Source organism: Pempheris klunzingeri, chromosome 12, assembly GCF_042242105.1.
Source record: "Pempheris klunzingeri isolate RE-2024b chromosome 12, fPemKlu1.hap1, whole genome shotgun sequence".
NCBI classification, from domain to species: domain Eukaryota; kingdom Metazoa; phylum Chordata; class Actinopteri; order Acropomatiformes; family Pempheridae; genus Pempheris; species Pempheris klunzingeri.
The window spans coordinates 1,614,468-1,754,974 of record NC_092023.1 but is presented as its reverse complement, the minus strand read 5'-3'; the positions used below and the strand labels follow the sequence as shown (position 1 = coordinate 1,754,974).

At 45.3% G+C, this 140,507-nt stretch overlaps 9 protein-coding genes across 9 annotated transcripts in view; 5 read left to right on the top strand and 4 right to left on the bottom strand.

Moving 5' to 3' along the window:
• The window catches only part of golga4 (golgin A4), a 20,733-nt gene extending 12,200 nt beyond the window's left edge, over positions 1-8,533 (top strand). Inside the window, exons 15-24 of the mRNA XM_070840644.1 lie at positions 1-1,471; positions 1,574-1,695; positions 2,096-2,226; positions 2,925-3,011; positions 4,346-4,366; positions 4,472-4,540; positions 4,869-4,944; positions 6,540-6,631; positions 7,617-7,703; positions 7,810-8,533. The exon at positions 1-1,471 is cut by the window's left edge and continues 2,290 nt beyond it. Coding sequence (XP_070696745.1) covers positions 1-1,471; positions 1,574-1,695; positions 2,096-2,226; positions 2,925-3,011; positions 4,346-4,366; positions 4,472-4,540; positions 4,869-4,944; positions 6,540-6,631; positions 7,617-7,703; positions 7,810-7,824 — 2,171 coding nt within the window. The 3' untranslated portion in view covers positions 7,825-8,533. The remainder of the gene's footprint in view (positions 1,472-1,573; positions 1,696-2,095; positions 2,227-2,924; positions 3,012-4,345; positions 4,367-4,471; positions 4,541-4,868; positions 4,945-6,539; positions 6,632-7,616; positions 7,704-7,809) is intronic.
• Positions 8,534-9,931: 1,398 nt separating this feature from the next.
• itga9 (integrin, alpha 9) lies at positions 9,932-53,800 on the top strand. The gene is made up of 28 exons (XM_070841397.1): positions 9,932-10,342; positions 10,647-10,774; positions 12,097-12,203; positions 14,334-14,457; positions 16,221-16,288; positions 18,165-18,294; positions 18,374-18,459; positions 18,556-18,618; positions 19,094-19,231; positions 19,660-19,765; positions 22,048-22,142; positions 23,268-23,358; positions 23,662-23,707; positions 23,825-23,979; positions 25,434-25,594; positions 40,578-40,730; positions 41,647-41,723; positions 42,156-42,303; positions 45,569-45,655; positions 45,798-45,877; positions 46,081-46,164; positions 46,582-46,690; positions 46,805-46,912; positions 48,322-48,447; positions 48,635-48,754; positions 48,839-48,934; positions 52,142-52,261; positions 53,623-53,800. The coding sequence occupies exons 1-28, from the start codon at positions 10,155-10,157 to the stop codon at positions 53,719-53,721; spliced, it is 3,093 nt and encodes a 1,030-aa protein (XP_070697498.1). The 5' UTR covers positions 9,932-10,154; the 3' UTR covers positions 53,722-53,800.
• A 12,407-nt stretch (positions 53,801-66,207) lies between these two features.
• On the bottom strand, positions 66,208-76,087 carry LOC139211198 (zinc finger CCCH domain-containing protein 6). Its single transcript, XM_070841478.1, has 12 exons — positions 75,649-76,087; positions 73,023-73,236; positions 72,812-72,934; positions 72,493-72,727; positions 72,195-72,337; positions 70,701-70,820; positions 70,500-70,614; positions 70,286-70,395; positions 69,973-70,205; positions 69,470-69,885; positions 69,194-69,373; positions 66,208-69,001 (listed from the first exon to the last, which is right to left on the bottom strand). Exons 1-12 carry the CDS (start codon positions 75,732-75,734, stop codon positions 67,488-67,490), a joined length of 3,489 nt encoding a protein of 1,162 aa, XP_070697579.1. The 5' UTR covers positions 75,735-76,087; the 3' UTR covers positions 66,208-67,487.
• A 1,232-nt stretch (positions 76,088-77,319) lies between these two features.
• On the top strand, positions 77,320-86,605 carry LOC139211172 (fibulin-7). The gene is made up of 8 exons (XM_070841449.1): positions 77,320-77,397; positions 78,545-78,707; positions 81,204-81,380; positions 83,403-83,528; positions 83,636-83,773; positions 84,270-84,407; positions 84,812-84,950; positions 86,233-86,605. The coding sequence occupies exons 1-8, from the start codon at positions 77,320-77,322 to the stop codon at positions 86,603-86,605; spliced, it is 1,332 nt and encodes a 443-aa protein (XP_070697550.1).
• A 3,924-nt stretch (positions 86,606-90,529) lies between these two features.
• Positions 90,530-99,291, bottom strand: tmem87b (transmembrane protein 87B). Its single transcript, XM_070841474.1, has 20 exons — positions 99,142-99,291; positions 98,210-98,270; positions 98,032-98,123; positions 97,798-97,932; positions 97,658-97,711; positions 97,341-97,509; positions 97,177-97,238; positions 96,586-96,769; positions 96,405-96,504; positions 96,229-96,322; positions 95,559-95,630; positions 94,223-94,331; positions 94,032-94,090; positions 93,847-93,950; positions 93,687-93,760; positions 93,486-93,556; positions 93,253-93,305; positions 93,099-93,129; positions 92,002-92,139; positions 90,530-91,968 (listed from the first exon to the last, which is right to left on the bottom strand). Exons 1-19 carry the CDS (start codon positions 99,289-99,291, stop codon positions 92,098-92,100), a joined length of 1,716 nt encoding a protein of 571 aa, XP_070697575.1. The 3' UTR covers positions 90,530-91,968; positions 92,002-92,097.
• Positions 99,292-100,186: 895 nt separating this feature from the next.
• mertka (c-mer proto-oncogene tyrosine kinase a) lies at positions 100,187-113,231 on the bottom strand. Its single transcript, XM_070840858.1, has 19 exons — positions 113,124-113,231; positions 112,138-112,447; positions 111,963-112,063; positions 111,718-111,888; positions 108,436-108,522; positions 108,217-108,332; positions 107,945-108,134; positions 107,148-107,293; positions 105,276-105,411; positions 104,562-104,712; positions 103,935-104,023; positions 103,740-103,835; positions 102,847-102,927; positions 102,666-102,758; positions 102,443-102,561; positions 102,247-102,356; positions 101,991-102,150; positions 101,279-101,415; positions 100,187-100,936 (listed from the first exon to the last, which is right to left on the bottom strand). Exons 1-19 carry the CDS (start codon positions 113,203-113,205, stop codon positions 100,489-100,491), a joined length of 2,823 nt encoding a protein of 940 aa, XP_070696959.1. The 5' UTR covers positions 113,206-113,231; the 3' UTR covers positions 100,187-100,488.
• A 957-nt stretch (positions 113,232-114,188) lies between these two features.
• On the bottom strand, positions 114,189-119,424 carry lhcgr (luteinizing hormone/choriogonadotropin receptor). The gene is made up of 11 exons (XM_070841565.1): positions 119,252-119,424; positions 117,554-117,625; positions 117,126-117,200; positions 116,960-117,034; positions 116,754-116,828; positions 116,580-116,657; positions 116,418-116,486; positions 116,246-116,320; positions 115,856-116,041; positions 115,556-115,624; positions 114,189-115,410 (listed from the first exon to the last, which is right to left on the bottom strand). The coding sequence occupies exons 1-11, from the start codon at positions 119,422-119,424 to the stop codon at positions 114,189-114,191; spliced, it is 2,169 nt and encodes a 722-aa protein (XP_070697666.1).
• Positions 119,425-121,929: 2,505 nt separating this feature from the next.
• sft2d1 (SFT2 domain containing 1) lies at positions 121,930-132,786 on the top strand. Its single transcript, XM_070840923.1, has 8 exons — positions 121,930-122,120; positions 122,772-122,858; positions 123,759-123,841; positions 126,196-126,277; positions 126,427-126,462; positions 126,553-126,611; positions 128,942-128,971; positions 130,786-132,786. The coding sequence occupies exons 1-8, from the start codon at positions 122,055-122,057 to the stop codon at positions 130,823-130,825; spliced, it is 483 nt and encodes a 160-aa protein (XP_070697024.1). The 5' UTR covers positions 121,930-122,054; the 3' UTR covers positions 130,826-132,786.
• Positions 132,787-134,031: 1,245 nt separating this feature from the next.
• On the top strand, positions 134,032-134,876 carry prr18 (proline rich 18). Its single transcript, XM_070841529.1, has one exon. The coding sequence runs from the start codon at positions 134,041-134,043 to the stop codon at positions 134,809-134,811; it is 771 nt and encodes a 256-aa protein (XP_070697630.1). The 5' UTR covers positions 134,032-134,040; the 3' UTR covers positions 134,812-134,876.
• Positions 134,877-140,507: the final 5,631 nt, after the last annotated feature.

Below are 140,507 nucleotides of genomic sequence, written 5' to 3'. Positions count from 1 at the left end.
TAAAAGAGAAGGAGGAAGCCATAAGTCAGCTGGAGCAGCAGTATAAAGAGGAGGGACAGCAGGCTGCTGCTCAGATGGGGGAGACTATTGGGAGGTTGGAGCAGGAGAGAAAGTCTGCGTTACAGCAGGTAGATTCACTCAGGAGCAGCCTGAGCCAGAATGACAACACTATTACGTCTCTGCAGACCCGGCTTGAAGAGCTGGAGAGAGAAATCTCTGAAAAGAATGAAGCCCTGCAAAGGCTGACAACAAGCATTGACAATCAGTCCATCAGCAAGTCTGAGATGGACCAGGTGCTGAGTGAGAAAGAGCAGAAGGTCAGCGGACTTACCTCGGAGCTGGAGAGCTGCCTCAGTCAACTCGGTGAGCTTCAGGAGCAGTTAGCCTTAAAGACAAAAGAGTGTGAGCAGCTCACAGCTGACCTCAAACAGCAGCACAGCATCAGGGAGGATGAAAAGAGAGAGTTGGTAGAGCAGCTGCAGCAGACCCAGATGCAGTGCAGTCAGAACGGTAATCTGGAGCAGGAGATGGTGGAGAAACTACAGTCCCTGGAGGAAGACAACCAAAAGTGCAAACACAAGCTCGAGAGTCAGAAGGAGGAATTTGAGAGGATGAAAGATGAGATTATCAAGAGCAAAGAGGAGAGTCTGAAGGCAGCTGAGGAGAAGCTGTCTGCAGAGAGTTCTCGGAAAGTGTCGGAGCTGAAGAAGAAGGCTGAGCAGAAGATCGGACAGATTAAAAAACAGCTAACCTCGCAGCTGGAGGAGAAAGAGCAGACGATAAAGGCTCTTCAGATCAGCCTGGAGGAAATCAAGAGCAATGAAACATCTGGCAAACAGCATCCAGAAACATTGGACGAGAAAACAAAAGCACTGGAGGAAGCTATTGTGGAGCTGAAGGAGGAGCAGGAGAGACAGCTCGAAGAGGTTCTGAGTAATGAGAGGCTGCAGAGGGAGAAGTCTTTGGAGGAACTGAGAAATGTGTATGAAGAGAAGCTGTCTGCTCTTCAGAGAGCTGTAGCGCAACAAGGGGAGCTCAAAGAAACCGAATCGACACTACAAGAAATTGGGGAAAAGCTAAAAGAAGCAGAGGAGCAGAATGGCAACCTTCTTGCAGAAATAAATCGACTGAAAGAAGAAATACGTGAGAAGGATACCCAGATCGATCAGCATCAGGCAGCTACAAAGCAGCTCCAAAGTCCGTCAGAACATGAGGCTGAGATGATGGTGGAGCGCAGCAGCGTTCAGCAAACCAACAGCGCCATGGAAAACCACTCCCCGATGCAAGAAGAGGACGGCGATTCTCTGGAGTCTCTCAAGAACAACCTGAGTCAGGTGAAGAACGAGAAAGAAAAAGTGCAGAAGGACTTCACCAGGCTGCAGAAGGACATGCGGTTGCTGAGGAAGGAGCACGAACAGGACCTGGACTACATGAAGAAAGAGGTGTTGGAGGAGAATGAGAAAAGGCTGAAGTAAGTTTATGATGATGTTACATTTGTAGACCAGAGGTTACAATGACATGTGCTCATGGTGTCCTTACTTATTTACTACATTTCCTTTGTCTTTCCAAACAGACTGGAGTTGGAAGATGTGGAAATGAAGCACAATTCAGCAATTAAGCAGTTAATGAGGGAGTTCAACACACAAATGGCCTTGAAAGAGAAGGAGCTTAGCGCAGCGGTGAAGGAGGCCATTGGTGAGTCAGAAGAAAATAATTCATCATCATCACCACTCGTCAGATTGAACTGATTTACTGCTGCGTCGTGAAGAACTCTTTTTTTGTGGTGAAATCACTACAACAGTGTATTTGTGTTTTACGCACCCAGAAACCGCTTTGAAATAGAAAATCAAAGTAAATACAATTGACTTTCATGTTCAACAGCAGGGTGGAATAAGTACATGGAAACATTAAGCATTTTTTAAAATCTCAGCACTGGGTGGAACAAAATTAGGGGATCATTGCATTTGGAAACAGTGCGTCTGAATTGCCATGTTTCCTTGTTTCCTCCACGGTTAAATCATGTTACGTTCCAGATGAATTTGGTTATGTTGCTTTCATGCGCTAACGCTGGCGTCCTTCCCTTTCCTCGGCACAGCGAAGGCCCAGAGTGTTGAAGCAGAGCTCATCAGCAGCCACCGTGAAGAAGTCAGTCAGCTGAGGAAGATGATTTCCCAGAAGGAGGACGATTTGCACAGAACTGTTCAGAAATATGAACAGGTCATACAGGTAGTGCTCAAAGACGTTTTCCAAATAAGACCCTGTTTTATAGGTTTACCACGGAAAGGAAGTGAACCACACCCAGCGTTAGTAAGCTATCAGTGTTGGCAGCAGTGTTCCCAACCTTTATTTAGCAGACCGGCCTCTTCACTGATACCGACTGTGTTTATTTGAACTGATTTTAAAGTGATTGACTTCAAACTATCATTCCTTTCATAGAGTTGAGCTGTCAAAGTTAGTGCTGGTATGTTTCAACCATTTATCCTGTTGGTTATAGAGTATTTTTATCTATTTAAACACTTCCATGTATCACTTAAAGCTAGCTAATTATTTCAACCACTTATCCAACTGTTTAAACCTCTCAGCTCGCTTGCTAACAGGTTTTCACTGACTGACTTAGTATGTGGTCGTATTTTATTAATTAAATCATAAATTCTGCTACTCAACAATCTTTCCACATCCTCTGGCAGCCGATGTGGACTCAGCGGTCTAGAAAAAGTTGACAAAACCATCACTCACTGCCTGCTGAATGAGAAACTGTGAACTGTTCTCTCAGAACAGTGGCTGGTGTTAAGTTGTCTCCAAACATAATAGAGGGTAGGATGTCTGAAAGGAGGCAGTGACATACTGAAGTTGTGATGCAGAGATGAAACACAGGGAATGACTCAGCCCTTGTTGTGCTTTTTATTTTTTATTTTTTCCCTCAGAGTCGAGAGGAGGAGATGGGAGACCGAGTGTGGCAGGTCCAGAAAGAGCTGGAGGAGTTACAAGGACGGAGCCACGGGACCGCTGAGGTACAAACATGTCTGACCTGCTGTCCACTTTCACCGGGGCATCAAACATCTGTGATCAGGGGCACAGCTGGTTGATCTGTCGGGGATGTTTTTGTGGTGACGCAGACGTAGTTTATTGTAGTCCGTTATATACGTTACTGGAGCTTTACATTAAATTTATGTAGCGATTCTGTTGAGATCATAAGTCACTTCACAATGGCTGCATGACATTACTTCTTCTCCTCCTGCTCTGGGAAACGGCTGCAGTCTGATGGAAGCATTACTAGTTTTGATTGACGGCCTAATCCAGACACATTTTTGAGTCTTAGTTACCTTATTTCTTGAAAGTTCACATCCAGGTTAACAGACTTAGCAGTTCTCGGCTATCTCTTCCTTTTGTCTTGCTTCGTAATTGAAGGATTCCGTCGGAGAGCTCAGAGGCAGTTTGCTTACATATACTTTGCTGTGATCAGTGTCTCGCTCCGGTCGTGTGGCTGCTCTCCAAAGTGCGCCGGATGCTGTGAAGCTCATTTGAATCATTCAGGAATGTTCTCCTCGGGAAACAGAGATTGTGAGGAGGCAGCTCGCCTCAATCCCTGTTCTCAATTATCATCATATGAGGTGATTCCAGGCCTTAGATTTATACTTCAGCCATGCACATATGCAAGACGTGCACATGTGGATGGAAGCCAGATAGGACTGAAGTACGCCAGGGAGACGTTTCAGCCAGGTGTTGAGGTGCCATGAGACCCCTGCTGCTGATTCCTCTACCTCTACACTCTGTGCACATGCACACAAACACAAAGAGTTATGCTGCTCTCTCTGCTGCATTTTTCCCTGGTGAGGTAATAACTTTATGGGTGGATTGAATGGGTTTATGCTCAGGGAGGCCTTTCCTAAGCAAGGGCCTCACAAACCATTCTTCATTCAGACAGTGGGTCAGTGTGTCTCTCCACAGAGACACTCTTTCAGCCCAGTTTGGTCTGTCGGTCCAGACTAAAGTCAGAACAGTCTTATAATGTTTCTGTGGAATTAGAAAATAAGACAGGTGTTATTCTTTATGTTAGTTTTTGCCAAAAATATCATCAAAAGATAAAACCAGCAGTCCGTCTCTCAGTCCAGTCCACCGGCACGTGGCTCCACAAGGACTCACCAAGATAAGTGACTGTGAAGGAACAGTTTTCATCCACAGTGGAGCTTAATAAGCTGTTTCAGGCTTTGGACGCACTAATAAAACTGCACAGTTTATTATCTTACCATAACTGACTTTATATGTGTTATGATTTTTGTTCTTTCTTTAAAATTCTGTTCTAACAAACAGTATTTTCCTTTCTTTCTCATGTATCTGGTTACAGATGACCCTAGAGGAGCTACAGGTATGTTTGTAGGTCAATAGTTTGATCAAGGAATCATTCATCACTGATTGGCACCAACCCTTCCAGTTCTCGCTGACTTTAACGGTCCGTCCCTCTCTACCTCAGGCTCAGCTGGCCGAGAAGACGACGATGCTGAGCGAGGCCCGGCTGAAGGAGCAGGGCTTCGTGGAGAGAGTGAGTGTCGGGCCTCCTGTGTGGGGACAAGTGAACAGAAAATCCCATGAAGTGTATTCCCAGGATTCTGTGGCCTCCAGCAAGGCGAGCTACCGCTCTGCTGCATCATCTTAATTACACAGCACATCTGTTTGCATTTGGTTTAACCCTATAAACAACCAGAGCAGCGCCTCCCACCGTCTTTCTCACACACATCGTCATTCTCACAAATATCCCCCAAGGATGATCACAAACTGCTGTCCCATGCAACAATTAGGCTAATGCACAGAATTAACCCATTGGGGTCAGTCTGCTTTTATTAATCTGTGAACGCTTCTCTCCACGGTAGATTCACTCGCTTGAGGACAAGATTAAATGTTTCCACCGAACGACTGTTGTAACTCATCTCGGGAGCACAATTAAAGGTAATGTTAACACCCCGAATCACTTAGTTCTGCTTCTTGAGCCAGCACAGGTCAGGTCAGCACCACACCATGCAAGATGCTTGGACACAGTGCAGTGTCATGGGAAACTAACATAAACTACATACACCTGCAGTGTAAGATGGGTTTTTAAGGCACAGCAGGAGTCTCGCTGCTCTGCAGGATGTCAGAGTTGGTGTTCTGACGCTCGGCTCGTCGTGGATCAGAGATGGGACACGAGATGCAGATCCTGGGTAGCCTGTGGGCGTGTGGTCGGGCTCAAGTATGCATTCAGGGACATTTTGGCCAACAAATCGTGATTTTAGGCTTACTGGTTAAGGTTAGAGCTGCGGTCATAATTAGGGTTTGGTTAAGGTTGGAGTAACGGTTAGGGTTAGACATACAACCGCTGTGGTAAAGCTCAGAGTAAGCAACGCAGTTTCCTCAAGTATATCGTGAAGTGTGTGTGAGAGGGGGCGACTGAGTGAGTTCTGCCCTCCCTGCTGCTGTAATAAAGAGAATCTGCTGTCAGAGGGGGCGGCGGCGGAGAAGCCATCCTTGGATTTAATGGGTTTTGCAGATTGTGGTCTTAAAGTTTCCCGCTCAGGATCCTGCAGCACTCAGACTTTTACTTCTCAAATCCTGCCCACTGTATCCAACCTTAAAGCCACTCTGTCCTGATTCTGGCTCCAGTTCTTCAGTACTGAAAGGCTTTTCCACTCATTATGAATCTGTTGGGCCCACTTGCGTCTCTGGTGTCGGCTAGAGGGGCCGATCAGAAGGCTGTCGACGTTCGGCCTGGTGTCTGAAGCTCACTGATCGGCGGGGTGATGGTATGCTCAGCTGGGGCAACACGGGGTCGGCAGGACAAAGGCTACGGGATTTATTGGTGTGACCCGTCACTCCACACACGAGATCAAAGACTTGTTTGCGCTCCTCTATCCTCAAATCATTGGGCCTCTCTGGGCTCATGCAGGGACGTTTGTTGTCTGAAATGATTATTCCAGATAAGCAGAGAGCAAGTGGGTGTTGTTCCGTATGAAAGACCTGCTGGGGATATTTCAGTAGTAGAAGAGCTGCTCGCCGTGTCCAAGCCGGAACAGTTTCCACATTCATAGTTTTCAGTGTTCGTTCTTTGACTCTCGTCGTGTTAATGTGCTCACAGTTGGTGCTGAGCTGTCTAGAAAGTGTCTGTGGTTGCGGTTTAGTTTTTAATTGTCAGAATCCGTATTTGACAGCGACATCAGTGGCATTAGAAGTGCTTCCTTATTTAACTTTTCTAGCAGTGCTTTATTTTCTTATTTGTTTTACTGTCTCACATTCACATTTAGCACAGTAATAGGACCTGAGGGGGAAACTAGTTAAAACAGTTGCATTCCTCATGAAATATTAGTTGGATATGGCCGATGATTGGCACAGTGGTGCCTGCTGATGTGGGGAGTCTTGAATCCTTACATTTGAATGCTTGAATCGTTAATTAAAGAGTTTGTGTGTTGTGAATTTTGTGTCTGTATCAGTAAAGACTGATTGATTTAGTGGATGAGCTCTATAGTGTGACTGACAGATGACTAAATGTCTGTTTCTGCTTGATTTCACAGACTCTGGATTCACTGATGCTTTCTCAGAGCCCACTGAGATGGAGTACCTGAGGAAGGTGTTGTTTGAGTACATGATGGGACGGGAAACTAAAGTATGATATATATTTTATATTATTACACACAGAAACATGGCATGAAATTATTCTTTTCTATTTTCTAATATATCTGAATGTCAGACATGGACTCTCCATCATGATAAATGGTTGTTTGACTGTGAAAACTCCAGGATTAACAGTGGAAATAACAGTGGCCAGCAGGAGGGCTCCTGTTTGCCACAGAAATACCAACAGTTTGCTTTGCGCTGCCTCGTTTGAATGATCCACCTGTTTGCAGTGACGAGGAAAGAGAATGAATACACGATTAGAGAGTTTCTTATGCTGCCGTATGACTGAGTCGTTCTTTTCCTGACGAAGACGGACATGTTTTATTTTATAAATATGTTAGGACAGGAAGCCCTGAAATAACATCAGAGAGACAGTCAGTCTCGTCTTTTATCAGGGTGTGAAATGTGAATCCGTTCAGGACGCCGTCTAAAAGTCCCGTTGTGTCCGGCCCTGTTGGGTGAAATTAGCAGTGATCTCTCTAATTAACAGTGGTCCTAAAGCCAGCGGGATTTTCCGAGCTCCTCAGCAAACAGTTGGGCTTTATAGCAGCGTGGCAGACCCCCCCTGTGTGGAGGATGTCCCCCAGGCTGCCTGCTACCACATACATCTTGCATGACGCAGATTTGCCATTTAAAGACACGCTGGCCTTGTTTAGTGTTCGCTGAGCGCTGAGGTTTCCTACACAGCAGCCCTGTTTCTGATTATCCCTCGTGTTTATGGGGAAGTGCATGCACCCTGGCAGATCGGCCTGGAGTTCATTGTTTTTGTTTTTTTGGGGCTTTAATTGTCTCAGAAGGAGCTTGATTTGATTGGATCATGGTGTCAGAGGGAGGGGGTCGGTGTGTCTGGTGTGTGAACAGGAAGCATGCATTACAAAGGAACTCCAAAAGACAGAAACTTTGTGTATTAAAGATGAAGTTCGAGGCTTCTTTTTTAAAAAATAACCGCTCATTTATCTGCTCCTCATCCGCAGACGATGGCCAAAGTGATTACCTCCATGCTGAAGTTTCCTCCAGACCAAGCTCAAAAGGTTTTGGACAAAGAAGACACAAAATCGATTGTAAGCTTCCGTTTACCTGCTGAGAGCTCTCACAGTTACAAACACCAGACTACAAACCGATGACTGCGTGATGAACTGTATTTGTTTGGTGTCTGTCCCTCCACAGCCGTGGTTACGATGAGTTGTCGGGGTGATTCGGGTATTTTTGGATGAAAATCTGCTGCTGCTGCTGCTGCTGCTGCTGAAGGGGAAGACTGCCATGGACTGGATGACGCCCTTCTCTCTGCATTTCTTTTCTTGTTATCTGTGTGTGTGTGTGGGAGTTTGTATGTGTTTGAACACACCTGGGGCATAAGTGTGCGTGTGTGTGTGTGTGTGTGTGTGTGTGTGAGACCATATGTATCTAAAGGTATGAGGGAATTAGAGAATATGCCAGAAACACAAATCTTCCATGAATTCACTTTTATTCTGAAATTAAGTTTGTTAATTTATATGTTTTAGATGAAGTTAAATGTTCTTATTTTAGACTGTGTTTATACAGATTGGCTTGTGCAATAAATTCTGTCGTTATCACGCGTTGATGCTGACAGGTCAGTTGATTTATAGGTTTGTGTGTTGTGCCGTCGGCCACTTGGTCTGAATCACTTCCTGTGTAAAACTGTAAACGACCCTTTAACTGTGCACTCGCACCACATTAAGATATCCCGGCCTCTGGACCTTGTTTGTTTAACACGAGCTTTTCTATGCTTTATATTGACACATTACTGTCACTGACACTGACACCAAACACCACAACTGTAAATTGTACTATGATAATTAAGATGTACTATAGGACACTATACGACTTGCTATACGTTTTCAGACTAACAGATTAAATCTTATTTGCAGAACATCTTTTGTCACTCCTTTAATCCTCATTATCATACAGTTTCCTACCTGTTTAATCTGATACCTTATCTCACCAGCCGGTGTTTCGTCCTTCAGCCCGTCCAACAGAAGATAAAGTACAGTAACATCCTGCTGAAACAGACGCACGTGGAATGCAGACGGCACAACAAACGTGGGTCTGAAGGATCTTCTTCCCAGTGGGTCACACGCTGGTAACCTTTGGTTGACCTTTATTTCTGTCCTGCACAACACAAAGTGCAGCTTTTCAGACACACATATTTGTATAAGACTGTGGAAATCTTTATTTAACGAGAATCAGAATAAACTTTGCTGGGCAAGAAAGTTGACACACACAAGGGATTTGAGTTATGTGTCTTTAACAAGCCAGTAATTCTTTAAATTACATCTAATATCCACCAGAATCTCTGAATATGTAAATATAATGATCCAAACTAGTTGTGATAATTGTCTTAAACTTTCAAGTGTCATTCATCATTCGATCAGTATTCAAGTGAGTTAACAGTAACTATTAACACCTTCAGGGTGGAAGATGAGTTTAAAACAAATATACAGCTAAACAGATGTAAGTAAAGTTAAACATGATGTAAACATGCAAAGGCTGGACACACTGTACACAGCACATGTTCACAGGTCACACGGTCCTGGATTGTGGCACTAGTGCATCCTAAAGGTAAGATATTGATTGACTGATGTGTACAGAGGTGATTTATGTGCACGTTGGCAGGATGTGTTCAGTCATGTATTTAACAATAGACCCCCACATGATACCACAAGATAAGAAGTGAGAAAACTGACTTTTTGTCAGACTCTCCTTTAATCTGATTCAAATTACAGAGGGAAATTAAAATGGGATGACTGGACATGCAGCTGGTGACACATTCCTTCACTTTAAGGGGACACAAGCAAAGAAACCCCCTCCTGTATTATACAATCCAGCAGGTGAGTTGTCCCAGGAAGCCACACCAGAGGTTTCTCTGAGCCACAAAAAGCCTTGAATGAGTGAAACTGCTCATAAAAACGTTTCTGAATCAGAAGATGAGGCTGTTGCTCTGCTCACTGTAGATGGCAGCAGCGCGCCCTCCTCTCTCCGCTGAAGCCCCCGGAGCTCACGGGTGAAATGTGATGCTCTGCGCCTCAAAACCACTCGCGTCTCTCCGTGACCGCGTTACCGACGTCAGCGCACCGCAGAGACGACCTGCGCTCCGGTTTGACCCTTCACATTAAAAGCCGCGCGGAGCTGCAACAGAAGCCGTGCTCTTATTTTTCAGTGAGGCCTCTCCTGTTTCCGCCCCTGTACCTGCTGCTGCCTGTCGGCTTGACACACCTGACCGCATTTATCTCCACGACGCGGAGCCTGAGAGCAGCAGCTTTGTCAGACTGACACAGAATGGAGAGAAGCTGACGCACCGTTATTTACCGGACCGTTAACTTTCCTCCTCAAGCCTCTCCTCATGCCATCACAGCCTACATGCTGCGCAAAACCAGGAAAAAAATCACTGAGAGATAGTTTAGAAACAGTTTGACCACCGCAGAGCTGACAAATCCCCCTTCTTGGTTCTTTTCTTCTACTTTTTGGACACTTTAACCGCGTTTTTACGCACGATGCGCAAAGGGATGGCTCCTCTTCGCAGAGAGAAAACGGGATTACAAAATGTTTTTTATGTCTGTCTCTCCATTTCAGTGGCTTATTCTTACAATATAGACTTAGAACATCCTTTGGTGTTCCGAGGACCAAACTCTAGTTTTTTTGGCTACTCTGTGCTGGAGCATTATCATGACAACACACGCTGGTGAGTCCCATGTTGTGCTGTTCCTGGAAACGATGTTATTTTCAGTCAATGATGCAATGAATTTGTACTTTTGAAGCAACTGTTGACTCTTCCCCAGAGCTCATGCTGCACACACACCCAGTGAATACAAAGCAGGAGTGGTGTTATTCCATCTCTGATTGTGCTGTAACTTTTTCTGCTGGCAGAAAACAGATTTTCTTTTTTAACTTCATGTTTTTAGTGGCGCAGATTGAACACTAGTGTGTTTGGCGGGTGAAAAAAACCCCAGAGTGTCCCATCCTCTGCCCTCTCCTCATGTCTGCAGGATAATAGTTGGGGCTCCAAGGGCAAACTCTACCTACAGTAGCTCTGTGCACTCTCCTGGAGCTGTATTCAAGTGTCGAGTTCACAGCAACCCGGAGCGCCGCTGCACAGAGATGGATCTCGGAAGAGGTCAGTCTCCACCGCCTGCAGCACATGATGGCTCATACACCAACTGCAGCTGCACGGCAACACACTGAGAAAGATTCATTCAGAAATGAACAATCAGCTCACAGAAAAGTTCAATATCTGCTGCTATACAGTCCACACACACACACACACACACACACACACACACACACACACTGGGCTTTCCTGCAGCTTTTTCTTGTCCACTCTTTGCATAAACTCCCCCAAGCATCTGTTTTGTTTTATCAGAATAATGCAGCCTTATATTACTCTTAACAGGGCTGCAGTTGTTCTTTTAGCTCTGAACCTGTTATATGGAGACATGCAGAAGAAAAGAGGGTTCTGTGCACAGAGGTCCATAAATATTTTGATAAATATGATTTATGCTCCTGCTAATATTTTCCAAGCACGTGAGCCAAAAAGTCGAGCTTCACCGGCTCCGTTCTTGTGGTCAAGGAAGCTGGGGGTGCAGGCATGGATTTAATATTAACCCCCTCACTCGGTCAATGTGTCACCAAAAGAAAAAGAAACATACATTATCACAGCGAGCGTGTGCTGCACCACATGGACCAGAGGGCTGAACTGTGGGAACCTGCAGCCCACTGACACACAGAAACACTCACGGCTGAACCCATCATCTTCAGGGGGAAAGAGAAGGAGAAACTGAAGGAAGTAATCTGTCTAAAGAGGAAAACTGTCCCTGAGATTTAGAGATGACTCAGACCTTTGTCTTTTCATCTGCTTTATTTATTATTCTACTAATTATGTTCTTTATTATCATCATGATTTATGGTGTTCATAAGTCACCAGTGTCCACAGAGTTACAAAGCAGGGGAAGATATTTGGATTCTTTGGTTATTCATGAGCTCTTATGACCATTGATGAGAGTTCTTTGAGCTTGAGGACATCGTGATCGGCTTTTTTCATCTTATATTAAAACAATTCATGGATTAATTAAGAATTATAAGAATAATCGTTGGTTTCAGCCCCTAAAGGGATCCATAAAATAAAAGTACATTAAGATATTCATGTAAAACAAATGGAATATTAGCCAATATTTAATCAGACTTGTTTAACACTGAACTATTCTAAATGTTACAACAGGTTTTCTGTCTGTGAGTAAAGGTAACCGAAGAGTTGCTGTGAAATCAAATCTTCTTCGTTATGTTTGTTCTACAGTAGATGTAAAAATCACTTGGACATTCAGCAGAAATACAAAACTGAAACCCAGAACTCAGAAAGCTGACAAGTAAGAAGTAATTTGCTGCAAGACGTCCTCAGTCCCGGTGACTCAGCGTCTGCAAACTGCTCTCATTGTCTTTCAGGAAACAAGCCGAGAGAGTCGTGTGGGAAGACGTGCCAAGGAGACCGGGATGATGAGTGGATGGGGGTCAGCCTGGCCCGCCAGGACAGAGCCGACGGCAAAGTGCTGGTGAGCTCGGGGAGACAACTTCACCAGAGTGTTTAATGGGAACAATAAAAGCAGGCCTGATTATCCCAACATCATTGTTACAGATGTCTCACCACTGTGAAGCCGCAGCTGGTCGCAACATTACAACCCTACTTTTCGTAAAAAGGCCTTTTCCTTCCTTCGTGCTTACAAGCTTTCTAATCATGACCCTTTTTTTTTTCTTGCATATTTAAAGCTGGAGTAAGAACTGAAGTCAGACAGATTTGGAAACTGCTGTGGTTACATAACAGTGTGAAACATTTACCTCGTGTTTCAGTGGAGCAGAGTTTGTCAAGACTATGTCGTCGTTTATAAAAACGGAGAGGCGGATTTAGATAAATAGACTAACTAGTGGTGCTAATCCCAGAGGTGCTCGGCTGGGTGTTTGCACAGAGATCATAGGGCAGCTGGCAGAGTTTGTTTAGGCTTCAGCTCCTCTGCGGTGGTCCCGTCCAAGGGTAGCCTTTCATTAAACGTTAACCCCCGTCTCCTGAGCGGTGGGCAGCGAGGGGGAACCAGCAGCCCCCCAGGACGGGCTGAAGGTGACCGGTGGGCTCGGGACAGGTGTGAATGTGCTTGAATACCTGCCGTATACCTGTCCTCTGGGAGTCCAAATCATTGTAAGAATTCCTCCCTGTGAAGATGTCCAGATAACTTTTGGCCAGTTAAAGTTCCTTCCAGTGTGTTTGTCTTGGTCCACTTTTTAATATCTCAGTGGAATGTTTTGGCGAGGTTTTCAAACCATTACTCTTGGCTTTACTCGTCAGTCAGGCCATCAAAATGTGAAGACTTCTTGGAGTTGTCAGTCTTGGGAATTTGGGAAGTGTGGAGTTGTATAACAAGAAGCTTTTAGCTGCAAACTCTTTGGCCCTTTTTTGTGATAAAAGAAAGGTGGTGACGTCCCAGAGCCACGTGTTGCTCTGCCTCTCCGAGCGCTGATGTGTTCTTTTCCTTTTTTTTTTTTCTATCTCATCTAAATGGACTCACGTTTCTGTGCAACAGAAGGGAAACGGCTGCTTGGCAGATGTGTACAGTGGTGATTTCATCTGTGCTTTCAGTGAAGGCCTTGTTTGTGACCAGTGAGCCCTTTAACTGAGCAGGAACATGACAACAGCGCAGACTCCGACCATAAAAGCTTCAGCAGAACTCGTCAGCTGCTGCTGGAGCTCCTTTCGCTGTTTGTGTCAGCTGATTGATCAAAGAATCTGCTTCTACTCAAGCAGGAGAGGTAAAGCTGCTGTTACTACTACTGTTGGCCTCAGTAGTGCTCCTCAGCACAGCATCCTGCTTCCCGACAGTCATCTGACGCTGAGTGCGCGCCCACAATCTGCAGAGCTCTTGTGTTCATTTAGATTGGCTGTGTGTGCGTGCGTGGGGGTGAAACAGTGCGAGGGGAAATGAAGTGAAGTTAGTCTGCACAGAGGCGTCCAGATCTGTCCCCAGAGCCACAGGAGCCCCACCACCACCCCCCCCAGGGTACTAAATTATTACCACATTTACACATTTATGTGGCCTGATGTGTGCAGCGTTTGAAATCTAGTCCATATTATCCTGTTTGCTCACTGATCTGTGGAATGTTTTATTTTGAAGAACTCAGCTGAAAAATATTTTTGAGAATTACTCACTGTCAGTTTATGAAACGTACCCCCCCCCCCCCCCCCCCCCCCCCCCCCCCCCCCCCCCGTTTCAGCAGCAACATAATAAAGTAGGAGTTTGGTCTTTGTCTTTTGATCCACTCTTCTTTTTTTTGCTGTCTGAACTTTTGGCTCCTCCAGCCGTCTGTAAGGGAGGAGGAGCTGTTTTGAAATTAAAACTTTTAAAAGACAAATGCTGCTGTGGTGACGTTGCTCCTGCACATTAATGCTGCAGAGGAAACTCAGTTCTCAAGCTTCAGCTTCAGATATTCACACCACAGACCGTGGCTGCTTTGGTCACGGTTATGGATGGGTTTTAATTCTCCCTCTCATTGACCGTCATTTGACAGCCGCAGAGACTCCAGACTCCAGCCAAGTGAGGAAGGGGCTCAAACCGAGGATCGCCTGCCCGCAGCCGGGACTGTTTGTGTTTACAGGATGAACATGTGTCTGAATTAGATTTTTACGTCTCTTGCAGGCTTGTGCCCACCGCTGGAAAAACGTCTACTACGACTCAGAGCACATCCTTCCACATGGATACTGCTCCATCATTCCTCCCACTCTTCAGGGCAGGACGAAGCCGCTCATCCCCTGTTACGAAGGTACAGCAGAGGCACCAGAGTGAAGCAGAGCACACATTAGGAAAGATCAAATGCGCAGAGGTTGTGTAGGTGTAGCCTCAGTGGCTCTTCTGCCTAGTAAAGACAGGCGACGTTCTCAGTGTGGACGTGACTTCTGAATATTTATTTCACAAGCAAAAGAAAATTAGAGAAAAGTCCAGATGAAATATCTCAACAACCACCAGACAGATTACATGAAACACATTTTGTCTAGATATTCGTGGTCCTCAGATGATGAAGCCTAATGACTTTGACTTTGGTTTGCATGACATTAAATGTCTAAACAATTGGATGAACTGCCCAGAAATTTGTTACGAGCATTCATGTCCCCCTGAGGATGAATTATAATAACTTTAGTCCCTTCACTTTTCCTCCAGAGGAAAAACTTTACTTTGATGACGTCGGCTTCAGTGGAAATGAGGAAACGTTTACATGCTAACGTGCTGAACTACGAGCTGCGTTCTTCTAGAAAAGAACTGGTTCATGTGACGAGTTTGTCCAAAGTGCAACTGGAAAGTGAGGTGACCAGTCTGTCGTCCTGAGAGGGGAAAGACACAAGAGACAAGACACAACATGTTTCACAGTCTCTCTGAAGACATTCAGAAATAAAGAAAGAGAGCAAGAGAGACACGTTCAAACCCTGCTGACTTTCTAAGCGGACTGTCAGTTTCATAAAGTCACAGAAGTTGTCGTACGCTTTGGTTCTGATGTCAGAAAGGTTCGTTTCCAGTGAGACATATTGGCGCCTTAAGATGGATCATCATCAGCACGTTTTAGCTTGAATGATGTTCGGCCTCCTAACGTGGCTGTAGATTCGTCTTCTTCATTTTTTTTACTCCTTTCCACAGGTTTAGTCCGTTTACACTCGTAGCACGTGACCTCCATCTCCAGCACCGATAGCATGACGCTCCACATCTGCTCCTGGCTTCTCTGTGGTGTTGTGGCTCTGCAGAGCAGCCTCGAAGTGTAATCTCTCCTCCTCAGTCCAACACGAGTGCTGTGCTGAGAGCCAGCTCCTTTTCTGAAGGACGGACAGTTTGTGAAGCCAAACACACGAGTGCTCGTATTCCCTGTGCACCTTTCTGCAAAAGAAAAACATTTTCACAAAGGTGTAATGATGGCAGCTTTGTTGAAGCAGAGACTTTGGCTTGATTTTCCAGAAACCAGGTGCTCTCAGGGTAGAGAAATCAGATTTTGTTTTGATTATAGTAAATCAAATCCATTTGGGCTGCAGGTTGTTTTCCTTTGCAAACCATCTATAACGCTAAAAATCAAGTTCCATGTGAAATATAATGCACTGTGTAACATTTTAAGCTGACTCATGCAAATGTGCTGCTCACTTGTTTGGATATGTGACTCAGAGCTGTGTATCAAAGGCTGTTTTACACCTTTATTGGGCTCCCAGCTCAGTTCCTTCACTTCCTTCCGTAACTCTTGTTGCCAGCAGTTGCGGAGCAGCCAGACAGACTTTGCATGGAGCCGTATTTACAGTGCATGTTACGCAGATCCAAGCTCAATATTTTTGTAACCTGAGAGCACTGTGCACCCCCCCACACACACACAAGTAAGAGGTCCTCTTGCTGAATGTGGTGTTGCACCCCTTCTCCCAGTCTGCTTTCTGCCCCCAGACTCCTCGTGGACGGGGCTGTGACTTTGACTAACTCCATATGGAATGCAGGAAAAACTCCAGTAAACGCTGGCTCAAGCACACAGTGAAATAATTTGTGGTTTGTTTTTTCTTGCAGACTATAAGCAGAAGTATGGGGAAGAGCACGGCTCGTGCCAAGCCGGGATAGCGGGAGTTTTCACGGAGGTCAGTAACAGTGCTTGTTCATTTTCTTAATCCATGTAATGCTCTCTGTGTGTCGGTGTAACGTGTTGCTGTCTGGACAGTGATGGAGCTTCGTTCATAGAATCACTGTGTAATAATTAGTCTAACGTCCATTAGGTGTCCTTAACTTCCTCGCTGTCTGGTTTCTCTTATCAGGAGACTCATTTTTTCTCTTGAAAGTGTGATTACCACATTTTTTTTCCATCACTGGTTGTTGATGTCGGCTCTCTGCTGCTCTGAGGGAAGTTAGCAGAGCCGTTGTACATGCAGCTAAATGTCAAATGATGTGGAAAATCTTAATTCTACAGTCAGATATACATGAGCATGTGTCTGAAAGCAGCTGTGCGCTGAGCTAAGTGCCCGCTGATAAGCTTATGTTTCCATAGGCAGACACTGTGGGAAAGGCTGCTGCAGCCTCACTTGACCTCTGGTGTGGCTCCACAAGATAAAGTGTTTAAGACAATAATAGTTTCCTTTACTTTAGTGCATAGATGCACTACTGTGTCTGTATTCACACATGACATCACCCTTGGTTGCGTAATACCTTTTGGTGTTTGTGTTTTACAGAAGTGGTGAAGAAGGCCAAATAGATTTAAAGTTTAAATGCGTTTGAGTAAAAATGCAGTTTGACAGAAAAACTGTGCTCAAGTTCAAATGTGAGAATGTAAACTTGACCAGTTTGGACATTTTGTTTTCTATACATTGGCAATATAATTCTTTCCTGATGTTCCTCATGAGCGACATGTTCTGCTTTTCGAGTCTCAGGTTACAGTTCTGCTCAGTTTGGGTCATACAGTGATGTACAGTAGACTGTAAGCGACACCACATCGTCACAGAGAAACACTCTGGTGGACATTTCATGAAGCTGGTGCAGTTTTTCTTTATTTTACCAAAGTTATATAACATTATTTTAGCATTTTTAAATCCTCTCATTCACCAATGAGAGGATTCTTTGTTATATATCATCATAAACTGAACATCTTTGGGTTTTTGGACATTTGAAGACTTACTCTACATTTATTTCTTGACCTTTTTAAAGACACATTAATGATGGACTCAAGAGCATCAAACACAGCTTTGCTTTTTAAAACAACTGCTCATAGTCGTGTGTGACATAACGTTTAGTTGGGTTTAGTTGAGTTAGTGTGCGTCCAGTTCTGCTGCGTTCATTGCGGCGTAAGGTGGTTCAGTCGACATCATGTGAAACCTGGAAATAACACCAGAGAGAAGACGTTTGGCCTCAGGAGAGAAAAAACTGTTCACACCAGATTCCACAACGAGCCGACTGTTTTAAAACCAAAGACGAAATGATAGCGCCCACTGTTCCTCACAGACAGAGCATCAGTGGTGATCTGCTAAAGCATTTGAACGCCAGCCCCCCCCTTGAAAGAATGTGAGGAATTCAAAGAAAAGATGTCCAACTGTTCAGCCTTATCCTTGCCTGAACCGTGGCGCGTACGCCTGGTGGTGCCCAGATGTTTGACACCACAGCACTACTGAGTAAGGTCCTTACTGCGGTGTTAAGTTTGTTTGGGTTCTCGGTGGTGGCTGCACGTCCTCTGGCACTCAGGAAGTGGTGCAGCACCAAACAGAACCTCCTAATTGGTCCCTTTAATGGCTGCGGACCGTCACGACAAAAAGCTGTGAACAACTCATTCTGCAGCTGTCAGTTTCACTCGCGCTCTGAATTCCTCGTCGCTCGGCTGGCATGTGGCACAAACCGGTCTGTGGCCGACGCTCAACCACACGCTCACCCAGCAGCCTTCTCCCTTTCTCTCTCTCCCTCCCTCTCTCTCCCTCCCTCTCTCTCAGACTGAAGGTGAATCAAAGTCACTCTCATCTGCATGTTCACTTTCAGGAGCTGGTGGTGATGGGGGCTCCGGGGTCGTACTACTGGACCGGGACGATCAAGGTGTACAACCTGACCTCTGACTCCTTCTACAGCCCAAACAAGGAGGACGTGGACTCGCACAGATACAGCTACCTTGGTGAGAGCCTGTCGGTGAGCACTGTGTGGGTGACCGCAGATGTATCAGTACAAAGGAGCTGATTATTGTGTGTCTCCAGGCTACGCCGTGACTGCCGGACACTTCTCCTCTCCTAACGCAGTGGACATCGCTGCAGGGGCGCCCCAGCACAGCGGCAGTGGAAAAGTAGGGAGTCCATCTTTTGTCTTGTTTCCAGCTGCTGAGTTGAAGTCCTCTTTTATTTCCTGCTGCAGTGATTTTTCTTTTTCTCCTCTTGCACAGGTTTATATTTTCAAAATCGATGGCGTGTCTCTGGTGAAGAGTTTTCAAGCCTCAGGGAAAATGGTATGAGCTCGGATGTGGTCTTATATCCTTCTTCTGGTTCTAATCATTAGCACATATTTTGCACTGAGGCTATTGTCATATTATACTTTTTCATGAGGAAGAGTGTTTTTTTCATTTTAACCCAGTCTCCCTCAGGGATAATGTGCTGGATGCTGTTGCAGACACGCTACTCTGATTGTTTGGTTGTCAGAAGTGGCCTGTTTATGTCTGCGCTAAGAGTTTAGACAGCGATTTAAAGAAGCACCACTCTGCACAGAAAGCAAAGCCACGGAGGGAGCTAATGCTTTCCATTCAGAGTTAATACAAGGAAGCCAGGGGAGCTTTAGGATGTAAACTGTGTAAATATTCCTTTAACATTGGTGAAGATATAAAAGGGGAGGTAAACCCAGTCGGAGCGTGAATCACATGTCAATGGTATGAACTGACGAAGTGTCTGTGATCTGACCCATTGCTCTGTGGCTCGGCTTGGTTCCAGATGGGCTCTTACTTTGGCTCCTCATTGTGTGCAGTTGATCTGAACCAGGACGGCCTGTCGGACCTGCTGGTGGGGGCACCCATGCACAGCCAGCTCCGGGATGAGGGCCAGGTCTCTGTGTACCTCAGCAAGGGAAATGTGAGTGGGATCCGTGGGTCAGGGGTGAAACCACCCCAGGACTTTAGATTGATCCGGTCTGAACTCCGTGTATGTTCCTGAGTGGTTTTTACTGCCTTTTAGCTCCTGTTTGATTCTCTGTGACTGTGTTTGTTATCATCATACTGGAATAAAGCAGCGCAGCATTGTGGGATCTGGCCGTGAGGCCGTTTAACCGACAGAGAGCTCCTGTTTGTACATTTTGTATTTATGAGTTATTGAGAGGAAGTTTACTGTCTGCTTGCTTGTTAAATAGTTTGGATCACAGCCAGCTGACTGCAGTCGTTACCACAGAATCTTCTCTGAGAAAAGCTTTTAATAATTTCTCTCCAGCTTCGGCTGCAGGACGTCTCTTTACTCTTCTGCCAGCTCAGTGTAAAGACTGTTATGTTGCCTGCTGCTGTTTCCAGGGGGTGATGGAGGAGGAGGGTGTCCTGAGTGGTGACAATGCTTTCAATGCTCACTTTGGAGAATGTATTTCTGCGATCGGAGACATCGATGATGACGGATATCAAGGTCGGTATTAAACTCCTCCTTTAAACTCTCAGTTCTCCCTTCAATCCACATGTTTACTTGTTGCACTTGTTGAATCCCCTCTGCTCTTTAGTCTCCTCATCATTGGTTGTGAGTCTTGGATTCTTCTCTACTGTTTCCTTTTATCTGCTCTTGCTTTGCTTTGTTTCGTCTTGTTTTGTTTTTGTATGTTTTTCTGCTGGGGCCTCTCGACAGCTCATCACTGTAAATGAGAAGCTGTTCTCAACTGATTTTACCTGGTAAAATAAAGGTTAAATACATAAAAATAAAGTATAACATCTACATTATCTATTATATATTTGCCTGTATATAAATTAATGATTTAACATGACTTGTTGAGAGAGAGACACCAGCGCTGAAGCATTCTGCAGTTTGCTGATGGGAAGATACTTAAAATAGTGGATGCCAACCTGTGGGTCGGGATTCCTTCAGTAGGTCGGAACATAAATCTGAGGGGTCCTGAGATGATTCATGGGGCAGAAAAGTTTACTACGAGAAAAAAACAACTTTTTGTTTTGCACGCTTTTGCAGTTTCATCTCTTCAGGCCTCACTCAGTAATCCAACCTGAGGAGTTTAGAGGGGAAATGACTGTTTAGAGAAACTGCTCACAACCAACAGACATCTGAAACCTCACAAGTGCACACTGCTTTACTTTGAGGGGTCAAAAGCCAAAAAGGTTTGGAACCACCGACTTCAACCACACGGGGGTTTTACATGCTTTAGTCCATTAAACACAAATGACTTGTGTTTTACCGTAGTGCCGACCGTTTTTACAGCCGTGCCACTAGTTTCAGGGTTGACTTCCTACCTTAGAGGCAAGCGCTGTTTTTTATTTACTTCGCTATGATGTGAAAATGCTGCACCTTAAAAGCTGCTTCACACATGTAATCCATCCCAGTGACCATAAGACAGCGCTATTCTTTTCTTTTTGTTGGTTGATTATTGTTATGCAGGGATGCATTAAAGGCAGAGAGTCTCCTTATGAATCAGCCTCTGGAATATAAACCATATAAATATCACATTTCATGTTGAGTCTCAGATGTCAGACGGCCCTCGAATGCACCTAAAATCAGAGAATTCAAATCTAGCGGTATTGTCCTTTAACCACTAAACTATTTCCGGGCATGTCAGCCGTTACACACTGTAACGTAACACTGGAGCCGCTGGTGAGAGGTCAGCATTCAGATGGGGGTGTGTGTGTGGGGGTCTGTAGTCTGTGAATCTATAATCCAGACTACTTCGCAGTAGTGTTTAGTGCAACAAAGCTGCTTTCTCTGCCGAACAGTTTATATTCCTCACGTCAGCCCACAGGCGAGTGTTGGCCGGTGGAGATGCTCAGTAGGTGCAACGAAACCCCTCATTTTCACAGACATTTTGTTTTCATTACCCTGCGGCGAGGGAGACGAGGGATTGCCCTCTCTCACCCTTGTGTGCACAGAGTCATCTAAACCAAATCATCCCCACACACACACACACACACACACACACACACACACACACATACATTTACTCTCTGTTTTCCTGCCGTTTGCATGGTTTGGCGCTGAGGGCTCCTCTTGGCGTCCGTCTCACTGGAGGCAGGAAGCTGCTGCCCAATTTCATCTCTGTGTGAGATACGGCTCGAGGCTTACAGCCTGGCACAGTGTGTGTGTGTGTGTGTGTGTGTGTGTGTGTGTGTGTGGAGGAAGATGGCAGCTGGGACGTATAACTCATCTTGTAACTCATCACTGTCGGAGTGTCGTAAGAGCCAGACTTGCTCGCTGACTGACAATCTATTATTTACTACTAAACTGCTACCATTTAATTTGAAAGAACTGCTGTAGAAGTGAGAACACACATTTGGTTTCACTAACAAATGTTTAATTCCACCTCTACACACTGAGATAATTATGAGCTGTTCATTGAAATAAAATGCCATTTCTGCTTTTGTGTGCTGCACCACATGGCATGGAAGTGTTTTGGTTTATAAAAAGAAAGTTTATATATGGACTTGCTGTGGAAATGGGATAAGGAGACGTTGTTTCAGTGCTCATGCCAGCACTTTATAGTCCTGTTTCCACTCTCTCAGAGGTCGGACAGGTTTTTATGGCCACTAACAACGCTTAATTGTCTGTTAAGAGTCTTACTGTAACAGCTTGTTTCCCAGGCGCTGGCCAGCAGAAAGTAAACACGGGGTTAATGAAGGCTTCTGTGCACAAACACTCACTTATGTACTATGCCGACTTCTCACAGGAACACCGTTGTCCTCTCTTTGTCTCCTCAGATGTAGCCATAGGAGCGCCTAAAGAGGACGACTATGGAGGAGCTGTGTATATCTACCACGGGGACGCCACAGGAATCATCAGCAAATACTCCATGGTCAGTACTCAGCAGGCGACAGGACGACATCACGTAGATTTTTACCTTTGAATGTCACAGTGGGGTTTCTCCCCAACACGTGATGAATTTAGATGGAAACCACGTGTTCACCTTTGTGCATCGACACAGACACAGACGTCCCACGTAGCTCCAAAAGGGCTTCTTCTTTTATTAGTGACTGAAGTATTTAACTGGTGAAAATCATCAGTAGGCCGTCATCACCACTGAGATGTTTTGTTAAAATGGAATCATTTCTGCTTTTGAAACAGCTTTATAACCTTTATTAAGAATCAGAATCAGAATTCTTTTAATTTGTCATTGAGCACGAAGCACAACAAAATTGAAATAGAAGCAGCAGCTCTCATGGACAGGTGCAAAAACAACGGAAAGGTGCAAAAAGACAGAATGTGCAAAGATGAAAATAGTGCAAAAGAAATTAGATAGATTGTACAGAATAAAGAAATATAGATATATATAAATATATATATATATATATATATAAATATAGGTGAAAGATATAAATATGTAAAAAGTAAACATTCCTATTTCACAGTTTGGTTGTTTTTTTTTATTATTAAAAATGACTCGTTAGCTTTAGCATCACGATCAGCTCTGTCCAAAGGTAAATCCACCTCTAAAGATCATTAATAACACATTTAATCCTGTTTGATTGATCCAAGAGTCAAGATTTAAGAGACAAGATGCTTTTATTGTCACTGCCTTATAAATACCATCCAAATATACACAATGAAATCAGGTGCACTGAGAAAAGAGAACCACACAGTGGTCATCATATGTGTAACAGTGGTGTGTGAGTTGCATGTGTGTGTTTGGAAAACTTAAGAATAAAAGAGTTTCACAGCAGCAGTGACTTCCCACCATGAACTTCCAATAGAACTATAACTTTTTTACACTTGTTTGTGCACAAACTAAACAAACATCATATGAGGTTTGTGTGAATTTATGAGCTACACACGGTCTTAATGCTACCAGAGTTATTTACTTTAAATCCATAAAAGCGAAGGCCGTTCCTCTATGGAAACAGACGCAGCTCAGAAACAAACCGTGCTCTGTCTCATGTGTTGGCGCACACTTGTTGTTTGAGGGCTGTATCATCTGTTTCAGAAACTGTCTGGACGCAGCGTAAACCCTGGTCTGCAGATGTTTGGCCAGTCCATCTCTGGAAATGTGGACATGGATGGCAACGGATACGCAGGTACGGCCATGCCGGAGCAGATGAAGGCCTGAGCGTAAGAGAAAAACATGTCAGAGGATAGGAAGAGACTATTAAATGTTTGTTTCTTCGGCCTCATGTTTTCTCCTGCGATAGCACCGCAGGGACTCGTGATCGAGGCATCTTGTTTACTGCATTCCACAGCTGACATTCAGACGCAGCCAGCAACACAGTTTAAGACCTCTGTGCATTGTTGGGGATTTGCAGGTGTCAGCAGATGTTACGTTTAATGTCAAATCTTCCTTATTGTTTCCCAAATCCATCGTGTTCATGTTTCCGTTGCAGATGTCACCATCGGGGCTTTCATGTCGGATAGTGTGGTGCTGCTGAGGTGAGTAACTGGATCATTCTCTGTGATGCTGCACTGTGTTTTTTTTCTACCTCTGAGGCGTTTTAATGCCCCGTCTCTCCCACGCTTGTGTTTCTGTGTCGGCTGATGTGGTTGCAGGACCCGGCCTGTCATTACGGTGGACGTCTCCATCTTCCTGCCCCTCTCCATCAACATCTCGGTGCCTCAGTGCCACGAGAGCCACCAGAACCTGAACTGCTTCAACGTCACCGTCTGCATGCGCTTCAGGGGGAGACAGCTGCCGGGGCAGATAGGTGAGGAGAGATCCTGTCTCATCATCAATCATGGTTTAGTTTTTGTAGCTTAAAGGAATCGTCCGGTAAATTGGGAAATTTGCTTTCTTATAAATAAAGAAAAGAGGGAAACCACTTGCTAACTTTTACATAATCAACACATTTAATCCAAAGAACCACAAATCTGTTCTGTAAGTGTTGCTGGTGATCGACATCCTGTCAAACCTCGGCTGCATTCTGGTCATTTGGTGTTGTTAGGAAGTGAAATCCATACTCCTGAACTTTTAGACATTTAAAAAAGTGTGTAGACACGAACACGGTGAGCAATTCTCCCCATCAGAGCGGTCAGCCCCCCCCCTCTGTGGCCGACAGTTTACCCCTCAGTCTTCGCTAACTGGCTCTTGGGTGCGGTGCCTGCTGAGCGCTGAGGTGCAGTCCTGTTCCAGTGTTTGGGTGTGGTCGCTCGCAGGCCCCCCCAGGGGAGCGGGAGCCCTGTCGTTACATAATGACTACGTCCCGGCTCGCAGGAATAAAGCCTCTCTGTTTAGCCGTCTGGCGAACGCCGTGGAAAGTGCAGCACCATGTGTTTGGTGACTCCCATAATGAAACCCTCCTTTGCCTCCTCTGGAGTGAGCTCATGGCGTTCCCTCTGTTGGACGGAGGAAACAGGAGGCTTCGGTCCAACTGGGGTGTGTTTGCCACCCTTCCCACTGTTTTACCGGCATGAGACCCTCTTGAAGTAATTACTACAGACTGAGGCTGATTCATTCACAGGAATGGACGTCGAGGCCGGAGGCCCATATATGGTTCTAGGAAACATTGGTAATGTTTGAACTGGTGCTCATGATTTCTCAATTCAAAATAGATGTGAAGTTGTTCTCAGTGTCACCAAAGCCAGGGTGGAACCAGCAGGAATGTTGTTATTGAAATGTTTTCTTTCACAGTAATCCTCGTTCTGCCCCACCAGCTGCAAAATTAATTTCCTTTTTTGTTAATCCCTGTCTGCTCACCTTAAGCTATAAGATATCAGCACAAAAGGCTGCTTTTTTATTCCTAAAAACAATTCATCAGTTCCCATTCAAGTGTGAAATAACAATAATAAAGCAGTTTATTCTGCAAAGCTTCTTCACATCATGAAACTGAAATTCACGATTGCTTAAAGTCAGAGTTCATCACAAACTGGAGGGTGAGTGACGTTTAATCTAGTGAAATTAGCCTCTGTCTTCATTACACAACACGGAACAAAGAGCTCCTGTTAACTTTAAATGATATCAGATGATTTGACCAAGAAATGTCAAACATGTTCCCATCTTCTCTCAGACTCAAATTAACAGTATTTTTTTCTGTTGTTTTGATGGCGGTCAGCAGAAACCCAAACTCTGCATACTTGAAGTGTTTCTCCAGACCATCTTTTCTCTGAAGAACCATCGCTGTCAGTGTGTGTCGAGCGTAACAGCGTTCCTGCCTCTCCTCAGAGCTGCTGTATAACTTGACAGCTGATGTGGATAAGCGACAGAAGAGCCAGCCTTCCCGGGTCTACTTCTCCCAGAGCGGATCTCAGATCAGCCAGATGAGCCAGCAGCTCAGCCTGGACATCAACCGGGAGGAGTGCCAGCGCTACACTGCCTACGTTAAGGTAAGGGGGGATTTTCTGGTCTTAGCGCTGGCTGTTTGTTCTCCCCATGTGCTGCTCGTGTCCTCAGCTGATCTTTCCCATAACCCTGAGTCCTCTCACCCTGCGATGCTGACGTGTGATATGAGTTATTTGCTTATGTGGTCTGTTTTTCTCTCTTATCTATTTATGTAGTTTTTGGTTGGAGCATCAAAGCCTGTATGCTTCCAGCTAAAATGTTTAGACAGATCAAAACAAGAGAATAATTAAAATGTCAAGTGAGGGCCATCACATAGCTCACAGAGTCTATAGAGCAGCGGCCGCTGTAGCTGGAGGCTACGGATCAGCGGGCATCTGCTGGGAAGCTCTCGGGGTCACCCTGCCGGGGTGGGTTAAAGGTAACAGTCAGGCGCTTGATGCTTCCTGAAACCATGCTGCTCAAGTGTGCGTCTGGAGAAACCGGCGGAAACAGGAAACAGAGTCTCCTTTGTGACCACATAGTCCCTCTATTGTGTTCCTCGGTGATTTAGCCCTGCAGCCTCAGAGGGTCTTCGTCCTGAGGGCACCATCCATGCTTCACCTCCTCTAATACGGAGGCCCGCTGCAGGCCTGTACATTTCTCTGGCATTCTTAGCTGTGATCTCCAGGCGCTCTCACCGTGGGGGGCTGAGCTGCTGACTGAGGGGGCGGGGGGGTGACACTAACACGCCTGCCTCTCTTCCTTTAACCATTCAGACTGTAATGAGCGTGTATCACACAGTAAAAAGCTCCTTTGTTCATCCCATCGTGCACATCGTGGTCACAGTTTGCTCTTCAGTAAACCTGCACAGAAGAAACTAACATTTCAGATTTAATTTTCTCTTCTCTCCGTCTGTGTTTCAGCACACGGAGCATTAACAGGAGGGTTAGTCAAGTCAAACAGTGTTTCTGCCCAAAGCAAATCTGACATGTCAACACCGTGACCAAACGTCTTTAGGTTTGTGGCTGAATTAGCCTGTAGCCTCCGCAAATCTGAGAGATAAACACACTTGTTACTTCAGTGAAAAGACGTCTTTTACAGCTCGGTCAGTTAGTTCTGGCACTGATGTTGCTGGATGAAATTGCTCGTTAAGAATTAACGGGATTATTCTGATTCAGAGATAGATGAGAGGATTGATGCCTCTGTTCATAAAGGAGCTGGAGCCAGCAGCCAGTTAGCTTAGCTTAGCATAAAGACTGGAAACATGGAAACAGGAGAGCCAGTTATCCTTTAACCCATACTGAAACTGACATGAAAAAACTACAACATGTTTTTACAGTTCCATTTTTGAGATGATAAGTATTGATTAGTGACATTAAAAGGTGCTGGTAGAAGGATTTTATACCTGTATATAATCTATAACTAAGCCAGACTAGTTGTCTCTACCTGCTCTCAGCCTGTATGTTGCTGATTCCAGCTTCATATTAAAGGGACAAATGTGAGATTTAATTAGTAGATTTCCTAAAAAGTCAAACTTCTTTAATACTCGGTGAGTGAGTGACTTCATGCAGATAACATGAGATGTTTCTCCTGCAGGAGTTTCTGTGAATTGCAGTATTGTTGCCACTCTTTTATTTTTCCTATATAATAATTCCACCTGCTCAGCAGCAAAAAGCAGAGGTGAGACTCCCCCTGGTGCCAAAAACTGAAAAACCACAGGGACAGTAAAGGTGTGGTGCCCAAATTACAACTTTCCCAAAGTGTTTACAGGCTGGACGACCTTGGAAATGTATGAAAAGTAAAGGGAACAAAGATAATGGCCTAGCAGGATAACCGCCTGCCACGCGTCCTCACCATCATACGGTGTGCGTTTGTCCTGAACTTGTGAGAAAGGTGAAGAATCAGAGAGAGGCTCTAGTCGGCTCGGCCAATCGCATCATTTATCTTCCTCATGTGTCTGCCCACATGCTCTGGTCCCTCCATTCCCCAGAAGAGGTATGCTAACATAAACCAGCTGGTTGCCCGGCTGCATCCTCAGGAGACTGTCCACCCCCGCCCCACCAGCCCAAACATGCAGGGGAAAGGCAGGACCGAGGCGAGCGTCACAGCAGGGCGCCGCTCCATGTTGTGTCAACTGGAACTGCACGCTGGCGCTGCTGATGGAAAACCCTCACGTCTGGGTTGATTGCTCAAGCTCTGATGCATGATGGGCGGTGGAAGCGGGCCATGAGCTATTCTGAGCCACTCTCACGTTTGTAACTGCGCTGACCATCTGTCGACCCCGTTTGTTGACTCTATAAACGATATAAACACTTTTAAAGGACCTCAGTTAACAGCTCAGCTTAATAAGGAGCTGTCAAAGTTGTATTTGTTCTACATAATGTAGATGCAGAGACCAAGACTGGAACAGGCATGCTCACTTTTCACCATCTGAAATCAAGTAAAAAGCTGGACCGGCCACTCAGTAAATCACGCAGTGCTGAGAACACATAGCAGGAGTTATGCAGAGAGCACAGAGTACAGAAGCTAATAGTTCAACCTCCTTCTTTTTTTTTTTTGCAGGAGTAATTCCTCCAGAAATTATGCAAGTCTTTCATGTTGATCATTTTAAACATGTTTTCATTGGCATGGACTAACAGCATACCAGCCCTCCAGATGGTCTCTGTTTGGTTATTTTTAGCTAAATAAACCCCATGCAGGCTCTTACTTCAGTACCTCACATCTAGGAAGAAGGAAAAAGGTCCTGGTTCCTCGCAGTGATGACTGATGAATGATTAGCAGAGGTGCAGTGTGTGTGTGTGTGTGTGTGTGAGCTGGCAGTGAGTCATTTCACCGGAGAGCCGCCGACTTTGAGCCAAAATTCCTCAGTTTGATGTTTCGCATTAAGTAATTTTTTTTTTTTTTTTTTTACAACTGCCGTGTTATCCGTCTGTGGTTGTGTAGCGCTTGTAGTGAAATAGCTTGAAGGTTTTGAATATGACTCACGTTCAAGTTGACGCCTGGACACAAAAAAAGGTGAAACATATTTATCAGACAGGTTATACACTAGTCACACAAAGTTAGGGATATTCAGCTTTCAGGTGAAATATATGGAAAATGTAAAAAGTGAATGCTACAGTGATATTATATCATGAAAGTAGGGCATTTAAGTAGAAGCATGCACTGGTGATTTCTTCATTTTAAACAATTTATTGAAAGAAAATCTACCAACAGTGGGGGGTATACCACAACAAAACATGTTCAGTGTCTCAATAAATTGGGACGTGGCCAAAGGACGTCCACTCCTCTCCTTTCTGTGACTCTTCCAGTCTCTGTATCACTGTTCCAACCTCCTGATGACACTCTGTGACCCTCTAAGCTCAGTGAACACCTCCGTCTGAGGACTTCCTGTTTGAAGCCTCCAGTGTTGAGGTGCTGCTGATCAACTGTTAGGTGTCGTCTTGGTCTCATGATGTCAGAATGTGAACAGCAGGATGAGGAGGACTGTTTAAATACCAATTCTAACTGAAGCAGGAAATGTATTGGTGGATTCATGGATCAAACCTGTTGTGAATGTTGCTGTGAAGCTTCTTGTTAGAGAACAGCAGCTGGTGCAGAAAGTACTGAGACACTGAACAGTTGGACATGTGCATTCAAAGGTTTAGAGAAGGTCACATTAAGTTCACCTGGAAAGGTTAGAATGCATTTTAGGTTCATCCTGAAATTTCACCTGAAAGCTGAATATCCCTGACTTTTAGTGAGGAGTGTATGTAGACACACTTATTTGTGTCATGTGCAGGGGGGGGGTGATAAGGAGCTCAGTGCAGTGGGCGGGACGAAGACTCACAACTGTGTGAAAGGTGTCAGTGTCCGATTTAAGTGCACCAGGTGTAAAACCAGCGTTTTGTGACACGCTGTATGTCTCTTTATAAACTCTGAAGCACTCATTATTCCAGCTTTTACCGCTCCTTTGATTTATCGCTCATCTTAGAGGCTCTGCACTCACTCCATGATCACATCTCATGGCATGTTTACATCGCTGGCAATTTATCAGTCATCATATGGCGTGTTTTTACTCCTGCAGTCCCAGCGCAGCGCACGTGAGCCTTGAAATCACGCCAAGAGCCAGATCCATCTGTGGTCATGCGTGGTGCTGTGAAGCATCACAGTCTCCAAGGAGGAGCTAAAATAGGAAGTCGAAGCCCTGCCTGTAACAGTTGTCTGTCTAATTTAGCTCGTAAAGTATCCTGCTCACTCCCCCCCACTCTTTCCTCTGGCCTATATTCCACTGAGCATGTGCCCTATATCTCATGTCCTCCTAACATTTGCTTGGCACCACCGGAGTATTTAAAGGTCCATCCCGTCAAACTTTATTCCGATGACTGCTGCCGTTATTGGCTCATCTGCAGGATGCACATAAATCTGTCGAAGCTAAATGCACGGAGGGGTCGCCTGTCTCACATGACTGAATGGAAAATCTGCTGGATGTGAACAATACACGGCAGGAGATTTTCAGACCGAGTGGACGGTCTGTTGCAGGAGGAACCAGGTTCTGTGTGTCATTACCTCTGCAAATGTAATTGAGAGGCGGTAATACTTGACCTAATACTGTGTGTCTGCTCGTTAGCATCCCACTGAACTTCATTTATGTCTCATTTGGCTAAAATTGGTGGACAGAGACACCCAGAAGCAACATCAAACATAAAGAGCTTTACAATTTACAGACTAGATCCGTGTTGTTCATCGGGTTTATTGATGTAGCGTCAGCTGTGCTCAGTGTTTAACTAATGGATTTATAAATTGTATACACTGAGGTGTACATGTGCAGGTGAAGCAGTGCTCATCCTGCATTAGATTAGCCACCAGCAAAATACCAATCAGTCAGTCTTTATTTATAAAGCACCGATTCACAACAGTGTTACCTCCAGACTCTTTCCATAAAGAGCAGCTCAGACCAAACTCTTTAATTAGAGAGAGACTCAAAGAGTCAGGAATTCAACATTAAAGATTCAAGAATCCCCACATGAGCAGCATCAGATATATTAAAATAGTTCACAGAAGAGCTGAAACAGGTGGTCGACTTACTGATAAACTGTTAATCTGCAACAATTCCGATGATCAATAGTTGCAGCTTCTCACATTTTCTTGTTTTCTTTGTCTTCTACGACAGTAAAAAAGAAAATATTTGGGTTTTGGCCATTTTGTGGACCAGTGATGATCGACTGATTAATAAAGAAAATAACTGTTGTTGCATTTACAGTTTCATTTGGCTGAACTGTTCTCTTTAGTAAAACAGGTTTTAAAGGTATTGTGTTGCTTCACCTTAATGGATGTTGGACTGCTGTTTTCAGGACTTTACTCTGACAGCGTACTTCCCTTTCCTGTGACTGACATCTTACCTCACAGTGTTTGAGCTGCATTATGCTGTAAAATCCACTAATCTGTTCCTCCAAAGTTGGTTTACACAGCAGTTTGACCTCAGTCTGCTCAGGCCCGTCACTGCATCCCCAAAAAGTCTCCACAGAGACAAAGTCCCAGAGCCTCAACACTGTCTGGCACGTGGAAACCCAGAGCTGGGCCATCGCCACACTGCCTGCTTTGTTTGCCTCTTTTACAGTTCAGCAGAAATGTGCAATTCCCTTGATGCTGTTCCCCAGCTTCATTTACCTCAGGCCAAGAGAGCTGATACAATGAAAGTATATAGCAGGAAGTTAATCAGTCCCAGCTGTCTTCTATTACGCATGGCAGCCGGTCAGCCACCTCTTTATAAAGAATAGAATAAGAAAATGAAGAAATGTTCGTGCACTGCAATAACAATCAGGAGGAAATTGAGAAAGACGCTGTCGTATAAATAAGTTCAGCTGAACGCGTCGTCTGAAAGTGTGAACAGCATTTACTGGATTCTAAAGAGGAGCTATTGGGGCTAATTTTAGCTCTGGGTAATATTTTGGTCAGGATTTCCCTACATGGCCGTGCCAGAGTGAACATTGGACAGTTCTTCTGCAGGCTTGTTTGGGGAGAGAACAGCAGACGGACTTTTGTTGCAGTAAAACAAGTTGAATTTCTCACGAAGTTCCTCTCATGCATGTGTGTTGAAGACGTAAGTGAGGTATTATTTTTGGTATGGCTGCTCGTTAGAGCCGCTCTGTGTTGTTGCCATAGTAAATCCATCGTTGTTACTCATCAGGGCCGACCAAAGGTTGGCCAGATTTGATGATTTGTTGAGCTTGGCAGCAAGGCATGCTGGGCAAAATGTTTCTGCAGTCTTTTGGCCGTGTTAGTGCCACACGATGCCACCGCAAGGCGAAGTTATGGGTGGCCAAGTCTGACCACAATGAAAGAGTTTCTCCTGCCATGTTTCCCACTTCCACTCCGGAGGAAACGTGTGTGTGTCCAGAAAGTCATGCACGCTGCCTGTGAGCAGACAAAAAGCTCTGATTACTTCATCACTTGGCATCTTCACAACTCCTCCTTGACAACCTGGCGGTGAACTCGTTATCGTTTCCCACTACTTGACCCATTTGTTAATATTGGTGTGTATTCCCGATGTGGTGGCGTCAACATCGAACTCTGCTTCCTGCATAAACAGGCGAGATCCACCACCGAGGAAGTGGAGCGTGTGTATACATGAGGCGATTGTTTGCGTCCGGCAGAGACCGTAACCTGCCCTCATCAGGTGCATTTGACAAATTTGTGTGTGCGGGCTGCAGCTTTATCAGGACTTTGCCTGAAAACAATGGCTCCAACAATAACAGTGAAGTAAAAGTGCCCCAGATTTTGTCCACAGTGATGAAATCAGTTGCAGGAAGCATCTGGAGACCTCCTCTATCACCAGGATGGAACCGACTCAAACACACACACAAACACACTCAGCTCCATTTTAAAAACTGCACAAATTTTAGCGGCTGTTATCTGATCTGTCAGCGGGATGTTTTTCTCCTGAGACTGAAATAGCAGTTTTCAACACATGCGCGTAACTTACAGAGAAACATTTGGGGTTTAAAACGTCACAACATGATCAGCAGGGGATTCTCTGTTCTTTTGGAAAATGTGTTTCTGCAATTAATTGCATAAGAGTGCAGATAATGAACTTCCTGTTTATGCACAGCGAAGGTTTATCAGGACGTCGAAGTAAGTTAATCCCTCAAAGACAGGAAGTCCTCAGCTGCTTGTTGTTCTTTCTAAACACCAACAAAAGTCAGATATGTAGCTGTGTTGCTTTTAGTTAGATGGATTTAGGAGCAAAACACAATTAAACGTTTTCTTTTTTCGTTGCATTTTTATTTGGGTGTCTGAAATCATTGTGAGATTGATCCTAAATGAACGACTAGCATGTGAACTAGATTTGTGCAGAAGTCACACAATGAAATGTTTTGCATTTTATAGAAGCAGTAATGATGGATCATAAGAAAACTATTGATTGCCTTTTGTATAGGGGACAGTCGGCTCAGAACACTCCTCCTCCTCTTCTTCTTCTTCTCTATCTTCTTTTTCTCTTCTCAATAATAGCAGCATTAGTTTTATTCCCATTACTGCTTAAAACATAATACAGACTAAAGCCACCTTGTTCCTGTTTGATGCTCAGTCCTCAGGACCCAACGCTTCTTCCTTAAAAGGACCTCATCGGGATTCTTCCTTTTTTTTTTTTCTGCACTGGGTTTGTTTTGCTTCTGAGGAGCGCCGTAACGTGTCCTGGTGGTGACTCCACTCTGATCAGCGCGGGGTTAAAGGTAGATACTCGTGATGATGTCGGGAGATCCGGGTCGAGGGAATTTAGGGAATGAAGAGGCTTTAATAGCGGACTGCCTTATCTTCAGTTCTGCTCTTGCTGCTGCTGAACTAAACTTTATGGCTTCAGGGTCATTTCAACAGTGTAAAGCCTGGTAATTCTCTCAAATGAGATGAAGTAACGATACGGAGAGTAGCAACAAATAGAAAGAATTAATGTGTTGAGATTATCACAATGTGGGAGCTGAGTGAGGAGGAACTGAGATATGAGGGAGCACATCTGTGTATTTATAGGAGGCCGGTCCTGATATTACACTCGTGCAGCTATAGTTAGCGTTGGCATTAAATCAAGTTGTTGTTGATAGAATGTAGTAAAAATAACACACTGTTGAAACTGGTGTGTTTGAGCAGTAAACCTATTCCATCTGCCAATTTCCACCGGGGTAGTGAGGCACCTTTCTCTGCTCCTTTATAAATCCCAGCTGTGGTTTTAACTGTCCGAGGGTCAAATGTTGAATGCCTTCTTCATGATGCATGCGAGGCCGTAAAAGTTTCCTGTAATTTGTGTTTACGTGAACGTTGTTTTAAAAAGCAATAAATTCAATACGCTTGGATTCTGGAGGGCGTAAGAGATGTTTATCTCCTTATCTGCACCCTCGGGATCTTCATTGAGGAGTCATTTTACTTAACGTCTGCAGCAAAGAGGTGTGTGTTGTGTTTGTGTGTGTCAGAGGAACCAGGATGTTGAGTATCATGCAGTGTTTGTTGTAAATGAGTGCTGCGTTCAGAGCAGCGTGGTGTTTATTGGGGTTTGTTCGTGATGCCGCCTCATGCGTGACAGTACAGATGGAAGACGTTTCCTGTCAGCTAAGTGACGGTTGCTCCTCTGTTTTAGCCGGGAGGAAATATGTGTTCGCTCACGGGAGACATTACAGCACGCCGTCGTATCTCGCAGCACTCAGTTTTACTACAGGTCTTTTTGTTTTTCACAGAAACAGCAGCTCAAAAATCCTATGCTCAGGATTCGGTGTTTCTGTCTGCAGCTGATTGGCTGTTTCTGTTTGTCTTCCTCTCTTGTTCTTTGCCTGTTTGGACCGACGAAGGTACAAGAGGGGTTGAAATTAAAGGGAATTCTAAATTAAAGACTTTTGTGACCAGGCAGATTAGTGATGCTCGCAAATGTCATCAAACTGGACGTTACTCTCAAATAAAGTAGAAGCATGAAACAGCCTCACCAATAACTCTGATGGGAAAATATTCTGGGGCTTCAGCTTCTCTGAACTTCACTGTTTACTGAATGGACTGTTAACCCTTTCTTACCACGAGTGTGCAGCCCTGTAAACACACACACATTATTATCATGTCTAACTGAATTAGCTTAATGGGTCAATGATGTGACGCTAATTTTAATGCTTTTACTTAAACTCAAGAGGATTGAAATGTGAAAATAAACTCACAATTTACTTGCATGCGTTCATTTTTAGAGCATTTAGTGTAAAATGTCTGGTTTGAATCAATTTGAGAGAATATTTGGGGATTGATGGCAAAAATAAAAAGTGGTGTAACCGTACAAACTTCTCAATAAAACACCCCATCAACTAGTTTGGCATAAACATTGCAATTAATTTGGCGAATTAAGTCTATGAAGTGTCAGGACGGTGTGACCCCCATTCAAGGGGCCATTTTCTTAATATTGTGCAGGAAAACCATGTGAGAGGAAACAATAATCATATATAAGCACGGTGATAGTGAGCAGAAGTGTCCCCGGAGTGGCTCTCAGTGATGACAACATGTTTGCCTTTTGTCCCAGACGTACGCTGGACTCTGAACCTCGTGCTCTCGCTTTAAACGCCCAGTCGCTTCGATCTGTTTGTGCTCGCTGTGTGTTTGGATGCTCGACAGGTTGCGGCGTCGCAGCGTGTGATGTATCAGGTTGTCGTCTGAAGCTCGTCAGACATTTGAGAATCACTGCCTCTGCTGCAAATAATGAAATAGTTTCCACTGGTTGGAGTAAACATGGCTCATATTGAATGGGAGCAGCTTTTCATTTTGTATGAGTGGAAGACATTTAGAGATTACTCACAAAGACAGGCTGAAGGTATTAAAACCCAACTGCATTCTTTGTTGACTTGTAACTTTCTTTACCCAGATGAGACATCGAGAACGCGGTTCGATTCAGTGATTCGTGTCATTTTTCCAGACGAACCGGATGTAATCACTATTTTTTATAACAGCGTATCAAATGATGATGCTAAAACAACGTGACAGCGTGAATACAGAGAATTATCACCTCAATCTGCAGCTCATTGTTAAAAGAGCCACACGTTTCTCTCCAGAGACCAAAATCAAGCTACAAGAGACTGAATATCAGACTTATTAGATATTAATCTAATAGAAATAATAATAATATTAGGTCAGAAACACGACTCCAAATGAATAATAATGTTCTGTATCTGATGGGAGAGTAGATAAACAACTTTTGCTACCAAATCAACTTAGAAGCCGGTAATATGTCAGCGCTGTGCTCACAAGTTGTTTCTGTGGCCCTGAAAAGAGTCAGTAATTAATTTAGCAGAGAGTTATCACCCTTCCTCACAGTTTTGGTGCTGATTTAGCGTCTTTCAGCTCTTTGAACTGATGCACAGCCGGCAGCTTTAGTGTTTTGGCTCAATCTCACTGGTTGTTTCCAGCAGCAGCAGCTTTTTTCAGTGAACAAACTGATAAACTGATCACATGTCAGTTGCCCAGGACCAAACAGCAGAAAGCCAAAGTTAGCAGCTTGGTTGTGAACATAGCAAAGAGCCACATATTTCTCTCAGGAGGCCACAGGAGAGTCAGCAGTGGACTGAAACACGACTCCAAATGAACGCGAGGGCGTGTAAATGAACAACATCAACTTTATAAGGTGATAATATTTCAGTTTGGGATTTACAGCTTGTTCTGCTGCCCCTAAATATCCACAAACAAACAAAACAAAACAAAGGGCAAAAGGAGGTAGAAAAGCACCTCCGTTTGAGAGGACAGGCTGATGGGAGCACAATGGAGGGTGCAGGAACTGAACCATCAAGGCACAGTTCAAAGCAACCAAACAAGGAGAGGAAAAGCCCATAAGGAGCATAACTGTAAAAGATCAGCAGCTGCACTCATTCTCACCAAGACGTCCTTGACGATGTCCTTCAAGGAAGTTTTTCACATTTTTGAGAAAAGAAAAAAAACAATCCCACCACTGGCTGCAGCAATCTGAACCGAGGAGCTGCTCCTTGGGGGGTTTCAGCCGGATGTAAAGGTTGGCTGTTAAATACGAGAGAAGATCATAGCAGACAGGTCTATTAAAAGTGGATCAAACCAAAAAGAATTCAGTTAAATATGAGCCACTGGATTTGCTAATAGATCTGAGATGTGTTCTGGTTTAAGGCTTGAAGTGTTGCAGGGTGCAGAAGGTCTTTCTGCTTCACGCCACCAGAAAGATTTAGGAGCACGGAGATCATTTTCACAGACAGAATGAAGCTATTCGTGCTGGACTTCTCCTAAAAGGTTCTTAGCTAAAACAATTGGACGACGCTCTTTCCGACTCCTACTCAGTTTGTCATTCTAGGCTTCTCAACATCTGCTAACCTTTTCTGAGCTGAGCAGCTGCTGCAGTGTGACCTGTAGTCAATCTGGCAGAGTTACGCACTGAAAACTAAAGTAATTGTCTCCCTTCTAGGCTTTTTTCTGCTCGGAGATAAGCTGCGTAAGTGCACGTCCTCCATATGCTGCAGACATTACTGTAAATAATTTCAATTTCAAGTTGTCTCCTTGAGTCTCAGTATACACACATAACTCTAACCTTTGACAGGCTGAATCCATTCATCACTTAACTAAAAAGCTTTTTTCCATTTAATCTAAGATTCCCTGGCGTTTGGCCCTTGAATGAAATGGCCTCAACCTGCAAGTCATCCAAATATCCATTGTCCTAAAAAGGAGTGCTGCGAGCACGTTCCACTCGTGAGTTAATGACGACCTCCCGTGACCGAGACGCTTCAGAGGGAGCGGTTGGGCTGAGAGAGGAGCTCTTGTGTGTTTCAGCCGAGCATGAGGCGTTTTAAGCGGAGGATCAGAGCCTTTTGGAGCCTGACGTCACCTCCCCGCACCCACCGTGGTGGAGCTGCTCTGTGAGCGTGAAGGAGCTGCTCGGTGCATTAGTTCATCAGATTAACATGTGAGAATCAGAGCTCGTTGAACACTGCAGCTCAGCTCGAGATCAGGGGGAAATCTATAAAATATGTTCAGCTAACTCGGATTAATTCGCACAGTAGCCACGCTGATGTTCCTGGAAACACAAAGTATGGGAGTGTGGGAGGAGTCGAAGAGGCAGCTCAGAGGGAAACGTTGTGCTCTGCAGGACCAAATAAATGGGTCCTGAGTGTTAACTTTAACACTGAGATAGTATATTGGCAGAAACCTTGTTCCACAGAGAGAGAGGGGGGGGGTGCTGTAGGTGAAGGTTTGATTCCCAGTTGTTTTCTTTCCAAACATCCATACTGGCTCTCCATCCTGAGGTTAACTGTGGATATGCATGCAGGGGGGAAGAGTTTGTGTCGAGTGTGTTGTAAAAGTACAACGTGGGAACGGCTGGAAAACTGTTGCTGGCATCTTCTAATGTGACGGCTGTTTTTCAGTGACCATGTAGGAAATGTACCTTTTTACAGTATTTCCCTCCGTGAGAATCCTGTAAAATACATCCTTCCTCTTGTTTAAAGCTGCTGTATGAGATTTGAAAGGGGCGGGGCTACCTGCTCACTAGCCAATCAGAGACGGTCTATGTGAAACCAAGATGGTGACGCCGGTGAAGACTGATTTACAGTCAGGCCTGTTTGTCACTCAGAGGTCTGAGAGAACGAATGCTTCACATATGGCCTTTAAATCCAGACTTCAGGATATTTCAGGATAACGCTGCATTAGATTTTCCTTTTATTTTGAAAGATTTTCTCACCTTAAAGATCATCAGCAGAGACCTGACAAAGACCCAAAGCAGGAAACAATAAGCGTCTCATTCATGTTGTGTTCACGTTCTTTATTATTTATTCTTTATATTATATTTTCTGAACTACCTTTAACTACCTTGACTCTTTTAATATCTTAGCGTATCGCTTGAAAAACCTGCTGTTGCACATGTCCACTTTTGTTATAATGGTCTTTAAATAAACCCCAGATCTGCTCTGATCTGAGATCAGGGACCCACCCTGTGGCCTCTGTGTGTGACCGAGGTTTAACACAGTGGAAACCTTTGAGCGCAGAATGACCTCTCACAAGTTTTCCTTTGTAATTCACCAGCATGTGAGGAACAGTTGTTGGGTTCCTTTCCATAAAATTATAGGTAGCAGCCAGTTAACACTGGTCGGTGTCCTTCTCAGCTGGAGCTCAGGAACTCCCCTGTTCCATAAATACAGGAATTCAGGGCAGGATCAGGAGGGAGGAGGTGACTGGGCCCAGGGGCGTGGACACGGGTGGGGCGATTGGCAGCATTGATCAAGGGATAATAAAAGCTCGGGCCAAGTGTTACCGAACGGCCTCCGGCACTTTTAATATGAGCTTGCTGTGAGTCTTGGGAGTTCTCCAGTTAGTTAGCAGTCTGTAGTCCAGTGTTTCAAGAAGAAACGCTCCTATATGCGCACAATAATGGATGCTCTGTTAAAAAAGACCCGGAAATCCCTCCACAGCACACTAGTTATTTACTTGTGCATAAAAGTCACTGTTAAAGCATGAGATTGCACAAAAACTCCACTTTTCATTTCATTATGTCCCCCAGATCTCGTGGGGCTTGTGAAATTGTGAGATAAGCGGTGGGAGTTTGGGGCCGGAGACCCGAGCGGTCGACTCCCAGGGGGTCGGTTCACTCAGAGGCCAGCGGACAGGGGTCACTTCAAGCATTCTGCTTTAATGGCCACCGCGGCTGAGGGCTTTGGCAGTGCCTCACATCGCACACAAACCACTTGTCCAGCTTTGACTACAACATTGTACCTCCCAGCTGAGCCGACACACTGCTAGAACAACACCGTCTCTATAAGCCCAGCGAGGCGTTGAATCACAGAGCAGTGATGGATGTGAGGTCGACCTCGTGCATCTGTGTGACCCAGCCTCATCACTGACCAGCACCGCTGCAGTAATGGACCGTTAACTGCCATTTTCAATTAGAGCTGAGATGATTAGTCGATTAATTGATTGAAGCTTGAGCTCCAGCTATTTTTTAATAATTTGCAGCCCTATTTTCAACCAAACAACAACAGAAAAAACATTAAATCGTGATATTATCAGCGAGGCCGCGTCTTTATCTGTGTGCAGCACCATTTCCCAAATGAGCCCCAGATCTCGGTGTTTCTGTCTGCTCATGTCCTGCCCTAACGCTCGCTCTTTCCTGCTATAACTCTGAGCTGGGTGGGCTCCCCACTGGTGATGTGTTCAAAGCCCAGACTGGCTCTGCGCCTGCCCGACGAAAGAGGATGGGTGGGTGGACAATGGAAAATACTACGATAACGGACAAAAGAGAGAAAGTGCAAAAGAACGAGTGGCCTGAGTGACCACCGGAAAACACAGGGAAGCCCTCTGTGTTTACGTTGTGGGTTTGGTCTCCGTGTTAGTGGACACAGGTTGCCTATGGAGCTGCTGTGTGTTTTGCTGCGGCTGTTAGACGCCGAGTCCAGAGCCAGACCCACCGAGCCGCCCTCAAAGAGCCGAGTGTAGCTGTGATGGGCAGGAGAGATGAGAAAGAGACGTCAGTATCAGCTTTTCCCACGTACGTCTCTCAGCTCTGTCATCTACTGAAGAGCTGGGATTTGATCACATTTAGCTCTCTGTTTTCATTCTGTCTGCATTGTTTCCAAACCTGATGCCAAATCAAACACTTCTTTTGTGGTCTCAGACGGAGCCGCCAGAAATGCAGAGCTATCTCTCAGAGGCAGTGCCAGCTGGTCAGAAGACAGCCATGTTAAAGAGCCTGTGCTGAGAGCACACTGGTGGCCCTGCTTTTATAGCTTCCAGCAAAGAACCAGTAATTGATGAGAGAGTGGTGTCACACGTCCCTTTAAACCAAGTCAGACTGTGGTTCTTCACTATATTTACATCTGTGTTCAAGCCTTTGGGTCTTTGGCACAGAGATTAGAGTGATAACATCAGATCCAGATCCCACCATAATCTGCAGCATAATCAGTCTCTGCGCCAGGCGTCGATTAGAGAAAGATGTTAAATTTCCATAACCGCTCAGGCTGTCACATGACAGTTGTTTCTTCGAGGTTAAAATGAGCTTCAACACGACGGGACAAATTCTCAGCAGCAGCCTCTTGTTGTTCTCGCTCTCTGCAGAAGGACGTGAAGGACGTGTTCACTGCCATCACGTTCGAGGTGGCTTACGGCCTCGGGAAGCACGTGCTGACGGGACACCAGGAGCGAGAGCTGCCCGCTCTGACTCCAGTGCTGCGATGGAGGAAAGGAAACAAGATCGCAGTGAGGAAAGAGGTAAAGCACTTTGGGATGACGTGGGACTGATATTTTATAAATAGATGTAAGTTAAGGTGTTTAAATAAGTGTGTAGACAGGTGACCATTTAAATGACTGGATATTTATTGTCCTGTGGCTGGAACCTTTATATTTAATACATGATTAGAGATGTCACCCAACAAACACCCAGATATTAGCAGGTAATTATAAGGATAAGGATTGTTGCTCTTTCACTTAAATTTAGTGTCAAAAAAACAATGATTTTTGTCAAATTTAAGCATCTATCTCATTTTTTGATTCTAAATGTTTCAGATACTGTATCATCCTACTCTTGGCACGCTGCAACACATGCAGACAAGAGGATGATCAGTGTAACATAACTTCAGACTGTTTTATGGTTCGTCTCCTCTGCTGATTATAAAGAACAAAGTCGTGCCTTCGCTCGGACCACAGAAGGAATGAAGGAAATAGCTCAAATTGAGCTTATAATGATTTGGTGTTGGTTACCAGCTTATTATTGTCTGGGTTAGCTTTTCTTGAGTGGAGTCCAAAAAGACTGATTCATTTATTTTCTTTGCACCCACCTCTAACCTGCCCCACATGTGTTTCCCCACTGTCTGCACGTCTTAAAAAGCGTGGGGGGATTTGCGTCTTTCAGCACCCGCAGAATCCATTTATCTTAAACTCATCAGCGTTACATCGAAGCTGACTTAAGTTTCCTTTCATGATTTAGTCTTAAACCAAAGACCATCCTATGACTGATTAAAGGAGAGATCAGATAGAGTAAAGAGTTGGGCCTTCCTGGATAGAAATCTACCAGGAAGCTCCAAAAACAACACAACACTGCCCCCTAGACCGAACGTGGAGGCAGTGTGCTCCGTGCACGGGCGGCATGAGGTCATATGAACTGTGTACTTTACTGTTTCCTCCTCAGACTTGGTTTGAGAAGAACTGCCTGTCAGACGACTGCGCTGCAGACCTGAGGCTTCATGGGAAGCTGCTGCTCTCTGGGTAAAAACCTTCACTTCACACTTTAGATTCGTCTCTTTGTCTTTTCCTTCGGTCCTGAGGAAGCACGCTGACGTCATAGGCCGTGTGGGTGTGGGTAGTGGAGCCATGACGCATGCTTGGAGGATATCCATATGTTTTTCCATACTTAGGGAGTTCCCTCTCTTATTCTTGTGTATCTTTCACTGCCTGCATTTACCGACAGTTGTCTGTCCTGGTAAACAGGACTCATCTCTTACATATATTCTTTGTTTTACCTCTCTCTCTCTCCTCTTTGTTTACTTCCACTGTAAAGCACACATTTCTGAATAAAACAAACCTAGATTATTTGTTAATATAAGTCTTTCCTTGCTGCTCCTCCTGTGGAGTCTTGCAGTTGGTGTGAGAAGTGAATTTATCCTCTGGAGTTCATTGTTTGCTTAATGTTCCCATCAGACTGCACAGCACCGCCCATTTGGCCCTCGGAGGAGTGAAGAACGTCTCACTGAACCTGACCATCTCCAACGCCGGGGACGACGCCTACGACACCAACATCTACTTTAACTTCTCCAGAGAAGTTTTCTACATCAACTTCTGGCAGAAGGTCTGCTTCTCTTGTCACCCCTGAAATATCTGCTGTGTATTTTCTGGGCTGCGTGTGTTAATGTATGATGCATGTGGCTGAAATGATACAGAGAGGCAGATTTTGCCTCCTCGAATCAGCTCGGCATCATTAGTTTTCCACATTTTCCAAAAGAAGGCTTATTGTAAAGACTGATTAAATGTCAGGAGTGCAGCCTAAACAGTGAAGCGTGTAAAAAGACAGACCTGCGAGGGGGCTGGTGAACTTAAAGCTTCGCCTGAGCTCCACATGAAAGGATGTGCAGAGCAGCAGCAGCAGCTGTCCTGTCTCACAGCAGCTCCTCTGGCTGACCTGCCATACGCTTCTCTGAGTCATTCAGACACACCATGTCAGCAACCTATGAGCTGTGTGCATGAGAACAAACTCAAACACACATACCTCACATTACCACAACCTTGACTTATGTACCGTTCAAATCATGTTATTCATGTGAAGCTCTCATAGGGCCACGCTGAATCGGTAAATACAGGTATGTAAAGTGAGGATTAGGACTGAGCTTCATCCTGATCCTGATCCTGCTCACACTCTTTGACCTCAAACACAAAACGACTTCAGCGTCCTGTCGATGGTAAAGAAATATCTACCCACCGCCATCCCACATTAAACCTGAGAGATTTTCCGTCGTATGCAGATGGATTTCACAGCTCACGTCTGCTCGCTCGGGCCAGCAGGTCGGCTCGCAGCTGAGCGAGACGCCACGTCGGACGGCCGCTCTGACGGGAGCAGCTCCTCACATGCCAGAGGGGACAGCATCCATCATGAGGGCTTTTCCCCTCGTGATGGACCCCATGTTTATCCTCCACCTCCTGTGAGCGCCCAACCCACGGCACGATTTTAAACCCCCCCAACAACTCTGAAATTGAATTTAAATAGAATACATGCTGCAGGCAAATATTAGAAAAACGTGTTTCAGTTTGAGTTTCATAGCTAATCTAATGAACTGAGTACGTTTCAGGTTACCAGCAGCCGTAGAGCCTAATTTTGTTCAGGAACCTGATAAGTCGGGGGGGCTGAACAGAGGGAACAGGAAGTGGACAGAATGAAGAGATGACACAGAGGCCACCGGGCAGATTTACTGCCGTACGCTCTTTGAGACACTTCTAATTACTGCCGGAGAAGTTGGAGGTGGTGGTGTGACCCCTTTTTGCAAAGTTAAGATCGGCTCCCAATCCTCCCCTGAGGCTTTTTGTCCAGTGAGCGAAGCGTGAACTCCTACTCCCCTCATATTTTAGAGCGGGGTGTGTTATCTGTCTGTTGTTCTTGCAACACAAGCTGTCAGAAAGCTGCGGAGGTGAACTGGTTTCAGGAGCACTGCCTCCGCTCCCGTGGGACTGCTGCACCAGCTTCTGTTTTCTTTTTTTATCTGTGAAATGTTTGAGGCCGAGCTGTGGCAGATGTTTTGTGTCATTGTATTCCTGGTAGTGGTTTCGACCTCTACCCCCACTAGATCAGTGTGAAAGGAACAGTCGCTGGTTAGTTTGGAGCTTTTACACTTCTACATTATGATGCAGCAGTGTGGTGGGACTAGAGTTTAGATTAATACCATGATATTCATGGGCAACAGTGATATGCAGCACGCCATGATGAACAATTACATATTTAATAATGTATTTATGTAATAATTAATTATATTACATGAGACAAAACTCATTTCAATCAAAAACTTCTGATCTGAATATTCTTCCACCTCTGATTCCTGGTGATGTAACAGTGAGAATAAATGAGCGCTGTGGTCAAAAGCCCAGAAATTTGGGAGTGCAACAGAGAAATGTGTGAAGTTGTGAATTTCACTGGGCCTTCCAAGCTAAGAATAAACGAATCACTGATTTTCTTGGCTGCAGCGTCACACATGCTGTGAAAGCCAAAGGTAGATGTTAATCTTCATACCTGAGGAGAAAGTGTAAAGTAGGCGGTGACAGAGGCTTTGAAAAGGCAGTAAAGGGAGTGAAGCCGTGTCCGAACGAGCTGGATGGAGATATATAGAGATATGTGGAACATGTAGAAAATGGGCCTCCTGTGTGTTGTCATCTGCTCTGACCTACTACTCCAGTAGATGCTTCAGCTGACACTAAAGCAGGATAAACAGTCCTGTTGAAATATAACGGGGCCGTCGTTTGTCAAAATCCCTGCGTGCATTTGTTCCCCAGCAGAGGAAGACAAGAAAAAGTAAGCAAAAGACAGAAAGTGAAGAAGTGCTAAACAAACAGAGTCTTGTCGCTCTGCTCCCCATGGAGGCACCACACGCCACATGTCTGAGTGCTCTGCTCTCTCTCAAGGGCTGCCAGGTGGATGATGGGTAAACAGGCCGACTTCCCCAATCCTGCCCAGCCCCGTGGGACGGGCGGTGTTTGCACAGCAGCACAGAGGAATACAGGAAATAGAGGAAATTCCATCATTGCCAGTCGTGCTGGGGTCCCCACCCCCCCTCACAGGGCTGGCTCGCTGTAGTCCCCATGCAAAGGACGGCGCTGCTTATTTAAGCTGACTTAATGAAGATGGAGGGCACGGCCGCGCCCTGGACTCACTCTGGGAATCTGCTGAATAAGAGGAATGGGAGTGTGGATGATACCTCTACCTTTAAATGTGTCAGCACAGACAACCTTCACACCTCCTGTCTTTATCTCTTTTGGAAACGCCTCATAAACACAGGCCCAACCTGGACGGCAGCCCGCGCACGCAGACGTTTTGTATGACTTACCTTAAGCCTCCAGGAGCGCTGGCCCGTCTCGTCTCTTTAGTTAACATCGTGAAGCATCTCTGCCCCAGTTTGCGCTCACAGAGCCGACAGCCTCGCGGTGAACTCTCGCTAAAAGAATTCTTACTCCTCGTAGGGTCAAGGCCCGAGTGTTTACACAGCGCAGCCGGTGAAGCTCCATATTGTTTAGACAAGCTTCCAAACACACAGCCTGGAGGTTGTCCAATTACCCACCCGCTAAGATGTGTGTGTGCCATCACCTCTGGAGATTCTCCGTTTAACCTAATTTAGAAGATGAGAAGCTATTCTTTTACATAAAGACGCCTCTTTCTAACAACAAACGCACTAAGGTGTGTGTGTTTAAGCTGCTGTAGAGATTATACTGTTGTGGCTTCATCTCTGACATCAGTCTATCTTCCTCTTTGTCGCTTGCGTCTCCACGAGTGTCACCCACTCTGTCTCCAGTCAGTCTGTCTGTCCGTCCGTCTCCTCCTCTCACTCTCTCTCTCTCTCTATCTGTCTTTTCTGCAGGAAGAGAAGGGTATTTCCTGTGGACTTGTTGATTTGGACTTCCTCCGCTGCAGCGTGGGATTTCCTTTCATGAGAGCACAGACTAAGGTAGCTAAAAAGAAGTGCACAGCATCTTCAGAGGTGTCGTTAAAGCATGTGTGTGCAGAAGCCTCCTGCTGACAGAGGAATCAGTAAATATTCGGGAAATGCGGTAACTGACCGCTGGTTTATTTTGTCTTCTTCTCCTCAGTATCATTTTGCAGTGATTTTTGACACGACTCAGCTCTCTGGGGACAATGACACGTTGCAGTTTTTAGTTCAGGCTAAGAGGTGAGTATGAAGAGTCACACATGCTCACGTGTACTTAATAAGTCATTTTTTATGATGAGGGGATTCCTGTGAATTAAAATCCTGATTCATCCCCATGAACGTGCCCTTCTTTATGACCCACAGAGAGTTTATTTTCATTGAGTTAAATCCTGAACTAATTCACAAATTGACTGACTAACTTAATTCTTCCTTGTTTGCTGTAGCGCCAATCCTGAGCACAAACTGTCTGACAACACTTTGGATCTGTCCATCCCTCTGGTTCACGAGACGGACACCACTATCACTGGGTAAGAACCAGACAAACGCAGAAACTCTGGAGTTACTATCACACAAACTTAAAGTTCCACTGGAGACCTGAGCTGGTTGCACATCTGTTGGCTCCCGAGAGGAGGGGGAGTGCTTTTGTCAGTATGGAGCATGTCAACTTGAAAAGGCTTATCTGTGAACCCTTTATCGGAGCTCTGCTTCACAGGGAAGGGAAAGAGATGTAAAACAGCCCAAATCTCCCAGAACTCTGACATCTGATAAGGCTGTCTTTAATGTGGAGGGAGGCTTCGGGGCAAAGCCGGATACATATCTCAGCTGCTAAAGAAAACTCTGCTGTCCAGCTAATAACGTGACTGAAGCCAGAGATTTGTATGAAGTCTGCATTCAGATAACCGTTCTTTGTCCGTCTGTCTCCTGGACATGCATGTTGTCTGCAGCGTGGTGACACCGTCCTCCTTTGTGTACGGAAACTCCATCGATGCCTCGCGCTTCGTCCAGCTGGAGGACATGGAGTGCAACTTTCAGCCTCTCAATCTCACTTTCCAGGTACTGCCAGCGCTGTGCATACAGGATTTTGCAGCATTTTCACATTTCTCTATATATTCACATCTCTTTCCCTTTGTCTAAACCTTTCCCCGTCTCCGTGTGATGTGGTTTCAGGCCATAAACAAAGGGCCCAGCAGGCTGCCTGGCTCCACAGTGGACATCAGGATACCCAACCCGCTGGCTGGCAGCGGAGCTGACATGTTCCACATCATTGAAACACAGGTGGATGCCAACAGCAGTCTATCTACATTATTTATCCAGCCCAAATCATTATTTATTAGCTTATTCACCTGCAGGCAGCCACAATTTGAGCTCATTAATCCGGCCTACGCCCGGCCGCTGCGCTTCTCTTCATGGCACAGCTGCCTGTATCCACCTCTGAGGACACTTTTATGTGGGGGAAAGCTGCTAAACCGTGGGCTTTTTGTCATGGCATGGTCAATTTACTTAGTGTGAGGCACCACCGGGCCAGTGAAAATCGAAGTGAAAGTGTTGACGCTGCTACTGAGGCTCGGCAACCATTTTGTTTCACAACATTTTGCATTTAGATAAAGAAACACAATACTCCCACTGGGTTTAGATGTTTTCTTAACCCTTGCATTGCTCCTTTCATATAGGTAGATTGAGGGGAGCTCATGCTGTTAATTGTATTTACTGTGAATGGGCAGACGGGGTTGACTGTATCCCACCCTCCTTGAGCCCATCTGGAATCACTTTCAGGGGATCAGACAGCTTGCACGAAACGGGAATGGGACACCTGCAGAGCTGGCTACTGCCCCGTACCATCCCCAGCCTGCAACCACACACCATAAACGCTGTGAGCGCCGCGTCTGGCCTGTGGCACACCGGACAGTTGCACACTTATATTTTATAGCCAGATATTCTTACTTTTTATACAGACCTGCATTTGTTCAAGCATGACATACAAGTTCCTGGCCGTTGCTCCACATGTTCTAGTTTTTCTGCACAGAATCCCTCAGTCATCATTTTCATCAAATTAAAGTTAGTGCGAGCCATGAATCTCCTCAGCAGCAGGAACACAGGAGATGAGAAAGTGCGGCCGTAAAAGCTCAGACATGCTGGGTGGCAGCAGAGCGGACAATAAGGCCGGCCGGCGGAGACTTCCACCTCCAGAGCTTCAGGTCGGCCTGAGGAGAGGGGAAAGGGGAAGTGTTCCCTGGGGGGTGGGCAATAAACCTGACACCTCTAAATCACTCCATATGGGAAATCTGTCAGGGAGGGGGACAGGTTTCTTGCTGGGGAGAACTTCCTGTGAGCCCTGGAGACTCGAACAATAGCGGGATTGGGCCAGTTCAGGTGACAGAAGTGCTTGTGTGCACATTTTTGCTGTCGAACCTCAATCCAAAATCATCTCTGCAGCATAAATATGATTCCTGTACGTCCTGTTTTAACTCAGCTCTGTTTTGTCTCATTGAATATGATTTTTGGAGCAGAGGAGTTAAACGCACATCACATACAGTAGGTGTGAAAGTAACAGACATAATATCAGGTACATACATCATCTCTTAAAACAACACACCAGGACATGAGATCCAAGCAGGACTGAAATGCTCAGGCGCCTCTTTTCACCTGAACTCTTCTCAGTTTTTGTCTCTCCCGGTCTGTTTCAGGTGGCTGAGGGCCGAGGGAACTGCACCTTTCACAGGAACCCGACACCCTGCACCATCCCCCAGGACAGAGAGAACATCTTCCACTCCATATTTGCCTTCTTCACCAAATCAGGACGCAAAGTCTTGGTAAACATGCATCCCTCATGTTGCACTTTGACATTTCAGAGGTCACTGACAGTCACCCCCCCCCCTGTGAGGGTTCTTGTTTTTATTTTTGTTGTTTCAGTCGGGCCAACATCTGTTTATCACACATCCTCCCCTCACTCTCTCTTTCCTCTTCTCTCTCTCTCTCTCTCTGTTGTTTATTTAAAAGGATTGTGACCGGCCTGGGAGAGCGTGCATGACCATCTCCTGCAGTCTGGGTCCACAACTAAAAGAAGAAGCTTTGAGCATCGATATAAAACTTTTACTCAACACTGAAATTCTTAAGAGGGTAAGAATCATGTGGCGAGCTGGTTCTGTTTCTGCAGGTCATGGTGACTCTAGTAGTAACAGAGATCCACTGTCTCACCCACAGGACAGCTCATCCGTGATCCAGTTTGTCACGAGGGGCAACGTGCAAGTAAATGAAAGAGCAGTGGAGGTGCCAAACGGGCTGCCGGAGGACATTTCTGTGAGTGTATGAACTGTTAACCCTTCATTTACATGCACTTTACGTGATTCCATTGAGTATCTCCTTTAAGTGAAATTATGGGGCACATAAAACCATAAGGAACACATTTCTGCACTTATTTTAGAGATCCTACCCCGATATATGTCACAGCATCATTTTTAGAAGCTGCTTCATATCAACTTTTACATAAAACACAGTCAGGACAGGTTCATATAGTCCAGGACAGGATCAGAGCTGTTAAACTGTCTGAGACTCACCTTTTAATAACTAAAACTATTTAACATCAGCTGGTTGTGTCTCAGGTTTTAATCAGGCAGACCAACATTTTGGAAATGGTCACTGGGTCACATGACTGCAGCAGGAAGTCACTGAGGGACTTCTGGAGTTAAACTAAAGGATAAAAGCTGTAAAGGGATATTTAAAAGCTGTGTGTCACCGTGGGTTCTTCTGGGTTTCACATCAACAGTTCGTCAGATGACTGTGTGTAACATGAAGGTGTTCCAATAGTTCTTTTTAGCATTTCAGCCTCTTGTCTTTGTTTAGATTTTATGGCCGTCAGCTTTAGTTCGGTCCGCTCACAGTTCGGCTCCCTGCAGCCACAGCAGAGCTGTTTTCACTGAAGAATGTCTGACTAACCCATTAGTGCACATGACCAGCAAGGTAGGAGCAGCCGGTGAACATAGTGGAGCACTTAGCCACATAAACAAATGATGTTTTAGTGTAATTTGGGTGAACTGGCCCTTTAAACCTGGATTAATATGCTGGACATATTGTTCCTGGTGTCCCGGCGCTCTGCCTGAAGTGCAGGGTGTCACTGCGTGGCTGTGCTGGCATAAATATATCAATATATTGTTTTTTAATTTACATTCTGTAGTCGAACCCCCCCTGAGCCCCTGGTGTGAGCCCGGGGAGCAGCTGGGGGCTGTGGGTGGACGATACGGTGGCATTAGCTGTTTTCGGGGGCCTCAGCTGTGCTCAAGGACAGACCCCCTCCTCCCCCCGCCGCCGTTCGCTGAGTGATTGAATGGCCCCCCAGATCCCATGTGATGATTGCACGGAGGGCCCAGCGGTGGGATCTCTCAAGTGATTAGGATGCTGACCGGGCTGCAGCCCTGCTGACCCCGAGCTCGGAAAATCCAGACCCGCCATGAACATGTCCACCCCGCGCACCGCTGCGGCACTCAGCGAGCGTGCTCATTCCAGCCATTATTACCCCCCGAGGTTTCAGTAAACACAGTAACCTTTTCCCCCAGGATCCCTGCCAGCTCGAGTCCACACTGTAAACTATGATTTGTGATCCCTGGTTGTGCCGCTCACAGCGAGCTCACTTTTTAATCCCCCGTGACATGTAAACAAACGGACATCAATCTGTAGGATTCTGCTGTACGTTCCGGCCTCAGCAGCACAGAGCTGAGCCGGACGAGCTCCACATTCAATCACAGATTCCCAGATTTAACTGATTGCACAAGTTAAATTGGGAAAGTCCGAGTCAGAGAGCAGCGAGCAGAGGAGCTTTCATCTTCTCTGTCCACGCAAGCGCCTTGGCATGCATAACAACAGTCAGATTCCAGAGCTCGGAGCGAGGGGGAGGTGTTAATGTGGGAAACTATTCAACAGAGAGATTAATATCCACTTGTCCACTCGGTCTTGGCCCACAGTTGGCGTCTCATGCCACATTTGTGTTCAAAGCCCGTGCAGGGCTGCACACTGCAGCAGCTCTGACGCCCTCCCACTATTGTTTGCAGGGACTTTAATTACGCAGGATTATGTGACATTTGGGAGATTATGTATTATTTGCCTTTGTTTAAGATCATTACTAAATAAACCCACCTAGTTTATGTTCCCAGTGACTGTGTTGTTTTCCATTTAAGGCCTGGACTGTGGCACTAAAGCAGGCTTAGCTGTGGTGCAGAGGAATTAATATTTCACTCAAGTCAAACCGCTGTGAATTCATTGCAGATCAATTTAAGCGTTCAAAGTAAATTGTTTTGAATGACTCGAGTAGAGAAGTATTAAACTGCTGTTTTGAAATAGAACAGCAGACTCACACAAATGAAACGAATGGTATTGTTGTATAATTGTTAAAAAATCAAACAGGCACTGGTGTAATAAATACAGCATTTGTTACCAGATATAACTTCCCTCCATCGTGGTTACACATTACAGTTGGTGGAGTGATTTTGCTGTCAGTGACAGATTATCCAGAGGGTCAGCGTTCACTCCTGTCATGGGAAACAGCCTCACTAGCTCTTATTTATTATGGAACCAGGCTGTTTTTTAAGAGATGTCAAACCTCCCGGACTGGACGAGATAACGTCTGAGAACGAGCCTCATTCTGGGCCTCAAGGATTCAGTTTAAAGGCACGAAGCAGCAAACTGGAAGAGGGAGTGGATGATGTGTTAGTTTGAATTGGACTGAAATAAGATAAATATAACTAGAATACATATAAATACTTCATGCGTAGACACGTACTGAGAGACAGTGACGGTCGAGCTGAGGGAGTAGTTCTGTGATGTGTTTTGTACCGGTGATTAAAAGACTGAGAATCACAAGAATCAATAGGATTCATCCTCTGGAGACCATCAATCAGTTAATCACTCTATCAGTTTCTTTATTATCATTTTCATGGTGCACATAAAAATGTAAAACCATTTAGTGCAACGTTATTTCATTGCTGCAAACATCGGTCAGACCGCCATTTTCAGTCTGGACGAAAGAGGCGGACGGACGGACGGACGGACGGACAGACACTGATTCATGCGTGAAGCTTTGCTGCTAGCGTGGCTAAAATGATCACTACGTACGTCAGTGAAAAACATGTCATAAAAGATGTCATGTTGTGCTGCTAAGAGCTGCTGATGGTCAGGGGGCCGCCCTGCCCCGCCCTGGATGAGCTCCAACCTCAGGCTGAAGACACAGAAGGGACAGAAAACTGGATGTTGCCTGAAACTTGATATAAACTGATTCTGATTTTGTTGTTGGTTTCCTGCTGGCGTGTCCTACTGTATATTTAGAATAAATCCCACTGTGGTCGGATTCACAGGCCGAAACCAGACGTGTCTCCTTGTTATTGTTGCACTGCGTTGCATCATTAGCAGCACATGACTTCATTAGTACTCTTGTGTGTGTCCATGTGTGTGTGTGTGTGCATGTTGTATGTGTGAGTATGTGACTCACTGGCTGACCTAAGTGTTGCTGTGTTTCAGCTGGTCTTCGAGGCCCTGCACAGCCAGGAGCCGAGGGGTTACGTCGTCGGCTGGATCATCGCCATCAGCCTGCTGGTGGGGATCCTCCTCTTTCTGCTGCTGGCCGTGCTCCTCTGGAAGGTAAACCGACACGCTGTTACCGTTCAGCTCACAGCATCACTCGCAGAGCTGCTTGTTTTTCTAGCAGCGCTTTGCCGAGGCCACACGAGTAAACAAGGAGCAGTTGTCACAAACTCGTATGTCACAGCCGGAAGCCTGCTCGGACGTCAGCGCCGTATCCAGTTGTAGAGAGACAGCTGGAGGCAGGGGGAGGCAGGAGGTGGGGGTGGGAGGCCTGCTGGGGGCCTTTAACAGCCATGAAAAGGACAAATCACAGACTGGACAATAATTCACACCATACTGCTCACATGAAAGAAGAAGGGAAATGGTAATTAAACATACATCCAGAGGCCCTGTTAGCACAAAACTCCTTTTTCTTTTGCGCTGCTTCCATTTTCCACTGGGAATACCACAACTAAACCTTGGAATGCAGGTCCTGGGATACATTTCCCCCCCCTCCCCTCCGACCCCCAGGTCCTCGGACCTTGCCAAAATAAACCCCACTTACAAGAGCAGCACATGTCCTGTATTGCTCTTTTCAGGAAATGCCTAAGGAGAGTACAGGTCTGTATCAATAAACTGTAGCAGTCAAACGCAGATAAATGAATGGAGGCGTAGTGAGAGAGGCAGCATCCCAGCACACCACGAGTCCTCTGCTCTCTGCATCCCCTCTCTGCTCCTTTATGCTGCACTCAGCGAACGCATGTTAGAGGTCAGTTAAATGTAAATTACAATATGACATTCCTACAGACACATTTCTGCAGAGGAAATGCTTGATTTGCTTCCATCCATGCCGCTGATTTTCTCTGGTTTAAGCCTGTTAACTCCACATTGTGTATGTTTTCCATTACTGACGCCATTTTTGAAGCTTCCCATGCCAGGATGTTATAAACTGATTTCCTATCTGCCAGACAGCCATTGTTTTCCATTAGTTTCACTGAGGGATAAATCTCAATGTGCAGATATTTGTAGCTTAAAGATGTTCAATCCATCACAGTGAACTCAAAGTCTGAGTTATTACTCGTTAGATTTATGTTGTTATTGCAATAATGCAGCGGAAAGGACACATAAACTCTCTCATTGTTTCAGCACAGCCGTGTAAAATCAAACTATACGGTCGTGTGAATCAAAAATAGAAATTCTTGCATTAAAAATGTTGCTGTTTTTGCAGAATAATCTGATAAATCTCTTGTGTTGATAGAAGCTCCTTCTAGAAACAGGATTACCAAACACTGCATGCACACTTTTATGTTCTAGATCTACAGACAGAGTGCTCCCTTTAAAATGATAAAAAACACAGATAAATAAATATGAAAACACGATAAAACAGTCCCATCGCTGTGTTAAACTGTCAAACCCGTGTCCCTCTCGCTCTCTGACAGATGGGATTCTTCCGTCGGCGCTACAGAGAGATCATCGAGGCTGAGAAGAACAGGAAGGACAGCGAGGAAAGCTGGGACTGGATGGAAAAGAGCCACTGAGACCTGCAGTGGGGGGGTCCCAGAGGAGCCAATGAGATTAGGGATTGGGTCGGGAAGGATCCAATAGCACATGGTCTCGCAGCCCAGCCGCCCCAGTGGCACCAGGCCCTTCAGTCTTCCATATGTGGAAGAGAAGAACATTCTCCTTATTTTTTGGAGACTTGATATTTTTTTGTGGGTGGGGGTCCAGGAAACAGGCTTCTGAGGTGACAGGGTGGCTTGCCAGAGGACACTTGCTGTGGAATTCAGCTAATCTCAAAGGAGGTAACTCCCAGCCAGCGGAGCTGTTGATGGAGACCCACATCCGTCCGGGGGTGTGGAGACGGCACGGAGACTGGTGGACAACAAACCCTCAGGGCTGTGTTACATAGCAAATTTATTTTTATACATACACTTTAAGCCATATTGTGTAAAACTGGGCTCGGAGAAGAGTTGGGGTTCTGAAGGCCATTATAAACATACTGTATCTCCAGTATGTTTTCCTAAAAGCACTGATGTTTGATAAGAATGAATGCCTTGGCTCCATAGCTTCACTCTGTGTGCCAAAGATATGTCCTGTATAGTATATGATCGGAGCCGTTTGTATATTCAGCTCTTCCCGGGAGTGAAAGATTGTATCTCTTCTTTACTATTTCCATCTATTGAGTATCTGTTCTTCACATCTGACTGCCCCCCCTCCCTCCCACAGATAATCAGACAGAGATGATTATGTGTTAGAAACCCCCCCCCCCACACACACACACACACACACACACACACACAGTGATCACACCTCTGTGTCCTCATGTCTCACAGACACTGACGTCCCAGTAAAAGTGCCACTAACATCTCAGGCTCTGTGACTTTCCATAAGCATTCCCTTAGTGCTGGTCTGCCTAACTGAGGCCATTATGTCACGTTTCAGCTGGAATCTTTCCTCTCTGCAGCGCTCTGGATGCTTTGAAAGTGCAATGTGCAGTTAGAGCGAATTATCTGAAGCTGCTTTTGCCAGGAACTATTGCTCAGGTATGCAGATGACTCGTTATACGGCCCCCCCAAAAGTTTCCAGGCTCAAGTGAAGATAATTTAGTTGATTCTCACTGAAATGCTGTCGGAAATGATTCACCGCACGTCGGGACAAAAGACCTGATCGTGATTTAAGTCCAGAACCTTTCCAGACTTCACCTAAGTGGACCATATTTAATTTTACTATTATGTTATTAGGCGTTGGGTTTTAGGGTGAAATACGAGATACTTTACTCTCCGTGGCCACTTTCATGGCCAGATGAAAGTCTGCGATGGGAGTCCACCTCCAGTCGTTTACGGGGGCCCGTGCCATGAGTAATTCCCTAAAAATAGGAATGGGAATGTGCTGCACATAAACGAGCTCTTTGGGGCTCCTGGGAAAAGCTTATTTTAAGTCAACATGGAGGAATGTTGGTGTCCTGAAAATCTGTTAAAGTTCACAGCTCCTCAAATTTTCACCCCAAAGGTCTTTTGAAAGCTCGGCTGGACTGTGAATGAAAGAAAGCAGAGCAGTGAGCTCTATTTTTATATTAAATGTCCCCAAAAAAGGAAGAATGTTAACAATTTTACACATTTTATCACAAAAAAAACTTAAATTATGCTCCAAAAACTGTTCCTGAGAATTTCTCAGTGAGGTTATAATGAGTTTTATTAAAACAGATACACAGTGTGTTAGGATTTTTGCAGCGTCAGATTTAAATGTGCAATGCCAAAGGACAAAATGATATTTTTACTATGTTTCACACTTTCTCTAAGGCTCCAGTGCTAAGACACTTTATGGCTCCTACGATCGCTTGGCTCTCTTGTGCTGTATGAAACTTTATTTTACCGTTTAATTCCACTGGCATGACGGCATATACTGTACACATTCACGTCTTCCCTCTGCGTCTGTTAGAGCGGTGCCAAACCTGGATGCAGAGAAACCGACACTTGACATTTTTTTTTGGTAAAGTTTAACTGTGATGGTTATATTTTTTTGTTTGTATGTTTGTTGTCACCGTTAATCACGTTATACTACTGTCACTGAGTATCATTTCCATTATCGTGTGCTGTACGTTTGTTTTGAAAGTCTGTATATTTATCTGTTGATAAATGTTAGAGTGACACTTTGTGGCTCTGGATGCTGCTTGGATGGATGCAACCACGTTCACAGAAACGTTTTTAGGTGTATTTGCAGTAATATTTCTTGAACATCAGGTTTTTTTCCACCTGTCATCACTTACACACTTTACGGACACACATCTGAGAGCTGAAATGTTTAGTCGGTCAGTTTTAATCATCAGTTTGTCATTTAAACATTCACCGCTTCCATCAGATGTGTACATGTGTCTCATTTTAGGAAATATTCACACTCACCAATCATCAGTCTGTGAAATGGACCGACTCTCCTCATCACTCTCACGTGAAGTTTAGAAGGGATTTGATTATTATATTGATTATCAAACACCAATCAGTGGGCTTCTGCTCTACAGTGTTTTTTACAGTAAAGATCATTTATTAACTTTATTAATTAGGGTCCGAGCACCAAGCGGTGTGATAATGTATCTGAAATAAATTGTCTAAATGGTCTAAACATGCAGGAAAACTCATGAAACTTTGCACACGCATCAGTCGTGGTGAAAAATTACATATTTTATGGGTCTTACAAATAGGCGTGGCAAAATGGCTCCATAGCGCCCCCTAATCTCAAGCCCCGGAACTGTGTTTTATGTACATGTACAACATTTGGTGGGTTCATGTGTCTCTTCAAGACGAACAAAAAAGTCTCTAAGAGCAATGACCTGAACCCAACAGGAAGTCGGCCATATTGGATTTTCAGTACATTTTTGGTGATTTACAGGGGTCATAAATGAACGAACCAGTCCGAGGGGGCTGAAGTGATCCACTTCAAACTGGGTCAGCTGGTAGAGAAGACATCAACGATGAAGAGTTATTAAAAGTCTCTACCAAACTTTAACGGTGTGGGCGTGGCGAGCTGTCAAACTTCAGTGTCTCACCATGAAACAGGAAGTTGTTAATAATTTGACTGTACGTGATCCAATCAGCACCAAACTTGTCATGTCTGATAAAAGTCCTGTCCTGAAGACGTCTACATGTCAACATTCATTCACAGGAAATGCTATGTTTCACGCTATGATGTCTCAAGACCAGCCAGTTGACCAGATCCACTTCAAATGTGGTCAGGGAAGCCTCCAGACGTTGATGTTGGTCTGGAGTGAAAACTGTGAGTCTCTGTCAAAAGGCGTTGTCATGGCAACGCAGTGCAGTAACTCTACAAGGTCCTATTTTCACCACATGTTACTGTCTGATGACTGTCCGGCTCTGAAGACATGCACATGCTAATTTTGAACCACAGTCATAGCGCCACCTAGTGTCTTATTCTGGGACGTCTCTCTCTCAGCAGTTTAACCACAGACACCTCAAATTCAGTCCAAACATTCCCAAGATGTGGATGATGCAAAGTTATGAAGCTCTTGAGGTTTTGTCAAACGCTGTCACCATGGCGACCCCTGGCAGATCCCTTTCCTCCTGTGGGCTCTCCTGTCATCTTTGACAAACTCCTGCACAACCAGGACTACAATCCATAAAGTGTAGCACACCAGGGATCTACTATTTAGCTCACCATGCCCACTGCAAAGGAGGTGATGTGTGGGCGGCGACATAGCAACATACTTCATTCAATGATTCTTTCCATTCCAGACATCACATCTCTATTCACATACATCAGTGGAGTCTCAGAAAGCTGTGTGATAATGTGCAGAGTATGAACATTGTATTAATATATGTGGTCTTTGGCAGTGATATGTAAGAAGCAAAGATCCTTGTGAGGTTTCTGGAGAGCAGAGGTCAAATAACACCACCAAATATCTCAGATGTCATCATTCTTGTATGTTTACATTGTGCATTTATTCTTATATCCATCAACATACAATAAATCAGTGTTCATGACATGGCTGGAATGATTCCTGGAACAATGAGAACAATTTAGTTACAAATAAAATACACAGTTCCTATTATTTAAACTTCTTGATAAAGTCTGATAAACCTTGGTTATCTTCTTGAGTCAAAGGCAGCTGAGCTCCACTTTGCGCCTGAGGAGAAGAACAATGTGAGAAAGCGGTGTGTAGCCTTCAGCATCTCCCTCACTGACAGACAACACTGAAGCACTGCAGCACATGTCAGTTTTCAATGTAGAGGAAACTCTAAAGCACAATAAGAGCCTGGGAGAAACAGAAAAACTAGCCAAGCTCCTTGGCTACTGTCCTGCAGAGAGAGACAAGATTGTCCAGCAGTGGTTTGGGCTTCTGGGGTGAGATCTGGAAGTTCAGGGATGCAGCTGACATCAAGTTTCAGGAACTTGCCATGGCTGCTGTGTCTGTGTTGTCTTTGCCACACTCCAATGCTGAAGTGGAGAGATCATTCAGCCAGATGAGGGTGGTGAAAAGCAAACTTCAGACCCTTAACTCCATCCTGTATGTCAGATGTAATGCAATCGAATGTAATCAATTCTTTTCAGGGAGTTCATTCCACAGAGCAGGTAGAAGTTTGGGTTCAGGTGTTTTATATTTGTGAGGACACAGCGCCCCCTTGTGTCCTGTAGGAGTAACTATTTATCACTGTTCCTCCACTCTTCTCTCTTTTTCACTGTTTTTTCTTTTCATTTATTATATCTTTACTTTTCATGAGTCATTCACTGATATGTGTTAGCACTGTTCATCTGGGATCAATAAAAACAGTGTGAAGTGTGTGGACCTGCCCGTTGAGCTCTTTTCTGTCCAGGGAGCCTCATCTGGCTATTTCTGCAGCAAGCACATGATCCAGAGCCCGTCTGCCCTGAGCCACGGCTCTGTGGAGAAATCTGGCAGTTTGAAAAGAAATGACACAATCAGATTAAATCCACATGCAAATGACTTCAGACTGTTTATCCACCACTTTGAGTTGTTTCATTATTTGACTATCAGCCACAGTTTCTTTTGTTTCCCATTTCAACCTCTTTGCTTGCTAACTAGTGTTCAGTCTTTAATACTCTTGCCAGGAATGACTGGTTTAAATTGGTGACTTTGAACCACCATCCATGAAACACCATCATGTTTTATGTTGCATCTTTTATTGATTTAAATGCATATTATCAGAATGGTAACATAAGTGTCCCCACTAAAGCAAATGTGGGACAGTTCTCAAGACATGATCATATGATAAAGATGATATTGTGAACTCTTATCATAGACAACAGCTTTATTGATTTATTATTATCTGTAAACTTTATATTTACCTGAAGGCACCGTGTTTAGTAAAGTCTATCATGCCCACAATGACAATGATGATGACACAAAAACAGTATTTCTGAAGCTTTAATCCCTCTTTAAACCTGGTGAACTTCTGTTTGGTTGTGTTTGGTCAGGTGACCACAGTTGCTGTGAAACGGTGAAAGATCCTCTGTGGAGTCCAATGAATTATTAATTCAGCTGCCACACTGAATCAGCAGCAGCTCTGCAGCACGTCTTTGGAACCGGGGAGAGTCTCTCTGCTAACTATGTCCTCTTTTTTGGATCACGGGCTGATCAGGACGGCGGCGGTGGAGCAGGTGGTTGCACCAATCGCAAGTCATTTGTGCCACTTGGTGCTGCTGTGTGACAGCGCAGAGGAGCCTGAACAGTTCAGCCAGCTGGAGGAGGCCGCTCAGGCCGTGGCTAAAGCTACTGAGAACATGGCAGCAGAGGCCTCCAGGTATGTGCAGCTCACTGGAGAATATATCTGTAAAACTGTAGCCCCAGCAGTCTGTAGGTTTATTAGTGTATTCTCAGATGAACAGCAGGTTCTGTACTTCCAGGCAAATCAGTGAGACAGAGGATGAAGTTTTGCACATGGAGATGTCGTCCCTGCTGGAGTCGGTCACTGTGTCTGGACAACATGTGCTGCTGGCGGCCCAGAAACTCAACATCCAGCCCAGCCTGACTGAGCACAGGGACGAGCTCATCACCGCCACTCAGAGCGTCTTCCTGGGAGTAGTCAAAGTAAAGCGTGCTTCTTCTTCTCCCCACTGAAAACAAGGCTGCAAGTGTGTTTACTAAATGTACCATTCAATATAAAGTATTGAACTTTTAAAGATGAACGGACAGGCAGAGAGGAATGGCTGCAGGCAGCGACTGATTAAAGCACTGACAGGTTCCAGTAGATCCATCTTCTGCAGCTGCAGAAGAAGCTCCTGACTTTCCCGGAGGTTTCCTTAAATGGGAATACTACTTAACCGCAGCAGAGGCCAAACCGCCGGCTGCTTTGAATTTCACACCTGAAACATCTCAGCTATTCTTCTCAGATTCTTCTGGGATAAGCCAGGGCCTCCAGTTTAAGTGACTGTTCGTTAATTTGTGAGACCAGTGAACTTTTTCCAGGGTCAGCTGCTGATATCTTATCTGCACAGTCATGTCTATGATTTATGAAAGGGGGGTTGCATCATCTATTTCTTCTAAACTGGAAAAACAAAAGCCCTTTTTGGTCACTGACGCACTGTGACACAATATTTACTATTTCAGTATCTTATTTGTGTGCAGCAATTTAAATTTCAACATTTTCTGCAAACAGTCACAGCAGGCAGACACACAAAAACTTGTTTCTCATCTTTGTCCAGTGGAGAAAATTCAGTTTTTACCCTTAATATCTATTTTCATAATGTTATTCACTCCCACCATGAAGCACTTTATACATTCAGTCTGTGCCCTCAAACAAAGAACTTCTTCAGTTCATCACTATTTCATTTATGTGCATTTTTTTCTCTACTAAATGTTTTAGTCATTGTATTTGATGACTAAACTGTATTTAACTGTAGCTCCATGTAAAGCCACTAACATCCCAACAACCTGTTGACATGCTGATGATTAGCATGTATAACGTTTATCATGTCCTCCATATTAGTTTGGTGTGTCAGCGACAGAGCGAAGGCTGGTGGGAATGTTGTTTTGTGATTAGACAGATTATAATGTTCACCTGATCTCGTCACCATCAGAAATGTCGCCCAGGGGATCGTCAAAGTCACCAGGTTTAATCATCTGGGGAGCACGAATGTTTGCACTGCATATCAACTGTTCAGCCGCAGTAACAAATCCCCTCATCTACCTCTCTACTCGTAGGTTCTGTTACTGGACGACGATGCCACTGTAAGGAGAGTTGTATCGGCCGCCGATCGGGTTCTGGAGTGCCTCTCTGAGCTGGGCTCCTCCTCAGACATCAAGTCTCTGCTCAAGTCCTTCCGAGGGTTTTCTGACGCTCTGCTTTTCCTCAACAGTCTGACTGTGGAGAGAGCAAACTCCTTACAGGATCCCCGGCAGACGAAACAGCTCCTAGATTGCTTGCAGACCCTGAGGAGATGCATCTCCATGCTGCACACGGCCATGTGCACGACCATCAAACACCCTTCCAGCGAGCAGGCACAGGAAGCCAAGAGGTACATTCTGGACAAGGTGCAGAGCTCAGTGAGTGACATTATCATTACCCTGAGAAGTGAATGTCACATTGGACCGCTGGGTTCTTGTGGATATTACACAGAGAGGAGGAACAGACTGCTGCAAATACTAACTGATTCTTCCACCTCCTCAATCCAAGCCAGCGGCTTTGACAGCGTGGTGAGAGATCTTGTGTTTCACTGCATGGTCGTGGCAAACTCTTCTCGTAGAGAGTTTCGGCAAACAGTGGTGGGTCATTGTCGTCACGTCCTACGGTTCTGGTCGCACATGAAAAGGAGTTTAAAGTCTTCGGAGGACCCTGATGATCCTCAGCAGGGCCTTGAGAAGAGCTGCACTTTGTTGACGCAGCAAACACAAATGCTTGACCGAGCTTTGATGTCCGCTCTTCTTTATCAAGTCTTGGATACATTTCTTACAGCATCTTCGATAGTTGGGGAACTTTTACGTGTGACGAGACAGATCCTGGTTGCACACTCCTCTACAAAGATGGAGCTGAGCTTTATTCAGCCACTGGTTGAGGATTTCATATCTTCCACTGATAGAATAATCCAAGTGGCACATTTCGTCTCAGCTGTGGCAGCTGATGCAAAGAGTTTGGAGAACGTGGAGAACTCGAGAGCCTGCCTCTCCAGGCTCAGAGCTCGAATCGCACCTCTGTCTCTGGAGCTGGAGGAGGATTCGATGCAAACTGTTCAAAAGCTTCACGAGTTGTGTCAGAAATGGGAGGAGGAGAGCAGTCAGCTTCAGGATGCTCTCAGTGACGTCGTGGATGTGCGGGAGTTCACCAGTGTCGCTGTTAATGAGATGATCAGCGACCGGCACGGATGTGACGCCGCGTACAGAGAGCAAACCTACGACCTGTTTGATGGACACGCAGCAAACCTCATCTGTCACATGAAGCTGGCGATCCACTCGGTGAGGAGACACTTGGACCGAAGTGATAACCCCATCTACAGGAACGGCCTCCTGGTGCTGCTGAAGCAGGTTCAGACCTCTCAAAGCAAAGTGGGGGAGTCAGTCAGAGACATGCTGTCAGGCTCCAGTCTGAACGTGGAGGTGTACTCTACTTTTTCAGACAATGTTTCAATGGCTATTCAGCATTTTAAAGTGCTCCGACAGGGACTGGACGGCCAACAGCATCCACACCTCCTGAGCCCGCTGCGGGAGGGGGCACGTCAGCCTGAAATCTCACAGTCGTGTTTACTGGTCGAAGACGCCTGCGAACTAAACCTGGACCACATGAGAAGAGCTGCCGATTCTCCTGTTTTGGAAGTCATGAAGAGGGATTTCCAAACTGAACCTGAGGAGGAGCACCTGGATGAGGAAACCATAGAAGCAGAACTGGCTCATAAAGGCGACAGAGATGATTTAATGATCCCAGCTGTCTCAGATGAGCCCAGACTGATCCACAAGCCTCTTGACTTTGACCTTTTACCCCTCCTGTATGAAGTTGTAACTGTGACTAAAGGGAAAGATGTGACAGCGCTCAACCGGGCCTGCACCACTGTTCTCGAGCTGTCCAACTGTTACGCTCAAGCTGCAAAGGAAGCTTTGGCCATCGTTGATGCGGTTGATCGTCAGACATTGGAAAGTTTCAGGGCAGAACTGGTGTCACTGACTCCTCTGCTCGTCCAGACGGCTCAAGAGACGGCGATGAGCTCGGCGATGAGCACAGACAGCATCTACAAACACAGCACGCAGTTTTCTGACCTCATCAACAACACCCGGAAGGTTTTGCTGCCGGTGGCTGGATCCTGGTATCATTCTGTTTACACCGAGCTGCAAGGGAGTCTCCCGACAGCAGCAGCCGCCGTCAACCAGCAGCTAAATGAAGTGATGACTCTGTGCGCTGACGTGGTCCAGCTCTTGACGTCGTCTGATTTAACCTCACAGAGTGACAGTCAGGAAACTTTCAGCGTTTTGCACAACAAGCTGAACAAAGCACAGAACAACACCAGGTATCTGCTTGAGTTTTCCACCTCGATGGAAGGAAAAGTGGATCAGCTTGAGGGGCTCTGTATCCTCTGGGGCCTGTCTATTCAGATTTTGCTCAATTCTCTCGATAAGATTTTGGGAACGTCAACTGCCATGAACCAGCTGGGCCCTCAGAAACAGTTATCGGCTTTGTCTGAGAACTCACTTCGAATCCAAGAGGCGGCGAGGCTAACCAGCCTGAATTGTAAAAGTGCTTACAAATCCAAAAGGTTAACAGGATACCAGGATGAGCTAAAAACACTGACCGACTCCTTCCTTAAAGCTGCCGAAGAGCTCGACATAATGCCGAGTGTGATGCAACTTGCAAAGTCAGAATTCTTTCAGAGACACCTTTTGATTAAAATCAGAGTGCTTTCTGGTCATTTAAGCAAAGCAAATAAGGATTACGACGCTGCGCTTCAGAAGATTGCCAACATGGCTTATTTTGCTGCTGAACACTTCAGGGAGAACGACACCGAAGATGCAGAGCAGAAATTTGAAAATGTGGCGCAGACACTTTTTGAAAATGTAAAACTTGCGACCAGAAGAGTGGAACACTGCTTCAACTACATCCGCAACCCACGTGCCCGCTCCAACCTGAGGTCCATCAACGACCACCTGTCGTTCCAGATCTCAGATATAATCAGCAGGGCGAGGCTGATGGTGGAGACTCACTTCGTCTGCGACACCCTCAGCCTGGAGGTACAGATACAGTGCTGGTCAGCCAAAGCTCACTACGTGGTGGAGGAGATCATGAAGCAAGACGGGATTCACCAGGAGGCTAAAGAGCAGATCAGGGCCGGACTGCAGGGCAGAGCGTCCGAGGACGGCGGAGAAGTGTTGGCTTCAGTCCCATTTAAAGTCAAAGAGGTGGAATTTCCCTCTGACGTGATGGAGACGTCCTGGCAGAAAGGCAAGAGCACAGAGAGTGGAGGTGCTGCAGACACAAATATCAAGAGGGAAAAACGTGGACTTGGAAATATGGAAAAAGATGTAGGTATCATGATTAACAAGATGTTACAGCACAGTGATTCCTTTCTGTAACAATCAGATATTTGTCTCCACAGGATGGTGTGGGGTCTGGTGCACACAAAGACGCGTCCCTGCTGACCTACACCTCCCTCTTCCTAAAGCAAGAGAGTGACAGCTGGGATCCTAAGGACAACAGAATTGTCCAGGTGACCAGGAAGATGGCCGACACGCTGTGTTACATGACTCAGTACCTGAAGAAGAAAGGCCCAATACCGGTACCGACCACCAGAGAGCACTTCACTGCCTTGATCTTGATCTTTGCCTCATCCGCATTCCTTTTCTTTTCCAGAATAAAGAGGCGTTTGTCAGTGCAGCCAAGGACGTGATCACACACTGCCAGTCAGTGACTCAGTTTATTAGAGTCATCGCCAACCACTGCCTGGATAAACAGTGCACGGTTGAACTCTCCCTCATAGTTGAGCAGATTCTCACCATCACCAGCCAGCTCAGCATCATCTCCAGGTGAGAGGAGTTCAGACTTAACCTGCATGTAGAGAACTGAGCCAGAATTAAAATCAGGAAAAGTAATGAGCCAGTTTTTTTTCTTAAAGTGTCAATGCTGTAACACCTGGGTGCAAATCATCTGATGAGATCCTGGTGAAGAACACACAAAATTTGCTCCAGACGGTCCTGCGTGGGGTCCACGCTGCAGAGACGGCCTGCATCACAGTAAATCCTGCTTCAAATTCCTAACAAATGTGCGATGATACCAGATATCCTGCTGTTTGTCTGCAGAGCCACTAAAACTGGACGATCACTCCCTCTTTCAGGGTTTGAAGCAGCCCGAGCCAGACTCAGACGGTGCAGAGGCCACAGCCTTGTGTTTCCAGTGGAGGAGGAAGCTGGAGATCCATCGAGCCCAGCAGACCTCAAACCCAGAGACCGATGAGCTGGGTTTGAGGAAGACCTCATCCCACCCTGAGGCGCCCAGTCTGGCCCCGGTGGTTAACGTGAAAGACGGCTTCAAGTGACCACATGTAGTGTTTGAGCCCAACACAGATCATGTTCTGGTTTCGTATTTGATAGAAGACACAGAAACAGAGAGGGAGGCCATTCAGGCAAGGTGGCATGTTTATATACACTAGTCACAAAAAGTTAGGGATATTCAGCTTTCAGGTGAAATATATGGAAAATGTAAAAAGTGAATGCTACAGTGATATTATATCATGAAAGTAGGACATTTAAGTAGAAGCATGCACTGGTGATTTTATTCATTTTAAACTATTTATTTGAAGAAAATCTACCAACAGTGGTAGGTATACCACAACAAAACATTTTCAGTGTCTCAATAAATTGGGACGTGGCCAAAGGACGTCCACTCCTCTCCTTTCTGTGACTCTTCCAGTCTCTGTATCACTGTTCCAACCTCCTGATGACACTCTGTGACCCTCTAAGCTCAGTGAACACCTCCGTCTGAGGACTTCCTGTTTGAAGCCTCCAGTGTTGAGGTGCTGCTGATCAACTGTTAGGTGTCGTCTTGGTCTCATGATGTCAGAATGTGAACAGCAGGATGAGGAGGACTGTTTAAATACCAATTCTAACTGAAGCAGGAAATGTATTGGTGGATTCATGGATCAAACCTGTTGTGAATGTTGCTGTTAAGCTTCTTGTTAGAGAACAGCAGCTGGTGCAGAAAGTACTGAGACACTGAACAGTTGGACATGTGCATTCAAAGGTTTAGAGAAGGTCACATTAAGTTCACCTGGAAAGGTTAGAATGCATTTTAGGTTCATCCTGAAATTTCACCTGAAAGCTGAATATCCCTAACTTTTAGTGAGGAGTGTATATTAATATTTCACACTGAAGCGGAGATTTAACACACTGAACATGTTAATAGGAGCGGCTCTGTGGCTCAGCGGTAGAGCAGGTCGTCTATCAATCAGAAGATCAGCAGTTCGATCCCCAGCAAGTCTGCATAGTGTCCTTGGGCAGGATGCTAAACTATAATTCAAAAGCACTTTAAGTAGCACTAAACTTACACAGGCAGCCTGATGTGACTCTGAAATAAAAAGCCTTCTGTTTTATCTCTTTATTTCAGATATTCATGATAAAATCACTGAACTGTGACGGCATGTGTGTTGTTAAAATGTCACACAGCATAATTACAACCATGACCACCGTACTGACAGGAAAAAAAATAAAGCATTATTCATCAAAACACTCAAAAACAGACTGTACATGTGATACAAATGAGGCATTTACAACGTGACTCGTGAAAACAATTTTTAAAAAAAAGCACATATCTCACCTTAGCAGTCACAGAACTGTCACATAGCACACTGTCAAGCATGATGACACCTTCACCCTCTGCAGCACACGTCAACTGCAAGAAAACTTTACATGAAACAGTCACTAAGATCATATCTGGATCTCTCTCTGTGTAGAACAATGTGTTGATTCCTTGATTATCTAGCGTGAAAACAAGTGAAAACAGTTTACCTGCTATTTACAAGCTTGTCAGCAGTGAGTGTTTTGAGGAATGGCAATAAAAACTGCCATTACTGCCGGGATGGAGTTAGAAAAGCCTCCAAAATTAACGAAAAATCCTCAAAATGTTCAGGCAACTTAAAATTCTCGACAGGTTGCTAAATTACACAGCATTTCATATCAGCCGTCTTCAACAATTTCTGCAAGCTAGCTTAAATATGGATAATTTCATTTAAAAACGCAGTGCTGTGAGAGGAGACAGCACTCGGTCGCTGTGATCTCGACAGCAGCACATCAGATGTGCCTTTCTGGGAGACGTGTATTCTCTTTTGATCATCTGACCTGATCGAGTTGACGGATCATAAACTCAAATCAGCGTGTGGTAAAAATAAAACAATGTACATGTTCAAGAAAAAAGAAAAATCCCTTATAAAGTAAACACAAAAGATCTCATAATACAAAAGTGTCTGAAAATAAATACAAAAATTCTCAAGTGAAGTCTTACAAAATGTCAAGCGATGGATTACTTGGCATCTCGTCTCCTCGTGCAGAGCGAATGAACGTCAGCTCATCCTCTGGGAAAACAACGCAAGTCAACATCGGTCCTTTTTTTTTTTCTGATTGTACAGAACGTACGTGAAACTACACGATGATAAAAGACCTTGACACACACACACACACTTTAAAAACACTCAGCTCAGCATTAATGTGATTATGTTAAAAGGATCTATACAGTGTGTCTGTGCACGTACCTAACATCAGCTCCATACTGACAGACAGACAGACACTAGATGGTGATTCTATACAGGACAGTTTATATACAGAAATAAATAGGTTCCTTTAAAGCTAAATAAAGATTAATCGTGTTTACTGACAGAAAGGGGAAGCGGTGGGATCAAAAGTCTTGAACACATCTTTAAGCGTCCTGTCATCTGCCTCCTCCGCTGCATCGTCCTGTTTCGGTTCTTCCTCCATCACCTCCTCCTCCTGTTCCTCCTGTTCCTCCTGCTGCTGCTCCTTCTTCTCCTCTGCCTCCTCTTGTGCTCCAGCAGAGCCCTGTCCTCCTTGTTTGGCGTGCCTGGGATCAGCGTACTGAGGTCTGATCAGCCCGGCCAGCGCCTGGATGGGGAGGTTGTGAACCGCGGGGGGTTTGACAGGTGAGGCCGGAGGCACTGTGGGAGAGCTGGAAGGTGGGGGGTGATCGGAGGCAGCGTCCGCGCTTTTGGCCTCTTCCAAGGAGCCACTTCGTTGGGTCGGTGAGAGCGACGGGGGCGGAGTGTGGTCCTTCTTTTCTGGGTGTTTCAGTATCCCAGTCTTTTTGGGGGGCTCCGCTTGCTCCTTCTGAGGCTGCTCCGTTTGATTACGGGGATCGTAGAGACTGATGCCCCCGAGGATTGTAGTGGGACTCTCCAGCCCCCCACCCGAGGAGGCCAGACGAGGGGCGTACGGCGGCAGCCTCTCGGGCTCTGGCTTGGCTCGTGCAGCATGAGGAGAGGAGCTCGCGCTGGCCTTCTGCAGCCTGGGGTCCACAGCTCCTCCACCAGAGGGGGGCTCTTTCTGACCCAGCATCTTGGAGTCCAAACTCCCTGTGCGCTTGAGTCTGGGATCCAGGGTCTTCTGCTGGCGCGGATCTACAGGTCTTTCTGTGGGGGATCGAGACTCTAGAGATCCAGAGGACAATCGATTCATACGTTCCTTCAAACGCGCAGCTGCCAGTCTGGGGTCGACCGGGGGAGGGCTGGAGACGGGGGGGTGGTCAAGCAGGGTTGTTCGGTTCATCTGAGCATCTGCAATTAAAGGTGGGAGGGGCAGGTTGATGGAGTGCTCCTGTTTGGGCACCAGGGAAGGGATGAGGTCCTCGGGGGCCCAAACCACGGTCTGAGCGAAGGCCGGCCGCTGCAGCAGGATGTCCACTCGGATGTGGCTGAACTGCTTTAACTGGCAACGGGGGTCCCGCAGCAGCGCACCAGGGCCGGCGTCCAGGGGGATGAGAACAGCTTTGTCCCGGAGCTCCCTCTCGCCTTCCTCATCCTCATCTCCTGCAGCAGGCCTCTGAGGGCCGGCGTGGCTCTGCTGCCGATAGGAACTGGGCTCCATTGGTCTCATCTTCCTGGGGTCTCTGGAGAGCCGCGGGTCTGCGGCTCCGTCTGACTCCTTTTTCATGTCTGGGGGTCGCTGCCGGGGGTCCGTCTTCACGCGGGGGTCACTCGGTGGGGCCCTCTCCTTCCCGAGGCGAGGGTCGCCCAGTGCTGGAGCCACTGGGGCAGCCTGGGGGGGCTTGGCCTGAGACTGCATCTCGCTCTGCTTCTTTAGAGATTTAAGGATGGAGGACACACAGCTCCCCTCCTCCTCATCACTCGAGTACCAGTTTGTTGTTTCATCTGCAAAAGATGATGAAATCATATTTAATATTTTATAAGAGCATGCACATCATTTCAAAAAACAGGTTTACTGGAATATTCTACTGAGATATTTTGACATCTTCCTGGGTAATAGAGTTTATTTTCTGAGGGGGTTCAGGGTTTTCTTTCATCTTAATCCAGCAGACCTGCTTCTTGCCCCCGGACACTCACCTCTGCTTGTGTTGCCGTCATCCTGGCCCTCTGCTCTCTGTGACTCTTTGCCCTGTGGATGTGACTCCTGCTGCTGCTGCTGTGTCAGGTGTAAAAAGATGGCTTTCTGTACTGCTGGTGGTAAAGACTGCAGCTGTGACTCTGCTCCCATCTGCTGCTGTGTGAAGGCCACGCCAGGGTCTAGCACATTGGAAATAAAACAAGACAGAATTTAGCAGCTTCAGTAAAGTTAAAAAGGTAACTAACCTATTGGATAACCATATGAACGGAACAGACCTCCCTGTTGGCCCATGGCCTGGTTTCGGAGGAAGCTGCTGAAGAGCTCCACTGGGTTCTGACCCATTGGAGGAAAAGGGAAGAGGCTTTGCAGCATCTGTAGGTCCGGGACAGGAGGGAACGGAGGCCTCTGCATGTTCATCTGAGGGTTGATACTGGGCTGGTTTCCATGGAAGGGTGGGGGCTGACCAGAGGGGACTGGTGGCTGCATGGGAAATCCGAGCGGTGGGTGCTGGCCCGGGGGGCTCTGTGGCATGGGTGGCCCGGCGGGGTGCCCCATGGGAACAGGTGACCCAGGGGGAGGAATAGGAGGAGCGGAGGGGCCTGAAGGCACCATACCTCCACTCTGCGTGTCCTCCGAGCCCCCGCCGAACTGACCGGTGCCGTCAGCTTGATTCTGGGAGTAGTTGGATCCACTGAAACATAAAGTGCTCAGTCAGGCTGAGGGTGAAACTTTCTTTAGAGTCTGAGAATGATTAGTCATTATATTAATTATTGGTTACCTCAGACCGATTTTTTGTGCCAAGTCCACAGTGGGTTGAACCATGATTTCAAACAGGGAGGGGATCTTCTTCCCTGCTTGGCAAGAGGCTCCATCTGTAGGACTGCTCTGACCGGGGGTGGGCAGCAACCCCACCCCAGGAGGAGGCTTCGGCAGCGGGGCGATACCCTGCTTCCTCAGATCCTCCAGCTCCAGCTCATCCTCACGGGCGTTCTCCTCCTCGGTGTTAATTATCTGATGAGTGACAGGAGACGACTTTAGAGAATCTCTTGTAAAGGTGTGAGAAATAAACGCACCTTTTCTTTTTGCTTTACCTTATCGAGCAGCTCTTTGGTCACATCGTTCAAAGCCTCATGGGAGAACTTGCAGTTGTCCCCTTGATAACATTTGGCTCCAGTATGGAAGAACTTGCACGGGTATTCATGTGCAGTCACAGGTTAAGGACCAGGACTGATTAAAAGGTGTGATGAGAGAAATATTATCTGATGCAGTTACACAAACGGGATTAAAAACACCAGTGAAGGATATTGTGCATGTAAATGCAGTTATCTCCTTTACTGCAGTATCCTTGGAGGTAAAATTTACAAAGCTCCTTTTTCTTATCAGGTATGACGAGCTCGTGCTCAAACTTGCACTGTTCCCCCTGCGTGAAGAAAAAATAACCTCATCTGTAGGTAGGAAATAGACTTACATCATTACAACAAGCTGAACATGTTAGTGTGACTGTACCTTGATGCAGCGACCCTCCAGGAAATACTTGCAGATGTATCTACCATTGTGTTCGACCGTGTGCTGATTGATGAACTCCTTGCTCATTATTGGCCGCTTCTTCTGAAAAGGTTTTCCTTCCTGTGACACAACATAAAATATTTGTTGATGAACAGAACAGTCACGGCTGAAAAATCAATCAAAAGCTCATTATTGGTCTGTTTTCTAAAAGAAAAGCATCTATCATCAAAGAGCTGCGACCGTTAATCAATTATCTGACAACTTTTAAATTAATTGCCAACTATTCTGATCATCGATTAATCAGCTTGAGCAATTTTTCAAGAAAAAAAAACCTAAAAATTGTGAATATTTTCTGGCTTCTTTACTCTTCACTGTGTATCTTTGGGTGGTGGAGAAAACACCACATTTAAACACCACACTGATTCACATTTTTCAACATTTTCAGTCATAAAAATAATCAATACTTGTTACTTGCAGCCCTCTTACACTGTGATGCCAACACTAATACATATATACATATATATAAGGTGCTCTAGTTTGATTTGCTGTGACTAATTCAATTTTTTTCAATGTAATTATTATTGTGGCTCAGATGGAAGAGCAGGTAGTTCCCCCGCCATCTGTGTATAAGTGTGTGTGTGTGTGTGTGTGTGTGTGTGTGTGTGTGTACAGGTGAATGAAAGACAATTTAGTTAATAGTACTTTATCTGTTAAGGTAGAACAGTGCTCCATACTGTAAGCACAGTATACACTAGTCACAAAAAGTTAGGGATATTCATCTTTCAGGTGAAATATATGGAAAATGTAAAAAGTGAATGCTACAGTGATATTATATCATGAAAGTAGGGCCTTTAAGTAGAAGCATGCACTGGTCATTTTATTCATCTCAAACAATTTATTGAAAGAAAATCTACCAACAGTGGTAGGTATACCACAACAAAACATGTTCAGTGTCTCAATAAATTGGGACGTGGCCAAAGGACGTCCACTCCTCTCCTTTCTGTGACTCTTCCAGTCTCTGTATCACTGTTCCAACCTCCTGATGACACTCTGTGACCCTCTAAGCTCAGTGAACACCTCCGTCTGAGGACTTCCTGTTTGAAGCCTGCAGTGTTGAGGTGCTGCTGATCAACTGTTAGGTGTCGTCTTGGTCTCATGATGTCAGAATGTGAACAGCAGGATGAGGAGGACTGTTTAAATACCAATTCTAACTGAAGCAGGAAATGTATTGGTGGATTCATGGATCAAACCTGTTGTGAATGTTGCTGTGAAGCTTCTTGTTAGAGAACAGCAGCTGGTGCAGAAAGTACTGAGACACTGAACAGTTGGACATGTGCATTCAAAGGTTTAGAGAAGGTCACATTAAGTTCACCTGGAAAGGTTAGAATGTATTTTAGGTTCATCCTGAAATTTCACCTGAAAGCTGAATATCCCTGACTTTTAGTGAGTAGTGTGTGTTTCTATAGAACATGCTTCTACCTTTGGTGTTCTTACTGGAGCCATGTCGTCCATGCCTTGGTCTCCCCCTCGACCTCGGCCACGTCCCCCCCAGGGTTTGCCCTTCAGCTTCTTGTTCTTGTTGAGCGCCCCCCGCCCTCGTCCTGGTCCACTCCCTCTGCCTCTTCCTCTCTGCCCGACTGAAAATGTGGACATTTGGGGAGAAGTGACCAAACTGTGCATCCTCACTGACACATCAACTCTTTGATTAGAGAACTTCCAACCACATGAAACACAGAAGCAGTGATCTAGATGAAGTACTGCAGGAATTAGGAAGATGACAAAGCATTCATACACGGCTGCTGCTTCATCCCTCTCATGCTTCCTCTCTTCATCTGCTCTTTCACATGGCGTCCCCTTCCCTGGTTCCCCGAGTCTTTAGGCGGCGGATACTCCGACATGTCATCGTCGTAATCCTCCTCCTCCTCATCGTAGTCGTATTTGTCGTCACTGTAGTCGCTGTATTTGTCAAAATCGCTGCTCTTGTGAGGAGGGGACTTGCCATGGCCTCCCTTTGAATCCCGCCCGTGCTGGAAAGTCACACAAAGAAAAATGTCACACAGTAACTCTCAGGTGAATATCGGACGTCAGCGCGCCGGCGTCGACAGACTCACCTGAGAGGACTGGCTGTCGGACTCGCGGTTACATCCCTGGCTCTTCCGGTTTTTGGGCCTTTCTGGTCGGTCGTAGTCGGAGTCATAACTGTCTGAGCTGGAGCTGCTGGAGGGGGAGTGGTGCTGAGCGGAGAGAGAGGACAACACAGCGTTAAGGTGAATCCTGCGTTAGAGGTTTTAAGAGACTGGATGTTGTCTGACGGCATCTTACCTTCTGTCTGTCGCGCCTCCTTCGTTTAGACCTCCTCTTCTCTCTGGTCTTCTTGTATCTCTTCCTGGAGTGTCTGTGAGTCTTTTCCTCTTTAGTTTTGTCTTTTTCCTTTTCTTTCTCTCTGTCTTCATTCACCTCCGTGGCCTCTTTGTTTTCCTCTTCAATTCCAATCCCTTCATCATCTATTTCTCCGTCTTCCAGCTCGCCATCCTCTCTGAGAAACAGGTCAGCACAGTGAGCATAACTGTAAAGGTTCATCCACTGTTAATGCTTTAGAATAATCTGATAAAAAAAAAGAAATTATATAAAAACTGTCTGCTAAATTCATTTGGAGCAAAGCACAAACACGCCCTGAGCCTTTCCTGTACCTCCTGTACAGCCTGTAAATAATTCAAAGCTATAAGTTATTTTATAAAGGTTGAGGAAAACCTACAAAAACTTCTAATTCCTGGAGTTTATTCAGTTACTTTATGTGAGGACAGCCTGCAGACAGAGACAAGGTGAGCATGATTTAGGCACACGTATGTGGCCAAGTATAAATAAGCCAAATGGCATTCGTTTAAAGGGATTTCAACATAAGCTGCCTGGCTGAAAGCTGCTCTGAGCTCTCCAGAAGAATAATTACAAGACCAGTGTTTGACTCTGGAGTACATTAAAGTTAATGTTTAAAGACACCAAAGTGTATTACTGTTGTGATCGGGGCATGAGCAGCATTTCTGGAGGATAGTTGGGACTTTCTGTCTCATTAGTCTGCAGCACCCATCATGTGTGTCTGCAGGGGAGTCGTCACCGACACATTTTAATCTGTCATGTTTCAGACAGCGGTGGGAATAGTGGAATTATTATTATTACACCAAAGTCTGGAGGTTAAAAACAAGCTTTTACAACACGTGGGCCAAACGTAGAATCATTCCTGGACTGGTTCAAACTTTCAAAGCTGAAATTAACTACACACACAGAAAGGAAATTCTAAAAAACTGTTCAAAGAAAACTCTCTATTTCATATTAACCCTTTCATGCACAGAGGTCACTGCAGCGTGCAGCTCTTCAGAAGCTGTTTTCTTGTATATGCATGAGTTTTGATGGCATAGCTGCACATCAGCCTCTACAGTGAAGCTGCTGCATCATCTCATCCACTGACTGCTACCCAGTGGGAAGCCAAGATGGCCGACAGACAGCCAGAAACACCAAGTTGCTCATTTCTTTCTGTTCAAACCTTCTAGAAAAAGAGACCCTTGCAGGTAAGAAAGATATGGTGACATCAAGTAACTTCTAAGGATTTTATATTGGGAGGAAATTATGATTAATCACATGTCCACTGAATTGTACATCATGCATCACTGGCTATATTTCAACTACTGGACATGTAAAAGTATCTTTATAAAACATGGGTTGAAAAAGAATAAAGTTCAAATCTTATTTTTCATGAATAAATAAGAATAAAAACACTTCCTGACTGAGGTTATCATAATTCATGCATGAAAGGGTTAAAGTTTGTCTGTATAATCCAACTTTCAGTGTTGATACTCTCCTCATAACATGCAACATCTTTACAAAACCCAGAGCAGGCAGGCGCAAAAAAACACAACATGAAATGTGAACGAACGTCCACCTACTGATCCAGGAGTGTTTTCACACACACACACGCCACCTCTTCCTCCAGATCCACCTTCAGCCCTCCACATGCAAAGCTACAACGATACTGCACCTAAACTTCACTTCTAGTCCAGCTGGAGCAGCAGAGACCTCCAGATTCAGTGTGAAACACTTGTTGCATATAATTAGATAAAACTAGAATAAAGCCACCACTTCCCATTTATCTGTAATATAACAGAAGATTAATAACAAATGTAGGCAAACACTGAACACTGAGGCCACAGTTTGAGTTCTGTGTGTAATCCAGTGTACAAACATCCCAGCATAGCTTCAGATTACACTGCGATAAAGACACAACCTCAGTCACACTGCACCACTCCTCTGACTCATCTTCAATCACAGGTGCGTCCATGTCAGAGGGCACCTGATGCCCAGAGCGGGGGCGTGTCAGGTGTAAAACAGGGACAGGTGCCCCTTCAGCAGCTTTCCGCTCCAACCAAACAGACTCTTCAGTTCTAGACTCTTTGCACCCTAAACCCCCCTCCTAAACCCAGCAGGGCCACTTCACCTGCACCCTGCATGCCCCCCCCCCCCATCCAGTCCCTGCAGTGCCGCCGCCTGCCCTGGAGGGGGTGGGGGGTGCACGGTGGGAGGATGGGCGTGGCATGTGCACGGTCACGGTCATTTGCATAACCTCCTGCAGATGGCAACAACGAAGCCCCGGATCCTCCCCAGCAGCAGCACGACAACACACACGATGAGCTCTGCTAGTCTGCGTGGAAATGATCATGAATGAGTCTCCTAAAACCTAAAATATTTGGTTATTCACCAAAGAGGCATGCAAAGATAATTTGAGAGGAGGAGGAGGAGGAGGAGGATGAGGAGGAGGAAGAAGGGGGGTGGGGACCGTGGACTCTGTATCCTGCAATTCATGGTTAAAAAGAACAGTAACACAAGCATGTAGACCCACAGCACTGAAACGCACAGATGATGAGCGTATGTTAAGAATTGCATAAGAAGGTTACTCGACCTTTCATCCCCTGCAAGCTCACAGTCTGTCATGTTTTTGTCAAGAACAGGGGCTGGGGGACTGGAAACAAGGCTCACAGAGGCCATTGGAAAACGGATCTGCCTCCCTTCTCCCGGTACAGGAGTGAATTAACTCAGTCACTCAAGGAGACGGTGGGTTGTGAGAGATGCTGGAAGATTTCAGACTGGAAAAGACTCACGGTGTTACATGTCTCGACAGAGACAGTAAACAGACACTCTCCTCTTTCATATCAATGTCGTTTTAACCCTGTGAGCGCAGCTTGATACCCCGCTTTGCTAATGTCCCGTCGGTTGACAGCTGCCATGGTGAAATAGAGGAGACGGAGGGAGAAACAGACAGAAATGTAACCATGTTCGTTGATTTCAGCATCTTCATAGGCTTTCTCAACAGGGACATCATCTCAAAATGGCTTCTGAGGTCTGCAGCACACTCTCACGGCGCTTCTTCCTCCGCGTATTTATACAGCCGCCCGGATCGATCTAACCTGATTGCGGCGCGTCCTCGTCAGCCATTGGTCCGACGTCACACGGAGGAGGCGAGCCGCGATTCTGATTGGTCGATGGAGATGTCAGTCATTTTTTCAACGGCCGCAACAATGAAGTGTATACGACGCTCAGTTTGGTCTGTTGTCGCTGTTTTAATGTGATTAAAAAGTGTGTGTGTGAGTTATTCAGCTGTAAAAACCCAAAGTTTTGCTGTTTTAAAATAAAAAACAGCTGAAGTTAACCGTCTTTATCGCTTTATTAGCAGCTGCGTGTGTCTGTGCTTGTGTGTTTTTGTTGTAATTGGCCACCAGGTGTAGCTCCGACTCAACTAATTAAAGCAGAAAAGGAACATTTTGCCTGTTAAACTCCAACATTTAGCCAATAATCACAACGCACGTCCGGTAACGTGCAGCCTGCTCTGTCTGTGGACCAACAAGAGAACTAAACTATTTCTATCTCTCCAGCCTTCAGCACCATGCAGCCCTAAGAGACAAACTGGTGGTTATAACCTGATATTATTATTATTATTATTATGGTATTTAAAGTGCGTTTAGTCCATCAGAGAAACGACTTAACGACCTGTTGTAACATAATAATACTGAAGGGGCTCTTATTCTGAAAAATCACATTCATTGGAGTTTGTAAGGAAAAATAAATCATTATTTTCAGACTTAATGTCCATAAATATAATAAAAGTCTTATTACACTCATGCAGTTTGTTTAGTCAGTCAGATAAACGACTGAACGACCTGTTGCAACATAATAATAATACACCGAGGGGGCTTTTATTCTGAAAAACCACACTCATTGGAGCTCATAAGGAAAAGGAAACAATTATTTTCAGACTTAATGTCCGTCAAACACACATGAATATAACAAAAGTGATATTATACTCACGCAGTTTGGCAGACGGAGCCGCCGGTCCACGCTGTGTGAGAGTCAGCCGTGGAGGTGAGAGGGGGAGGCGGTGGGAGGGTTGGGAGGCTGAACTTGGTCAGAGCGCACATAAAGAGACGCAGGAGCGCATCTCTGAGCCACACACACCTGATGAGCATCCTGCAGACTCCTGCAGCCAGGGAACATATCTGCACCGGATCACCGGAGCCTCTTACGCAGAGAGAGCTCACCCACAGGGAGAAACGTCTTTATTACTGGACCCTCAGAGATGAAACTGACTCTCCGACGCAGGTTTTTGCTCCTGCTGTGTTTGACAGCCATTCAGCTTGGCCATGCTGCTGTCCAGGTAAGAGCACTTCACTTCACTTCACTTTACTGTATGTGTAAGTGCACATGAGCATCAGTCTGAACACTGAGCCAATAAAGTGAGTTACTCCATCTGACCACATGTATTTAACGATTCACTTTAATATCTTAATCCTGTCATCTATAACTTTTTAAAAAATGTTGGAGCTCTTTATCCAGCTTCCATCTGCTGTGGCTGAGTACAGGGGCCTTTGTGTTATTTTAGAGAAATTACTTGATATACTTTTTGCATTTTCCTCAACAAATATCGTCGCAGCATCTGGATATGAGTCCTCTCATGTCTTGACAGCTGGTGGCATTTCCCCTTTGCCTGAGGCAGCGTGCTGTCTAACTACTGCACAGCTCCAAACTATGTGCACAATGACTTTGGATGTATTGAAGCTGGTTGTTATTGTACAAAGCTCTCCAAATAGGCTACCAGAGCAGGAATTTAAGGCATGCTGCATGGAGAAATTGTTCCAATGAGCATGTGATTAATGAACCCTCCTGAAAGGATTAGAGGCACTTTCCCTGAGGAACTTTTGTAATGGCTCGACAAGCTTTCTCTCCCTCAAGCAACAGCGAGTGGCACCCATGCTATTCTGAGTCTGCCCATTCAATGAGCATGTGCCTTCCCACCGCCATGCAGAATATACAGAGGAACAGCATTTTGGACTTAGCTCCTGCTGCCATCTGCCAGACAGCTTTTGTCCAGCTGTGTCCGCCGCTGGAGTTGTGGTGGTGAGGGAGAGGAAGGGAGATGTTAGGATGTGTCACATGGCAGTGCAGTGAGGCCTGGTGGAAAACAGAGGAAGGCAAAAACACCTCAGAGTCAAAGAAATCATGCAAGTACAGTAAAAACCTCTCACTAACACGTTCTGTCAGCGTTACATAATGTATTTTAATATCGGTGAAAACTCTCTGTAGCCATAACGACCACCAACAAGATGGATTTACTTTAGGTTACATCATCTCCACAGCTGCACATTAATGCTCCTCATGTTTTACGTTTTAGGACCATTAAAGTGAGGTAACTTTTATTCCTGCGCTCGTTCTCTCATCCTCAAAGTCACTGCCTCCTGAAATGTTTTGCCAGGACTCTTTTATAGCTCTTATTGCTGCTCAAAGCGCTCGTGCTTCGTTCGCAGACGTGCATGGATAAGCACCAGGTGGTCGGGGTGCTTCGGCAGATGGAGAAGTTCCTGAAAGGGCAGGAGATGAGGTTTACAGAGGGCCTCAGGATCATGAAGTCAAAGCTGGCAACGCTGCAGAACTCCGTCTCCAAGCTGCCTCAAGCGGACCAGTCAGCTGGTGAGAAACAGGCAGACAACAACACATCATCATCTTCATCTCCATCATCTTCATCAGGGTCGTCTTTAGAGGCCTGCCCTTAGTTCCCCTTCCCTTTAGATTTGTATTTGACTTGTTATTTCACCACAAACATCATCTTTTCCTAAACACAACCACGTAGTTTTAGTGCCTAAACCTAACCAGCCTGCCAATGACAGCTGAAATATAAGTTAACAAGTAAATGAAGGTGCTTTACTGTTCAGACAGAATTCATATATAACTAAACCATTCAGCTCCACACCCACATGAACCTGATTTGGCCGTCTGGTTATTAACAGACGCTGTTTTTCTGTGCCAAGGTGTCAAAATGTCGTCTGTGAAAAAGGTGTTTGGTCCTTAATCATCGTCTTCGTCGACTCGTACCTGATGATTATTAATTAACTTTTTACTGTGACTTTTTAAATACTTTTTCAATCGTTTTATTGTCGCCTTCAATACCTCTTCAGGATTTAAAAAAAACAAGATAAATAGAATAATAAACAGCAGCTATAGAGAAAAACTACATACAGGTCAAGTAATAACTGCACACTGATGTCTGTATCCATCAATATTGTCCAACCTTTCAAAACAGCAGATCAAACGTTGGGCACAACATTAACTTAATGTATTAATGACTTTTAAGGCCGTTGTTTTACTTACTTACTATCAAACCATAAGTTATTTAATCAGTGATGCTCATAATTATCTTGTTATTCATTATTATTTATTTTCACATTAATAGTTTAACAAATTAAAAACATTTAATCTGCAGTTCGTGCTGTGTAAAGTGTCACATGCCTGCATGATATAACTGAGGTTTAGTTCACTCATTCACTGAATGATTGTTCAGTTAAAGGCAACAGAAGTCTCCAAAATATCACATTCAGGACAAATTGGGAACATTTAATCAGTCTTCAAACAGAGAACCAGACATGGCTTCTTCCTTTATAACATTATATGTTCATCCATCAGTGTGACTCCATCTCAGTTACAAAGCTGGGTGCTTGACAGGGGGAATGGATTTGTGGAATTGTGTTGTTTGGCAGCAGACGCTGAGGCCAATTTGTTAGTGATGGACCAGTGCAGTCTGTAGTTCTCTGTGGAGAACATTTAGCAAGGCAGGAAGAAGCCAATATCCAACATTTACAGCAATAAAGGCTCAAAGAAAGGCAAAAAACTAATGAGATTATTGCTCCGCCTGCTTTAAATGCTCAGATCTGAATATAGCAAAGATCCTCTGGTGTGTTGGTGACCTCAGGCGCCTCACTGTGAAGGTGGTGTGGATGGAGGGAAGCAGACGGGGCTGTGGGAGCATCAATAATCTACCAGTAATCTATCAGAACGCCAACTAACTCCTACCTGCAGCTGTTCAGTGTTTAGCATCAGTCAGACTGGAGCTCAGTGCAGGTTGTAGTCAGCTGTTGTTCAGACTGACAGACTGTCTGCAAACAGCTGTTAGCCTGTTAGCTTCCATGCTAACTAGCTTTGATAAAACCAGCAGGTGCAGAGTGACAGCTTTCTATCAGAAACAGCTTCAGAGTCTCTGAGGACGTTAGTTTGTCTCTTCAGACACTCAAAGCTTCTGTTTATCGTCGGCGGCTGTTGCTGCACTTCAGCAGGCTCCACAGATCAGGTGAGTGTCTGTGAGCCAGAGGCAGGTCCTCCTCAGGTGTCTCTAAAGTCCACGTCAGTGTTCAGAAGATCTGAGTCCTGTTAAACTGACCCAATATTCACTTTGGTCACTTTGGGGCCAAAGAATCGATCAGAATCTGTGATCACGTTCACGTCTCCATCAGACTGAACAGACTCAGGACCTGCTGCTGCTCTCCTAAAGAGGGCGGGGCCGAGGACACACCACCTGACACAGGTACAGGAAGTCACTCTGAAGTGGGCCGCGAGTAAAATAATATAGATTCAAATGTGCTAATAATGGTATTAAAATAAAACTGTGCTCATTTATCCTACAGTATAAGACTCAGTACACAATACGTCTGTATTATCTACAGTTATCTAACACTCTGTGACAGGAAGCTCAAACTTAAACACAAAACCTAGTCAGAAAAAGGCACATCAGCCTTTCATTATGAGACCAGGCAGCCTTATCACACAGTATCTTAAATATACCGACTGTGGTTTTCAGTTGAAAGAACAGGAAACACGTTCCCACAGTCCTCCTAAGTGGGTGAAACATACAATCCTAATAAAAGCCAAAAAATGTAACCCATTCACAATGTTATGTAATGTAATTATGTTATATATTATGCAAGCATTCAACTTTCCAGAGCAAACAGCATAGCACAACACCGTTCCTGAGCTGGCTGACTGTAAATGAGCCATTCGAACCGTCCGTTCCCATGAAGGCTCGGCGCTGCACGGTGACACGTGTATATCCCCGGGCAGAGAATGCCAGAGGATGTCGGGAGGCTTACTCCACATGTGACCAGCCTTCCTCTCGTGCTCTGTTTCTCTCTCCCACAGCTCCCACCACCTGCCCCTCTCTGGAAGCCCCCGCTCATGGAACCAAGTTTGGCTCAAAGTATTTTGTTGGACATGAGGTCCATTTCACTTGTTCCCAGGGCTACCATCTCGTCGGTTCTGCCACACGTGTTTGCCGGGACAACGGCACCTGGACGGGCATCAGTGCCATCTGTAAAGGTGAGCCTCATGTGGAGTTCTCCTCTCTGACGATGCACGACGAGTCATGTTTTGTTTTTTTGTTTGAGAAAACACATCCACTGCCTCCACACATGTACGATTTAGGGAATGTTTTTCTATATCCCCGCACCCACTGAGTGTGACCTTGGCTCAGCAGACAGCAGCCCAGAAGCCAAACCGAGCTCCTCACACAGATAACAGGCGAAGAAAAGAGCCTTTCTTCAGCGTGGCTGGAGCTCCTCAGCATACTGAATGAAGCCCTCGTTAAAATGGCATTAAATGTCTCTGAACACAGAAAAACACCTGTACTGCATTCCACTGTGGGGTGCCTCACCCTGCAGGTTTCCACTCCTCCTCAACAGCAGTGGTGGGGCTACTGTAAGATAACCCCCCCCCCTTCCTCTTTCTTGCTCATGTTTCCCTGGTTCTTTGACAGCAGTCCCTCTGGACGGGGTTAGGTCCAGACATTAAACCCACAGTATGCTAAGCATGCCATCGATAGCCCCTTCAGTCTGCACTGGTGGCGCTCGTCCAGAAATTCCAAGTGGCGCTCAGCTGAACATGTGCGTGTGTTTATTGACATTCATGGTTAAAACAACACGAGAAGACTTCACCCCCTGTTCGTGTTTTCCAGCCCAGCATAGGAGATCTAAATTTAGTCGTGCTCAGAAAGCGGTATTGACGGAGTGTGAAAACTTTAAAGTTAAGAAGCGTTTAAAAATATCTCGCACAGTGAAGTGGGTCTTTTCATGTCACGGCCCCGCGGTGGCCCCCGGGGGGAAGCTGAGAGAGGAGAGGCTGCTTCATGGGTTGAACATCTGTACGACTTTTAGAAGATCATAAGGCATGATGGACTATTTATTCATTTATTTTTACATTTTAGAGTCACTGATCAGTGGCATCGTTTCCTCTGGGGATGTCCAAAGTCTTTCTTTTATAATGTTTTTGTACAGAATCATAAGACAGTACACTTAAATAAACAGGTGGGTGAATCCTCCACTGTATGTTTGCAGAAGTATTTCTCTCAGCTCCTTTTTGCATCACAGTGTTGGTTGTTTCCTGCACGGCTGCTCTCTCACTCACAGTTAAAGACTTTCACAGTAATACCACATTATTGAGGCCATAGAAAAGCCTGTGAGGACGTATGAACGAATTTTACTTGAAAACACAAGTAGAATTGCTGTAAACCTGAGAATTTTGTTATGGGAACTTATTAAGAAAGTTGTCGACAGCAAGGTATTTCACAACTGTGTGTTTTCCTGAGAGGAAAAGCCTTCAAATCTTCAGCTCAGCGAAGGCATTTATGGCTTTATTTTCATGTGTTTCCCAAAGCTGGAACGAAACAACAGCGGCAGTTTAAACTGTTAACTTTGAAGATGCAAATGGGTTTTTATTAAATTACACTTTAATGATAATCTGCATCAGATAACTACCACTTTTCCACAAATGGAAGACATAAACGGGCATCGCTGGCTTACTGCCCTCGTGCCCATAATGACAGAACCAGTTTCTCTGTCTAAAGTATCAGTTATCAGACTGGAAGGACTCAGACAGACTCTTTCGTTTTTCATTTCTCTGCCACTGTCACCCTCCTTTTGGTAGGAGTGTTTCAAACAGGGTCTAATGCTGCGTTATAAACAGGGCTGCTGGTGAATTCAGCCACTCATAGACGCTCTTTTGTTCTGTTGTACTCTTTATTTTGTCAAGTTGACAGAAGCACACATCATAAATACACAAGAGCCTTCAGCTTAAGGCAAAGATCATACCAGCAACTGTGGAAGCAGTGTTGAAGGTCTGATCTGAAGATCTGAATGCATCAATCTGATTGGTCAACCAGACATTTGGAACAGGAGCAGAAGCTGATACTAACTGCATTGTTTTGTTGTTTAGCTTTGATGATCATAACAGAAAATCCTTTAGTGACTTGTTGCTCGCCTGTTTAGTGGCGAGCACTGTCCACGGTAAAGCTGCACGTATCACAACAAGTGGACCACAGTGATCGTTCTCTCTCCACACCCACAGATATAAGTGAGTGTGCAAGTAATCCCTGCCAAAATGGAGGAACCTGTGTGGAAGGTGTTAACCAGTACAAATGCACCTGCCCCCAGAGCTGGAGTGGCTCTCACTGCCAGCACCAAACCCAGACAGGTCAGGACCACAAAGCCGAATGTCTGAAAGTCTGAAATCCTCCGCTGGGGATGTTAACAGTGTGTTCAGACTGAGGTCAACTCTGCTGTCTCCCCCCCCCGATGCAGCACCACCTGAGTGGAGCGTTATGAACGACCCAGCGTTCAGCCGGAGACCTCGCTGTGCCCAAGTGAACCGAGCCCAGCACTGCAGCTGTGACGCAGGCTTCCACATGAGTGGCACCTCCGACAACAGCATCTGTCAGGGTGAGCTGTAATTATGTGTGTTTAATTAATTGATCCCTGCGGGGAAATCCTCCTTTTGCTGCTCCTCCTCACAGGGAGGCGAGGTCAGCGACGGAGCAGGTCCCCCGAGCTGGCACCCTGCTCCACGAGGGCCAGCAGCAGATAGGGACTCTGCTGCTGAAAACATCCCAGAACAGCTGAGACTTTTACTCCTCTAGTGATTAATGTGGTCACAAATGAGAGTAATCTGTGGAGCCAGTGTGTGACAAACAAAATAATCCTCTTGAGAGGTAACAAGCTGATTAGCATCCATATAGGTCACAGTTCAGATGTTTTAAGGTGCAGTTGGCTTTGAAACGAGTGTTTTCATGCAGACACCTCAAACATGTTTATGTCCGAGATGCTCCGAGGGCCAAACTAAGAGAAGTGAATACTGATGACACCTGAGAGAAAGAAGCAACACGTTGGTTCCTCAGACTGTTGGCCTGTCCGTGTCATGTCTCTCTGTTTCTCACAGATGTAAATGAGTGTGAAGTGTACCGGCTCGACCAAGGAGGGAAGCTGTGCGTCCACGAGTGTGTGAACGTCCCGGGCTCGTACCACTGCTCCTGCCCCAGCGGCTACAAGCTGCTCCCAGATGGGCGGAGCTGTGAGGGTGAGTGACAGGAGGGAACAGAGGACAAAGGCTCATTCACTGGGCCCTGGCTGCAGACCTGGACGGGTATGTGGCTCCAGAGAGGAATACCTGCGCTTTAGGAAGACGAGGAGCCTTTAGCGGCAGAGCTTTTAGCCTCTGCAGAGGTGTCTGTCAGCCCACTTTCATTTGCACCCCTGAAGCCTGCAGTGCGTGCCAGTGGAATGAGTGATCTCACCCTTTCCCAGCAGAAGGGATCTTTAGGACATGAGGCGTTTGCGGGAGACTAAACTAAAAAACCAAATAAACAGTCACAGCACAGCACCCCCCGGTCAGACTGTGGTAACCAGGAAGCTCAGAGTCAGTCTGGCAAGTCTCTCTCCCCGCTGCTCATTCTTACACGCCTCTCCTGTTTTGTCTTCCAGATGTGGACGAATGTTTGAGCCAGCAGCACAACTGCAGCCGAGGGACGACTTGTATCAACATGGGGGGAGGCTTTCAGTGTGTCAACCCAGAGTGTCCCCGTTCTCATGGCAACATCAGCTACGTCAGGACATCTCCTTTGTATGTGGATTCATCCCGATGTGACCCGTTTGCTTTCTTTGTTTCATCAAATCCAATTAATTCAAAAATCATTAACTTTCAAATGGCCATCTGCACCCAACTGTGGGGGCCACTAATGGGCTTCTGGCGGACATTACGTCCTCTAAATGCAAGAAAAGCAGAAGTGCTGCCAGTGAGCGATGTGCAGTAAGAGGTCAAAAGACATGAGAGAGAGGTCTGCAGTGAAGAGGGAGGTGTTACAGTGAGAGATCTGCAGCTGAACCACCTGAAGGGAAATTCAGGATTCATACAACCTGGAACTTATTTTGGTAGTTTTGTCTATCATTGCTATTGTTGGAAACTAAATTAAATCTGGCGGCACTCGTTTCCAGTTTTCCCTTCAACTGTTGTGCTCCAGGATGTTATTTTAGTGAGCTCAGTGTTAACCAACAGGAACGATGACAGTAAAGAGTGAGAGTTGTGATTATAGCTGACAAAGAACATGCACTCTCACCAGAACTTCACTAGATGACCTCTCTTTGAGTTTTCTCTTTAAAACCATGTAGAACGTCTTGGCCAAACGTTTGGAGACATTACAACTTCAGCTTTGCCCGTCATCAGCAAGCTGCCTCACTTAAGGGCATGAAACAAAGCTCTGTCTGCCTCTACTGAACCATCAGTGTGGTGAAGTGCTGCTCCGCTGCCAGCTAAGGGGATGTGCAAATGTTTGGGAAAAGACTTGTAACAAGGCAGAAAGCAGAAAGCTGTCCCCATTTCATATTACACACTAACGCTAAGTGGTGAGTTAGTGCCTGAAGTAACGGAAGGAGCTTCTCACAGCTGCAAGAAATTAAACCAGATGATGGTGAGACTTCAGGAAGATCTCCGAAAATCAAACAGAAATAGTAAAACATCTCTGTTTCTGTAAAGTATGTTTGGCAATTCAGATTCCACAGAGTGTCATTGTCTGTCTTTTCCTCTGACAAAGTGGAGAAGAGCTTTAATGTCTTGTATACTAACTTTATACTATAGTGGATCATGATGTGGTCCAGAAGTGAATGGGGACAAAGCTTGTGTTTGTGAGAAGGCAGGTGAGATGGAAAAACGTTCGCAGCTCGATACGATGTCCTGCATGTCTGTGTGTCACCTCTCTTTAGCCACAAAGAAACACTGCTGAGCACTTCCCCACACAGATGGATGCATTATGTAATCATTCAACTGTGACACACACAGAGTGGAAAACATCCACCACTCTGCCGTGTAATGGCCCCCGCTTAACGCTTGCTGTGTTTCTGTCTTGCAGCCAGTGTGAGAGAAACCCCTGCCCCATGGACAGCCGCTCCTGCCACCTGGCTCCAAAGACTGTGTCCTTCCACTACCTGTCTCTGTCCTCCAACCTGCAGACCCCTGCCACGCTTTTCCGCATGGCCACCGCCGCCGCCCCCGGGCGCACCGGGCCGGACAGCCTGCGCTTCGGCATAGCAGCCGGAAACTCCAGAGGCATGTTTGTCATGCAGCGTTTGGACAGGCAGACCGGAGAGCTGATTCTGGTCCAGCAGCTTCGCGGGCCGCAGGAGATCAGCGTTGATGTGGACATGTCCGAGTACAGCGAGCGCACCTTTCAGGCCAAGCACGTGGCCAGGGTCCACATTCTGGTCTCACCTTACAACTTCTGAGACAGCAAAGGAGGAAGACTAGAGACGGGCAGGTGAAGAGGAAGGAAGGAAGGAAGGAAGGAGTGTGTAATGGGCACTGAAGTTACTGTTTCTCCATCAGAAGTTCTTTTGTCTGAGCAGCCATGGGCAGGCCTGCATTGGCCAAACCACCACAAGAGAGAGAGAGAGAGTGGCAAGCCGATATTTAACAGCTATATTATGAATAACAATATACAGCAAAACACATCATAGACGCTTCCTTCCATAGAGTCAGTGTTTGACTGAGTGTGTTTGGATGCGTGAAGAGTAGCTAAACCAAAGCATGGTGGATGGTTTGGGAGGGATGGATGGTGGTTCTGTCAGTGCTGCTGCTTCATGTCTGTGTTGTTGTGGTCATCGTAGATCATGTCTTTGTGGCTCAGGGTCAGGCCCCGGGGCTGATGCACTGCCCTCGCTTTACTGATGATAAATCCCTATAAGACGTTAGTGCTCCTGTGGCTCTAATTTATTGGAAATATTGATGCTGGTTTTTCCTTTGTAACATACTGTACGCCACATGTTTATCTTCCATCATATACTGTATATTTGGGGTTTTTTTGTACTAGCTTTCCTTGTTTAAGGCACCATTCATTATACTAAGGGAGTTTTTTTTAACACTAGATGCAGTATTGTACCTGGGCATATTTCCTCTATTACTCATATTCTGTATGTTACCCAGAAATCATTATATTCTAAATCAAAGATGATTTGGCAAGCTGGCCAATGCACTACACAATTTATCTGGAATTTTAATTGTCTCTACATAAAAAAATAAAGTCGGTCCAACATTTCAGCATTTGTTAGAGCTACCTCGCTTGATGCTGAACAGCGTGCTATTAAATGTCCTTGTGGCCGCGCTTGTTTTCATTCTCCGTCCATTATGAGTGAATTTTAATGAGTGAAATTCAAACCAACACAGGGTTGATAAATGAACGCTGGACGGCTATAAAAAGTTCTCCGACTGAATGGATGAAAGGTTAGCGAGGACGAATGTGTGTTTTACACAAACAGAAGTTCACAGACGACACAAGTCACAGCAGCATTTCCCACGTGTGTCGGAAACAAAAGGAGTTTCACGGTATTTCTACTCGACTTTAATACAAGGAGCAGTAACTGTCACATTTTTCAAATATATCTCAGCGTGTCTATTTGTCAGAGAAAGGAGAGACTAATGTTCACCACATGTGCTCTCTTAACTTCCTTCCCGTATCCATCCAGGGGTTTACATTGCAGTAAAAGGGGCCAGAGGAGCCGCTTGGTTGCAGGAGGGAGTGGAAAGTGAGAATCAAAACACATGTACTGCCGATGCACACTGCTCTGAAAATAATAATGATAAACTTCATTTATGGAGCACTTTTCAAAAACAAGGTTACAAAGTGCTTTATGTGGTTAAAAATAGTTTCAGCTGAGGGGCCTGACTGCAAAGGCCCGGTCGCCGTTAGGCTTGAGCCAGGGACTGACCGAGGATCTAAAACTGCAACCAGGCTGATAGTACGGGCTGAGCCATGCAGTGCTTCAATAGTGATCAGCAAAATCTTAAAACCAGTTAAAAACAGACTGGTAACTAGTGAAGAAAGGCTGTATGATCTTGTCTTCTAGTACTTGTTCAAATCCAAGCAGCTGCGCTTTCTATCAGCTGAAGGCGTCAGATTGTTTTTCAGCCGAGAGGAAATAAAAACATAGATCACCTTGCTCCTCGATTGATGAAAATAAGATTGAACAACTTTTGTAATTTGTTGATCAAGTGACAGTTTACCACCAAACATCACACCCGTTAGTGGGGCCAAGGTGTTTTTGGATGATAGGGAGGGACTTCATAGGACCGAAAGGAATAATTTCAGATTTAGTTTGAGAAAATGTTGGTTCATCCAGCATTTTATTTCTGACAAACAAGATAAAAGATGTTTTAACTGAAACATACATTTGTGTGTCATCTGCATAACAATGATTTTGAATTTTACATTTATGCATTATATGACCCAGTGGCAGCATGTGCACAGTGAATAGGAGAGGGCCGAGGATGGAGCCTTGGGGTGCACCACAAGTTAGAGGGGCCACACAGGAGGAGGCATCGACTCCGGTATGACAACGTGCCTTAATGGTGTCATTTCCATCAGTAACCATACCGGAATGGTTCTGTTCAGGCTTTTTGAGGCAGATGGATATTACCAGAGACAATCTGAGAGCGCTGAGCTGCAGAACACAAGCTGCTCGCTGGAGAGTAATGATGAAAATATACAGTAAGGGGCCTTGAGTGTGGTTTACAGAGTCACAGAAACATGGTGACTTAATGCACCATCCTACAGAAAATGTGCTGCAGAAAATAATAATTTGATAAACCATAGAAACCTTTAAGTTTTGTTTCAAACTTGTTGATGCCATACTGTTGTTAAACTCTTTGTCCTCAGTCTTTGGTGTTGGCAAAGACTGATCTATAACCATCTGTTCCTCTTTACCGATGCAAGTCCCCCCGTGCCTTAACTAATTGTCAGTGCTGCACCGCTGGTTGAAATGGGCAAAGATACAGCAAACACTGTTGCAAGTGAGGAGGTCTCAGGAACCACGACTTTAAGCTAAACGCAGGAAAACTGCATTGCCAAAAAGAGACTGAAACACTAAAGAACACCAAAAATGAGTGTTATGAGCTTCAGCGGTCTGCAGGGCTCTAGTGTGTACTCGTTATTTTGTCTACCTCTAGCTGGACTATGAAGCACAAACCTCTTCACAAAATGGAGGGAAAAAAATCCCCACATCAGAAATTCTTCACATATCACCAGCCTGCGTACAGTATCCTCCCCAAACATATAGAAATGACTCAAGCACAGAACCCCATACAGTAAGTCATCTGTGGATTACTTTAAATCTACGGATCTCCGTCCAAACAGAGAGGAGGCACGTGTGTCGCTGGTGGGTTAGTGCAGAATGAAAGGCATTGTGGAGGAATTTTGCTCTACTTTTATTATTCAGGCGGGGGGAGAGGTCGCCTGTGGATCATCTTTCATGTGGGATAAATGTTTGGAAGAAATCCAGAAATATGCGAGACTATAGGAAGGCAGAAGGAAGGTCCCTCTGCTGTTTGAAGTGGCCCTATAATCTGCTACTACAGGCCATAAAAACAAACTATGCTCGGTGCAAATGTCATGCACTGTTTGATGCAGCCATGTTTCATACACCATGGGTCAAGAGAGCGGTTGTAATTATTGGGTGGCTGCAGATGAGCTGCTTCTGTTTGGTCTGTTAAATCCAAATACTGCAGCAGAGGTCTGTGCTTCACCGCAGCACCTGGTATAAAGGTTCGACTTTGAACTGACACTTTAATTTTTAGCTTTAGTTTGGTCTCCATTAAACTTGTAATGTTTACTCTGGGCTGTTTGTGGATTTCACGTCGTTTCAGCCCTCTTAGTCACAAGCCTATTAAGAGCTAATAAGTTGAGAGGAGACTCAGAGTTTGTGCTTCCAGCAACTGGGTTTCATTCAGACTCTCGTCTCAGTGTTTCAGTCTGCCTTTCATTATCATTCATCATAATTTTCCTAACAATAGCCCATTCATTCAAGTTTCTTCTCCTATTTCCGCGTCACCCTGGTATTTGCAAGACAGCTTTAAAAAGAAAGACTTAAACTGACGTAGCAAAACCAAACCCAGAGTAAAATATGTATTTTTTTATTGCCAAATTAATACTGAAAATCATAGATCGAGAAACAAACAAACATTCTCCTGTAGTCAATTAACACTTAATCTGAGTGCGCACACTTCCTGAGAAGGAAGAGAGGAGAAAACTTCAGGTATTAAAAGTTCAAGCTCAGTTCTTCGTGACACTCATAAAAAAGGCGAGTCATATTATCCAGACACCTCTCCACCTGTGGAATTATGAAATAACAGGAATCAGCCAAAATCTGTACAAATAATCAAGGTCCCCTGCAGGTGTCTGCAGCTTTATGTAACAGGAGGACAGCTTGCCATCAAAAGCACAATTATTCCAAGTTTCCAACCTCAAGAGAACGGAGCAGTGACATTATAAACCCAAAAGTGATCGGCTTGTGCTTGTGTTAACCAGATAACTTATCTAATGTGTCATAATATGGGATGGCCTCGACAGTCAAGACTACAAGTCCTGCTGTTACATTTACGCAAGACAGCACACATGAAGAATTACTCTGACAAAACCATCAGGACAGCCATCTAAAAAAAAAAAACATGAAATACATAAAAATAAACATGTCAAGAAGACGTGAAAGAACATTAATGTTGTTCAGGAGCTGCAGTTTGCTCTTCGCCCGACACACACAGAGATTAATCAGGTCCCATGGATTTAAAAATGGAAGCACACATTGTAAACACACACTTTAACAACTTATAAGTACACTTGAAACACAAATAAATAACGAAATCCACATTAATATACATACAGTATATTGCTCCTTATTTCAGAAGTCACACGAGCGGCCCACCTACACACAGCAGACCAGAAACACCACCGCCAGCCCGACTCCTACACCTTTCAACTCAAACTGTACAAATCACTTGGCTGCGCTCCGCCACTCTCGTGTCCCTACCGAGGACGCCGGGGGGCTTCGATCCGAGACGTGAACAACACCTTCACACATATTGTTCTCAGCTACCTGAACAGATTAGGCCTCATACAGGAACGGCGTGCAGACGCAGCCTTCGTCTTCAAAGTGCATAAGAGCAAAAGCCAGTGTGTGAATTTTCTAAGTTTTCTTGTTTCAGATTCTTTTGCTTCAGACACTCAGTCACATCATACAATACATTCCGTTACATAACGTTTGCAAACTTCACAATTATATATATATTTATATATAAAGAAAGATCTGGTTAGAAATGGATCAATAAACACTTTGAGGTCAAATTCTCTGTTTCTTATCTGGCAGAAAAACTGTCACTGATAAATGAGTCTTAGTGTTGATTACTGAGGAAAGAAGACCTGTAAATAATCCCCCCCCCAATCATAAATAAGCATTTTATGTTATCACAACCAACCAATAATATCTAGATACCCCCAAATAGACGCTTTATGTTCATGCATGAGGCCCACTGCTCTTGATTCTCTGAAAATTAATTCACGCGAACATAACAGAAATAAATACAGCACTTCATATAAAGTTAAACATTCTCTTTGGAAAGAAAGGCTCAAAACTGATGGGATGAGGGAAATAGTGAACCAGTTGGTCAGTGAAGAGACAGTTTTCCTCTGGTAGAGTCCTTTTGCTCTGGAGAAGATGAGGAAATGAGCCGAGGTCCCCCTAAACCTGCTCCGCCCTGCGTAGAAGTGACTCTACAGGAAGATCCCCTGAAAAAGTAAATGGCACTCCACCTCCTCCACCTCCTCCACCACCGTGACCTCCACCACCGTGACCACCACCCGACTGGATACCCAGGAGGAGACCCTGCTGCAGAGTCAGAGGCCGCCGCTTTGTTTTCCTCCGTTTCAGCCGATGGGTCCAAATGTTTTGTCTCACTCCAGCTTTGACATCTCATACCTGGTCGTCATGATTTCCTGGGAAATAACACACAATCACACATTTATATCCAGAATACAGGAATCCCCTGAAAACTGGGTCAGTGCCTCGTACTTTTATTGAGACTATAGAGGACTTCATTTAGTTTTAGCCTCTTAGCTTCGCTTGTCAAGCTTTCCATTCTTTTCTAGTGTTGTTTTTCTCATGTTCCTGATTTTAAGCACTTGGTGATGATTTGATGATCACTGGTGTGCATGATGTGTGAATATGGATTTGTATTCCACCTTTTTTCCATCTCCAATTCAACATAATACAGCACTACTGGTCACCATCACCACTGTCACTATAACTATAACCACTTTATTCCACACAATCCACAATGTGAAACTGGATTTACTGACAAGAATACAGTGTATTTATGTTTACAGTGTATTTGTCATTTATGTTTTTTATATTTTTAAATCTATTTTCTTGTACTCATTGTCTCATTAATACAGTTTATCTTATCGTATCACATCAGAAGCCTGTTGACCAGATGAAGCAGGATAACTACTCTTCCAGCTTCCAGCTTTCCATTCTCACACAGCGGCTCATAACCGTCACAGTTTTAATGCTTCCACTAATAATGCTAACCCACTGTTGTCACTTTTACCTGCTGGTGGCACTAAACGTTTTACTTGAGCGTATGACCACACCCGGTTGTGATATAGTGTGATACTGAACCGCCGCGAAGCGTCACTGCTGTACGATATTGTCACCACTAGTGGGCAGGACTGGATTAGTTACTCTTTAAATACAGAGTACTGCTCTTCCTGCAGCACACACACACCAGGACTAAGACTGGACACCCCCGCTGCAGGAGACGGGTCAGTCGGTCCTAATTCACTAAAGAATCAATCATTCTTTCATATTGGCGTCTTTGGACAAATGGTCTCTGATTAAAGAAATGACAGGCTGTGTGTGGCTCCTGTTTCGTAGATTATGAAGTCATTCCTACCTCGTCTGAGTCGAGCAGGACTGGTAGAGCTCTGTAGAGACAAACAGGACCAAAGAGAGACTCTGTTAGAATCATAAAGGCCTCAGATATATATATATATCTATATAAAACCACTCTGCTGGATTAGTAAATATTCATTCGATAGGATGCTTACACATCAGTAAGAGAGCTGGGAATGTTATCCTCCACCCAGTTCAAGTCTTCATCCTGGACCAGAGGAAAAAGATGTGATAAGTAAATACTGCCACCTGCTGAAATGTGTGACACCAGTACAGCTGCTTTTCCTAAAGTCAGACAGCTTCTCTTATTACATGTGTTCAATATTTAATAAACCACACTGATTTAAACCGCTCAATACAGAACCAGGTGTTGTCTTGTGATACTGACTGGGTTTGTGTCTGCAGGCTTCACTGTGCCGTTCGTCTCACTTTTAGATGCTCTCAACTTTATTCCATCTGCTGTGGGGAATAGAACAAAGAATAGAAAACATGGTAAAGAAAGAATAAAGTAAATATAAGGAGACTATTAGACACTGCAGATGTGTGCAGTGTTCTGGATCAAAGCAACGCTCCCATGATGTTACTGTACCGATGTTTCCAGAGGTGACAAACTCCTCAATCTCCTCGTCGTCAGAGTCATCAATGAGAGGAGTGAAGGCGTACCTGTGGACGTGGACTTAGTGATTAATAAAGTGCCTAATTCAGCTCATAACGGTGAATCTAACAGTCTGGAGTAACGCACTACTTGCCTTTGGTTATTTGCGGATGGTCTCCATAAAAACATAATGACAAACAGGATAACGGAGAACAAGAACCTCCAGAAAGCATCTTCTACCCACAGCTCAATCCAGTCCTGCACACAAAAACAGGGCTGATTATCAGCAGACACCTTTTTTTAAAGCTACGACTGATGAATCTGCCAAACTTTACTCACAGACTGGCAGTCTGCTAGCCGGAACTTTTTCGCTGTCCAGCCCATGAAAATGATGGAAGCTGAGGGGGAAAAGGGAGAAAAGGGAAAGGTTCAGTAGAGGATACTCTGCTCTGTGCAAACTTTAGCTTTAATAAGGGTGAAAACACAAATAAGAGGAGGTAATGAGTGCCGTGCCGTGCCGTGCCACTTACCAATGACTGCGAAGATTAATGTGTTTGTAAAGTGCCTGTAGAGAGACAGCTTGACGGGGTTTCTCCTCAGCTTCAGAGTCTTGATGGTTTGTGCCAGACTGACAAAGATGTTAGTGGCAGTCAAGGTAAACGAGCAACAGACATCATAGAGACCAAACCACAAATTAATCTCCACATGGGACCTCTACACATAATGTTTTCCATCATTTCTTTGCAGTTATACACTTTTATACATCCAGCTCATTACATAGTCCTGCCTGTCACATATAATTAAAACACATAAAGTGATCACTTTGGCAGTCCTGACTACGTGTACCTAATAATGTGGACATCTGTTTTTACTTTATTGGCTACATCATAGATGTACAGGTGAATTAAAGGAAGGGGCTGCAACATTGGAGAAACTAACTACAGTTTTAACATAAAACAAAAACATCCCTCCCCCCCTCAGGCTGCTCTTCAGTGCCATTCCCCCACAACACATGAGCACCGCCTGACTAACGTTACCGCTCACTGGGCTCAGAGGCTGAACTTTGTGCTGCTAGCTCACTAAGCAACAGTCTGTCACTGAGCAGCAGCTCTTTCTATGTCCTGCGGCTCAGTGGGTGTCTGAGCTCTCTAGCTTTAGCCTTGTGGAAGACCCTGGTCATGCAGAGACAGACAGGTACGCAGGTAGACAGGCATGGCTGGATGAGTGTCATACAGTCCTGCGGTAGCTGCAGACAATGGATTTGTTTTTCTTTTCTTAGGCAAAGTATTTCATTTCTCGACTGCTGTCCGTCTATTATGAGTATTTCAACCAATATAACAAAATGTGCTTCTAAAAACTAGTTGCAGACCTGCCTTTAAAGCACAAGGTGTTAAAACACGTGGTACCTGGGGTCGGGCGGTGTGACTACATGTCCTGTGAGTGGGAACAATCGCTTTAACAACTCTGGGTGTCCAACAACTCAAATGTTATCTACATCGCCCACCCTAGTGACACCCATATTTCTATCATGGTTAAATGGCACCACCTGTAAATTAATCTGCCAGCTCAGGTGGAGACTGATGGCAACACAGCAACATGGCATTGATTGTGCAAGAAAAGAAGCAGTGAAGATGGAGGATGGATGTCAGGAGCAGTTAAACCATCAACCAGAAGAAAATGAGCTGTTCCACATTTCAGCGGAGGACGAGTGATTGATGCTCTCTGCCGACTTTGTACGTTAAACTCTCTGCCAATTATCTGGGAAATATGAAATAATAATGGCCTGGTCTGATGTGGGCTCATGTGAAGGAGGTGAGGAGCAGAGGGGAACCGTACAGGGAAAGGTTGTAGGAGCACAAAGGATATCCACCAGCAGAGAGAGGAGTCAAGCAGAGCCAGGGGAATGTTGGCCAGCAGGGCCAAGTCAGAGTCTTTCGCCTGGAAGGGAGGACAGAGCAGGACCAGAGGACACGAGGAAGAAGGATAATAAAAAGGCAGCATAGCCGGTAAAATATAGAACCATTCACCAAAGTGCAGAGAAGAAAAAAAAACAACAAATCATCCAACACTAAAAGCAAGAATCAAAATCACTTGAGCTCAGTTCATTATTAAGACATCCACTCCGCTGCTTGATGAGCGTACTGTGTTGTGACTACTGATGATCGAGGAGAACACTGGAAGGATATGAACCAGATGGAGCAGGAGTCAAACACAGCCAGAACAATTGCTGTAATGAGAACGGGGCCATTGTCTCGACCCTTCATTTTTTGGCCCCCCCCCCAATAAAAATCAAGAAAATGCACAAATTGTGGTGTCAGTTTTACCTGAAGACAATCTGAAAACAAACCACACAGCTTTAATGATGCTAATATTTAATCAGATCAGGTTACGAATCATTTCAACACTAGCTGGTTAGAATTAGATGAGATCTGTTTGCTTTCCTCTGATTCAAGCTGTTGTCATTGTGTTATTAACAACTGTTGGTCGGACAATATAAGAATAGATGTTATTTAAATAACCAGAGAGCACAACTCACCCCAGTAATTCGCAGGACACCTTCAATGCTAGCAAAGGCAAAGTAGAGGATGCCGAGCCCCACAACTCTGTGCATCACTGTGCCCAGCCGAGGCCTGAAACCAAAGACACACAAAGAAAATGTAGAATATGTTTGCCTGGTTGCGTTTGTATAATGAAATAAGTGCGGTGACATACTTCACGATGCCGTAGCCGAGGCTGACGATGATTACGAGCAATCGAGCCAAAGTCCTCTTGAGGGCGGAGACCAGCTCGGCAAAGATTAACAAGCCTGGAGCTAAAAGGCAACAAGAAAACATTCAAAAACCAAACTTCTCACTACCTCACAAGCATTTCGTGAGGATCTGTGGACACTCACAAGCAGAGCCGCCAGCGTTGGTGTTTTCATATTCGGCACAGAAGACGGCCTTCTCCACCATCCCAAGGAAAATGACCCCCGCTATCCAAAACTGGATCCGCAGCAGATCCTTCCAGTAGCACGCCGCCCAGATAAACCACAGCAGGGCGTACAGGATGTACACTATGCACATCACCATGTAGAACTGCAAACCAACAGTGAAGGATTAGACTATAAACACGCATGGGAGCAGCTGGTCTTCATTAGCTCGAGACCAGATTCCAGAAAAATGGACAGTTCATCCAAAAACCTCGTTTTCTTTCTGTACTGACTTCCCTCTCAACGTCAGTGTGGTTTGCTGAGGTTTGAACGGGTCTGTATCCAGATGTTGTTCTGGGCTGACCAGAGCGACATCTCAGTGTTTCATTGTGTTTTAGGCGAACTATCCCTTTAAAAGCAGCACATTTTGACCCTCTATTGTCATTTATGTTAAGCACGAACCAAAAACAGTAAAACACAACCCTCCATCGGAGTCAGGAAGTAATTATAGACACATATTAATGAACAAATATGTGTTTGTACATTAATATTACAGTTTGTTGTCATACTTACAATCATGAGAGGCCATTCTGTGACAGAGATGTAGCCATGGCTGCCTTTCATCACCACGTTAACTGGAAAAACAAAATCCAGACGTCAGACAAACAAACGCATTAAGAATTTGTTTCTGGCGGTTTTGAAAGGGGGAAGTCACTCCTCCATGCCCGTCACCTCACCTGTTAGATTCCAGTTGGCGTCCTGTTTGCTGGACACAATCTTAACGACCAGCAGGTAGGGCCCGTCCTTCCACGTGGTGGCGATGACGTTGTCTTTGATCTTCAAGCTGTTGCTCTTCGCGGTGCCGTCGTCGTACTCCTCCGTTATCCAGCTGGTGTCATTTTCATCCTGCAGCATTAAAAACTAACTCAGTTTTTCACTTTTTTAATACTATGCATGTGAAACAAACTCTCGAATACTGAAGATTATGTTTGTCTTGTTCCTTAAATCTCTGCCAACCCTGACTTAGACATTAAGAACATTTCTGCTGTCTTACTGGCACTTCGCCCGCAGCAGGAGATCCGACTGGACGTGGCTTCGCTTTGGCTTTCTGAAAAACACAAGACGGTTACAGGGCGTTGGGAGGGAGATGCTAAGAGCGTGACTACGTCGAGGAGAGTAATGTAACAAACCCACTTTGAGCATCGGAAAGGAGCGCAGGCCACTTTTACAGCTCACAGGACCGTGTAGGTGTTCGATGTACTCTCCTTGTCCGAGGGGGTTGGGATCCAGGCCCTCCCCGCGGCTCAGAGGGGTTCGTTCATACATTTCCTGGAGACAGTGACGGACACGTTTCAGCACTCGCGTACGATCAGGTGCAGGCAGACACACCGTCTGATCGTTTGTGTGGCTGTAAGCTCCCGTACTTACTTCAATGTTGTTGAACTCATTGTGACAGGGATAGTATTTTAAATACCAGTGAACAGTGAAGGTCAACTCCACAGGACAGTAGAAAGACGCAACTAAACAATGAACAAACAAGAGATGAGAAACACAAGCAACAGAGAGCAGCACAGTTTTTGTGACGAGCACAGTTTCCCCGTCTTACCTTTTAATTCAATGTCAGTGTCTGTATACATGGACTTCCTTAACAGCAGAGGTCTGGAGGTCTGCGGAGGAGCGAGTAAGGTTCAGAAACTAGAGCGCAACAGAGGGTCATTCCACTTATTAATCAATATATAATCAGTAAGGCAAACTAATACATCCTTCAGGCAGGGCGGGGGCTCAGTGGTCGGTACTCTCCAGGGTTCAAACCCCATTAGGTTGTCTGTGTTAGTGAAGATGGAAGAAGCTCTGGCATGAATCAGAAACTACAGTTTGTGCACAGGTGTGAATATGCATGACTGTCTGTCTGTCTGTCTGTCTGTCTGTCTGTCTGACTGACTGACTGACAGGTGCCCTGCAACCAGATACAACAACAGAGGGAATCTGAACCTTGTCTCTAGCTGAATTATTGATCAAGGCTCTCTGGCTCTCCTTGATGAGGTGAGGGGAGCTGTGCCTTAGTGCTGATGAGCTGGGCTGTAAATCAGCTCTCAGGGTGTTTCTCCTGAGTATTACAACAATGACTTAGACATAAGGACATAAAACAGAGCCTGAACACACAGTTTTAACCGGGATGTGGCCTCTGAAGTGCTCCAGGATTAGACATGAAGGCTTCTCTCCTGAGCTAGTGAGCAGATGGTCCTAGAGCTGCTGTCTAACTTCAGCTGCTAGCTGTTAGTTAGCCTGCAGCTAACTAATGCTAATTAGCCAACCACATACCTGCGCACTCTTTCGGCAGGCTTATCATATCCAAGTCTATTTAGGACGGACAGTCGCAGCCAAAAAGGATTAACGTGGCAGCATTAATGAAGGGCAGGTTGTACGACTGACACCCCACTCACAGCTGATAGCTACACAGCTAACGCTCCAGCTAACGCTAGCTAGCCGGTGCAGCAGTTACCCGGCAGGTTTAAGTGCTTCCAGTAGCGCACTTACATTTACAACTGTGATTGTCCAAAGTCCCTTCTCTGGTGCTGCAGCAGCCGCATTAATGGTCGTGGATAAAACTAGAAAAAGGACTGCCCACGGGTAGAAAACTCCTCTGGTCGGACAGCTCCACGTCCCCATCCTGAAGGCAGCAGCCATGTTCGTTGTGCGCTTGAACACAACCTGCAGGAGGCGCCGTGAACGCAACATCTGGAGGAGGAATCCGGTTGTGAGTGACAGATACCTGCAGAGCCACACCTGCACACCTGTACCTGCTGTTCACCAGCACACAACACAGGGTTTTATCCAGACATGCCTGCTACTGCACAGCCTTCCATCACACTGACTAAACCTTTTTCAAAAACTCCCATAAAAGTGCGTTTTTCTGTTGCAGGTGAACTAGCTGCTCCTTATCAGCTGGACTTCAGACCTGCAGGGACCTTGACCAGGATACTGGATCCTGTCCAGGTCCCTCAGCTGAAGACCATGCTGCTTCACTCATATACTGCCTACAGTACATAAGTACCAGTGTAAACTGCACAATCACTGTTTGATTATTCTAATTCTGATTATTCAACTCAGACTAAATGTCTAGGCTACAACAGGGCTGCAACTAAAGACTATTAAACGATTTTTTATTGATTAATCAATTGATTGCTTGGTCTATTAATGTCTAAAAGTCAGTGTTTCCCAAAGTCCATGACCACATCCTCAAATGTCTTGTTTTGTCCACAAACTACAAATAAATATTTTCAGTTTTACTGTCCTAGAGGAGTAAAGAAACCAGAAAATATCCACATTTAAGAAGCTTTTTTTCCACATAATTACAAATCTAAGTTTAATAGTTGACAATTAATCAATGAATTGTTGCAGCTCCAATGTAAAGCACATTACCAGGCACTGCCATCGGATTTCTGAGTGTGTTTGTGCCGTTTACTTTCAGGAATAAGATGATGATATATTCTTTAGCGTGAGAACTTCTTCTTGCGATGCTTAAGTGGACGTCCTGGTTTTAATATTCATACTGACACGTTCAGTATCAGCTCTCAATGTGAAAATACGAATCACGTTTGTTTTTTTTACAATAGATCACTTTATAAACGTTCTGCATACATCTATATTTACATTGCAACACAAAGTACAGTAAAGAATTTCACAGTTCAGTGTATCTTAAGCTTATGGAACGTGTGCGTGAACATGTGTGATGTGGACGCACATCAACAGACACGTCGGCTGGCCATGTGAAGCACAAACTGCTCTCGACGATACTTCAGAGAGTCCAGGCGCTCCCAGTGCAACGAGGCAGCGTGCTTAGTATGAACCTCGCTGACAGTTTTATTGCTGGGTACCAAATCTTTACAGCAGGAGCGAAGTGTCACTGGAGCTGTGATCTGGAGTCGTCACATCAGAGGCCACGTCTCCACGTGTTTGACTTAAAGCATCACTCGACAAAAGAGGAGCGTCCAGGGCAGGAGATCTCAGGGAGGGATCGGAGGAGATCACCACCACGTACCGATCGCTGTCCTCGTCCTCCTCATCCTCCAGGCTGCCGTGAATGTCTGCAGTCACAACGGAGCGCTCTGCCGCCGGGTGGCTGCAGGAGGGCGAGGAGGTGAACAGGGGACGCTCTGCACGTTCTTCATCAGGGTCCTCTTCGGGGAAGCTGGTGTTAATGTAGATGATATCGTCCCTGCTGAAGGACTCTGGAAGCTTCTCTGCCAGCTTTTCCAACATTTCTCGCAGTTGGGGAAAGAGTGGTCGGTCCAGCGGATCGGCCCTCCAGCAGCTGTACATGATCTCATACCTAAGGCAGGAAAATAAATTAGTTCATTTAATAAACCCTGATGTTTTTAGTGAGAGGCTAACATAACATTTTAACAACATTAGCAAGTGAGCAAAGCAGTCCAGGTTTAAAAATGGAAGCTTTACACTAATGTTTGCTAAATGAGGAGAACAGAACAAACTCTGTACTGCACATCAGCACTTCAAGTGATAAAACAACATGCAGCGTGTGGTTTACAGTAAAGCTGCTGCAGCACACAGCGGTTTGTGGTTTAGACGAATTCTCCTTTTACAGTCTGTCTGCTGTCGTTACGTCCAACACAGTCAAACTTCAACATGTGTGCCGAGAAGAAGCAGCACTCACAGATCGTCCAAACAGTCCGCTGGCTGCTTCAGTCGGTGTCCTTCTAGAAGGTAGTCGTAGATCTCATGGTTCTGGACGCCGGGGTACGGCGTCATGCCTCGTGTGGCAATCTCCCACATGGTAACGCCAAACGCCCACTGCATGACACAGAATCTCAACTTCAGGTGACAGTTTCTTAAATTTGCTTAAATCTAGAAATATTCTAATAATCACAACAGTGTGCTAAAAATCCACATCTGTATTGGCACTCCACTGCAAAACTGTGTGAATGTATTCGACAAACGTCTTCATGAAGTCTGACTTTCTGCCAACAACATGGTTTTTATTCTGATGGGCAGCTGTGGCTCAGTGGGACAGTCCATCACTGAGAAGATCAGGGGGTCGATCCCCAGCTCCTGTAGAAGACACTGAGCCCTGAATGTGTGAAAACAACAGTCTCCTTCCTTCCACTTAGATTCCTCCTGTGTGAATGTAGTTTAAAAGCTCTTTGAGTAGTTGAAACCACTACAGAGGTTCTTTATTAGCACCGTGTTTAATATCAAACTGGACCTTAATCTACAATTAAGTAACTCTCCATCGCACCCTTAAAGGACGCTGAGTAACCCGAGCTGTGTGAATTAGTTTGTAATACACAGTGAAGCCGAGGGGCCACTTGTTCCTCTGGTGACGTTACAGCATACACTGAGCGGCAGGAGCAGATGGAGGTTCTTACCACGTCACTCTTCACTGTAAAAACTCTGTCTGCCAGACTCTCCACTGCAATCCACTTCACAGGCATTTTGGCTATTCTGCCCTGCCTGTAATAATCTCCACTGTAGATCTTCTTAGACAAGCCAAAGTCTGCGACACACACCGTCATGTCGTCACGCAGCCTGTTGGAAAATAAAAAAACAAGACATGCACATAAGATAAAGCTCCTGAAGTAGCAGACGGTCCTCTACAGGTTTCACTTTATACTTGCAGCTTACATGCAGTTGCGAGCCGCCAGGTCACGATGCAGAAAGTTACGACCACTGAGATACTCCATACCCAAAGCAATGTCTACCATGAACTTCAGGAGGGTCTGAGTGGGCAGGAACTGTGTGAAAAACACACAACAACTTGTGTTAGCATCGTTTAGAGTGATGATAATGTATGTGTGTCAGCGCCTGGCTGAAGTCTTACCACTGGACTCTCTCCCAGGCGTGAGCGCAGCAGGAAGCTGTGGAGATCTCCATATTTCATGAACGGCAGGATGACCATTGGTTTGGGAAAATGTCCTGCGCCTACTTCCAAGCACACGCCTGAAGAGGACAAGTCAATGCACACAAGTAATGTTAGGATCTGCAAATTAAAATGGAGCAGGGACGAGATTAGTGGGAGCCTGGAGTATTTAAAAGAGTCCCACCGAGCAGTCTGATGACATTAGGATGGTTGAAATCTTTCATGCAGGCCGCCTCGTTCAGGAACTCTTCAATCTCCCTTTGGGAGAAGCTGTCAACTGTTTGGAGGAAGAGGAGAAATGTATCTGTCACATCTGCTGCGTTTATACTTTACAGATGAACAAAGGACAGAGACAGAGAGCTCACGTTTCATCGTCTTCACAGCAACTTTGTCAGATGTTCCGTCTGGTTGCCTTAAGTGTCCCTCCATCACGGAGCCAAACTCACCTGGTTACACCAAACAGAGTCACGTCTTATTATCTGAACTCATCCAGAGCAGTGATTCTCAAAGTGCAGCCCTCAGAACCCGTCAGAAATATTTTGAGCATGAAATGAAAGGCACATATTATATCTTAATTATCTGCAGTTCATTTCAATGATATAGTTTTTGTGATATATGGTAAATGATAAACATCTTTAACTGAACTTCTCTCTCTTTTCTCTCTGCTGACATCTTAACTAATAAATAAATGACTTTTGAACATTTTTATTTATGTGTGTGTGTGTTTGCCAGATTCCTAAACTAGCACTTAGTCATGAAAACTTTGAGAAGCCCTGATGTAGATATGAACTCTGTGCAGCGTTTCTGTGGCTCTAATCTGAGCTGCTGTTAATTTGTGGTCTCTGAGGCTGCTGACTCTGATGAACTGATCAGCAGAGTGAACTCTGGGTCTTTCTTTCCTGCGTTTGATGGTTTTCACGAGTGCACTTGAGGAAACATTCAAAGTTCCTGATATTTTCCGGACTGACTGACCTTCATGTCTTAAAGTAGTGATGGACTGTCTGTCTTTTACTGAGCTAGAGTGGTTCTTACCATAATATGGATTAGCAGTAATGTAACAGGACTGTCCACTGTGTTTCTTTAAAGAATCTAAAATATTAAACATATTCTGGCTTATTTAACACGTCTTTGTTTCCCACATAATTCCACTTGTGTTCCTTCATAGTTCTGATGTCTCCAATATTAATCTACAATGTAGAAAATAATGAAAATAAAGAAAACCCTTTTTGTTCACGTGGAAATTAAAATGTTCACTCACCTTCTCCGAGAACCTTCCCGATGGAGAGCAAGCTCCTGGTGACCATCACATCCTGCAGTTTGGCCTGGAGTTCATCACTCACGCCGAGGTTCCCAACTGCACACAGGACCCACTCACGTTATTGTGAATTTAAAATCGTGCCTTTAGCTGGCAGCACAAATGTCTGCACGCAGGTCAGTGTATTCAAAAACATACGTGTGATTCCTACGGCGGATCGATTGTAGGATCTCTGGGGTTTGTACTGCACAACGGGCTGCAGCTTTTCTCCACCTCTGATCCCCAGTCTGCAGAGGGAGACAGAGAAAAACAAAACACACGTCCTCCCGTTAGACGTCATTACCGTTCAGTCACCACACCGAAGCCCCCTGAGCTGGTGGACTCTGTTTTCCTATGAGAGCTGCAGCCTGTGACACATTCCTGTCCGTATCCTGAGGAGCAGCACTGAGTCACAGACTTCATGATAATAAATTCCAGAGAATTAACAGCTGTTTTTTGTCTTCCTGTGCAGCTGCACAGTTATCACTGCCCCCATGTGCAGACAATAGTGATTAAGGGGAAGCAGAGGCCGTTTATTAACAGAGTCCGGAAGTCCTCAGTTTTTCAAGTCCTACTACAAGATTCCTCGACACCCCCAGAAGCCAGTGCAAAATTAACTGCATCCTTTATGTTGTTATATCAAAGTAAAGAGGAGCCATGCAGGCAAATGAGTCACAAATGCAGTAATTGATAGCAATTCTACAGATAAGACGCTCAAACTTGGAGCAGGTTCGGTAATTAAATCAACACTGTGTTTGCACAGGAGGCACAACAAAGTCAGCATACCCAAACCAGCAGTCAGAGGTCCTGTTGTGTACACAGATAGCCCCCCAGAGGATAATCAACAGAAGACAGATGCCACACACCACACCCAGCACAACATAGAGGGAGTCTGGAGCGGCGGTGTCAGGGCTGGACGACGGGGACACCACCGATTCTGAGACAGGAGGGAGAAATGATAAGCATGATCAAAAGTCTGGGATATCCAATATTCATGATTAGTTATCTGAATTATATCACCAGAGCCTGTGGGATATTTCAGCTCATGTTAGTGCGTTTATTATTTCCCCCAAATTAGGATTCTAGCAACATGACCATAGATAAGATCAATGTGAAGGCAGCAGATCAAATGATGCTTTGAAAATTAAAGAATGATTTTTCCCAACAATCACCTAATTTACAAACTATATTTTTTTAAAAGTCCAAGATAATTCTAGCTTGTCAAGTTGTGGTCGTGCTAATGTAAGCATGCTAACCTTTGTGAATTAGGACTAAACAGAAACTACAGCCGCGGCTGGAGGGAACATTTTTAGTTTTTGTATTGATAAGGAGCTCAAATTTAGAAGTGATGAAGATGAAAGTTATTACAATCCACCTTTATAGGTACCGGGTCTATTCTATTAAAGGCGGTAACGTTGTTCTCGTATGCCACAATAGATTGTCTGATCTATGCTGGCTGGACTCTAAAAGTTGATGAGATAAGTCGACAGAGCAGCTTACTGTCCTCCGGCACAAACAGCCAGACCCGTGGGCTGACCATGCCGCTCCCTGCCTGCGTGCACGCAGCCACCTCCACGCTGTAGCTGGAGTTGAATTCCTGCACAGGTACGACGGCCATGGTGGTGTATCTGTGGATCTGACATAGACACAACAACACGGATCATTCAAATGTAGAAGTTTAAATTGTTCATTAAAGTTCATGGATATTTTGGGGACGTTCTGGAGGAACAGTGCTCAGGAACATCTTATACATTTGTGCAACATCTCAAATCCAGCAACAACTCTGCTGCATGTCCCGTCTTTCCTCTTTTTCACTTATTGCACTATAAAAAAACCCCCTGTTATTATGCAGTCACTCACAATGTGAAACCTTTTTGGAAAATCCCAGCTGTATACCGGCGATCATCATGTATAATGAAACTACCTTCTGAAAAAGGGAAACGGACTGACAATCTGTCTAGATAAGCTCATGTGCTGCAGAGGGAGGGAACATGTGACAGACAGAGCCCTGTATTTCACAACCCTTCACAGCATCTGGGGTTCCTCTGCTTTGCCAATGTGCTGACTGTCAGACTGGGAAACCTGAACCCATGATTAATAGTCCATCGCGTCTGTGGCACCAAACAGAAGCCGAGATGTGGTCAAACGTCCGGAAAACAACGAACGCTCACACCATGACTTCGCCATGAAACACACAACTGCAGAAGCGATACTGACTGATTATCCCCGTGTTGTGGAGGCAGGTGAGTCTGAGTGTAAGTCAAGTTGCCTTTGTGCACATTTCCAGTTAGCGCCACTCTCACAAAGCCTTTGTGTGTAATGACATCACCAAATGAGTGGACAACACGTACGGATATTTGAGCCTGTACAAGTCCTGCTGTATTCGTAGTCCATTCACTCTGTGATGACTCAAGGCCACATGTTGTAGAAAGAAAAACACTGACTACCAGATTTCACACCATCAGCTTCCTTTAACTACGACACAGACAGGAAGGACAGGAAACACACTATTGTACACATGAGCACGGTGATGCACAAACAGCATGACGGAGCGACGCACCGGACGCTCGATGTATATAAAGAGGACGATATTAGAATAAACCGTGCAGCATCGTCGTACATGACTTTCCCTGCTTCGGTCACTCTTGTGCGGAGCGGAAAAGCTGCTGTTTGCAGATAATAGGGAAGCTGACCTCTGGTTCAGTGGGCAGGACAAAGGGAGGATCACAGATTCCCAAAATTCAAAACTCATTCTTTTCATATTAGTCATGCATTACTCGGAAAGTGTCAAAAAAAAAAACATCTCTCCCTCCCTCTCAGAAAAAAAGAAACTTCACAGATAACACAATGAGCTATTGTTCATGTTACTTCATGTACAACATGCAGTGTACAGGAGGGAGTACATACAGATATGTGTGTGTGTGAATGTATTTCTACTACGTTTAGTTCACAAATCACCACGTACACTTACCTCCTGCTCCTTTTCATACAACACATGTCTTCACTTGTACTTCATATTACATTCAGTGATTGTTTCTCTATAGTGTTCACAAGAGATTCATGTAAACGATGCATGGAAGAAATGGTTGTACGCTGTGTATGTGTCACCGCTGCTTTGGGTAGTACTGAACCATACCTGCTGTTACCACGGTAACCATGGACACCCCAAATTATCCAGAATTGAATAATCAATTACACCTTTAAATCCGTTTATGTGCATCTCTTTTTAATTTCCTTACTGATTTATATTTTGAGGATCATTTACATTATATATATATATATATATATCTATATATATATAGATATATATATATTCACAACAACAAAAGCAGAAGTCTAACTCTGTAATTACCACACTGCCACCAGACTCACCTTGTTCACGTGTGTGCCGTGTCTGATGATAACATCATAACCGCTCAGGATGCCATTTATCTTATCATCTGGGGGAGGCATCCAACTGATGACCAGCCATGACTCATTCAGCTTCATGGTGACATTTCGGGGGTAAACTGATGGCACTGAGAATGTGACAAGAAACGGGGGATTAAGACATCGTCACGAGTGGGAACAGAATCCAGAGACTTTGTATAAAATGATGAGCTGAAAAAACAAAAAGAGGACAAGAGAAAAGTGAGACTGAAGTCTTTGATTACAGTTTGGTATGTGGTCACTTCCTGGCACTGTGTATCAAATCTTTCAACTAAAATATCCTCTGTGGTGGCTTTCGGAAGGAAAAGCAGCTACACCCAGTAGGCACTGCGTGTTTTCTCAGTTACGCCACTCCTATTTCCTATGTGACCCTTCAGGAAAACAGAAGAGATTCAGAGGATATGACATTTTTCGGAGGCTTGTTGTGAGCAGAGCAGGTCGTTATTCCTCTTCTGTGAATTACACGCTGCTGCTCCAAGGAGGATTACACTGGGCACATTTTGGACTTGAATCTAGTAGGCTAATTACATAGTGCTACATTCCTGAAACCCAAACAGGAATCAGGAGCATAACACAGAGAAAGTAAAGACACACGATGGGTTTCAAGGCAGATTCAGTCTCAGCCTGCTGAATTCAAACAGCCGGAGACGTGTATGTGTGCTACTGGTGCGTGACTCTGCAACCTGCGATTGCAAATTCAGCTTGCAAACTGTTCCCAGGACCCTGAAGTACTCACACACCTCCCTCTGTGGTGTTGCTCTGGATCCACATCGCGACGGGAGAGGCTCCCACCTCGTTGCTGCAGGAAACGCTCATGTTGTACCACGTCATGGCCTGCAGCCCGGGGACGTCACAGTGGAAAGGCGGCACAGTGACGTTGATGAACCGTGTGGTCATCACCTCCCCTTTCCTCCGACTCACCTCTTTAACCTTAGACAGAGCAGAGAGCATGTGGGCATCGATCTGGGGACATAAAGCCACATCGCCGTTTGTGTGCAGACGTGGGGCTCACCCTGACGTGGCACTTGGTTAGTGGAGAGAAACCATCATGTCCAGGGCTCCAGCTCAACATCAGCTTGTTGGACTGCCTCTCCAGCACAGTGACATTAGACACGGGGCTGGGAAGAACTGCAAAACACCATAAAAACCCATATTAACTCCCTAACGTGGAGCTTGCAGAGCAGGAAAACACACTGGAATGTCTAACAGCCTCCATAAGCCCCAGTTTTACCTTTGATGTTGATATTTGCCTCTCTGGAGGTGGTGACACCCTTGGCGTTGTGAGCTTCACAGCTGAACTGAGTGTACTTGTCCACACCTGCAATCAACACATTGGAAACGACAATGTAGCACGTCAATGCTGTATGAACTCAAAACAGCAGATCGTCAAGGACAAGATAGCACTGAATATTTTGATAAATGAACCTTATTTTACTTCAATCCCGGGGGGGGGGGGACAAAATGAGAGTGTGTCCTTTCTGCTCAAAAGGTGAATGTGCCATGTCAGCCTCAATGGAGAAGCAGGAGAATTGAAAAAACTGAACTGAAAAAAAAAACACATTTGGGGATGACACGCTCCTTTATTACACCTCAAAAGTTCACACAGCAGTGCCTCAGCTCAAATTGAGCCTCTCCACTGTGATGTACTGCGGTAACAATCCTTCTGCAGGGTCTCTTTTCCTGGACAAACAATTTGTGTCTTTCAGCAGCCACAGATCTGCCCGGTTAGAATAGGACTGGGACAGCTGCTGAATAACGTCCCCTTTGTGCTCTGTTTTCCAGCGTCTCTATCTCGGAAACCCTTCCACAAAGCTAATCACAGAACAGCCTGTGAGAGACGACTGGAACCAAACCTGGGATGTTTTGTTTACGTTCTAAAGAATATCTCGACCTCCAAGCCAGGGTGAAGAGCCACTTCACTTTTCACACAGAAACTGGCTCCAGTACATTAGTTTGCACAAAAGAAGAACCTAAAATAGGTCTGAATCATTCATGCGAGCAACATTCACGGGAACAACAAATATTTAGAGCAAACTTTGGATCAGAGGGATCAAAACAGCACAATAAAACTGATGTTTAAGCTCCGAGAGAAACGTGCAAATACATCAGCACTTTTCCAGACAAGCTGTGCAAATGTAATTACCACACGGCTCATTTCAAACTGCAGATGGTCGGGACTCGGCGGGCACTGAGCTCGCAAAAGCAACTGGTCGTTCTTCTATAGTTTAACCAAAGAGCAAAGGGGACGGCGGGGAAAAAAGGCAAGTCAGTAAATGTCAAACCACCACTGGCAGCCTTATGTTAGAGAGAATCTTTAAATGGATGACGAGTGAGTTCCACGCTCTTAGAAATCACAGTTTTAGCCGCATTTTAACATGATTACAGGAGAGTGACAGCATGACGTGGAAGTGCTTCCAAAATATGTTGTTATATGACATCAGAGAAGTGGATTTATGCTGCAGGAGGGGTTTCACACTCCGATCCGGAGCCCAGAGTCTACGACAGAGAATCTATTTTAGGTCAAAGACTCTCAAGCTCGTGCCTCATTTCAGAGACCAATTATTTTCAAAGTCTTCTTTTTTTGGAAAATAGGAAATGAAAAAAGAACACTTGCATTTCTGCTTTCACTGTACTTAAAATCAAAACAAAACAACCCAGAAGAGGAAAAAAAAAAAAAAAGTGAGCTGGCCGCTCAAATGGAAACATCAGAAATGATGGAGGGAGCTGCCGGAGACGTCTGTTATTGTTCCATTTTTAAACTTGGGCAGCAAATAGAGCCAAGCTGCTCCGTCAGGTTACAACGAAGCCGTCCACTTTCCACTCTTTCTTACTGAGCACCACGTTTGCTCCATCGGGTCTCTGTCTGTTTTTTAAAGCTGCGGCAAACCTGCGTCCACCTTCCCACCACAAACCTGATCTTATGCTGCTGCCCTGACAGAGATTGGGAAATGAAATGTGGATAAGAAGCCCAAATAGATCCCCATTATCCTCCCTCTCTCTCTGTTAGAAGGTACACTGGCCTGACCTCAAGCTATGTGAAGGAGAACTGTATGATAATGACTGTGATAGATTCATGGCGTCCCAGCTTTGGTGGAAAAGGGGCCTCTGGACCCGTAGTTTGCATGAAGCGAGCATGCACTGCGTGGGTTTAAACTATTTTGTTGTGCCAGTGTTTGGTGCTGCACAGAGCTGATAGCCTGCAGCCTGCCAGCCTCGGTGTCCAGCCCCTCCCTGCTGGGTAGTGGGCCGGCCTGTGAAAGAGGTCTTTGTCCCCGGAGCCAACCCCCGAACAGACTCCCCCCTCCATACTGCCCAGGCCCTTGCACACACTGGACCGAAGCACAGCTCTGAACCTTTAACCCCTGAGCTCCGGGCTGGGTCAGCGCTCGCTGGCTGCAGCCTGCGGCGAGCTCAAAATGAAGGGTTGGAGCGCACAGAGCTGAAAGGTTACGCTTCAATCACAAATGTTTGCTTTCAAGAAGACGGCAGAGGAGGGCATGAAGGGGGAGTCCACGTTCACAAGACATCTAGGCAATAAAAAGTTTTTCTACGTGCTTTATCATTTCAAGAAAATTCCAGTTTCATCTGACGAGTATCACTGAAGGACTGAAACATTATTTTTATGTTATATTTGAACAATTTTGGTAATAAAAAAAAAGATTCTCAAACATTTGTTGTTTCCTTGTTTTCCTGTGATATTTAACTGCATGTCTTTGGGTTTTGGGCTGTTGATCGGACAAACTGAGACACTTTATGGAACAAGCAAAGAAGATAATTGTATATTTGCAGCCCTATTTTAAAGCATCCCACTAATTCTGTATTTCATGGGCTGTCCTGCATCAGACCTGTAACTTCCTGTTACCTGGCCCCATTTTCGTCACCTCTGGACTGAGCCAGACTGCTTCCTCCAGTTTCCAGGCTTCATGCTAAGCTAAGCTAACCAGCTGCAGACACGTGACCGGCGGTAACCACCGAGCGGTGCAGCCGGGGCCCCCGTGACACCGGCCGCGGTGATAAATCTCATTGCAGTAAGCAGAGCACAGATGCTGAGGCAGCAGAGACGAGACAGAATGGAAACCACTCGCTCCACGCTTTGTCCCCTTTATCTCTGCTGATGAATGTTTCCACAGTCGATCACAGGAGGGAGTTAACCTCAGTGAGACCAATCAGGTGCTTTGATAAGAGGGTTACTACTTTCACAGCTTTTTTGATTAGCCAGACGTTCTTCTAGTGGAAAAAACACCTAATCAAAGGGCACTTTGATGAAAAAGGCTTGTATGTACGCAGCAAGTCTGAATCTTATGTTGCAGAAAGCATGTCTTCATTTTCTTTGTGGTGTCATTCAGTCGTACGCTGAGTCACAGTCTGATCATTCATTGGAGAAGGAGAACAGCAAGAAGAGACACTTCTCTTCAGAGGTTTCCACCATGTCAAGAGGATCAGGAGTGTCGCTGTTACTGAGCAGATCTCAGTGAGACTAGAGAGGAACTAGAGTGTGTGGTTGGTGTCTCACCTGACACAAGGTAGCTGCTGGGAGAGTTATAAAAGCTACTATCAGGTAATCCATCCCGCAGCCAGCGGATCTGAACGGGCTCCGGAGGCCCCACCGCCTCACAGGACAGTGTAAAAGGTGTGTTTCTGGTCACGTTCCTGTCCTCCGGCTGATGGATGAATGTGGGGAGACCTGCAGAGCAGTTAAAGACGTGTGAGGAAGTGTCAGGACAAGGTGGATGCCCCCCAGAGGTGCCAAAGACTCACCCTCCACCTCCAAGACGATTGGCTGAGACTCTACCGTGGTGGAGCCGATGCTCAGTCTGCAGCTGTACTCGCCGGCATCCCCTCGCTGCACCGGGTTGATGCTGTAACACAGAGCGTGAGGTCAGTCTGCGTGGTCGGCCCACCGCACCCCGTCTCACCTCCATGTGCCACGTACCTGACGGTGGAGAGGAGCGCCGTGCCCCCGTCCGTGCCGGTCTGGAGCTCGTTGATCACCACCTGCGTGTTTGGGGCCAGGTCCTGGCCGTTCTTCACCCACAGGATGGTGGGCTCCAGCCTGGCGTCGGGGATGTCGATGGAGCAGTTGAATTTGGCCTCGTGGCCCTCTGACAGCTGGATGGTGCCCACGGTGGGTTTGAAGTGCAGCCGGTTGAGCTGATCCGGGGTCAGATAAACCCTGAAAACACGAGCGGGTATCACAAGAGGCTCCGAGGTCCTGGTGGGACGGTGGCTCCTGGAGTGCTGAGCTGTTTTAAGAGGGGAGACACAATTTATCATATCATTATCATACTTTATTATTATATACCACAGCCTACAGACTGGTGCATCAGCTGCAGCATAATGGATGACAGATGTGCTTCACACCAAAGAAAGTGTCTGATCCATCTACAATGTCACCACACAGCAGCGTTCACAGTCTGTTCAACAGAGATCTTCTTTTGCTTCTTTTGTTCAAACTACAGCTCAAAAATATTCAAATCTAAATCACATTAAACAGAGAAAAGCAGCAGGTCGTTTGAGACACTTGAACCAAAGAATTTATGGAGTTTGAGCTGGAAAAAAAAACACTTTTTCAGATTAACTGAATATCAGAATACCTGAGACTGACCAACCTTTATAGATAGATAGATAGATAGATAGATAGATAGATAGATAGATAGATAGATAGATAGATCTTAAACTAATCACTATGGCTTGTTTGCAGTGGGTTATCAAAAGTCTTTTTTCCAGACCACAACCGACAGAGACACAGTTTAAGACCACCATGAACAAGAAGCTGCCGTGAGATCCACGGAACTCTTTCAGGACTGTTCTGGAGGACTTTCTGGAAGTCTGTGAAGAAATCTGGGAGGTTTTAAATCACGTCCAGCTGCAGAGCAGAGGAGCTCCACAGATCAGAGTCCGAGAAAATGTCCAACTCACCGCTGCCTGGAGTCCCCACGGTGAGAGCCAGGCTGAGGCAGAGGAAGGCTCCGAGGCGCGCTGGGGGAGACCTCCTCTCCATGGCACCGCTGCTCCTCCACGGCTTCATTCTAGGTCCGACAGACAGACAGACACACACATCCCCCACCGGAGACACTTCGGCTGGGCTGGAGAGGAGAGCTGCTGACCCGAAATCAGCTTCAGCTGCAGGGGAAGAAGTTTACTTTGTCCCCCTCCCCTCCAGCACCACGTCAGAGGAGGGATCCCAGGGAGGCGGGACCGAGTGTGGACACCCACCGAGACACTGACAACAACAGACAGCAGAGACACAGCAGGAGCACCGCAGAGACTCTGACATGGTTCACACCAGTTACTAAGGGTTTGATTTTCCTATTATGTGTTTTTTATTATTCTCTTTTTAGATTAAAACGAAGCTCATTGTCTTCTAACATGCAAACAATACAAGATCTGTTTTATTTCAACTACAAAATCTGAAATAGTCTTGAAAAACAACCAGAGCAGAGCAGAAGAAGCCCTGACCTCTCTACTGCCCCACCACGTGGTCAACAGGGCCACAACCACTGAGCAGCACTTCAACACATTTAACCAACCTGGGAATTAAACTAACACTTTATTTTACATGCACTCATTTCTGGGTTTAGGTTAATTGGCAGCCAAGGTTTCCATGGTAACAGTCGATGACAACCAGGAGATGAAGGGTTTGTATTTGACGAAACAATCTCATCACGAGGTCCATTTAGTAGCTCTACTGTACATTTCTATCTAATGTCCCACCTTATGGACTAACTCAAAGTGGGGGGGCTCCATCCCATTTAGGTTTACCACTTCCTGTGCCATCATCAATGTTATTATTAGCTTTACTAATGTGCTTTTATGAAACATTTCTCCTTTTTAGAGGACTGAACCTGTATCAGATATCTGACAGTAAAATTCATTGGAGTTTACATCATTTACTAAATAATATTTTTCTTATTCTCTCTAATAATCCAACAGTGCAGAATGAAATAGGTCCTATTAACAGTCTGAGAGAGAGTTTTTTTGATCTCAGGCGAGCTCCCCCTCCTCTTTCAGGTGATGGCTGTGCTGTGCCATGGCGGCCAGCCTCACTCCTGTGCCCGCTTCTTTAGTATTGGACCCCAAGTTGCTCTTGACGGCGTTTTCGCAGCAGTACGCCTTCATGCGATAAACCCGGGCCTTGTTTTTACAGCAGCCCATGGCACTCATGAGCTGGTAGGAGTCCCTCCTGAAAGCCTTGGTGAAGATCGCATAGAGGAAGGGGTTGGCACAGGAGTTGATGGGGAAGAAGAGGACCAGCAGAATCTTGGAGTTAGTGACTGTGATGAGGGGAACCTTGAACGCGGCAGAGATGGCGAAGAAGGAGATGGGTGCCATGCAGAGGAAGTCTGTGAAGATGAGCACGGCCATGCGCTTTGCGATCTTGGTGTCAGCACTTCTTCTGGGGAACTCTGGGTTTTTTACGGCCAGATAGATCAGCACATAACAAACGCACACGACAACGAAGGCACCCACGTTGAAGAGCAGGATGATTATGATGAAGGCCTGAGCCAGAGGAGTCTCTATGTCCATGGGTAAGCACATGCTGACTTTGGCGTAACTGCTCACACCAACCAGGGGCAGCATCCCCATCCCCAGGCAGATGAGCCAGCCGGCCGCCATGATGCTGGCTGCCTGCGTGAGCACCAGACGGCGCTCCATCTGCAGAGCGTTGGTGATGGTGTGCCAGCGCTCCAGAGTGATGGCAGAAAGGGTGTAGACCGACAGCTCCCCTCCAAACACAGACAGGAAGCCTGCAGCGCTGCAGCCAGGCCCGGTCTGCCACTCGATAGCATGCTGACTGTAGTGACCGTGTGTGCGCAAGTCGACTGTGGCTATCATCAGAAGGTAGATCCCGATGCAGAGGTCTGCGAAAGCCAGGTGGCACATGAGGAAGCGAGGCACCGTCAGCTTGTTGCGGCTGGTGAAGGACACCAGCAGCACCGTCAGGTTACCTGTGATGGCCAGCACGTTGATGAACCAAATGGCCACTCTGAGAAAACTAAAACCTGCAATGTCCTCACAGGGATTGAAAGCATCCGCTTCAGGTGTGCAAACCAAACTCGGCCGGGTCTGACAGAAGTCCAGTTCTGGATAGTGGAAGTTCACCTCCCCAAAGCCTCCGTCCTCCATGAACGGATCAACGTCTGAAAAAGCCGGCATGTCCATGACTACAGTTGTACCTGCAGAGCCTCCAATCACACGCTGGACCCTGATTTCAAAGCAGAGGAAGAAGAGAGTTATGATGCTCAAGGCTTAAACAGCGATGCTGTTTTGATGCTGCCAATAAAACTTTTCATTCACTGTCAACTTTGGTTTAACCACTGCAGAAGCAGGAATACATGATCATTTTTTACCTCCCTAGTGGGTCACTCTCATCGCAATATGTGGAGCCATTATTCCACGCAGGATTAACGGGAAAGTCCCTGAAGAAAAGGAGGGAAACTGTGTAAAGACTCAGTTCTGATCAGACAGACAGACACACCTGTGAAACACTTGTACTTATGGTGTATATTGTGCCGATGTTACAGCCCAACACTGCTAGTTTTATACTGCAATAAGTATGTTTTCTGTTTCTGGTGGAGCAGTGAGTGAAAACTGGAGCAGCAGTGGGGCAGAGCTGGCTGAAGTCATCAACCTGTAAAAATGGAAGTCACCTGTGGGCATTCCAGCTCAGCAGTGCACAGCAGTGACTGTTGTAGGTGAGGTGGGCCTCTCGGAGGCTCCACAGCCCCTGCAGAGGAGGAAGGCTCTTCAAAGCGTATGCAGACTGAGCGAACAACACCAGAACTGACTCCAGCCCCTGCGGGGGTAACTTTGCTAGAGCTGTCGCAGATACGTCCCTGTGAAACAACACAGGCGAGAATATGACTGCAGGGGGGTTGTGACGCTGCCTTAGAGCATCAGATCCATCTAATCCCTCATTCTAAGTACGCAAATTGCAAAGACTCTATTAAGACATAAAGAGCTTGTCTGAAACATCGTCCTCCCAATAAATCTAAGCAACAAATCTAGTGAATTTTAGGAGGTTTAAAATGACCACTCACAATACTCCAGGGCCCCTGGCTCCTTTGAAAGCATCTCTGTAGATCACTCTGAGGTTTCTATTATTCTTTAACACTCTGAAATGATAAAATCAAGGTAGTGAAGCGACAGCTAAACGCTGTGGGAGGAGAAAAACAACAACTCACATCATTCAGTCAGAAAAAGGAAAAATACAGCTTATCTATCTTTGTCCCGTTGAAGGCGTGGTCGTGTATTTCTCTGATGCCGTTGTTGTACAAGTTCCTGCAATCAGTCACAAGATTGTTGTGCAGAAAGGTGAGAAGTGAATGACCAACATCTGCTGCACTGTAAATGTGTTGTGAAGGAAGTTCTCACATCGTAACATATTCTTTTGTCATCCCCATGAAAGCATTTGGAGGGATCTCCAGCAGATACAAGTTGTCACAGATGTCCCTGCAGCAGCACAATGAAATGTAATATTATATGTTATTATGTGTGATGTGCTTTTTATTTTTACTTACTTATGTTCATTACTTTTCTTGTACTTACAAGATAAACTCTGATTCAAGAGAGTTGATAGATGTAATATCAGGAAACACAGTAATCCCAGTGTTGGAGATGCTCCTGTTAGTGTGTTAAAGGAGAGATTGATCCTCAGCAGTATTTAATAGAGTAGATCTGTCTAATATTCAAATGAAATAAACAATTATATAAAATGATAAAGAACATAAGTTTAAGTTCTATATTTCTCTCACAGGTAATGTAGTTTTGGGAGGTTGTTAAATGTCCTTCTGCCAATGTGCTTCAGACTCCTTGTGTTCTGGATGGAGCTACAAAGCAATGAAACACCAGTTAAAGCTCCACAGCACAGGAGTAACTCTGCTTCTTTCAATGGAGCAGATCATCACAGGGAACACTTACATTTCAGAGAGGTTGTGAAGGTTATTAAAGGCAAATGTCTCGATAGTTTCCAGGGTTACACTCTGAGCGATCTCACTGAAACACACCAACAGGTTAATCCAAAGAAGACGCACCTTTACATGCAGCACTGTTTGGTGTGCACACAGTGTCCTTCGTTTTCTGAATGGGTCAAACACTGAAATCTAATCTTTGACCAGATTTGTTAATGAGGTGTCGCCACAAAAACAACAGAAAGTCACAGATGGAACCATTTTACCGGCCATATCCATATTCTTACTCTGTTCTACTAGGAACAACAGCTGGAACAGTTTCATCATGACAACCTTAGTCGACTAATTCAGCGAATATTAAGGGAAGAACAGCACAAACTGGAAACTCTCATTGTAGTTACACAACAAAATGTCAGATTAGTTAAGACTGATACCCACATCCTCTGGACTCCTTTCAAACCATCAAAAGAGTAGCTCGAAATGGTGTGCAAAGACAAGTGGTAGAGAAACCTGGAGAAAAAAAGAGCACGGAGAGGCACAGTTAAGTTCAGAATATCATCTTATGGTAACTTATATAGTATCTTATACCACAGGGTTTAAATGTACCGGATAGGATGGGATAGCTACTGTACATGTAGGAGAAGAGAGGTTGTCTTAATTCACTTTGAACTAGCCAATAACAGCCAATCACACTGATCACATGTCTCCTTGTGGATCCACACAGTGACGTGTGACGTGAAAACACATAAAAATAAGGTTAATTTGGTGATATTCTAAAACACAGAGTTCCTGGAGTGGGTGTTGGGGCTGCTGGTGTCGTTACATGCATGAGGCCACCGGCCTTGGTGTCCCTGGACACTTATCAGGAGAGACTCAAGGTTCTTTGATTTACCAAAGAAGAGATCATGATTCTCCACCTTCAAGGCTCGTGACTCGAGCTCTGACGCCCAGACGGCCTAAAGACTGAGAGGGCGAGTGCCTACTTAGCCGTGTGAGATCAACTTGACATTTTCTTCACAGGTAATTAAGTTTCTCACATGCAGGTCCTTCTGTTCTCCACACTGTGACGCACTGTGGTGCTTTTGCTAAATGAGGTAAAGTATGAAATAGGAAATATAAACATGCCGACGTCCTTCAGTCTGAACTGTGGAGCATAAAGAAATATTCTATTCGTGTTCCTGTATTTTAATCTCATTACCAGGAGGTGCTGAGGTGCAAACACTGGCCAAAACAATAAAAGAATAAATAAAATAACACAACTGAGTCTCCTTGTCTTTAATGTAGGTCTGTACACACAGTTATATTTGTCAGAGCAGATGTCTTATTGGAAATAGAGGATGTTTTTGTAAAGACTCATTTTTCTTTAGCTCCTCAGATATCAAAATGACAGACCTCTCATGGTTTAGGTTTAAAGAAAAATAAAACCAGAGCCTGTCAAAAGACAAATGACGTATCAACACAAAGTAGGATTTGCTGGAGGACATTTGTAGATGTTTTTATGCACAGAAACAGAAACAGAGATGCTCCAAAGAACTCATGACAACTGTGAAACCTCTTGTCAGTGGGGGGGACATCCAGACAAACTACTTATCCTATTTATTGATAGTGATCAGATTTTTTCCATCAATACTGACACCAGGTCTGCTTCATATGTAGCAGTTATCATTACTGTGCTTGGCCAATATATTTCTTTTAGACTTGGAGGAAGTGTTTGGAAAATGTTCCAACAAGAACAATCAGTCAGCTGTGTGCTTTAACTTCAGTTATAATATCTAATCAATTATGAAACAAATGTGAAATGTGTAACTGTCAGTTAAGCAGCCCCGCATTTAACTTCATCTCAACATGTCACCAAGCCGGCGCGCTCTTGGAACCTCGCTCCATGCGTAAATACGCACGGAACAGTCCTGGTAACACCTTTATCAGAGCAGTTCGTTGCCTAAAAAAACAGATGGAAATCGATCATATCTGTCACAATGATGGTGCGAAATGCATTAACAAGCATAGACAGACTGATCAGTTATCAATCAACATTGGCAAACTTTAAAACGAACAGCTCCAGTCACTGAAAATGTCTGATATCATGTCTCAGCTCGCTGCCAGATCGGAAAGTGTATCTCAGTATTTCGGACTTACAGTCTTCTGTCTCTGTGGTCCATCATCCGAGCTGAGCCTTGAGTCACATTGTTGCATCTGATGTCGGTGGAGAGACAGCGGCAGATCCCCGGACACACGAAGCCCGAAGCGCGCTGACAGCCAAAGAAGAATAAAGCGGACAGCAGCAGGAGCGCAGGCAGCGGTGTCCACATTGTTGTGCTGTCTGGAAAACGCCCAAACACCCAGAGAAGCTGGGATGTCCAGTGAAGGCTGCGTGTGTAGATGTTTGGCCCTCCCTTATGGTTTTTTTTTTTTTTTGCTGCAGCAGATCGTCACTCTTAAGGCGTGCAGAGGGGGATCTCAGCGACCTGATGATCCACTTCTCATCAAGGGGCTCAAGTGTGGCAGATTCTGCTTTGGGAAGCAGCTGATAGTAAAGTCAGACGTACCTGTTGTCCTTTGGTAGTTGAATTTCACTGGTTTTACACTGTGCTTGTGCAGTTTGTCTTTATATGCATGATGAGGAGGTTTACCCTGAACTTGGCTGATGAGGGAGATCAAGGAACAGCTGAGACGCACAGTCCCAGTCCGCCTGCATCAAGTGGACAGTCGACCACTGAGCCACTAAATGTAAATGATGATAAATAAGTTAGCAGTAAAAGTGCAGGTCTGACCATCAGGAACAATGTGGCGTTCAGTGTCTTTCCAAAGGACACGTCCACATGTAGACAGGAGCGTCAGAGGAGAGACCCTGGTTTTACAAGGTGATTCAATGACCCCTCGTTCACATTATATTAACTGTCTGTGTGCACAGATTAAATAAGGACTGAGGAATGTTCCTCCCTCAGTGCAAAAAGCAAACACCAGCCCATCAGTATGAGCGTATGAATGAGAAGAGTCAGATCACAGGGAACATGGAGCTGTGTGTCTGATGGATCCATCACACTCGTCTCTAATGAGATTTCACTGTTGAATAAATACAACATGCTAGGCCATAATATTTTCATGCATGCTGGTATTTAAAGTAGATTTTATTATTGCTATTATCTCTGGAAACAGCAAGGCTGCATCTTCAGCGCTTAATGTGTCCCTCAACAACTTAAATGTTTAGATTTTAGCTTCTGCTTTCCATAATCTGTGGTTATTATGGTGGGATTCTAACTTATGAACAGTGCACATGAGAAACCTGACTCCGATAAGATGACTGCAGTCTCCAGGATGTTTAATATTCATCATTAGTCTTAGACGAATCATCTCGCTGTTGTGTCTCAGAATGAAAGTTTTCCATTTTTCTTATGTGTGTAGCTGCTGTTTCACATTTTCTGTGAATGCACCAGGTGTAAGATGATGCTCGATATAAACTGCTGTGTGTCTGCGGTCTGCAAATGCTCAGCAAGGTTTTTAAGGCCGGGCTAATTTGTGATTTCCAAATGTAGCAGCATCCCACTTTAAGGAAGAGGACTGTTTGTGTGTATGTGTTGTGTTTTCAGTGCCAGTCTCTCCTTTTGATTGTGCTCCCTAACTGTGTGTGTGTGTTTGTAATTACAGTCTATTAAAGGATAATTAGAATAAAGATTTCTGCTAGCATACACATAAAAAGCCAAGTCAGCGACTCTTTCCCTCAGGAGGACAGTATGACCCAAAGTCAAAAGCCTCCCTTAACTGAAGCTATCTCGTTTGGCGCCACTTACGTTCCTGATAAAGACAAGGCAACATTACACAGCCTTGACACACAGAATGTCTTTACCGGATGATTTGCTGAAAGGATTTGAAAACATGGCACTTTTAGGCCGACAGGACTGATGAAAACCTCAGGTAGAAACTTTTTTTTGATCTTTTCCAGCAGGTTGATGCCGGACAAACTCCATGTTTACACACAAAACTTTGAGGAATCATCAAATCAATTATTGTGAGAAAAGTAAGATAAAGTAAAACATTTATTTGCTGAAAAAAACTTTCCCCCTCTCAATTTTTTAATCAAAATAATCGTGTTTGACACCCAATTTCTTTTGTATGGGCTAGCCAATGCAGAAGTTATTCATGGAATTAGTCAAAACACTCTCTGCACTAGATAAGGCAGTAAAACTACCAAGCATGGTCATGTCGGGAGGACACACTTTTTAAGGGTAACTTGTCTTCTGCACTGACTGAGCTCACTGGGTCTCACTCTGTCCTTGTGTTTCCACTGGGTGGAGACAAAGCGACAGGAAAACAGCAGCAGGGAGCCTAAAGCAGCGCTCACATTGTGCCTTGTATTTTGAAATAATCAAGAGAAAATGTGAAAGTGTTTTAAACAAGTAAATTGGCCAATAGTGGCAAATAAACACTCTTAAAGGGCAGTTTCCAAATCACATACAGGGAATACGTATGTATTCTCTTAAACCTGAACAGGTTTCAGGTTTAAGAGGGGTTTTGTATTTGAAATAGCATATTCTGTAAATCAGTGAGTGTCTGCTTCTTTTATTTAATAGAAAGTTTCAAAATAAGAACACAACATGGCTGCTTATTTGGCTCGTATCATTTAATGTGTTGATTTTGTTATTTCCGATAGCTTTGAACGCAGCAACACTTCCGGGGAAGTTCGGTTGGTGACGTCACCCTAAAAATCTGATCTGAGGTCTGTTATTGAAACACCTCCGCGGCGTTCAGGGCCGACACGGACAGACTACAATCTGATTCTGAGTCAGTACTCGACAGAAAGCGTCGCCCAGGACGACAGGAAGTCAAACTTGCCACTACCACGATCACAACTTGTTGTCATAACCAGAACACGTACGGTAGGACTCAGATAAACCAGAGCTTCGGGGTCTTTTTTGGCCGTTTTGCCTGCTGTTCTCCAGCGATGGACAAGCTTCGTCGTGTGTTAAGCGGCCAAGAGGAGAATGAAGAGTTGGGTCTCACTGCACAGGTAGCTAGCATCTGTAATGACAGCAAACGCTGCTAACGCTAACGCTGTGGAAACGGACAAAACTGAATAAAACAACATCTCTTTGCCAATTCTGTTTTCCTTTCTGTGACCCAGCGTTGCTGCTCGGATATCTTACCTGTCATTAATGTTGCTGTGGTTTTATTTTTCGTACAGTTAGCTAGTAAAATATCAGTTTATGCTAGCTTAGCCTCTTAGCCGTTTTGCTAACAGCTAGCAGCACTGTTTCATTATCGTGCTAACTGTCAAACTCCTCTGTCTGCATCTGTTAAACTGTATGTGTCTGTTTATTTGCACTTTTTACACGCCTTCACGGTGAGGAGGAAAAGAGGTAAGGTGCCCACTTGCATGTGTTTAATGTTACGTGATGTGATGGCACTTTTTAAACTTGCTGCAGTTAAAAGTTTCATCATGCTTGCAGTTCTGCATTTCTTTGCAGGTTCCACTTCACTGTTTTGTTGGTTAATTTGCCTAAGTACAGTGAGTCATGTTAACGTCCCTAAGATAAAACCCTGTAGCTGGTGGTGTCTGCCTGGCTGCAGCCAACATGGTTAAATCATTAGTAGGAAGTGTGTGGGTCTCTCTGCAGGTCATTAGGTTTGTCTTGTGACATCCTCCCATTGTTCTCACCAGGTCCTTGATGCCAGCACCCTCAGCTACAGCACCAGGGTGAAATGGTTCTTCATATGCTTTGCTGGAGGCATCCTGTGCTCAATACTCGTGAGTGTCTCAGACCTTTACGATGAAGAGGCAGATTTTATACAGACGAGAAAGGAGAGTGCTCATAACTCTGTTAACACCTTCGCCAGCAAGATACATTCCTGTTGTTTTGCACTTGCAGATTAAAGCGACTGGTACACGTCACTTGTACTTAATTAACACATGAAGCTTGCTTAAAGTTTGGAAAGAGCAGCAAGTCTCAGCTTGTCGTGTGTAGTTTGCAGTTCAAATGAAAGGAAGTGTCGTCTCAGGCGGTGCCGGCTGGTAACACTGTGAAACCACAACGTAGAGATAATGCACACTGACGAAGCACTCACACAGCCTCTGAGTGTCGGCCCGGGTGGTGACAGTCAGCAAACGACATAATCTGTAGGTGTCTCCGCTCATGTGCTTTAGAAGTAAGCGGTGCCTGTGTCAGCAGTCAGATGCAGCTATCTAAATGCACTGATATGACCACGGTAAACAGTAGCAGTGCACACTCCTCCAAACCTTAAACACCATGTCGGGTGTGTGGTTGCAACAGAATTAAAACAAACAGAACATTTATTGTGGGCAAAAATAAGTAAGAGGACTGCTGATCTGTGACTGCTGGTGTTCTGTTTGATTCAGTGGCCTCATGGCCGCCAGAAAAATTAGGCACTGAAATAAAAGTTTCCCTCAATAACTGTTATATACATGTATGTCACTGTAAAACTTTAGACAGCACAGAATTACTAGTTTGTATTTGTTTGTTTGGTTTTTCCAAGAACAAAAATCACATAAGATGTTAGACCTCAGTCTTACTAGTCCAGGATTCATTTAGCTGTTAGATAAAACTGTTTTCTTTTGTCTTTTACTCGTTGGTTGAAGTGCGGTGAGGTTATTCTTTGTGGTTGACAGATTAATTTGCTGTTCTTCCAGGGTTCAGCTCTGCTGTTCGTTCCAAATGGGATCAAGCTTTTTGCCGTTTTCTACACGCTGGGGAATATCGCAGCTCTTGCCAGGTAAGACTTCAGTCCAGCTCACATTAGCAGGTCTGAGAACTGACATTTTTTTGATGTATTTTAGTTCACCGGTGTGTCAGCGCTGCCAGGAACACAATCAGTCCGTCTGCCGCACCCTGCCAGAGTCATTCTGGGCACAGCCACGCTTCTCTGAGGCTTGCTGCTCGGCTTTATTATGATGAACAGTGGTGACTTCTGGCTCCGCTCCAGGCTGTAGGATTATAGCCAAAGCAATAATCTCCATTATTTAATCAGATTAGCATTAGTATAATTAGACATTTTTAGTATAATTCTAACTTAAACAAACAGAAAACAACCTTTACAAGCACAATAACATGAAATCTGCTCCAGCGTGTAGCTGCAACTTTGTCTGGGAAGCAGACTGTTGATCACTGCATGCAACAGAGGAGGCGCTCGTTATGTTTATTTAATTGATAATCATGCGATTAATTCTGCAGCAATGCATCTTAATTGTATGTTGCTTGAAAGACGGTAGAGAAGTAGGCAGACAGAGCTAATGCTCACTGGTCTGTGTTCCCTAACTGTCTGTTTTGCTAACGGTGACTACGAGCGGACCAGACATTAGCGTTTATCTCCTATTATTATTCCACAGCCTCAGTTTTCTGTTTCTATGCGTTGAGTAAATGTTGTCTGCTATGTGTAGGAGCACACAGGGATGAGTCACTGCAGGGCCTCACACAGGCAGGGTCTAATCAGGTCTAATCTTTCTTCATTATTCTAATTTACACAAACTCAAATTTGTAGCTGAGCACAATAGAATTAAGTTTGAAGTGAAAAGTTTTGTAGTGTGGTTCAGCCAGTGTTCCCAGGATCTGCCTGTGTGCTTAAACAAAGCTTCCACAGTGACACATATAGACGTCGTCGTATCCCTGTTGTCTATAAATCTTGATGTAACTGTCAACCAAGATCAGGAGTTTATCTTCACTAGATATCAGCAGCATATTGGATTTTCCCCCGTTATGGATGATCTAATCTAGATAATCCAAGGTCTGAACATAATCATGACTGCTTTGACTTCTTTGACAGACAGTGAACTATTGATGAAGGCTTTTTTCAGACAGGGCAGTGTCTATTTTCAGGTATCATATGTCCAGAAGGTTTAGATGTGTCAAGAAACTGGGTCACCCTCTGCTTTCATAGCGCAGGTTAGCGATCCAAAGCAGCACAGTGTCACATCTTACAGATCTTAAACCCATTTTCATCTGTGTGTGACTTTGACTGAAGAAGATTACACAGACACCACTGCTTCCCTCATTTTGCCCCCGCTAGTGGAAGGTCATGGCCCAAACAATTGTCAATAATCTGATCCCCTTTTGACAAGCATCAAAATGTCTTGCTTTGGAAAAGACATTTGGAAATGCTGCATTTCATTTGCATATCTCTACTTGACAGCCTGCTAAAGTGTGAATTTGGTCTCTTTTTTTTTTTTTGTTGCTGTTATGTAACCAGAAAAGATCAAGCTTTAAATCAAACTCCAGCCAATGACTTTGACTCCAAATTCTCCAGACAGATCTCTAGACGTATCGGTAACGGCTTTAGCGGCGCTGTCATCCTCCTCCCCGGTCGGCAGCAGCAGCAGCCTGTGTGTGGACATCATTAGTGTCTCTGTCACACGGAGCGTCCGTCCCTCTCTGCTGTCCAGCAGAAAGAGCCTGCGTCAACACAGACTGCTCTCGTGTTTCATCTAACAGATGTGACGCAGACTCCCTCTACCCACTCGGGCCCAGAGCTGCGTGCCTCGTCAGCGGGGAAAGCCTTTGTCTCATTACATTCACTGACGCCACGCATGCATCATGTAGGAGGTTTTGAATGTGTCATCGTGGTGTTGGCCATGAAATATTTACCCCCGAATAGCTGCACAGAGTGTGAATGTGATTACGGTGGTCACATCATCCTCAGTGAGTGTAAATGTCTTTGTGTAGTTCTGAGAACAAGTTTGGGTTGTGAGGACTTTCCTGCATTGTGAGGACAATTTGAAAAGGTTAAGACTCATTTTAAGGTTAGAATTGGGTTAATGTGAGCATGAGGGTTAGGTAAGATATTTAGCTGGGATGGTTAAGGGTTAGTGTGTGTGTGTGTGTGTGTGTGTGTGTTCACATGTAAAGACTATTCAGAAATCCAACAAAAAAATAAAGTTTAAATACAGAAAATTCATCTTCAGGTGCTAAATTATGGAAAAGAGAATAATTTTTCGACCCAAGATGTTCAGTAGATGGACTTCATCATTATCACAAAGGTTGCTGAAAGGGGAAAGAAGGCTTTTTCACCTGCACCTTTACTTTAGACCCTTTTTTATTGTCTTTACTGATGTTTAAAACGTGTCTGTTCGACAGCACCTGCTTCCTAATGGGACCACTGAAACAGCTGAAGCGCATGTTTGAACCAACCAGACTGATAGCCACCATTGTTATGCTGGTAAATATGAATATGTGTTTTACTTATGTAGCCTGATGCTTCGCTGTATCTTCATGTTTTATCTTAACAATGTTTATATGAAAGTAGTGCAGACCTTTGTGCCGTATCTCTTCTCTAAAATATCACCATGTCTTTCTTTCTTCCTCCAGCTCTGCTTCATCTTAACACTTTGTGCCGTGTTTTGGGTACGTAGATAACACACACGTTTACAGTCTTGATTGTTTTAGTTTCCAGTTATTACAATCACGGTTTTGTGCTTTTATTTTTTCTTATAGTGGCATAAAAGAGGACTGGCTATCATCTTCTGTATTCTGCAGTTTTTGGCGATGACGTGGTAAGTGTGACCGGACACGTCTCCCCTGTAGTACAGTTGGCATTTGCTTCACTCATCACTGACACCTCCTCAGATGGTGTCCGTCTGTCCGGGAAGGAGAACTTTGCTCCAGCTGCTTTTGCATTAAGTGTCGATGAGTAATGAGTTGAGTCCATAACGCTGCTGATGCTTTAAGATACCTTTCGAGCGCAGAGATCCTCCGGTGTCGGCGTAAAGGAGACTTACCGCTGAGTTTGCTCTTGTTTTTTTTTACACTGAACCAAACAGTGAAGGCTAATTTCTGCCCCGGTGTGTGATTCTTAGAGAGCGCACCGGCTTTCCTTAAACTTGCTGCTATCGCCTCGTCCACCTCTGAATCTAAAATCTGAGAATAAAAGGTGAAACTAGGCGTCAGTCATCGTCACGCTGCACTTTCAGCAGCACGTCACCACCAGTTTCAGAGCGTCGTCTCTTTTCAGGACACTTCAGGCCTTTTTTAACTTTAAAGAGCACATTTCCTACGTTGAGGTTTTCATGTCATGAGAATGAGATGCACTATGAAACCTTTGATCAGATCGGTTTGCCCTCGTTTCCCTGAGCACTCGGTGACATCTGCTTGACGTACCTGTCGAGTCAGACGTGCTGTAAGAAGACGAAGAAGGTTGGTAGGTCAGTGTGTCTGTGGCCTGTAGAGGAAGAGGATCAGCACTTAAGAGATTTGGAGACAGACGGGTGTTTTCCGTCGTCTGTGTTTTTGACACAGACGACAAAGTCTCTGTCGGGGTCACTAGAGTCAGCGGTCCAGCGAGAGAGCACGGCCTGTCTGAGTCCTTAATCAGTCTGATCATTTGTTAAGGTGTCCACGACCTGAGCAGTTTTAATAACACGTGTTTGATATTTACTCTTAGATTAGTGTCCACAGGGTTATTTGTCAGTTTGTCTGCTATCAAACTCATTTGATAGTTTCCTGTTTCAGTGTGAAAGCTTTAATCAGCTCGGTTTAATCAAAAAAACACACAAAACTATTTAGTTCATCAAGTAGTCGATCTGAATAAAGCCTCAACTATTCAGTCAATTGGTTAATTACACTGTAAGTGGAATATCTTTTGTGTTTGTATTGGAGTTACTGATCACAACATTTAATTTAACATAAAAATTATTGACTGAATGAACAATGTCAGTACCTGTGAGTGTGTGTGAACGCCCCCCCGTTAACTCAGGAGGAAGTCGGCGGACAGATATCAGTGCGTCGCTGAGCGGGACGGCGTCACTGCCTCGTAGCTTCGCTCACTTCCGCTCTGCCTGCGCCTTCTCGGAGGCGTCACCATGGCAACCACAAGTCACACATCTCAGGCTCATTCTCGGCAGACCGGAGAGGAGAGGAGATGGGGGGGGGGGACACACGGCACGGCACGGCACAGCACACACTCCCACACACACGCTCAGACATCTGTGTGGTTCTGTAATAAAAGCGTTGACACACACACACACACACACACACACACACACACACACACACACACACACACACACACACACAGGCGGGCAAAGTCCAGCCTGTGAGGCGACCGTGTGACTCACTGCAGTTTAATGAAACAAAACGTCGCCGACAGCTTGGACTTGACTTGTTTGCTCGGTTTAATTATTTAGTTGTCGTGTTGCTGCTGAACAGGATCGACGAGGGTTCCTGCTCGCTGGGGGTCACATAAGATGTCAGTCAGGCTTCGTTAATCATTCAACCAGATTCCTCACATGTTTTAAACGAGTCAGGAGTTTGATCAGGGGATTTTTTTTTGTTTCCTGCTCGGCTTCTGCTGCTCTTGGTGTTTGGCTTGTCTGGAGTCATTAGAGCAAAGATTACAGCGAGCCTTATTTATTCTCCATCACGTTCACTTAATCTCCCCGCTGAGCGACATCAGAGACCCCTCGGTCCAGCCATCGCTGCTTCGTGCAGCATTTCAAACTCGTGCTTTACATTTTTGCAAGTTGCTCACCAAAAAGCCGTTATCATGCTGCTGTTAATCCTAAAACTGTGCGTTGCTCTGTTAATCTTTAATCTCTCCTCTCACATCATAACAAACCCATGACGTGCAGACTGGCTTCAGTGAAACACACTTTAAGTTTAAGTAAAGATCATTTTCCAGTCATCATGTTGAATTTGTGTAATGGTGAATGTTTTGGTTGTACACTAATTCCAACTTTGAATCCATTTTAGGGGAAAACTAAGAGAAATCTATTACATAATGAGATTAATACTGTTTAATATTAAAGTGCTTATTATTTACAGTCAGTAGCTCTAAAGTCTCTAAAACAGTAACTCACTCTCCTTTGTCTGTACTTTTGTCTTGCAGGTATAGCATCTCCTACATTCCATTCGCCAGGTAAGACAACATGATTATTCAGTTAGTTTTACCTGCAGTGGCCTTAAGGTGTGTGTGTCTGCTACTGAACTCACTGTTGGTGTGTTAGAGCTCAATAATCCCTCTTTCTACCAATAACACTGCGCTGCCACGAACAACAGACTAGCGGGGACACATTGAGTGGCCCTTCAATAAAAACATGTTTTCATTTACCTCTAAACTCTGTTTGCCTCCACCATATGGCTGTAATCCCCCCCCCCCCCCTCCACCACCACCACCACCACGACTAGTGTGGCCACTCACTGCCCAGCAAATGGCAGCTTGTTGTTTCTCACTCCTCTGTGCTTTATCCAACTGATCCACATGAAATCGTCTCTTTGAGCCAGATTTATGAAAACATTTTCTATCTTTCCCCCATCGTAGCTTTTCCATGACTTGTGTTTTTTTTTTTTTTTTTTTTTTGTTAAACTCCACAAGGTTAAAGCACAGAGTGGTCTCATAACAGTCTTTCTGTCACGGTTACTTGTTTTATTGAAGATGATTTGGAGCGTAAGAGCCTTGAATTCTTTTTTACATTTCTTCTCTTCGCCTCTCAAACTGTCCCACACGTTGCTCCACCTGAGCCAATACGTGAGGTGTGATGTTGTTTTGTCGGTCCAGCTGTAAGCAGCGTTATGTCTCATTTGGTGAAAGGTCCAGAGCCTTCCCCCCCCCTCCCCCCGCCCCCGTGCAGCCCCCCCACTAAGTGCCTTGTGTGTTTGGGCGACCCTGTAATCCGTCCTGACAGCTGAGAGACGTCCTATAACCACCCCGACTTTCCCCTCCCCCCAGCCTGAACGCCAACAACAATACGTGGCTGAGACAAAGCCCTTTTCCTGTGCCACCCTTCCAGAAGCCACATTCCCATGGAGAAGCCTCTCACTGCTTTGTTCTGCACACGCCGTCTTCTCTCCTAAAGCTCCTTACTTTAATCCAGTTTTCATTTCATTTAGATTTGATCATTTGGCGCTCTGTTGTCTGTCAGTGACGTATTAAAAACCATCACACTACCACCCCCACCCCCCCCTCACTCAGTCCTGTGTGTGGTCAAACAAACTGTGATAGTCGGCTAACCTCAGCCCCACATGGCCAGAGACCTGATCCTTTAATGTGGTTTACCTTGTTTCCTATTTATAACCTCTCCTGCCTGAAACCTGCTGCATATGCACTTCCCACAGTGCTCTGGGGCTGCTGCTCCGATATTTAATCAGAAATAGGATGGGGGGGGGGGTGATCATTTATTCATGAAGTTTTTGGGGAAGTAAAAATAGTATCCTGCCTCCAGTGAGTGTATAAAAACAAACCTGAGGCTGTGACGGAGGTAGAATATGAGGATTGTGGTGTTTTTTGGTTTTGAACGCCGCCGCCCCCCCCCCCCCTGCTTATGATCCCCCCTTCTCCTTTTAACCTTGACTGGCTTCACACCTCCTCCGCCGAAATTCGACCGTGGCTGCAGGCAGAGTCTGCATAGCAACACACACACACCGGTGGCAACCGCGCGGTGCTGCTGCGGTTACCATGGCGACCGCTCGTGTTGCATCATCCCTCAACACGGAGTAACCTGGAGAAGAAGGGGAGCCCCCGTCACTCCGAGCGCGCGGTGCTTCCCCCCCGCCAAAACACGCTCACTTATTCATGACCAGCCCCACCCAAGGCTTTTTTATTTGTCACTTTTAATTTTGTCCACATGACGGAATTCTTCCTCTGCTGTTCCTCCATCCCTTCTTCTTCTTCTTCTCCTTCTTCTTCTTCTCTTCATTGTTTGTGTTGTAAGACGTTTTGTTTTCTTCCTGCAGGGATGCTGTGATGAAATGCTTCACAACCTGTCTGTCTTAGGACGCCGTGGTCCACAGTTCAACGTGAAGACTGGTCCCAATATACAACCTGCAAGAAGAGTTCTGTAAAATACTCCCTTTTGTTGCTTGTTTATACTTTATATCTCCAGGTTTTTACTACGGCTCTTTCATACTGTGAACTCTTGCTTTTTTAAATCTAGCTGATCTATAACCAGATTATTACGCTCTTTTGCTTTTGATGTGAGTGACATGAGTGCCTTTAATATATTTAAAGAGATTCCTATATTTTCAGAGGATTTTATACCATCTTCGTGCAGGGAGGTTATTTTCACTTTGCTCTACATTGTAATTGACAACACAGATGCCTTAACATTATAAATATCTATATTCATGTGTATATAAAAGGAGATTTATTGACCAACCAGGCGTATTTACATCTTAAGCAGTTCCATTTTCTTCAGGGTTTTAAAAGGCGTTCTGACTTCTAACAGACGAGCAGTGTTAAAACATATTGTCTGTGTGTTTCTGTGTGTGAGGCACTGATGTATGAAGAGGCTCTCAGATGCTTTTCCATGTTTATTTATGATTATTTCCCTTCAGGCGATCCAGGCATTGCTTCACTGATCTTGCACTGGGATATATGATATCCACGGCTCTTTTGAGGGTTTTTTTTTTCAGCTAAAGAGATTTAAAAAAAAAAAAAAAAACCAAGCAGCTCCTGTCTAGTCTGTTAGTCCTCCATGTGTGTATGAACACACCTGCCCCCTCCCCCCACCCTCCTGAGCTCATTACATTAACATGCCTTCGTCCTTTTTAAATTTGATTTCCTGCCAGATGCAGCAATGACCCAGTTAATTACGCTTTTCTGAGCATCGTGGCTTTGATGTGACCTAATAACCCAGTATAGTTTGCGCCGGGTTCCCTGCATTGCTTCGGCTCGATGGCGTAGCCTTTGAGGATGCCGTTGTCATGACAACCTCCCCTGGAAGATTCATAACCTCGGCCTCCCCCCCCCCCCCATCTGTGGCGCAGATGTTCACATTATCCTGATGAGGATAATGTGTTTTTATATGATTTTTAGAGAACACCTTGGACCGATCGGTCGAGCTTCTCTCACCACCGTTTGGGTCCAAAGTGGGAAAATGATTTAAAAGTGTTAGTCAGTGTTTAGACGGCCCCGTGTGTCAGCTGCAGGGTTTGCTCAAGGTTTCACCAACATGCCTCCAGGTTTTCTTTCTTCTTCATTGCTACTAAAAAAAAAAAAAAAAAACCATTTCACTTCCTGTTGTGCAGCCCCCACGGTTTGATTAGATGCTTGTGTAATGTGGTGGTGGATTAGCAGGGGCGAAATCTCCCCTCAGTACAACTTGTTCGACTAACTTGGCAGAGACCCAGCAAATCCTTGAGCTATTAATCTTGGGGACAACATAATTCTGTGGAGCGAAGGCAGCGCGGTTGTTTTTGTGATCGGTTTCCTTCGCCTTCGCTATTTTTGGATTACAGCGAAGTTTGCGGGTGAAGGGGAAGCACCCTGACCTCCGCAATCTGTCAGCGTCTCCCAACTGCTTCCTCTTCATTACATCTAATCCATTGTTATGTCAGAGAGGAGAGGGATCCCAAGCCACAGCTCCATCGGCTTAATGATCCAAGTCCTCTCATAAAAATGAACAAATGACTTGGTCCTGTGTTAGTTAGAGAGTCGGTGAACAGATCTTTGGTTCAGTGCTTTTAGAGATACAGTTTCAGAAACAGCTGGAACAGCAGCCAAACACAAAGCATGTTGTGGGCACAGTGTGACACACATTTAATGTTATGCATCATTTCCTGTTTTTAAAAGCAATTCATTTGTTACAACAGTTTAAATTATTCCTAAAAGTGTGATTTCCACACGGGGATCTGGTGACCTTCATGCTGATCTGCTGAGTGACTCAACAGCAAAACGTTTTGTCCTGGAAAATGTAAAAGTCCTCCAGCAATATCAAATAAAAGGTTTAAAAACTAGATCTGGGCGCAAGCATTGATTTCCTCTACCGTCCGCTCTGAGGGAGACAAACCGAACACACCGAGGCAATTGTGGAACCGTCTGCTGATAACGGCAGAAAGGAAGAGAAATCAATACTGTGGACCATTTGTTTATTCCCCCTGATGCCTTTCATGGGCGACACGGCTGGAAGAACAGCGGCTAATTGACATTTGAGACAGTTTTGACTGAAAGGATGAAATCAAACTGCAGCTCACTGAGCCTGCGACACGTTCAAGGACACAAACTGTGGTTCTGTTCCATGTAAAGCTGCCGGAGAGTGGGTCACACATGATGCTGCACAAAACAAGCTTCCAGTTAGTCGTAGTTTTAAAAGGAGAGTTTTACTATGAGTTTGACTTCTGAAGTGCATCTTCGTACAAATGTAGGAAGTTTAAAAAAAAATGTTTAAAAGTTATTTAAAATCAGGCAGAAAAAGTCACATTTAAGAAACCCAGACTTGTAATTACAGCATGTAGGCCACAGTGTCCACTTAGGGATTAAAGCACAACTTCTGGAAGATTGTTAATGTTCATCAGGCTGTGTGTGTGTGTCTGTGTGTGTAAGTGTGTGTGTGTAAGTGTGTGTGTGTGTGTTCTTGTACCGTCCTACATAGTGAGGACCAGAACCTGATCTTCACCAGCACAGTGAGGACATCTTGGCCGGTCCTCACAACTTCAAGTGTCCGTTTGAAGGTTCAGATTTGGTCTTAAGGTAAAGGTTAGAATCAGGCTTAAGTTAAGGTTAGAGTCAGGCTTAAGTTAGGGTTAGGGTTAGGGTCCAGGGAATGATTATGTTAATGAAGTGTCCTCACAAAGATAGAACTACAAGGATAAGTGTGTGTGTATAAGTGTGTGTGTGTGAGAGAGAACCGGTCCAACTGGAGACCAGCAGGTCCAGAGGAGCTGTGAGGAGAGACGGTGGGGGGGGGGGCCGTGAGGTGTCTCATCTCTTCGGGGAGTTCTAGGAGATGATGGAATGACATCACCAGCGCTCCTCCGTGGCTTTGTTCGGCGCTGCCGCTGACCACGCCTTCCTGCCGGCTCCACCATAAAGCAGCCAGCCTGTGTGTGCGCGCACCAGTTGAGCTCCAGTCTGCGCGGACAACAGGTGCACCGCAGCCCCCCCGGTGGATGATGCCCGCAGAGCGCCGCGCGTCGCTTTGCGCACGACTTCTTCAGCCGCACTTTGAGCACTTGCACGTTTTTCTATCCTGATCGCTTCCAGACACAAAGATGCCTTTTCCGCCCATCAGCCTCCACCCGCGGATCTCCTCTCCTGGCAGGGAGCTGTTCGGGAAAAAGAAAGCCAACGGAGTGCCTCCTCAGACCGAGCTCACCAGCAAACCCGGCAGGGAGAAGGGGGGGTCCGACAAGGAGAAGCAGGCCATTTCGTGGACGTCGGCGAATCTACGGAATCTGGGGCGAAAGGCCCAGCAGGACAAGAGTAAAAGCCCCCCAGCTCAGCAGGCGGGTGCCGGCCAGGAGACCCAGGGTAAATGCTCCTGGCTGGCGGTGCCCAAACCTCAGGACTCTTCAGAGGGGGTCAGGCGCTCCAGCTCCATGGACTCCAGCAGACACCTCCACGGCAAGGACGAGGCCAAGAAGGAGATCCAGTTCACGCTCAGCCTCACCCCTGAAGCCATCCTCGTCATCCAGAAACGGAATCTAGAAAAACAGATGATCGCGAAGCAGCAGAAGTGCTGCGCCTCCGCGGACTTTCGGCACAGGCGAGTGTTTCCATCCAAGAAGGCGCACGGGGGGGGCAAAGGCTGCGCTCCTGTCGCCAAGCCGGACAGCGCAGAGCAGGACATCACCGCCATCGTTAAGATCTCTCTCCTGAACGATCAGTACAAGTACGATGATGTGGAGTACGAGGAGGAGGACGGGGACGTGGATGAGACGGTGGTGAGGAAGTGTAAAGAGTGGCTCAAAGGGGTCGAAAACGCCGCCGCTTTGGGAAAAGTGGACAAACTTTCTGCACTCCCGCACCTTAAAGGCTGCTGACACCTGACTTCTGCTCTGTCATTTTGTCCAGACAAGCAGACTGAAGACACATGATGTCAGCCTGGTTTCATGGCATCGCAAATTTGAGTAATTTGTAAATTAAATGCTTGCAAATGAGGAGGGAGAACCCCCCCCCACCACCACCTCCACCACCTCCACCCGTCTGCAGAGGAATGTCAGTTTGTTACGGAATTAACTGCTGAGATAAAGAAACCATAAGAAGTATAATTAATCCAGATTATAACCGTAGATGAGAACATTGGAATAGGAGGAAATGTGGCATTCACTGACCTCAACAAAATGGGACTTTAGCAGCGCTCCTCCTGCTCCACAGGGCCGATGCTCTGCGGGCTGAATGCCTGTCCAGTGTTTTGTTGAAGAACTGAAAACCTTAATATTCTCGTCCTTTGCACATGGGTTCTGTTTCCAGTGGATTGGCAGAGAGGTCTGCGTAAAGGACCGCTCCTTTGTGTTGGAGAACAATAAGCTGTCAACAACCAGAGGGCTTTAAACGCGCCTGCTGCTGAAACCAAACGGGACTGTTCATGTGTCCTCTCACCAGAGGCTCATATCCTTTGTAGGGATCTATCAGTGATGTACAGTATTTAAGATTTGCTAAATATTTGTACTGTCAGACGTTTTCTCAGCTGATGATTTTATGCCATTTGAAGTAAAATGTTTGTTTTTTTAAATTATGCAAGTGTCACCGACCCTCTTAAATCTTTTCAAAGCTGATTTGTGTTGTGCCTCTTGAATAATTCTGTTACATGATGCTGATTTGCAGTCATTTGGATTTCTTTTACACTTCTGGCCAGTTCCCAGGCTGTTTTTTTTTTTTTTTTAAAGGCTCTTTGTTGCCACTGTAGCTACCTGGGGCCATTTGGGCATTAGTGCTCTAAGCTTCTTAGATTTCCTGTTAAGCAGGGTTGACCAGTGTGCTGCAGGGCCCAGGTGCATGATCCCCTCAGGAAATTACCTCCAGTCTGCTTTACTTACTTACTTACTAACTTTATAAAACGATGCATGTGGCTGCAAGAGCAGAACAGTGACGCTACCAAGAACTGAGTGACTTGCAGTAACGGTGCTCCCACTTTGAACTGGCCGTTTAATCCTGACATTTCCACACTGATGTGCCACCCACTGAGCTGCAGAGCTTCATGTGCTGCTCAGCTTGAAACAGCTGCTCAGGGACCAGGTGGAGAAATGATCAGCAGCAGCAAACAAACACTAGAATAAAAGAGAAATGAAGCCATAAAGAGACATTTGGCTTTTTTTCTTGGTTCGGTTCAGTTGCTCACATTTTATTGTATCGATCATTAAACCTGAAACTTTAAAGGACACAGCAATCGCACACGAGCTTCAGACACAAATCAAATCTTCAAGCTGCATGTAAACGGTGTGTATTTGTGTATTTAAGCTTCTCTGTAATCAGGTTTAACTCTTCTGCATTGTTCTCTGTAACTTGGTAACCAAAGTTTTACCACAACTTGAACAGAGGAGACACAGGTTCTGAAGCTCAGCAGCAGCTGGTGAGATCACCTCCACCTAAATATCCTCAGGTAACATTTGTCGTTTGATATCATTTGGAGATTTGAGGTCGTTTTCAGGTCAGCAGAGTGGATTCCTGCGATGTGTTTGTTCAGTGATCCGTGCCTGTTTCCTCTGTAGTGGATTTGAAATGAGATCTGAGAGCAAAGAGCATCAGTCCAGCTGTCTGCCCTCTAAATCAGCCGCACACCTGCCACCTGTAGCCGTCCGCAAGGTATTTTAAATAACCCACTCATCAGCACTGACTGTTTCCTCACTTTCTTTTCTGTTTTCCTGCTGAGTGTCGTTTTATTCAGTGACTAATTCATCAAACATGTGTCCCAGTACAGGTTTTTTATTGTGGTCCAAAACAAACAAGCTGCCAGAATAAAGCCTCTTGTCCTGAATAGATGTTCCCTGTCAATGTCACAAAGTGCGTTTATTGTGCCGTGTTGCAGACTGAAATCATCGCTGAGCCGCTACAGTGTGTACCAAGACCCGTTTGGTTCTCCATGATGATATTATCTGCTGGCTCAGTGACCCAAAGTTGTGTAATCCTCCACTATTGTGTCATTTCAATTGTGGCCTTGTTTACGTGCCCCTCTCTGGTATTCACTGCTGTCTGATGGAGGCCTGAGGCCTGAGGCCATGAATGTGCCGTCCTGGGGGTGAGAGCAGCTTTATTGTGCCTGAAGTAGCTCAAATACGAGTATTCAAGAGGAAAAGTAGAATTTAAAGAAGCAGGAACTGGCAGCAGTTGAGACGGTTGGCTTGGTTACTTCCTCCAAACTGCCCTTCAAGGTCTCTTTCTTTGCTGTAGGTTTCTCTTTTCAGCTCTGTGTTTTCATCCTCTGCCACAAACGGCCTCTGTTTACACCTGCAGCATGCTGTGTCTTCTCTTTCTGTTCCTGCCCGCCGTGTTTCAGCTTCAATCCCATCTGAGTAAAAGCAGAAAGGAAATGCGTGCAGACTTCTGTGCTCACTCTCCTGTCATGTCGGGCGTCAGGCAGGGTGACGTGGTACAGCGGGACAGCTGCATTCTCCTCCACTGATTCATGGTGGCGGGGAGCGCAGATGGATGCTGCCTTCACTCCGTCACTGACACTTTGCACACAGCAGTGAGAGCAGAGGACTGCAGGTCCCTCCGCTCTGCCACGACAGTGTCACTGTGGCAACGCAGCTGATAAATCCTGCGTGTCCTGCAGCTTTTGTGAGAGAAGACAAAGCGGACACTTCCTGAGCAGCCTCAGCCCATAAACTTTGGTAATGTGGTCGTTCAGTGGCAGCCTGTTAACAACGAGGCGTTTCCCATGCAGGGACGGGGCGCCATCAGAGGCCAGACTCCCATCAGAGGGAACACCTCAGCCACTAAAGCTCAAGCGTGTTTTATTCTTTAAAACCAAACGTACAGCTCCTGTTTTTCTGTGTAGTTGTACCCTCTTACTCCCATTAGCCTTCCATATTTATATCTATCTTATCCTGTCCCTTTAAATCTGTCCTGAAAACTTCCCTCTGGGACATCTGCTGGGTGTCAGTCTTCATCAGGATTAAATAAGGTCACTGTTGTCCCATGATGTGCTTAAAGCAGATCCCAGCCCTGCAAAAATGTTTTCTAAAGACACACTGAAGAGGTGAGGGCTCTGCAGGAGAGGAGGCGGCCATGTTCCTCCTGCGGATCTTCTTTTTTTTTTGGCTGCATTGCAAGAACACAATGTCAGGCTGTTGTGTGGGAGGTTTCTCTTGGCAGACCAGAGGGATTACCAAAAATGCATTCTTTTTTTAATCTTCAGGCAAGCTGACTGTGATTCACTCCCACAGCATCTAAATTGGGTGTTTACTGTCGATAGGCAGGGGATGAAGTCACTTCTGAGCTCTGGAGGAGAAGGGCCGAGCCAGACGGCGGCCCAGACCCTCAACAAGAGGCCACGGCCCGGCGTCAGGCTCATAAATACAGTGATATGTGACGCTTTATGTGCTGCCAGTCATCATCAGAGGAGGCACGCTGATGTGGCCAGAAATACCCACTCCTCTCTGATCGTTAATCAATCATCTCCTCTTCTGTGGTCAGTAGAGAAACACTCAGGCGGTGCTTCCCCTCAGCTCTCTCTCTCCATCAGCCGGTGGCCTTCACTGTCTTTGTTTATCCTCCAGCGCCACCTGGAGGCCCTCAGGAACACTCACCATCTCCAGCACCACCGCGCCGCCCTGCTCAAAGACGAGGTCCTCTCCCAAAGGTCACTGCTGCAGCCGGGGAGCGTCAGAGCAGGCAGGTAAAGCTCAGCGCCCTGCTGCAGTCACACTGATCATCTGTCTGACGGTCACATTTACTGGCTTCAAATCAAAGAGCAGCGTTTGTATTTGTAACTATACTATTTCTCTCAGACTTTATTCTTTAATATTGATAAACCCTTAACTGTCCTCCATCTTGCCAGCAGAGTGTCATCACACTGTTACCATCTTCCATTAGAAAATATACTGCATATATATGAACCATGTGAACGATAAAGATCTCAATTTAAAGGTTTTGACCCAAGACAGAGGGAGTGAATTGGGGTTGTTAACCCCCGGTTGGCCATCCGGTCGTTTGGGGGTCAGAACAGTTGTATTTATACAACTGTTCTGACCCCTCAGGCGTCTTATGGCAGATGTGTTTTTCTTTTACCCTCAGTGAGTGAAGGCTAACAGATCTAGAGGAGCTTCCTGCTGCACTACGACACCAGAGAAGGAACTTCTGTTGTGATACTGTTATACTAACTATAAGATACAGTCCGTCATCAGTCTTCCACCTATTCATGTGTGTGAAAACTAATCTGTTACCACACAAGCTTAAGCTGTTGACTTATTATGGCTGAAAACTCATGTGGGAGTGTTTCACTGAAATAAAGCAGATTGTAATGATTGGATTCATCTGGCAGCTTTATCAGGCTTCACTTCAGCACCACAGTCTGTTCGAACCGGCCGTCACAGCTGCTGTTTGCATACATTTGATTTAAAGCAAAACCTCCAGCCTTCACTTGGGACACTGGTTTGGCCCCCCGGCTGCTACCCGCCTCCCTCTGCCCTCCACTCTGTCTGGGCTCAAATACACAACCATGCAAATCAAAGCCTGTTTTGACTGCAACACCTTCACTTTCTCTCCCCCCTCAGGTGACGTGCATATCATTAAAACAGCTGCAGCTGCAATTAACAACTTAATCCTGCGAGCCGTTACCTTCTGCACCCCCCAGGCCTTAGTGGACCAACACAGTTAGTGTGGAAGCAGAGAAAGACCATAAACATTAGAATCACCACTGAATAATTAATAATAATAATAATACATTTTATTTATAGGCACCTTTCAGAACACCCAAGGACACCGTACAAGACACAGATAAAAACAAACAGTGAAAAAACATTTAAAAGTTGTAACAGTTAAAAACAGTATAAGATAATATGATTTAAAAAAAAATGCAATTTCCAAAACATATTTGAATGTAAATTCAGATATTAAAAATCACGTGTGAGAGGTTTCCTTTCACTTATCTGGACGTCTGTCTCGAATCATGTGACTAACAGAGCGTAACCTGATTGGACAGTTTCCACTCAGACATGACTGATGATCCTCAGCAGACCAAATGTTCAGGTTTCCTTTTGGTGTCTGAATTTAACCGTCAACAGTTTGAGCAACCAGAAGAAATCTGAAAATGACAAAACTGCACTTGATCCTGTTAGAAATTATCTTTTGGCCATTTGGGGGCAGCAGAAACCAGCTGTGAGCACAACACTGACATGTCGATGTCTTTTAACAGTCGCTCGGTTACACATCCAGCAGTTATGGAGCAACATTAGCATCACTTGGAGCCAGCAGTCCAATATTTACTCTACTTTAGCTCTGTTTTTGGTCTCTACCAACTCCTGAGGGGGATATCTGCTAAATGTTCACCAGCGAGTCACTGGTGGGAGGGTTTTTACAGCTTTTCAGGGGTTTTAGAGCTTTTTTAGAGCTTTTCAGGGTTTTTAGAGCTTTTTTTTTTTGTAGAGCTTTTTCAAACAGCTGCCTGCTCCTGCTGTGAGTGACACACTGAGATCTGTGAACATCAGAGTCCAGACAGCAGGAAAATGAGCTGTAACTCAAAATAAAGCTCCATGAAGCCGAGGGGAGGTACAGACTCAGATGATGGTTCATCACC

Excerpts from the sequence above, each read along its gene's own strand:
- prr18 (XM_070841529.1), top strand. The coding sequence starts at position 134,041 with ATGCCTTTTCCGCCCATCAGCCTCCACCCGCGGATCTCCTCTCCTGGC.
- sft2d1 (XM_070840923.1), top strand. The coding sequence starts at position 122,055 with ATGGACAAGCTTCGTCGTGTGTTAAGCGGCCAAGAGGAGAATGAAGAG. Across the intron at positions 122,121-122,771 it reads AGTTGGGTCTCACTGCACAG|GTCCTTGATGCCAGCACCCT; the intron begins GTAGCTAGCATC and ends TGTTCTCACCAG. Across the intron at positions 126,463-126,552 it reads CACTTTGTGCCGTGTTTTGG|TGGCATAAAAGAGGACTGGC; the intron begins GTACGTAGATAA and ends TTTTTCTTATAG.
- itga9 (XM_070841397.1), top strand. The coding sequence starts at position 10,155 with ATGCGCAAAGGGATGGCTCCTCTTCGCAGAGAGAAAACGGGATTACAA. Across the intron at positions 46,913-48,321 it reads TCCACATCATTGAAACACAG|GTGGCTGAGGGCCGAGGGAA; the intron begins GTGGATGCCAAC and ends GGTCTGTTTCAG. Across the intron at positions 48,448-48,634 it reads AATCAGGACGCAAAGTCTTG|GATTGTGACCGGCCTGGGAG; the intron begins GTAAACATGCAT and ends TTTATTTAAAAG.
- tmem87b (XM_070841474.1), bottom strand. The coding sequence starts at position 99,291 with ATGGCTGCTGCCTTCAGGATGGGGACGTGGAGCTGTCCGACCAGAGGA. Across the intron at positions 96,505-96,585 it reads CAACGCTGGCGGCTCTGCTT|CTCCAGGCTTGTTAATCTTT; the intron begins GTGAGTGTCCAC and ends GTTGCCTTTTAG. Across the intron at positions 93,130-93,252 it reads CCCAGCTCTCTTACTGATGT|AGCTCTACCAGTCCTGCTCG; the intron begins GTAAGCATCCTA and ends TTGTCTCTACAG.
- mertka (XM_070840858.1), bottom strand. The coding sequence starts at position 113,205 with ATGGAGAGGAGGTCTCCCCCAGCGCGCCTCGGAGCCTTCCTCTGCCTC. Across the intron at positions 107,294-107,944 it reads GAGCAACACCACAGAGGGAG|TGCCATCAGTTTACCCCCGA; the intron begins GTGTGTGAGTAC and ends TCACATTCTCAG. Across the intron at positions 104,024-104,561 it reads ACCTCTGACTGCTGGTTTGG|ACTGGGGATCAGAGGTGGAG; the intron begins GTATGCTGACTT and ends CTCCCTCTGCAG.
- lhcgr (XM_070841565.1), bottom strand. The coding sequence starts at position 119,424 with ATGTGGACACCGCTGCCTGCGCTCCTGCTGCTGTCCGCTTTATTCTTC. Across the intron at positions 116,829-116,959 it reads CTCCCAAAACTACATTACCT|GAGCATCTCCAACACTGGGA; the intron begins GTGAGAGAAATA and ends ACACACTAACAG. Across the intron at positions 115,411-115,555 it reads GAGAGTGACCCACTAGGGAG|GGTCCAGCGTGTGATTGGAG; the intron begins GTAAAAAATGAT and ends CTTTGAAATCAG.
- LOC139211172 (XM_070841449.1), top strand. The coding sequence starts at position 77,320 with ATGAAACTGACTCTCCGACGCAGGTTTTTGCTCCTGCTGTGTTTGACA. Across the intron at positions 78,708-81,203 it reads TCAAGCGGACCAGTCAGCTG|CTCCCACCACCTGCCCCTCT; the intron begins GTGAGAAACAGG and ends TCTCTCCCACAG. Across the intron at positions 83,529-83,635 it reads CCAGCACCAAACCCAGACAG|CACCACCTGAGTGGAGCGTT; the intron begins GTCAGGACCACA and ends CCCCCGATGCAG.
- LOC139211198 (XM_070841478.1), bottom strand. The coding sequence starts at position 75,734 with ATGGCCTCTGTGAGCCTTGTTTCCAGTCCCCCAGCCCCTGTTCTTGAC. Across the intron at positions 72,728-72,811 it reads CCGACAGCCAGTCCTCTCAG|CACGGGCGGGATTCAAAGGG; the intron begins GTGAGTCTGTCG and ends GTGACTTTCCAG. Across the intron at positions 69,374-69,469 it reads GGCCATGGGCCAACAGGGAG|ACCCTGGCGTGGCCTTCACA; the intron begins GTCTGTTCCGTT and ends CCAATGTGCTAG.